The sequence below is a fragment of the Lissotriton helveticus genome, unplaced genomic scaffold (assembly GCF_964261635.1).
Source record: "Lissotriton helveticus unplaced genomic scaffold, aLisHel1.1 SCAFFOLD_405, whole genome shotgun sequence".
NCBI classification, from domain to species: Eukaryota; Metazoa; Chordata; class Amphibia; order Caudata; family Salamandridae; genus Lissotriton; species Lissotriton helveticus.
In genome coordinates, this window is record NW_027611934.1 from 453,989 (window position 1) to 598,167 (window position 144,179).

A 144,179-nucleotide genomic window follows, 5' to 3' on the forward strand; every position below is an offset into this window, starting at 1 on the left:
CGTCGGGTTTTGACACGCAGGCTCTTGGTGCTTGGAGCTGAAAGGGCTGCAGGCAGGGTGAAGACGAAGTGTCCGGTGGAGTCCAAGGGTGGACTCAAGTTGTAGAGTACCTGAAAGCAGAGGGGACAGAGTCTGGGTCACTCAGCAGTGACCAGGGTGGAACCAGGACGGAACCAGGCAATGTCGGGCGCAATCAGGTGGTCGTCGAGGAGCTTCTCTCCGCTGTCACGTGGGCTCTGGGGTATCTGCGATGTCCAGGAGCAGGTCACGATCTGTCCCACGCAGGCTCTCACCGTCGGTGCAGTCGGCTTCAAGTTTGGAGCAAACAAGCCTTGGCAAGAGCAATCCACGCGGGATCGGAAGATTGCTTCTCACTCGGACCAGGAAGGTCAGAGTTGGGGCTCCTTTTCAGGGGAGCTGGTGTGGATCTGGAGCAACCAGATTCACGAGTCTTCTTTGTAGTTTCGTCGGCACAGGGACCACTAGCCAGCTGGCAAGTGACCGGGCCAACGCGTTGAGCCAAATAGAGCCAAAGGGCCCCACGCAGCACTCGTCGAGTGTGGAGGGCTGAACTTCGGCTCAGGAGCAGCTCAGGGTGGGGGCTTCTCAAACCCCGGTGCACAGCTTCGAGGGTCACTCGTGGGCTGCACGGTCAGCGTCTCGTGGTCAATTCAAGATGGCGTGCCCCACGCTTCCGGTCGCTTCCACAGGTCTCAGCTTTGCAGGGACTGTGGATTGGGCTGTTGGAAGGCAGGCAAGCTTGATCTCTTCGATCTCAGTCGCTCGAGCTCCGGCGGGAACTGCAACTAAGTAGACGTCGAGGGCTGGATGGTGCCTGCTGCTGCAGGGTGGTCACTCCTTGACCACAAGGGAGATTCTTCGGGCTTCCACGATGAGATGGAGGGCGAAGGGTCCAGAATTGCGTTTCAAATGTTTCTTCCAGGAAATCTGATGTGCATTGGCACTGCTCCCACTCTTATTCCAATCTGGGGGGCGTGATTACCTGCTAGGTCCCCTCCTATGGGTGGGACCCAGGAAGTGGGTGGATACACCCCCTTCCTTTGATCCAGGCCGCCCTGGCACGAGGGCTGGAGTGCCCCAGAACCGGTTTGGCCGGATTATGCAAGGGGCAGCCTTGTGCGCCCCAGGCAGTGTCTGGTTTCTTTCAAACCTCCCTGCTACAATACACTATCTCCTGTCTGGAGGGTGGTGACACCCTCCTGTGACAGGAAACCCTTTGTCCAGGCCCCATCTGCTGAGTTTCGGTCAACTGCAGGGGTCCAGACATTTGTCTGTGGCAGAGGCATCCATTTTGTGGATCTTAAGGTCTTTGGAGAAATTAACCGCATTTAGTAAAGTAACATGTCTTACCCCTCTAGAGGGGTGGAATGCCATCCCCGTCGCCAGAACTGGCGAGGGGATGGTATTCCAAATCGTATGACACCTTACACGACATGTTTTGATAAAGCCAAACCAAAGTTGCTAAATAACCGCGAGGATTATAAGGCACTTAATAGTATATGGTATGGCATTATCCTGAAACAGCTTAGGGATTTGTTCCCGACAGCTGCAGACAGGCTCAGCTCATGCTAGAGCTCCATCTCACATAAAACCACGCACTCAGCCTCCAGGATTGATGAGGCCTACTATAGGAGTGGCTCACAGGTTTACATGTGTCCAGATATAGGTTTAGATATAGATATACTATACCTAAGCAAGGGGTGTTTACACCACCTTACCCCAGCTGAGTGATCAGCCAGTTGTGTCAATTTAAGAACCAGCCAGGGGTGGCAAAAGATATGCTGCAGCCCCTGGTAGGCCTTGGTGGCCCCTATGCCCTGTGCACCTATAGTGCATTCTACAGGGGCTGACAAGGAGTCCATTTCCAATTGGTATGTGCCTATAGCACATGTGTCATTAATTTAGTGAGAGAACAGCAGGCTGGGGGTCTGATTAGCAGGCCCACAGCCTCAGTAGTCGAAAACCAGTGAAGCAAAAAGCAAAAAATTTGGGGTGACCATAGGATAGCAGACCCTAGTCTCCTACAGGTACCAAGCACAGCCTGGGGGACCAAGAGCAACCAGGGGGACCAAGCACAGCCTGGGGGACCAAGCACAGCCTGGGGGACCAAGAGCAACCAGGGGGACCAAGCACAGCCAGGGGTACCAAGCACAGCCAGGGGGACCAAGAGCAACCAGGGGGACCAAGCACAGCCTGGGGACCAAGCACAGCTTGGGGACCAAGCACAGCTTGGGGGACCAAGCACAGCCTGGGGGACCAAGAGCAACCAGGGGGACCAAGCACAGCCTAAGGGACCAAGCACAGCCTGGGGGACCAAGAGCAACCAGGGGGACCAAGCACAGCCTGGGGGACCAAGCACAGCCTGGGGGACCAAGAGCAACCAGTGGGACAAAGCACAGCCAGGGGGACCAAGCACAGCCTGGGGGACCAAGCACAGCCTGGGGGACCAAGCACAGCCTGGGGGACAATGTCATGATATCAAGCCACAACCTCGTCAATCCCCATAGGAGTAAAAAGCCTGCAGCATGCACGTTAAAAATAGGAACTTATATTCCAATTAGGAAACCCACCCCTGTCCCGTGCATCCTGCACTCCGTGTGAAAGTGTTAGTGTAAATGATCTTTATAGTACATGCTTGTGTATACTTTAAACTGTGTTAACACTGATTTCCTTTTGTGACTCTTGGCGGTGTAAGCTGGGGTTAATCCGTTTTTGTAAGTGTTAACTCGAAGCGGTATACAATGTCGAAGCTTGAACGGAAAGCAATATTGGTTTCTGCCACGTTCTTGCAGAAAAGCGGAAATACGCGTTGGTTTGCTTTTCAGGGAAAAGCGTGTGCTCCGCTTCTGTCAGACACAGAAAGACGCGTTTGTTTACATTTCTCTCTACGCGCTAGGAGAGAAACACAGCGTCTGAAGGCACGCATGCGTCTCGACGTTTGGGTGTGGTTCCACTATAAAAACCACACCCGAGCTTCTGGAAGACGCTTAGCCTTCCAGCCTTGCTTGGGGAAACATCGCGCTTCATCGGAAGACCTTCAGGATTCCTTCAAGGTTCGCAGTTTGCAGGAAAGGACCAATTCTGGACAATGCAGCAGCAAGACACTGAAAGCTAAGTGTAAACTCTTTTCCTCACAGGCGCCCAACGCTAGCAACCTTTTGGAAAGAACAATTTTTGGAACATTCCCTCTGAATTTACAAGAAGGGAATTATTGGAAGAAAGACTTTGAATTAATGTGTTCAATTGGGACATTGATTATTATTTCCTTTAGTCTATGTGTATATTTTTCTGTCTGCTGTGTATCTATACTATTTAGTTCTTTAAGCAGGAAAACAAAGCCATCTGAAAACGTTGAAGTGGTGCAAGATTATACAGTTAGCAAAAAGTAAGTGCAAGCTGAAAGGGGAAGTTGGTGTTAGGAATTTCTTGTAGAATTGGTATAATTGTGCATTTGTATCCTTGTAGAAAAACTGATGCCACGCTGCATTTACTTCAAGAACTCCATCTCCTCAACATCTCATCTCTGCTAACCTGTTCCAACACACCACACCACTTCCAGGACGCGAAGCCTCTCTTAGTAGATCGCAGGTAGGACACTTAAATCTAGAAAGAGGTTAACTGAAATATAGATTAAAAGTAAGAGAAAGAGTCAACCCCATTGTGGCCAAGATACTAAGGTGAGCTTGTTGCTTTGCAGGTCGACTACAAGAACTCACATTAGCGTCAGATCCGGCCTCTCTCCCTTTTAGCTATCCAGCATCTTGGCGCGTAATTCTACTAACCACCAGAGGTAGGATAGGTTTCAGGGAGTTTGGCTCATAGCGTCTCTGCAAAACCCGTCGAGCACCTTACAGGTAAGATTACTCAGTCTTTCAGGTAAGAGTGACTTGATTCACCTGACAGAAGGCTAAGCCCACGGAAATAGTTTTGCCCGGACGCTATGGACCAAATAGATCAGGTGTCTCTTCAAGACATAGCAGCTATGTTAACTGAGATTAGACATGAGAATGCTGAACTGCGTAGGGACGTTTCTGAACTACAAAACAATTTACAAACTTCCAAACCATCTTGGACTTCTCCTATTAGGCCAGCAATCTTTCAACCTACAATGCAAACCTTGTATAGTGGTGACACATCTAGTTCCCCTTCTGCATCTACCCACATTCAGGTGGCTACTCCTGTTCCTGTACCTTTAGCACCGCCTGAGAGGTTCTATGGCGACTGCAACAAGTTTGCTGTATTCTTAAATCAATGCCATCTGCATTTCATTGCCAAACCCTCAGCATTCCCTGATGATTCAGCGAAGGTAGCTTTTATTCTGTCTTATTTGGGTGGTGAAGCAACTCTCTGGTCTGTACCTTATGTAGAAAGAAATGACGCAATTCTATATGATCTAGGTCGTTTTAAAAACACCATGAAAAAACTATTCGCCAAGCATGTCTTTGTGCAGTCGGCAGATTACGAACTACTAGGTTTGAAACAAGGGACCTCAGATCTTTTACATTATATCTCCTCCTTTAACAGATTAGTAATTGCAGCTGAATGGCCAGAAGACAAGCGAGTGTCTTTGTTTTATAGGGGGTTGAAGGATGATTTGAAAGATATGATAACACAAATTCTAGATCCTCCCACTGACTGTGAAGAATTTATTGATCTGGTAGTTAAATTAAATCATCGCATAACAGAAAGGAAGGGAGAAAAAGGAAAGACAGATTTCAAATATTTCTTGTCTAAAGACAAAACAAATCCTAAAAATGAATCCACTCCAAGACAAGATCCAACTGAACCAATGCAAATAGGGACAGTTAGAGGGCCTCTGTCTAAAGATGAAAGAGAGAAGAGGAGAAAACTGAATCAATGTATGTATTGTGGGAAATCTGGGCACTTTGTCAAGGAGTGTCCAACTCGACCCACAAAACCTAAAACAAAATCAGTCGATGTCAACGCGATATCGCAGTCGGAAAACTAGTGCACTCGGTAGACCAGGAGGTCAGTTTATCGGGTAAGCAACTTAGTTTGGCCTCTAATGCTCCAACAATCTCACATAGTCATCTCTGTATAAGAGTTCTCCTTCAATCACAATTAGACAATACTCATTCATGGTCTGTGGATGCTTTAATAGATTCAGGAGCCACAGGCAATTTTATCGATACCCAATTATTCGAGAAATTAGGTTTACAAAGAACTGAGAAAAAGTCTCCAGAAATAGTCAGGGCCGTGGATGGGAAAGAATTGACTTCAGGTCCTATACAACATCACACTGAGATCTTGACTATGATATGTGCGACTAAACATAGCGAAGATATAACTTTTGATATTATTGATGCCCCTCAGTTTGGTTTAATCTTGGGTATTCCTTGGTTAGTCCTCCACAACCCTTACATTGATTGGGTTAATAGAACCATTCTCTTCAAATCTGATTATTGTCATGCAAAATGTTTTCGGCAATATCCAAGTACCGATCTCATAGTCCAAGGCTATAATTTTCCCAATCAAATTCAGAGTGTACTAACTATTACAGGAGTTCCTGAAGACTATCATGATCTTCTGGATGTATTTGACAAGACAAAAGCCAATACCTTACCACCGCACAGGGATTATGATTGTCAAATTGATCTTGTTCCAGGAGCTACATTACCTTGTAGTAGAATCTATGCCCTTACTGAGAAAGAAAATGAACATCTTAGGACATATTTAGATGAATACCTCGCTAACGGATTTATCAGACATTCTAAATCCCCAGTCTCTTCTCCTTTATTTTTTATACCAAAGAAGGGGGGAGAATTGCGCACTTGCATAGACTATCGCGCAATTAACAACGTGACTGTCAAAAATAGGTATCCTTTGCCCTTGATTCCTACACTACTTGACCAAATTAAAGATGCAGCAATTTATACAAAATTAGATTTACGAGGAGCATACCATCTAGTAAGAGTCCGAGAAGGCGATGAGTGGAAAACTGCTTTCCGCACCAAGTTTGGACTTTATGAATATCAAGTCATGCCCTTCGGACTCTGCAACGCTCCAGCAGCATTTCAATTCTTTATAAATGAGGTGTTAAGGGAATTTCTTGATGTTTGTTGTATCGTCTATATTGATGATATCCTCATTTACTCCCAAAATACTACTGAACATGTGAAGCAAGTACGAGCCATCTTGAAGCAGCTTTTGCAGAATTCTTTATTTGTTAAACTAGAGAAAAGTTTGTTTCATGTTACCACCGTGGATTTCTTGGGGTATATCCTCAGTCCTTCTGGCATAGAAATGGATCAAAAGAAAGTGCAAGCCATAATTGATTGGCCCATCCCAAACAGCGTTAAACAAATCCAGAGCTTTTTGGGATTCGCAAATTTCTATAGGCGATTCATTAAGGATTTCTCACAAATCATCACCCCAATTACTAAATTATTGAGAAAAAACGTGAAATTTGAATGGGACGCTGAAGCTGAAACAGCTTTTAAAAAATTGAAAACTCAATTTACTTCCGCTCCAGTTCTAAAACACCCAGATCCTTCCCAACCTTTTATTGTAGAGGCTGATGCATCTCAATTTGCTATTGGAGGCATACTCTCCCAAAGAAGTACTAACACTGGTCAAATGCATCCGGTTGCCTTTTTCTCTAGAAAACTCAATCCTACTGAACAGAATTATGCCATCGCAGATAGAGAATTGCTAGCCATTAAAGCTGTCTTCAAAGAATGGCGACACTACTTGCTAGGGGCCAGACATCCAGTGACCATTTACACAGATCACAGAAACCTTCAGTCACTTAAATCTGTAAAGGCTTTGTCAGCTCGACAGCTAAGGTGGACTTTGTTCTTTAATGATTTTGACTTTATCATCACCTATCGTCCCGGAAAAGAAAACAATAAGGCGGATGCTTTATCAAGAATTGGAGGTAGTGATGATATGAACATAAGACAAGAGCCAGTACTTCCGATTATTCCTGCTGAACGTTTTCTTGTTGGTCTTGTAGATTCAGATGTTGTATTAGATCTTAAAGAAGCCTTCCAATCACAATCAAAGGAGGCTTGGTGTAAAGACTATCCTTTGTTACAATGGAAAGAAAATGTTTTGTACATGAATAATCAAGTTTTTGTACCTGTTGAATCTCTTCAGAAAAAGGTTTTACAGTTGTATCATGATACTTCTCTGTCCATACATCCTGGAGTTACAAAGATGTATCAGTTGATCAAGAGAAAGTTTTGGTGGCCTTCATTGTATAAAGACATACAACATTATGTGGATACCTGCACTGTATGTAGTCAGAACAAACCTGTACATCATGCTCCTAGTGGTCTCCTATTGCCATTGACTTTACCTCCTCAGCCTTGGCATACAGTGTCGCTAGATTTCATTGTTGAGTTACCTCGCTCCAAGACAGGCTACACTACGATACTTACTGTAGTGGATCATTTCACTCGCTACGCTCATTTCATACCTCTTTCTAAGCTTCCCACAGCTTCAGAATTAACTCAAATTTTCATAAAAGAAGTAGTGAAATTACATGGTATACCATCAGTCTTAATATCAGACAGGGGTCCACAGTTTATTTCCCATTTTTGGCGTAATTTGGGGAAGGCCTTGAACATGGAGATTCGTACCTCTACGAGTTACCATCCTCAAACTGATGGGTTAACGGAACGCACAAATCAAACTGTTGAACAACTATTACGTTGCCTATTAGCCACTCACGATCAGGACTGGTCAGATGTTCTTTGGGCCACTGAATTCGCATATAATAATGCTGACCATTCCTCTATTGGTATGTCCCCTTTCTTCTGCACTTTTGGTTATCATCCTAAGGAAATACTAGGATCAGATTTGTGTCCAACCTTAGTTCCAGCAGTTTCTGACTATGTAAAGGATCTAGTTGGTATTCAGCAAGAGGCTCAACAACATCTAGCACAAGCCAAAGAAACCCAAAAAAGATATGCTGACAAGCATCGTTCAGAATCACCTCTGTATTCAGTAGGAGACAAGGTCTGGTTGGCAACTAAAAATCTTAAATTGAAATGTCACAAGACTTTTCGCCCCAGGTTCATAGGTCCTTTCCCTATCGAAAGAGTGATTAACCCTGTTTGTGTGAAATTAACATTACCAGCTAGGTTTCGTATTCATCCTGTATTCCACATTTCTTTGATTAAACCCTGTAATCCTGGAACCAGAAGTCTTAAAAATCCTCCAGCTATAGATATTGATGGAACTCCAGAATTTGAGGTCAAAGCTGTTCTAGACTCCAAAAGGGTAAAAGGAAAATTACATTACCTAGTTGACTGGAAGGGTTACGGTCCTGAGGAAAGAACTTGGGAACCGTTGGTAAATCTGCAGAATGCTCCCAAAATTCTGAAAATTTTTCATGCTAAGTACCCTAACAAGCCCAAGCCAGTTCCTACTGTATTGGGAGGGATTCTACGAGGGGGGTACTGTCATGATATCAAGCCACAACCTCGTCAATCCCCATAGGAGTAAAAAGCCTGCAGCATGCACGTTAAAAATAGGAACTTATATTCCAATTAGGAAACCCACCCCTGTCCCGTGCATCCTGCACTCCGTGTGAAAGTGTTAGTGTAAATGATCTTTATAGTACATGCTTGTGTATACTTTAAACTGTGTTAACACTGATTTCCTTTTGTGACTCTTGGCGGTGTAAGCTGGGGTTAATCCGTTTTTGTAAGTGTTAACTCGAAGCGGTATACAATGTCGAAGCTTGAACGGAAAGCAATATTGGTTTCTGCCACGTTCTTGCAGAAAAGCGGAAATACGCGTTGGTTTGCTTTTCAGGGAAAAGCGTGTGCTCCGCTTCTGTCAGACACAGAAAGACGCGTTTGTTTACATTTCTCTCTACGCGCTAGGAGAGAAACACAGCGTCTGAAGGCACGCATGCGTCTCGACGTTTGGGTGTGGTTCCACTATAAAAACCACACCCGAGCTTCTGGAAGACGCTTAGCCTTCCAGCCTTGCTTGGGGAAACATCGCGCTTCATCGGAAGACCTTCAGGATTCCTTCAAGGTTCGCAGTTTGCAGGAAAGGACCAATTCTGGACAATGCAGCAGCAAGACACTGAAAGCTAAGTGTAAACTCTTTTCCTCACAGGCGCCCAACGCTAGCAACCTTTTGGAAAGAACAATTTTTGGAACATTCCCTCTGAATTTACAAGAAGGGAATTGTGAGAAGTTGGCCTGGTAGGGGATGTTTCCAATTCTGGAACCACCTACTACCTGACCAAACAATCCCCTTATGGTGTCTGGTTGTAAGTCAACCTTATTAGACAAGCTATCCTAGGGGTAGCATGGACTAAGCAGCCTAAAGGCTTAACTTAAGAGGTCGTGTTAAGCGAGCTGTTTTACCACATACAATCCTGTAATACCAAATGAAAGGACACCACACAAGTATATATTATAAAAATATATGTGTTTATTACTAAAAACAATCCCCAGTATTCTTTATGAATAAAGGGGCACAAGCGTTAAATCAAAAGCACTGTTTAAACATACAAGTTGCACAATTATGGATGAGGGCAGGGGGCCACTCGAACCATATACTAAACAAGTGGTATAAGAGAGGCCACTCGAACAGTGGTTAGGCCTAGGGCCTAGGGAATCGCTGGGAGCAGTCAGGACAAGCAATGCTGAAGTCGGGAATGGCCCTCGGGATTCGGGAGATGTGCGGAAAGCGCACGCATGCACCAATGTTAACCAATGGTGCGTAAAAGTCAAATAGTTAAAGTTTAAGGACACTTCCGCTGAACCTAGAGGAACAAAACTTAACACACAGACCCTAGAGGTGTGCACCAGTGTGGGAACACCGGCGGAGCAAAGTTACCTCACCCACAGGAAGTGGGTGCACAGGGTCGAAGTGGCGTCGGGTTTTGACACGCAGGCTCTTGGTGCTTGAAGCTGAAAGGGCTGCAGGCAGGGTGAAGACGAAGTGTCCGGTGGAGTCCAAGGGTGGACTCAAGTTGTAGAGTACCTGAAAGCAGAGGGGACAGAGTCTGGGTCACTCAGCAGTGACCAGGGTGGAACCAGGACGGAACCAGGCAATGTTGGGCGCAATCAGGTGGTCGTCGAGGAGCTTCTCTCCGCTGTCACGTGGGCTCTGGGGCATCTGCGACGTCCAGGAGCAGGTCACGATCTGTCCCACGCAGGCTCTCACCGTCGGTGCAGTCGGCTTCAGGTTTGGAGCAAACAAGCCTTGGTAAGAGCAATCCACGCAGGATCAGAAGATTGCTTCTCACTCGGACCAGGAAGGTCAGAGTCGGGGCTCCTTTCCAGGGGAGCTGGTGTGGATCTGGAGCAACCAGATTCACGAGTCTTCTTCGGTAGTTCGTCGGCACAGGGACCACAAGCCAGCTGGCAAGTGACCGGGCCAACGCGTTGAGCCAAATCGTGCCAAAGGGCCCCACGCAGCACTCGTCGAGTGTGGAGGGCTGAACTTCGGCTCAGGAGTAGCTCAGGGTGGGGGCTTCTCAAACCCCGGTGTACAGCTTCGAGGGTCACTCGTGGGCTGCACGGTCAGCGTCTCGTGGTCACTTCAAGATGGCGTGCCCCACGCTTCCGGTCGCCTCCACGGGTCTCAGCTTTGCATGGACTGTGGATCGGGCTGTTAGAAGCTGGGCAGGCTTGATCTCGTCGATCTCAGTCGCTCGAGTTCCGGCGGGAACTGCAACTAAGTAGACGTCGAGGGCTGGATGGTGCCTGCTGCTGCAGGGTGGTCACTCCTTGACCACAAGGGAGATTCTTCGGGCTTCCACGTTGAGATGGAGGGCGAAGGGTCCAGAATATCGTTTCAAATGTTTCTTCCAGGAAATCTGATGTGCATTGGCACTGCTCCCACTCTTATTCGAATCTGGTGGGCGTGATTACCTGCTAGGTCCCCTCCTATGGGTGGGACCCAGGAAGTGGGTGGATACACCCCCTTCCTTTGATCCAGGCCGCCCTGGCACGAGGGCTGGAGTGCCCCAGAACCGGTTTGGCCGGATTATGCAAGGGGCAGCCTTGTGCGCCCCAGGCAGTGTCTGGTTTCTTTCAAACCTCCCTGCTACAATACACTATCTCCTGTCTGGAGGGCGGTGACACCCTCCTGGGACAGGAAACCCTTTGTCCAGGACCCCCTTGACTGGGTTTCGGTCAGCTCCAGGGGTCCAGACATTTGTCTGTGGCAGAGGCATCCATTTTGTGGATCTTAAGGCCTTTGGAGAAATCAACCGCATTAAAGTGAAGTAACATGTCTTACCCCTCTAGAGGGGTGGAATGCCATCCCCGTCGCCAGAACTGGCGAGGGGATGGTATTCCAAAGCGTATGACACCTTACACGACATGTTTTGATAAAGCCAAACCAAAGTTGCTAAATAACCGCGAGGATTATAAGGCACTTAATAGTATATGGTATGGCATTATTCTGAAACAGCTTAGGGATTTGTTCCCGACGGCTGCAGACAGGCTCAGCTCATGCTAGAGCTCCATCTCACATAAAAACCATGCACCCAGCCTCCAGGATTGGTGAGGCCTGTCTATAGGAGTGGCTCACAGGTTTACATGTGTCCAGATATAGGTTTAGACATAGGTATACTATATCTAAGCAAGGGGTGTGTACACCACCTTGCCCCAGCTGAGTGATCAGCCAGTTGTGTCAATTTAAGAACCAGCCAGGGGTGGCAAAAGATATGCTGCAGCCCCTGGTAGGCCTTAGTGGCTCCTGTGCCCTGTGCACCTATAGTGCATTCTACAGGGGCTGACAAGGAGTCCATTTCCAATTGGTATGTACCTAGGGTACATGGAATCCATTTTACAGAGAGAGCAGATGGCCTGGGGCCCTGATTAGCAGGGAACCAGGTCAACTAAGTCAAAAAACCAGCTAAACACAGGCAAAAAATCTGGGGTAACCATAGTCAGGTAGCCACCTTCCTACATAACCCCCCCCCAAACGAAAGGAGATAAGGCTATCCTTGGCCAGGTAAGCCTATATTGCCTGAGTGGCCATATAAGGAAGTACCTGCACTAGCATGGGTACCCCCTGTCTCATGGTCCACTAAGCAGTCCCTCACCCTTGGGGTATCAGAGGGTCTCCACCATAGGGAATTACTACCTTGGGTGTGTTTATGCAAAGTTAAAGGCTGGTTTGGATATGGAGTACTGAAGCGAGGCTCTACTAATTTAGGGCTTAGCTTCCTCCAATTATCTTCCACCATGTGTGCCTTTCTCTCTTTAACTGAGTTGCACTGTGCTCTCAGGGTCAACCTCTGGCTACCTAAAGCTGGAGGCTGGGTCCCTCTGTTTGGCTTGCTGGAGGGACAGTTCAGGTTTGGGCCCTTTGGGTCCCAGGTTTGGCTGTGCCCAACAGAATCCACCTGTGGGAGGTCCCTAACTGTTTTTAAGGGGGCTCCCTTAGGAGTTTTTAAAGTTTTCACCTTACTAGGGCTACTAGTTTTGGTGCACCTAATCTTTTGATGGGGGTGCTTTATTTGACAGGGGGCCCTCTGGGTCTCACTGTCCTTCTTGTCCTCTGCAGCCCTGGGCTGGCTAAGGCAAGGGAGAGAGGGGCAGGTTACCTGCTCCAGACTGGGTCCCACCTGAGAAGGGTCCACCGCCATCAGAGGCTCTGTCAGGCCAGGCCTAACAACCTCTGGGGCAGTTCCTTCATCAGAGGTAAGATCAGTTCCCTGAGGAGGCTGATCCTGTCCTAACGTCTGGTGAGGGGGAGATTTCTCTTCCTCCTCCATGCTCTCAGTTTGTGTGGAGTTATCCATCATTTCAGGCTTCACAACACACATATCAGTTTGAGTTTGGGCTGTGGCCATCACAGCCCCACCAACCTTTTCAGGAGGAGACTCAGTTTGGGTTTCTGCTGTTATCATAACAGCTTTGCTATTCTGTTCAGGAAGAGCTTTTGCTAAAGATGGGGCAGGGAGTATCTCCGCCCTACCAACCTTTTCAGGAAGGACATCTTGAATTGGGGCTGTAGCCATTACAGCCCCACTAACCTTTCCATTGGAATTTACCATTCTAGAATGGATTTCCTGTTCAACCCCAGCCCAGGCTGAGATTTCTAAATCATTACCCAGTAGACAGTCTACAGGCAAGTTCGGGGACACTGCCACTCTCTTTGGGCCAGTGACACCTCCCCAGCTGAGACTTACTACTGCCATTGGATGATTTGTTTGGATGCCATCAATGTGTATTACCTGGTATGTGGCACCAGGTAAAAGTTGCTTAGAGGGGACTATGCCATCAGCCACCATGGTGATGCTAGCCCCTGTGTCTCTAAAAGCTTCAACTCTTAAACCATTGATGATGGGTTCTTGTCTATACTTGCTCAAAGTATTTGGGCAAGCGGAGAAGTTGGCAAACCCCATGCCAGCCTCATAAACAAGATCATTGGGTGATGGGAACCTGGATAGGCCAGGGTCCACCTGATTTCCAAAAGTAAACCCACCCAGATTCCTGGGTGTGCTTCCACTTCCTGGGGGATTACTGCTGACAGTAACAGGAGGTGTTGAAGCTGGCTTTGGAGGTATATTTTCTTTATTGTTATTCTTGGGACAACAGCTGTCTGTTTTGTAATGCCCCACCTGTTTACAGGGATAACAATAGGGTTTTTTCTCAGTTGAAGAAGTGTCTTGGGACCCACCCCCATCCTTGGAGTTTTGGGGCCCTGGGGAAGTCTTTTCTTTACTTTTATCCCCACCCTTATCTTGAGGTTTGGTAGACTCCTTCTTCTGGTTACTGTCCTGATTCTTAGGCCTAATCCTGGTTCTGACCCATTTGTCTGCCTTCTTTCCCAATTCTTGGGGAGAGGTCAGATCAGAGTCTACCAGGTGCTGGTGTAAGAGCTGGTTCTGACAATTACTTAGGATCTGCTCCCTCATAATCAAATTATACAATCCTGTAAAGTCATGTACTTTGCTGCCATGTAGCCAACCCTCCAGAGCCTTAGTAGCACAATCTACAAAATCAGTCCAGTCCTGAGTCTGTGTCTTCTGGGTATCTCTGAACTTCAACCTGTACTGTTCAGTGGTTAAGCCAAACCCATCTATCAGAACACTCTTCAGGACTTTGTAATTGTTTGCATCCTCATGTCTAACAGTGAGGAGCTTATCTCTCACTTTCTCTGAAAAGGAGTACCATAAGATTGCTGCCCACTGTTCCTCAGGAACCTGCTGTACCATGCAGGCTCTCTCAAGAGCAGTCATCCATTTGTGGATGTCATCCCCTTCTTTGAAGGGGGGCACAATCTTTGTCAGGTTTCTACTATCATAGGACCTGGGTTTCTCTTTTGGAATATTGCTGCCACCAGTGGCATCTAAGCCACACAATTTCTGCTCTCTTGCCAAGGCAAGTTTAGCTTGGGCCATGCTAAGTTTAGCTTGAGCCAAGGCTACCTCCTCCCTCTCTATTTGGAGTTGGACAGCCCTCATTCTGGCCCTATGCTCAGCTTTCTGAGAAGCATTCATGCCTCTCTCTGATTCTCTGGAGGCACTAGAAATATGAGAGTCCCCTGAGGGAGATCTCACTCTTCTGTTGCCTGGGAGAATCACATGTTGGGTTCTGGGGAGGTGCTGGCCCTCTCCATTCCCCAGTAGGTCCAAGTTGGCCTGGCTAAGCCTACCAACTGGAACCTGGCTACCCTGATCCTGTACTTCTAAGTCCTCAACCTCTGAGTCCTCATCCAAGTCATCATCATCCTCCTCTTCAGGGGGATCAACTACAGGGGGGTTCCCTGTGTCTAGGGAAGCTGCTTTTGCCTTCTCTAAGTCATCCTGTTCTAGGATTTCTACCAGGATTAGGCAGGTGGGGCTTCTGCCCCTTTTTAACCCTCTTGCTTTGCACAAGGCAATCAAGTCTCTGCGGGTTAGTTTGTCATATCCAAAAGTTGCCTGGGTAGGGTCAACTGTCACAGGAGCAGACCCTGAGGCTTTTCCTGTGTCAGACATGGTTACTAGTGAGGTGTAAGTGGTGCACTTACCTACACTAAGTGTTTTCCTACTGTACCTTGCTAGTTAGTTGTAGTCAGGGTGTGCTACTCCCTTCAACCTACAACTACTAAGTTCAGTAGAACTTAATATGCTAAGCTTTTGATTTTATATGTACCTAGAGGTACTTGATGTGATCTTTCAATTTGATATAAAGATTGCAATGGTAAAACAACAGCAAGCTCAAATCCGCACCGCTGCTCACCAATGTGAGAAGTTGGCCTGGTAGGGGATGTTTCCAATTCTGGAACCACCTACTACCTGACCAAACAATCCCCTTATGGTGTCTGGTTGTAAGTCAACCTTATTAGACAAGCTATCCTAGGGGTAGCATGGACTAAGCAGCCTAAAGGCTTAACTTAAGAGGTCGTGTTAAGCGAGCTGTTTTACCACATACAATCCTGTAATACCAAATGAAAGGACACCACACAAGTATATATTATAAAAATATATGTGTTTATTACTAAAAACAATCCCCAGTATTCTTTATGAATAAAGGGGCACAAGCGTTAAATCAAAAGCACTGTTTAAACATACAAGTTGCACAATTATGGATGAGGGCAGGGGGCCACTCGAACCATATACTAAACAAGTGGTATAAGAGAGGCCACTCGAACAGTGGTTAGGCCTAGGGCCTAGGGAATCGCTGGGAGCAGTCAGGACAAGCAATGCTGAAGTCGGGAATGGCCCTCGGGATTCGGGAGATGTGCGGAAAGCGCACGCATGCACCAATGTTAACCAATGGTGCGTAAAAGTCAAATAGTTAAAGTTTAAGGACACTTCCGCTGAACCTAGAGGAACAAAACTTAACACACAGACCCTAGAGGTGTGCACCAGTGTGGGAACACCGGCGGAGCAAAGTTACCTCACCCACAGGAAGTGGGTGCACAGGGTCGAAGTGGCGTCGGGTTTTGACACGCAGGCTCTTGGTGCTTGAAGCTGAAAGGGCTGCAGGCAGGGTGAAGACGAAGTGTCCGGTGGAGTCCAAGGGTGGACTCAAGTTGTAGAGTACCTGAAAGCAGAGGGGACAGAGTCTGGGTCACTCAGCAGTGACCAGGGTGGAACCAGGACGGAACCAGGCAATGTCGGGCGCAATCAGGTGGTCGTCGAGGAGCTTCTCTCCGCTGTCACGTGGGCTCTGGGGCATCTGCGACGTCCAGGAGCAGGTCACGATCTGTCCCACGCAGGCTCTCACCGTCGGTGCAGTCGGCTTCAGGTTTGGAGCAAACAAGCCTTGGTAAGAGCAATCCACGCAGGATCGGAAGATTGCTTCTCACTCGGACCAGGAAGGTCAGAGTCGGGGCTCCTTTCCAGGGGAGCTGGTGTGGATCTGGAGCAACCAGATTCACGAGTCTTCTTTGGTAGTTCGTCGGCACAGGGACCACAAGCCAGCTGGCAAGTGACCGGGCCAACGCGTTGAGCCAAATCGTGCCAAAGGGCCCCACGCAGCACTCGTCGAGTGTGGAGGGCTGAACTTCGGCTCAGGAGTAGCTCAGGGTGGGGGCTTCTCAAACCCCGGTGTACAGCTTCGAGGGTCACTCGTGGGCTGCACGGTCAGCGTCTCGTGGTCACTTCAAGATGGCGTGCCCCACGCTTCCGGTCGCCTCCACGGGTCTCAGCTTTGCATGGACTGTGGATCGGGCTGTTAGAAGCTGGGCAGGCTTGATCTCGTTGATCTCAGTCGCTCGAGTTCCGGCGGGAACTGCAACTAAGTAGACGTCGAGGGCTGGATGGTGCCTGCTGCTGCAGGGTGGTCACTCCTTGACCACAAGGGAGATTCTTCGGGCTTCCACGTTGAGATGGAGGGCGAAGGGTCCAGAATATCGTTTCAAATGTTTCTTCCAGGAAATCTGATGTGCATTGGCACTGCTCCCACTCTTATTCGAATCTGGTGGGCGTGATTACCTGCTAGGTCCCCTCCTATGGGTGGGACCCAGGAAGTGGGTGGATACACCCCCTTCCTTTGATCCAGGCCGCCCTGGCACGAGGGCTGGAGTGCCCCAGAACCGGTTTGGCCGGATTATGCAAGGGGCAGCCTTGTGCGCCCCAGGCAGTGTCTGGTTTCTTTCAAACCTCCCTGCTACAATACACTATCTCCTGTCTGGAGGGCGGTGACACCCTCCTGGGACAGGAAACCCTTTGTCCAGGACCCCCTTGACTGGGTTTCGGTCAGCTCCAGGGGTCCAGACATTTGTCTGTGGCAGAGGCATCCATTTTGTGGATCTTAAGGCCTTTGGAGAAATCAACCGCATTAAAGTGAAGTAACATGTCTTACCCCTCTAGAGGGGTGGAATGCCATCCCCGTCGCCAGAACTGGCGAGGGGATGGTATTCCAAAGCGTATGACACCTTACACGACATGTTTTGATAAAGCCAAACCAAAGTTGCTAAATAACCGCGAGGATTATAAGGCACTTAATAGTATATGGTATGGCATTATCCTGAAACAGCTTAGGGATTTGTTCCCGACGGCTGCAGACAGGCTCAGCTCATGCTAGAGCTCCATCTCACATAAAAACCATGCACCCAGCCTCCAGGATTGGTGAGGCCTGTCTATAGGAGTGGCTCACAGGTTTACATGTGTCCAGATATAGGTTTAGACATAGGTATACTATATCTAAGCAAGGGGTGTGTACACCACCTTGCCCCAGCTGAGTGATCAGCCAGTTGTGTCAATTTAAGAACCAGCCAGGGGTGGCAAAAGATATGCTGCAGCCCCTGGTAGGCCTTAGTGGCTCCTGTGCCCTGTGCACCTATAGTGCATTCTACAGGGGCTGACAAGGAGTCCATTTCCAATTGGTATGTACCTAGGGTACATGGAATCCATTTTACAGAGAGAGCAGATGGCCTGGGGCCCTGATTAGCAGGGAACCAGGTCAACTAAGTCAAAAAACCAGCTAAACACAGGCAAAAAATCTGGGGTAACCATAGTCAGGTAGCCACCTTCCTACAGGAATTATTGGAAGAAAGACTTTGAATTAATGTGTTCAATTGGGACATTGATTATTATTTCCTTTAGTCTATGTGTATATTTTTCTGTCTGCTGTGTATCTATACTATTTAGTTCTTTAAGCAGGAAAACAAAGCCATCTGAAAACGTTGAAGTGGTGCAAGATTATACAGTTAGCAAAAAGTAAGTGCAAGCTGAAAGGGGAAGTTGGTGTTAGGAATTTCTTGTAGAATTGGTATAATTGTGCATTTGTATCCTTGTAGAAAAACTGATGCCACGCTGCATTTACTTCAAGAACTCCATCTCCTCAACATCTCATCTCTGCTAACCTGTTCCAACACACCACACCACTTCCAGGACGCGAAGCCTCTCTTAGTAGATCGCAGGTAGGACACTTAAATCTAGAAAGAGGTTAACTGAAATATAGATTAAAAGTAAGAGAAAGAGTCAACCCCATTGTGGCCAAGATACTAAGGTGAGCTTGTTGCTTTGCAGGTCGACTACAAGAACTCACATTAGCGTCAGATCCGGCCTCTCTCCCTTTTAGCTATCCAGCATCTTGGCGCGTAATTCTACTAACCACCAGAGGTAGGATAGGTTTCAGGGAGTTTGGCTCATAGCGTCTCTGCAAAACCCGTCGAGCACCTTACAGGTAAGATTACTCAGTCTTTCAGGTAAGAATGACTTGATTCACCTGACAGACAAAGCACAGCCTGGGGGACCAAGAGCAACCAGGGGGACCAAGCAGCACAGCCTGGGGGACCAAGCACAAGCCTGGGGGACCAAGAGCAACCAGGGGGACCAAGCACAGCCTGGGGACCAAGCACAGCCTGGGGGACCAAGCACAAGCCTGGGGGACCAAGAGCAACCAGGGGGACCAAGCACAGCCTGGGGGACCAAGCACAAGCCTGGGGGACCAAGAGCAACCAGGGGGACCAAGCACAGCCTGGGGGACCAAGCACAGCCTGGGGGACCAAGCACAGCCTGGGGGACCATGAGCAACCAGGGGGACCAAGCACAGCTGGGGGACCAAGCACAGCCTGGGGGACCAAGCACAGCCTGGGGGACCAAGAGCAACAATGGGGACCCAAGCACAGCCTGGGGGACCAAGATCAACCAGGGGGACCAAGCACAGCCAGGGGTACCAAGCACAGCCTGGGGGACCAAAAGCAACCAGGGGGACCAAGCACAGCCTGGGGGACCAAGCACAGCCTGGGGGACCAAGCACAGCCTGGGGGACCAAGAGCAACCAGGGGGACCAAGCACAGCCTGGGGGACCAAGCACAGCCTGGTGGACCAAGAGCAACCAGGGGGACCAAGCACAGCCAGGGGTACCATGCACAGCCAGGGGGACCAAGAGCAACCAGGGGGACTAAGCACAGCCTGGGCGACCAAGCACAGCCCGGGGGACCAAGCACAGCCTGGGGGACCAAGCACAGCCTGAGGGACCAAGAGCAACCAGGGGGACCAAGCAGAGCCTGGGGGACCAAGCAGAGCCTGGGGGACCAAGCACAGCCTGGGGTACCAAGCACAGCCTGGGGGACCAAGAGCAACCAGGGGGACCAAGCACAGCCTGGGGGACCAAGCACAGCCTGGGGGACCAAGAGCAACCAGGGGGACCAAGCACAGCCAGGGGTACCAAGCACAGCCAGGGGGACCAAGAGCAACCAGGGGGACCAAGCACAGCCTGGGGGACCAAGCACAGCCTGGGGGACTGTAGGAGAGTAGGGTCTGCTATCCTATGGTCACCCCAAATTTTTGCTTTTTGCTTCACTGGTTTTCGACTACTGAGGCTGTGGGCCTGCTGATCAGACTCCCAGCCTGCTGTTCTCTCACTAAATTACTGACACATGTGCTATAGGCACATACCAATTGGAAATGGACTCCTTGTCAGCCCCTGTATAATGCACTATAGGTGCCCAGGGCATAGGGGCCACCAAGGCCTACCAGGGGCTGCAGCATATCTTTTGCCACCCCTGGCTGGTTCTTAAATTGACACAACTGGCTGATCACTCAGCTGGGATAAGGTGGTGTAAGCACCCCTTGCTTAGATATAGTATATTTATATCTAAACCTATATCTGGACACATGTAAACCTGTGAGCCACTCCTATGGAAGGCCGCATCAATCCTGGAGGCAGAGTGCGTGGTTTTATGTGAGATGGAGCTCTAGCATGAGCTGAGCCTGTCTGCAGCTGTCGGGAACAACTCCCTAAGCTGTTTCAGGATAATGCCATACCATATACTCTTAAGTGCCTTATAATCCTCGCGGTTAAATAGCAACTTTGGTTTGGCTTTATCAAAACATGTCGTGTAAGGTGTCATACGATTTGGAATACTATCCCCTCGCCAGTTCTGGCGACGGGGATAGCATTCCACCCCTCTAGAGGGGTAAGACATGTTCCTTTACTGTAATGCGGTTAATTTCTCCAAAGACCTTAGATCCACAAAATGGATGCCTCTGCCACAGACAAATGTCTGGACCCCTGCAGCTGACCGAAACTCGGCCAAATGGGTCCTGGACAAAGGGTTTCCTGTCACAGGAGGGTGTCACCACCCTCCAGACAGGAGATAGTGGATTGTAGCAGGGAGGTCTGAAAGAAACCAGACACTGCCTGGGGCGCACAAGGCTGCCCCTTGCATAATCCGGCCAAACCGGTTCTGGGGCACTCCAGCCCTCGTGCCAGGGCGGCCTGGATCAAAGGAAAGGGGTGTATCCACCCCCTTCCTGGGTCCCACCCATAGGGGGGGACCTAGCAGGTAATCACGCCCCCCCAGATTGGAATAAGAGTGGGAGCAGTGCCAATGCACATCAGATTTCCTGGAAGAAACATTAGAAACGAAACTCTGGACCCTTGGACCTCCATCTCAACGTGGAAGCCCGAAGAATCTCCCTTGTGGTCAAGGAGTGACCACCCTGCAGCAGCAGGCACCATCCAGCCCTCGACATCTACTTAGTTGCAGTTCCCGCCGGAACTCGAGCGACTGAGATCGACGAGATCAAGCTTGCCTGCCTTCCAACAGCCCGATCCACAGTCCCTGCAGAGCTGAGACCCGTGGAGGCGACCGGAAGCGTGGGGCACGCCATCTTGAATTGACCACGAGACGCTGACCGTGCAGCCCACGAGTGACCCTCGAAGCTGTGCACCGGGGTTTGAGAAGCCCCCACCCTGAGCTACTCCTGAGCCGAAGTTCAGCCCTCCACACTCGACGAGTGCTGCGTGGGGCCCTTCTGCTCCATTTGGCTCAACGCGTTGGCCCGGTCACTTGCCAGCCGGCTAGTGGTCCCTGTGCCGAAGAAACTACAAAGAAGACTCGTGAATCTGGTTGCTCCAGATCCACACCAGCTCCCCTGAAAAGGAGCCCTGACACTGACCTTCCTGGTCCGAGTGAGAAGCAATCTTCCGATCCCGCGTGGATTGCTCTTGCCAAGTGTTGTTTGCTCCAAACTTGAAGCCGACTGCACCGACGGTGAGAGCCTGCGTGGGACAGATCGTGACCTGCTCCTGGACGTCGCAGATGCCCCAGAGCCCACGTGACAGCGGAGAGAAGCTCCTCGACGACCACCTGATTGCGCCCGACATCGCCTGGTTCCGTCCTGGTTCCACCCTGGTCACTGCTGAGTGACCCAGACTCTGTCCCCTCTGCTTTCAGGTACCCTTCGACTTGAGTCCACCCTTGGACTCCACCGGACACTTCATCTTCAACCCGCCTGCAGCCCTTTCAGCTTCAAGCACCAAGAGCCTGCGTGTCAAAACCCGACGATACTTCGACCCTGTGCACCCACTTCCTGTGGGTGAGGTAACTTTGCTCCACCGGTGTTCCCACACTGGTGCACATCTCTAGGGTCTGTGTGTTAAGTTTTGTTCCTCTAGGTCCAGCGGAAGTGTCCTTAAACTTTAACTTTATGACTTTTACGCACCATTGGTTAACATTGGTGCATGTGTGCGCTTTCCGCACATCTCCCGAATCCCGAGGGCCATTCCCGACTTCAGCATTGCTTGTCCTGACTGCTCCCAGCGATTCCCTAGGCCCTAGGCCTAACCACTGTTCGATTGGTATCTCTTATACCACTTGTTTAGTATATGGTTTGAGTGGCCACCCGCCCTCATCCATAATTGTGCAACTTGTATGTTTAAACAGTGCTTTTGATTTAACGCTTGTGCCCCTTTATTCATAAAGAATACTGGGGATTGTTTTTAGTAATAAACACATATATTTTTATAATATATACTTGTGTGGTGTCCTTTCATTTGATATTACAGGATTGTATGTGGTAAAACAGCTCGCTTAACACGACCTCTTAAGTTAAGCCTTTAGGCTGCTTAGTCCATGCTACCCCTAGGATAGCTGGTCTAATAAGGTTGACTTATAACCAGACACCATAAGGGATTGTTTGGTCTGATAATAGGTGGTTCCAGAATTGGAAACATCACCTATCAGGCCAACTTCTCACATTGGTGAGCAGCGGTGCGGATTTGAGCTTGCTGTTGTTTTACCATTGCAATCTTTGTATCAAATTGAAAGATCACATCAAGTACCTCTAGGTACATATAAATCAAAAGCTTAGCATATTAAGTTCTACTGAACTTAGTAGTTGTAGATTAAAGGGATTAGCACACCCTGACTACAACTCACTAGCAAGGTACAGTAGGAAAACACTTAGTGTAGGTAAGTGCACCACTTACACCTCACTAGCAGCCATGTCTGACACAGGAAAAGCCTCAGGGTCTACTCCTGTGACAGTTGACCTTACCCAGGCAACTTTTGGATATGACAAACTAACCCGAAGAGACTTGATTGCCTTGTGCAATGCAAGAGGGTTAAAAAGGGGCAGAAGCCCCACCTGCCAAATCCTGGTAGAAATCCTAGAGCAGGATGACTTAGAAAGGGCAAAGGTAGCTTCCCTAGAAACAGGAAATGGAGGGAACCCCCCTGTAACTGATCCCCCTCAGGAGGAAGATGAGGAAGAAGAAGAAGAGGAGGAAGAGGACTCAGAAGTTGAGGACTTAGACGATCAGGATCAGAGGGGTAGCCAGGTTCCAGTTGCCAGGCTTAGCCAGGCCAACTTGGACCTACTGGGGAATGGAGAGGGCCAGCACCTCCCCAGAACCCACAATGGGATTCTCCCAGGCAACAGAAGATTGAGATCTCCCTCAGGGGACTCTCATATTTCTAGTGCCTCCAGAGAATCAGAGAGAGGCATGACTGCTTCTCAGAAAGCTGAGCATAGGGCTAGAATGAGGGCTGTCAAACTCCAAATAGAGAGAGAGGAGGTAGCCCTGAGTCAAGCTAGACTTACCTTAGCTCAAGCTAAACTTGCCTTGGCAAGAGAGCAGAAATTAAGTGGCTTAGATGCCACTGGTGGCAGCAAATTTCCAAGAGAAAAAGACAGGGGCTATGACAATAGAAACCTGACAAAAATTGTGCCCCCCTTTAAAGAAGGGGATGACATCCACAAATGGATGACTGCTCTTGAGAGAGCCTGCATGGTACAGCAGGTTCCTGAGGATCAGTGGGCTGCAATTTTATGGTACTCCTTTTCTGAGAAAGGGAGGGACAGGCTCCTCACAGTTAGACCTGAGGATGCCAAAAATTACACTGTCTTGAAGAGTGCTCTTATTGAAGGGTTTGGCCTAACCACTGAGCAATACAGGTTGTTGTTCAGAGACACCCAAAAAGCACAGACTCAAGACTGGACTGATTTCGTTGAGTGTGCCACTAAGGCTTTGGAGGGTTGGTTGCAGGGAAGTAAAGTTTCAGACTATACAGGATTGTACAATCTTATGATGAGAGAACAGATCCTTAATAACTGTACAAACCAGCTGTTGCATCAATACCTTATTGACTCTGATCTGACCTCTCCCCAAGAATTGGGAAAGAAGGCAGACAAATGGGTCAGAACAAGGATTAAGCAGAAACCCCAGAACCAAGGTGGTGACCAGAAGAAAACAGACCAGAAGGGTGGTAATCAGAATCAGAAAGATAAAGAAAAAGACCAGAAGTCTTCAGGCCCCCAAACTAATAGTAAGGAGGGTGGTTCCCAAAATGGAAACAAAAAGAAGAAGAACAAAGGTCCAAAGACACCTTGGTGTAATACCTGCAAATCAGTTTCACACTGGGGCAGTGAGTGCACCAAGGCAAATCCAGTTCCCACCACTACAGCTCCTAAAGCAACTGCAACCCCAAGTACAGTAAGCAGTGGTGGAACACAGTCCAAGGGTGTAGCTGGGTTGACCCTGGGTATTGAAGTAGGATCTGGCCTAATCAGAATCCCTACACAGGCAGTTCTCCTGTATGATGTGGACATTGAGTTGCCCACTGCAGTAAGCCCCAGTAACCTGGGCAAATACAGGCAGACTCCCTTAATTAATGAGAAAGCTTGGCATGACCAAAAGGCTGTACTGGTAGAGTTCCAACCAGGACAGAAGGTGTGGGTACTGGAGCCAGTGGCTCCAGCAGCACTCCAGGACAAATGGAGTGGACCCTATCCTATCATTGAAAAGAAGGGAGAAGTCACCTACTTGGTGGACTTTGGAACACCCAGGAGCCCTCACAGGGTAATCCATGTGAATCGCTTGAAAGCATTTGTGGACAGGGAGGACATGAGCTTGCTCATGGCCACAGATGGGGATCAGGAGGAAGAGAGTGACCCTCTCCCAGACCTGCTTTCTCAGAACCCTGATGATGGTTCAGTTGATGGAGTAGCCTTGGCAGGCAGCCTCACTGACCAGCAACAGATGGACTGCAGACAAGTTTTGCAGGCCCACAGGCATTTGTTTTCACTCACACCCAGCCAGACTGACTGGTGTACCCATGTAGTGGACACTGGTGACAGTCTGCCTGTGAAGAATAAGATCTACAGGCAACCTGACCATGTCAGGGATTGCATCAAGGCTGAGGTGCAAAAGATGTTAGAGCTTGGAGTGATTGAGCCATCAGAGAGCCCATGGGCCAGCCCAGTAGTCCTTGTGCCAAAACCTCATACCCAAGATGGAAAGAGAGAAATGAGATTTTGCGTGGACTACAGGGGTCTCAATGCTGTCACTAGGACAGATGCTCACCCCATTCCAAGAGCAGATTAGCTCATTGACAGATTGGCTTCTGCCAAGTTTCTGAGCACATTTGATCTGACAGCTGGCTACTGGCAAATCAGATTAGCTGAGGAGTCAAAAGCCAAAACAGCATTCTCTACCCCTAGTGGACATTATCAATTTGTGGTAATGCCCTTTGGTTTGAAGAATGCACCTGCCACTTTCCAAAGGTTGGTGAACCAAGTCCTTACTGGGTTGGATGACTTTTGTGCAGCATATCTAGATGATATTGCTGTCTTTAGCTCCACCTGGGAGGATCACCTGATCCACCTGAAGAAAGTTCTGGAGGCCCTGCAAAAGGCAGGCCTGACTATCAAAGCCACCAAGTGCCAGATAGGGCAGAGTAAGGTTGTATACCTGGGCCACCTAGTAGGTGGAGGCCAGGTTCAGCCACTGGAGAGCAAAATCCAGGCCATCCAGGACTGGGCTCCTCCAGTTACCCAGACACAAGTCAGAGCCTTCTTGGGCCTGACTGGGTATTACAGAAAGTTTGTGAAAAACTATGGGTCTATAGTGACACCATTAAATGACTTGACATCCAAGAAGATGCCAAAAAAGGTTCAGTGGACAGTTAGCTGTCAAAAGGCATTTGATGACCTGAAGAAGGCCATGTGCTCTGCACCTATCCTGAAGAGTCCTGACTACTCCAAACAGTTCATTGTTCGGACAGATGCTTCTGAGTTGGGGGTGGGAGCTGTGCTCTCACAACTTAATCAAGATGGTCAAGACCAGCCTATTGCTTTCATTAGCAGGAGGCTGACTCCCAGAGAGAAACGTTGGTCAGCCATTGAGAGGGAGGCCTTTGCTGTGGTTTGGGCATTAAAGAAGTTGAGGTCCTACTTGTTTGGAACTCACTTCCTGGTGCAGACAGACCATAAGCCCCTCTTATGGCTTAATCAGATGAAGGGTGAAAATCCCAAACTGCTCAGGTGGTCCATTTCCCTACAGGGGATGGACTTTACAGTGGAGCACCGCCCAGGGACTGACCATGGTAATGCAGATGGTCTCTCCAGGTACTTCCACTTAGAACATGAAGACTTATCTGGTCAAGGTTAGTTTAATGTCCCTGCGTTTGGGGGGGGGGTTGTGTAGGAGAGTAGGGTCTGCCATCCTATGGTCACCCCAAATTTTTGCTTTTTGCTTCACTGGTTTTCGACTACTGAGGCTGTGGGCCTGCTGATCAGACCCCCAGCCTGCTGTTCTCTCACTAAATTACTGACACATTGTGAGAAATTGGCCTGGTAGGGGATGTTTCCAATTCTGGAACCACCTACTACCTGACCAAACAATCCCTTATGGTGTCTGGTTGTAAGTCAACCTTATTAGACAAGCTATCCTAGGGGTAGCATGGACTAAGCAGCCTAAAGGCTTAACTTAAGAGGTCGTGTTAAGCGAGCTGTTTTACCACATACAATCCTGTAATACCAAATGAAAGGACACCACACAAGTATATATTATAAAAATATATGTGTTTATTACTAAAAACAATCCCCAGTATTCTTTATGAATAAAGGGGCACAAGCGTTAAATCAAAAGCACTGTTTAAACATACAAGTTGCACAATTATGGATGAGGGCGGGTGGCCACTCAAACCATATACTAAACAAGTGGTATAAGAGAGGCCACTCGAACAGTGGTTAGGCCTAGGGCCTAGGGAATCGCTGGGAGCAGTCAGGACAAGCAATGCTGAAGTCGGGAATGGCCCTCGGGATTCGGGAGATGTGCGGAAAGCGCACGCATGCACCAATGTTAACCAATGGTGCGTAAAAGTCATAGAGTTAAAGTTTAAGGACACTTCCGCTGAACCTAGAGGAACAAAACTTAACACACAGACCCTAGAGGTGTGCACCAGTGTGGGAACACCGGCGGAGCAAAGTTACCTCACCCACAGGAAGTGGGTGCACAGGGTCGAAGTGGCGTCGGGTTTTGACACGCAGGCTCTTGGTGCTTGGAGCTGAAAGGGCTGCAGGCAGGGTGAAGACGAAGTGTCCGGTGGAGTCCAAGAGTGGACTCAAGTTGTAGAGTACCTGAAAGCAGAGGGGACAGAGTCTGGGTCACTCAGCAGTGACCAGGGTGGAACCAGGACGGAACCAGGCAATGTTGGGCGCAATCAGGTGGTCGTCGAGGAGCTTCTCTCCGCTGTCACGTGGGCTCTGGGGCATCTGCGACGTCCAGGAGCAGGTCACGATCTGTCCCACGCAGGCTCTCACCGTCGGTGCAGTCGGCTTCAAGGTTGGAGCAAACAAGCCTTGGTAAGAGCAATCCACGCAGGATCGGAAGATTGCTTCTCACTCGGACCAGGAAGGTCAGAGTCGGGGCTCCTTTTCAGGGGAGCTGGTGTGGATCTGAAACAACCAGATTCACGAGTCTTCTTAGGTAGTTCGTCGGCACAGGGACCACTAGCCAGCTGGCAAGTGACCGGGCCAACGCGTTGAGCCAAATAGTGCCAAAGGGCCCCACGCAGCACTCGTCAAGTGTGGAGGGCTGAACTTCGGCTCAAGAGTAGCTCAGGGTGGGGGCTTCTCAACCCCGGTGCACAGCTTCGAGGATCACTCGTGGGCTGCACGGTCAGCGTCTCGTGGTCAATTCAAGATGGCGTGCCCCACGCTTCCGGTCGCCTCCACGGGTCTCAGCTCTGCAGGGACTGTGGATCGGGCTGTTGGAAGGCAGGCAAGCTTGATCTCGTCGATCTCAGTCGCTCGAGTTCCGGCGGGAACTGCAACTAAGTAGACGTCGAGGGCTGGATGGTGCCTGCTGCTGCAGGGTGGTCACTCCTTGACCACAAGGGAGATTCTTCGGGCTTCCACGATGAGATGGAGGGCGAAGGGTCCAGAATTGCGTTTCAAATGTTTCTTCTAGGAAATCTGATGTGCATTGGCACTGCTCCCACTCTTATTCCAATCTGGGGGGCGTGATTACCTGCTAGGTCCCCTCCTATGGGTTGGGACCCAGGAAGTGGGTGGATACACCCCCTTCCTTTGATCCAGGCCGCCCTGGCACGAGGGCTGGAGTGCCCCAGAACCGGTTTGGCCGGATTATGCAAGGGGCAGCCTTGTGCGCCCCAGGCAGTGTCTGGTTTCTTTCAAACCTCCCTGCTACAATACACTATCTCCTGTCTGGAGGGTGGTGACACCCTCCTGTGACAGGAAACCCTTTGTCCAGGCCCCATCTGCTGAGTTTCGGTCAACTGCAGGGTCCAGACATTTGTCTGTGGCAGAGGCATCCATTTTGTGGATCTTAAGGTCTTTGGAGAAATTAACCGCATTTAGTAAAGTAACATGTCTTACCCCTCTAGAGGGGTGGAATGCCATCCCCGTCGCCAGAACTGGCGAGGGGATGGTATTCCAAATCGTATGACACCTTACACGACATGTTTTGATAAAGCCAAACCAAAGTTGCTAAATAACCGCGAGGATTATAAGGCACTTAATAGTATATGGTATGGCATTATCCTGAAACAGCTTAGGGATTTGTTCCCGACGGCTGCAGACAGGCTCAGCTCATGCTAGAGCTCCATCTCACATAAAACCATGCACCCAGCCTCCAGGATTGGTGAGGCCTGACTATAGGAGTGGCTCACAGGTTTACATGTGTCCAGATATAGGTTTAGACATAGGTATACTATATCTAAGCAAGGGGTGTGTACACCACCTTACCCCAGCTGAGTGATCAGCCAGTTGTGTCAATTTAAGAACCAGCCAGGGGTGGCAAAAGATATGCTGCAGCCCCTGGTAGGCCTTAGTGGCTCCTATGCCCTGTGCACCTATAGTGCATTCTACAGGGGCTGACAAGGAGTCCATTTCCAATTGGTATGTGCCTATAGCACATGTGTCATTAATTTAGTGAGAGAACAGCAGGCTGGGGGTCTGATTAGCAGGCCCACAGCCTCAGTAGTCGAAAACCAGTGAAGCAAAAAGCAAAAATTTGGGGTGACCATAGGATAGCAGACCCTACTCTCCTACACAACCCCCCCCCCCAAACGCAGGGACATTAAACTAACCTTGACCAGATAAGTCTTCATGTTCTAAGTGGAAGTACCTGGAGAGACCATCTGCATTACCATGGTCAGTCCCTGGGCGGTGCTCCACTGTAAAGTCCATCCCCTGTAGGGAAATGGACCACCTGAGCAGTTTGGGATTTTCACCCTTCATCTGATTAAGCCATAAGAGGGGCTTATGGTCTGTCTGCACCAGGAAGTGAGTTCCAAACAAGTAGGACCTCAACTTCTTTAATGCCCAAACCACAGCAAAGGCCTCCCTCTCAATGGCTGACCAACGTTTCTCTCTGGGAGTCAGCCTCCTGCTAATGAAAGCAATAGGCTGGTCTTGACCATCTTGATTAAGTTGTGAGAGCACAGCTCCCACCCCCAACTCAGAGGCATCTGTCTGAACAATGAACTGTTTGGAGTAGTCAGGACTCTTTAGGATAGGTGCAGAGCACATGGCCTTCTTCAGGTCTTCAAATGCCTTCTGACAGCTAACTGTTCACTGAACCTTTTTTTGGCATCTTCTTGGATGTCAAGTCATTTAATGGTGTCACTATAGACCCATAGTTTTTCACAAACTTTCTGTAATACCCAGTCAGGCCCAAGAAGGCTCTGACTTGTGTCTGGGTAACTGGAGGAGCCCAGTCCTGTATGGCCTGGATTTTGCTTTCCAGTGGCTGAACCTGGCCTCCACCTACTAGGTGGCCCAGGTATACAACCTTACTCTGCCCTATCTGGCACTTTGTGGCCTTGATAGTTAGGCCTGCCTTTTGCAGGGCCTCCAAAACTTTCTTCAGGTGGATCAGGTGATCCTCCCAGGTGGAGCTAAAGACAGCAATATCATCTAGATAAGCTGCACAAAAGTCATCCAACCCAGTAAGGACTTGGTTCACCAACCTTTGGAAAGTGGCAGGTGCATTCTTCAAACCAAAGGGCATTACCACAAACTGATAATGTCCACTAGGGGTAGAGAATGCTGTTTTGGCTTTTGACTCCTCAGCTAGTCTGATTTGCCAGTAGCCAGCTGTCAGATCAAATGTGCTCAGAAACTTGGCAGAAGCCAATCTGTCAATGAGCTCATCTGCTCTTGGAATGGGGTGAGCATCTGTCCTAGTGACAGCATTGAGACCCCTGTAATCCACGCAAAACCTCATTTCTCTCTTTCCATCTTGGGTATGAGGTTTTGGCACCAGGACTACTGGGCTGGCCCACGGGCTCTCTGATGGCTCAATCACTCCAAGCTCCAACATCTTTTGCACCTCAGCCTTGATGCAATCCCTGACATGATCAGGTTGCCTGTAGATCTTATTCTTGACAGGCAGGCTGTCACCAGTGTCCACAACATGGGTACACCAGTCAGTCTGGCTGGGTGTGAGTGAAAACATTTGCCTGTGAGCCTGCAAAACTTGTCTGCAGTCCATCTGTTGCTGGTCAGTGAGGCTGCCTGCCAAGGCTACTCCATCAACTGAACCATCATCAGGGTTCTGAGAAAGCAGGTCTGGGAGAGGGTCACTCTCTTCCTCCTGTTCCCCATCTGTGGCCATGAGCAAGCTCATGTCCTCCCTGTCCACAAATGCTTTCAAGCGATTCACATGGATTACCCTGTGAGGGCTCCTGGGTGTTCCAAAGTCTACCAAGTAGGTGACTTCCCCCTTCTTCTCAATAATAGGATAGGGTCCACTCCATTTGTCTTGGAGTGCTGCTGGAGCCACTGGCTCCAGTACCCATACCTTCTGTCCTGGTTGGAACTCTACCAGCACAGCCTTTTGGTCATGCCAAGCTTTCTGTAATTCTTGGCTGGCCTCCAGGTTTTTGGATGCTCTTTCCATGTACTCAGCCATCCTAGAGCGGAGACCAAGTACATAGTCCACTATGTCTAGTTTGGGCTTTTTGAGAGGTAACTCCCATCCTTCCTTCACCAAACACAATGGACCTCTCACAGGGTGGCCAAACAAAAGTTCAAAAGGGCTGTAACCAACCCCCTTCTGTGGGACCTCTCTGTAAGCAAAGAGCAGGCAGGGTAAAAGAATGTCCCATTTCCGCCTGAGCTTCTCTGGTAATCCCTTTATCATGCCTTTAAGGGTCTTGTTAAATCTCTCCACAAGCCCATTGCATTGTGGATGATATGGGGTGGTAAACTTATAGTTTACTCCACATTCCTTCCACATTGCTTTCAGATAGCTGGACATAAAATTCGTCCCTCTATCTGATAGTACCTCCTTAGGAAAGCCCACTCTTGAGAAAACTGCAATGAGGGCTTTTGCCACCACAGGTGCTGTGGTGGTCCTTAGGGGAATAGCCTCTGGATACCTGGTGGCATGATCCACTACCACCAGTATGAATCTGTTCCCAGATGCTGTTTGGGGGTCCATTGGACCCACAATATCAATTCCAACTCTCTCAAAGGGGACCCCCACCACAGGTAGTGGTATTAGGGGGGCCTTTGTTGTGCCACCTGACTTACCACTGGCTTGGCAAGTGACACAGGAGCGACAAAACTCCTTGACATCCTCTGACATGTGAGGCCAGTGAAAGTGTGGAACAAGCCTGTCCCACGTCTTGTTCTGGCCTAAGTGTCCTGCAAGGGGAATATCATGGGCCAAGGTAAGAAGGAACCCCCTAAACTGCAGAGGTATGACCAACCTCCTGGTCATGCCAGGCTTGGGGTCTCTAGCCTCTGAGTAAAGGAGTCCCTCATCCCAATACACAGTATGGGTACCTTTGGCATCCCCAGCAGCCTCAGCAGCAGCCTGCTGTCTGAGGGGTTCAAGGGAAGGGCAATCTAATTGAGCCTGCCTCAGGTCTGCCCTTGAGGGTCCCCCTGTCCCCAGAAACTCAACCTGGTCAGGTTCAAGCTCCTCTGAGACAGTCTCCTTTTGGACTGCAGAATCAGTTTCCTCTGAAACTTGATCCTCAACCTGGGGCAAGGTGGAAGGCTGGGCCTTTCCTCTCTTGCTCCTTCTCTTGGGCTGTGGCTGGTCTATTGTCTCAAGATCCACCACTGGTTCAGGAAGGCACTTCTTAGCCTGAGCCCTTGTCATGGCAAGGACATGCTCTGAAATCCCTAGCATTTCTGCATGAGTCCTGTACTCCACTTCTGACCATGCTGAGCTTTCAAGGTCATTGCCTAACAGACAGTCTACTGGTAGGTCTGCACTCACCACAACTTTCTTTAGGCCATCAACCCCTCCCCAGGAGAAGTTCACAACTGCCACACTATGGGAGGTAGTGGAGTTGCTGGCGTTGGTTACTAGGTAGCTCTCTCCTAGTACAATCTGTCCAGGGTCCACAAAGTCAGGTGTCACCATGGTGACACTGGCACATGTGTCCCTGTATGCTTGAGCCAGTTTCTCATTAATTAAGGGAGTCTGCCTGTATTTGCCCAGGTTAGTGGGGCTTACTGCAGTGGGCAACTCAATGTCCACATCATACAGGAGAACTGCCTGTGTAGGGACTCTGACTAGGCCAGATCCTACTTCAATACCCAGGGTCAACCCAGCTACACCCTTGGACTGTGTTCCACCACTGCTTACTGTACTTGGGGTTGCAGTTGCTTTAGGAGCTGTAGTGGTGGGAACTGGATTTGCCTTGGTGCACTCACTGCCCCAGTGTGAAACTGATTTGCAGGTATTACACCAAGGTGTCTTTGGACCTTTGTTCTTCTTCTTCTTGTTACCATTTTGGGAACCACCCTCCTTACTATTAGTTTGGGGGCCTGAAGACTTCTGGTCTTTTTCTTTATCTTTCTGATTCTGGTTACCACCCTTCTGGTCTGTTTTCTTCTGGTCACCACCTTGGTTCTGGGGTTTCTGCTTAATCCTTGTTCTGACCCATTTGTCTGCCTTCTTTCCCAATTCTTGGGGAGAGGTCAGATCAGAGTCAATAAGGTATTGATGCAACAGCTGGTTTGTGCAGTTATTAAGGATCTGTTCTCTCATCATAAGATTGTACAATCCTGTATAGTCTGAAACTTTACTTCCCTGCAACCAACCCTCCAAAGCCTTAGTGGCACACTCCACAAAATCAGTCCAGTCTTGAGTCTGTGCTTTTTGGGTGTCTCTGAACAACAACCTGTATTGCTCAGTGGTTAGGCCATACCCTTCAATAAGAGCACTCTTCAAAACAGAGTAGTTTTTGGCATCCTCAGGTCTAACTGTGAGGAGCCTGTCTCTCCCTTTCTCAGAAAAGGAGTACCACAAAATTGCAGCCCACTGATTCTCAGGAACCTGCTGTACCATGCAGGCTCTCTCAAGAGCAGTCATCCATTTGTGGATGTCATCCCCTTCTTTGAAGGGGGGCACAATTTTGGTCAGGTTTCTATTATCATAGGCCCTGTCTTTTTCTCTTGGAAAATTGCTGCCACCAGTGACATCTAAGCCACTTAATTTCTGCTCTCTTGCCAAGGCAAGTCTAGCTTGAGCCAAGGCTACCTCCTCCCTCTCTATCTGGAGTTTGACAGCCCTCATTCTGGCCCTATGTTCTAGCTTTTGAGAAGCATTCATGCCTCTCTGTGATTCTCTGGAGGCACTAGAAACATGAGAGTCCCCTGAGGGAGATCTCACTCTTCTGTTGCCTGGGAGAATAACATGTTGGGTTCTGGGGAGGTGCTGGCCCTCTCCATTCCCCAGTAGGTCCAAGTTGGCCTGGCTAAGCCTGGCAACTGGAACCTGGCTACCCTGATCCTGTACTTCTAAGTCCTCAACATCTGAGTCCTCATCCAAGTCATCATCATCCTCCTCTTCAGGGGGATCAACTACAGGGGGGTTCCCTCCAGTTCCTGTGTCTAGGGAAGCTGCTTTAGCCTTCTCTAAGTCATCCTGTTCTAGGATTTCTACCAGGATTAGGCAGGTGGGGCTTCTGCCCCTTTTTAACCCTCTTGCTTTGCACAAGGCAATCAAGTCTCTGCGGGTTAGTTTGTCATATCCAAAAGTTGCCTGGGTAGGGTCAACTGTCACAGGAGCAGACCCTGAGGCTTTTCCTGTGTCAGACATGGTTACTAGTGAGGTGTAAGTGGTGCACTTACCTACACTAAGTGTTTTCCTACTGTACCTTGCTAGTTAGTTGTAGTCAGGGTGTGCTAATCCCTTCAACCTACAACTACTAAGTTCAGTAGAACTTAATATGCTAAGCTTTTGATTTTATATGTACCTAGAGGTACTTGATGTGATCTTTCAATTTGATATAAAGATTGCAATGGTAAAACAACAGCAAGCTCAAATCCGCACCGCTGCTCACCAATGTGAGAAGTTGGCCTGGTAGGGGATGTTTCCAATTCTGGAACCACCTACTACCTGACCAAACAATCCCTTATGGTGTCTGGTTGTAAGTCAACCTTATTAGACAAGCTATCCTAGGGGTAGCATGGACTAAGCAGCCTAAAGGCTTAACTTAAGAGGTCGTGTTAAGCGAGCTGTTTTACCACATACAATCCTGTAATACCAAATGAAAGGACACCACACAAGTATATATTATAAAAATATATGTGTTTATTACTAAAAACAATCCCCAGTATTCTTTATGAATAAAGGGGCACAAGCGTTAAATCAAAAGCACTGTTTAAACATACAAGTTGCACAATTATGGATGAGGGCGGGTGGCCACTCAAACCATATACTAAACAAGTGGTATAAGAGAGGCCACTCGAACAGTGGTTAGGCCTAGGGCCTAGGGAATCGCTGGGAGCAGTCAGGACAAGCAATGCTGAAGTCGGGAATGGCCCTCGGGATTCGGGAGATGTGCGGAAAGCGCACGCATGCACCAATGTTAACCAAGGTGCGTAAAAGTCATAGAGTTAAAGTTTAAGGACACTTCCGCTGAACCTAGAGGAACAAAACTTAACACACAGACCCTAGAGGTGTGCACCAGTGTGGGAACACCGGCGGAGCAAAGTTACCTCACCCACAGGAAGTGGGTGCACAGGGTCGAAGTGGCGTCGGGTTTTGACACGCAGGCTCTTGGTGCTTGGAGCTGAAAGGGCTGCAGGCAGGGTGAAGACGAAGTGTCCGGTGGAGTCCAAGAGTGGACTCAAGTTGTAGAGTACCTGAAAGCAGAGGGGACAGAGTCTGGGTCACTCAGCAGTGACCAGGGTGGAACCAGGACGGAACCAGGCAATGTCGGGCGCAATCAGCTGGTCGTTGAGGAGCTTCTCTCCGCTGTCACGTGGGCTCTGGGGCATCTGCGATGTCCAGGAGCAGGTCACGATCTGTCCCACGCAGGCTCTCACCGTCGGTGCAGTCGGCTTCAAGTTTGGAGCAAACAAGCCTTGGTAAGAGCAATCCACGCAGGATCGGAAGATTGCTTCTCACTCGGACCAGGAAGGTCAGAGTCGGGGCTCCTTTTCAGGGGAGCTGGTGTGGATCTGGAGCAACCAGATTCACGAGTCTTCTTAGGTAGTTCGTCGGCACAGGGACCACTAGCCAGCTGGCAATTGACCAGGCCAACGCGTTGAGCCAAATAGTGCCAAAGGGCCCCACGCAGCACTCGTCAAGTGTGGAGGGCTGAACTTCGGCTCAAGAGTAGCTCAGGGTGGGGGCTTCTCAAACCCCGGTGCACAGCTTCGAGGATCACTCGTGGGCTGCACGGTCAGCGTCTCGTGGTCAATTCAAGATGGCGTGCCCCACGCTTCCGGTCGCCTCCACGGGTCTCAGCTCTGCAGGGACTGTGGATCGGGCTGTTGGAATGCAGGCAAGCTTGATCTCGTCGATCTCAGTCGCTCGAGTTCCGGCGGGAACTGCAACTAAGTAGACGTCGAGGGCTGGATGGTGCCTGCTGCTGCAGGGTGGTCACTCCTTGACCACAAGGGAGATTCTTCGGGCTTCCACGATGAGATGGAGGGCGAAGGGTCCAGAATTGCGTTTCAAATGTTTCTTCCAGGAAATCTGATGTGCATTGGCACTGCTCCCACTCTTATTCCAATCTGGGGGGCGTGATTACCTGCTAGGTCCCCTCCTATGGGTGGGACCCAGGAAGTGGGTGGATACACCCCCTTCCTTTGATCCAGGCCGCCCTGGCACGAGGGCTGGAGTGCCCCAGAACCGGTTTGGCCGGATTATGCAAGGGGCAGCCTTGTGCGCCCCAGGCAGTGTCTGGTTTCTTTCAAACCTCCCTGCTACAATACACTATCTCCTGTCTGGAGGGTGGTGACACCCTCCTGTGACAGGAAACCCTTTGTCCAGGCCCCATCTGCTGAGTTTCGGTCAACTGTAGGGGTCCAGACATTTGTCTGTGGCAGAGGCATCCATTTTGTGGATCTTAAGGTCTTTGGAGAAATTAACCGCATTTAGTAAAGTAACATGTCTTACCCCTCTAGAGGGGTGGAATGCCATCCCCGTCGCCAGAACTGGCGAGGGGATGGTATTCCAAATCGTATGACACCTTACACGACATGTTTTGATAAAGCCAAACCAAAGTTGCTAAATAACCGCGAGGATTATAAGGCACTTAATAGTATATGGTATGGCATTATCCTGAAACAGCTTAGGGATTTGTTCCCGACGGCTGCAGACAGGCTCAGCTCATGCTAGAGCTCCATCTCACATAAAACCATGCACCCAGCCTCCAGGATTGGTGAGGCCTGACTATAGGAGTGGCTCACAGGTTTACATGTGTCCAGATATAGGTTTAGACATAGGTATACTATATCTAAGCAAGGGGTGTGTACACCACCTTACCCCAGCTGAGTGATCAGCCAGTTGTGTCAATTTAAGAACCAGCCAGGGGTGGCAAAAGATATGCTGCAGCCCCTGGTAGGCCTTAGTGGCTCCTATGCCCTGTGCACCTATAGTGCATTCTACAGGGGCTGACAAGGAGTCCATTTCCAATTGGTATGTGCCTATAGCACATGTGGGTAGGTCTGTATCTATGGTCAACAATTTTGCTCCCCCAATTTTTAATTTAGTGAGAGAACAGCAGGCTACCAGTGAAGCAAAAAGCAAAAATTTGGGGTGACCATAGGATAGCAGACCCTACTCTCCTACACACATGTGCTATAGGCACATACCAATTGGAAATGGACTCCTTGTCAGCCCCTGTATAATGCACTATAGGTGCCCAGGGCATAGGGGCCACCAAGGCCTACCAGGGGCTGCAGCATATCTTTTGCCACCCCTGGCTGGTTCTTAAATTGACACAACTGGATGATCACTCAGCTGGGGTAAGGTGGTGTAAGCACCCCTTGCTTAGATATAGTATATCTATATCTAAACCTATATCTGGACACATGTAAACCTGTGAGCCACTCCTATGGAAGGCCTCATCAATCCTGGAGGCAGAGTGCGTGGTTTTATGTGAGATGGAGCTCTAGCATGAGCTGAGCCTGTCTGCAGCTGTCGGGAACAACTCCCTAAGCTGTTTCAGGATAATGCCATACCATATACTCTTAAGTGCCTTATAATCCTCGCGGTTAAATAGCAACTTTGGTTTGGCTTTATCACAACATGTCGTGTAAGGTGTCATACGATTTGGAATACTATCCCCTCGCCAGTTCTGGCGACGGGGATAGCATTCCACCCCTCTAGAGGGGTAAGACATGTTCCTTTACTGTAATGCGGTTAATTTCTCCAAAGACCTTAGATCCACAAAATGGATGCCTCTGCCTTAGACAAATGTCTGGACCCCTGCAGCGGACCGAAACTCGGCCAAATGGGTCCTGGACAAAGGGTTTCCTGTCACAGGAGGGTGTCACCACCCTCCAGACAGGAGATAGTGGATTGTAGCAGGGAGGTCTGAAAGAAACCAGACACTGCCTGGGGCGCACAAGGCTGCCCCTTGCATAATTCGGCCAAACCGGTTCTGGGGCACTCCAGCCCTCGTGCCAGGGCGGCCTGGATCAAAGGAAAGGGGTGTATCCACCCCCTTCCTGGGTCCCACCCATAGGGGGGGACCTAGCAGGTAATCACGCCCCCCAGATTGGAATAAGAGTGGGAGCAGTGCCAATGCACATCAGATTTCCTGGAAGAAACATTAGAAACGAAACTCTGGACCCTTGGACCTCCATCTCAACGTGGAAGCCCGAAGAATCTCCCTTGTGGTCAAGGAGTGACCACCCTGCAGCAGCAGGCACCATCCAGCCCTCGACGTCTACTTAGTTGCAGTTCCCGCCGGAACTCGAGCGACTGAGATCAACGAGATCAAGCTTGCCTGCCTTCCAACAGCCCGATCCACAGTCCCTGCAGAGCTGAGACCCGTGGAGGCGACCGGAAGCGTGGGGCACGCCATCTTGAATTCACCACGAGACGCTGACCGTGCAGCCCACGAGTGATCCTCGAAGCTGTGCACCGGGGTTTGAGAAGCCCCCACCCTGAGCTACTCCTGAGCCGAAGTTCAGCCCTCCACACTCGACGAGTGCTGCGTGGGGCCCTTCTGCTCCATTTGGCTCAACGCGTTGGCCCGGTCACTTGCCAGCCGGCTAGTGGTCCCTGTGCCGACGAAACTACAAAGAAGAGTCGTGAATCTGGTTGCTCCAGATCCACACCAGCTCCCCTGAAAAGGAGCCCTGACTCTGACCTTCCTGGTCTGAGTGAGAAGCAATCTTCCGATCCCGCGTGGATTGCTCTTGCCAAGTGTTGTTTGCTCCAAACTTGAAGCCGACTGCACCGACGGTGAGAGCCTGCGTGGGACAGATCGTGACCTGCTCCTGGACGTCGCAGATGCCCCAGAGCCCACGTGACAGCGGAGAGAAGCTCCTCGACGACCACCTGATTGCGCCCGACATCGCCTGGTTCCGTCCTGGTTCCACCCTGGTCACTGCTGAGTGACCCAGACTCTGTCCCCTCTGCTTTCAGGTACCCTTCGACTTGAGTCCACCCTTGGACTCCACCCGACACTTCACCTTCAACCCGCCTGCAGCCCTTTCAGCTTCAAGCACCAAGAGCCTGCGTGTCAAAACCCGACGCCACTTCGACCCTGTGCACCCACTTCCTGTGGGTGAGGTAACTTTGCTCCGCCGGTGTTCCCACACTGGTGCACATCTCTAGGGTCTGTGTGTTAAGTTTTGTTCCTCTAGGTTCAGCGGAAGTGTCCTTAAACTTTAACTTTATGACTTTTACGCACCATTGGTTAACATTGATGCATGCGTGCGCTTTCCGCACATCTCCCGAATCCCGAGGGCCATTCCCGACTTCAGCATTGCTTGTCCTGACTGCTCCCAGCGATTCCCTAGGCCCTAGGCCTAACCACTGTTCGATTGGTATCTCTTATACCACTTGTTTAGTATATGGTTTGAGTGGCCACCCGCCCTCATCCATAATTGTGCAACTTGTATGTTTAAACAGTGCTTTTGATTTAACGCTTGTGCCCCTTTATTCATAAAGAATACTGGGGATTGTTTTTAGTAATAAACACATATATTTTTATAATATATACTTGTGTGGTGTCCTTTCATTTGATATTACAGGATTGTATGTGGTAAAACAGCTCGCTTAACACAACCTCTTAAGTTAAGCCTTTAGGCTGCTTAATCCATGCTACCCCTAGGATAGCTTGTCTAATAAGGTTGACTTACAACCAGACACCATAAGGGATTGTTTGGTCAGGTAGTAGGTGGTTCCAGAATTGGAAACATCCCCTACCAGGCCAACTTCTCACATTGGTGAGCAGCGGTGCGGATTTGAGCTTGCTGTTGTTTTACCATTGCAATCTTTATATCAAATTGAAAGATCACATCAAGTACCTCTAGGTACATATAAATCAAAAGCTTAGCATATTAAGTTCTACTGAACTTAGTATTTGTAGGTTGAAGGGAGTAGCACACCCCTGACTACAACTCACTAGCAAGGTCCAGTAGGAAAACACTTAGTGTAGGTAAGTGCACCACTTACACCTCACTAGTAACCATGTCTGACACAGGAAAGGCCTCAGGGTCTAGTCCTGTGACAGTTGACCCTACCCAGGCAACTTTTGGATATGACAAACTAACCCGCAGAGACTTGATTGCCTTGTGCAAAGCAAGAGGGTTAAAAAGGGGCAGAAGCCCCACCTGCCTAATCCTGGTAGAAATCCTAGAACAGGATGACTTAGAGAAGGCAAAAGCAGCTTCCCTAGATACAGGAACTGGAGGGAACCCCCCTGCAGTTGATCCCCTTGAAGAGGAGGATGATGATGACTTGGATGAGGACTCAGATGTTGAGGACTTAGGAGTACAGGATCAGGGTAGCCAGGTTCCAGTTGGTAGGCTTAGCCAGGCCAACTTGGACCTACTGGGGAATGGAGAGGGCCAGCACCTCCCCAGAACCCAACATATGATTCCCCCAGGCAACAGAAGAGTGAGATCTCCCTCAGGGGACTCTCATCTTTCTAGTGCCTCCAGAGAATCACAGAGAGGCATGAATGCTTCTCAAAAGTTAGAGCATAGGGCCAGAATGAGGGCTGTCAAACTCCAGATAGAGAGGGAGGAGGTAGCCTTGGCTCAAGCTAGACTTGCCTTGGCAAGAGAGCAGAAATTAAGTGGCTTAGATGTCACTGGTGGCAGCAATTTTCCAAGAGAAAAAGACAGGGCCTATGATAATAGAAACCTGACCAAAATTGTGCCCCCCTTTAAAGAAGGGGATGACATCCACAAATGGATGACTGCTCTTGAGAGAGCCTGCATGGTACAGCAGGTTCCTGAGAATCAGTGGGCTGCAATTTTGTGGTACTCCTTTTCTGAGAAAGGGAGGGACAGGCTCCTCACAGTTAGACCTGAGGATGCCAAAAACTACTCTGTTTTGAAGAGTGCTCTCATTGAAGGGTATGGCCTAACCACTGAGCAATACAGGTTGTTGTTCAGAGACACCCAGAAAGCACAGACTCAAGACTGGACTGATTTTGTGGAGTGTGCCACTAAGGCTTTGGAGGGTTGGTTGCAGGGAAGTAAAGTTTCAGACTATACAGGATTGTACAATCTTATGATGAGAGAACAGATCCTTAATAACTGTACAAACCAGCTGTTGCATCAATACCTTATTGACTCTGATCTGACCTCTCCCCAAGAATTGGGAAAGAAGGCAGACAAATGGGTCAGAACAAGGATTAAGCAGAAACCCCAGAACCAAGGTGGTGACCAGAAGAAAACAGACCAGAAGGGTGGTAATCAGAATCAGAAAGATAAAGAAAAAGACCAGAAGTCTTCAGGCCCCCAAACTAATAGTAAGGAGGGTGTTTCCCAAACCGGTAACAAGAAGAAGAAGAACAAAGGTCCAAAGACACCTTGGTGCAATACCTGCAAATCAGTTTCACACTGGGGCAGTGAGTGCACCAAGGCAAATCCAGTTCCCACCACTACAGCTCCTAAAGCAACTGCAACCCCAAGTACAGTAAGCAGTGGTGGAACACAGTCCAAGGGTGTAGCTGGGTTGACCCTGGGTATTGAAGTAGGATCTGGCCTAGTCAGAGTCCCTACACAGGCAGTTCTCCTCTATGATGTGGACATTGAGTTGCCCACTGCAGTAAGCCCCACTAACCTGGGCAAATACAGGCAGACTCCCTTAATAAATGAGAAACTGGCTCAAGCTTACAGGGACACATGTGCTAGTGTCACCATGGTGACCCCTGGCTTTGTGGACCCTGGGCAGATTGTACTAGGAGAGAGCTACCTAGTAACCAATGCAAGCAACTCCACTACCTCCCATAGTGTGGCAGTTGTGAACTTCTCCTGGGGAGGGGTTGATGGCCTAAAGAAGGTTGTGGTGAGTGCAGACCTACCAGTAGACTGTCTGTTAGGCAATGACCTTGAAAGCTCAGCATGGTCAGAAGTGGAGTACAGGACTCATGCAGAAATGCTAGGGATTTCAGAGCATGTCCTTGCCATGACAAGGGCTCAGGCTAAGAAGTGCCTTCCTGAACCAGTGGTGGATCTTGAGACAATAGACCAGCCACAACCCAAGAGAAGGAGCAAGAGAGGAAAGGCCTCGCCTTCCACCTTGCCCCAGGTTGAGGATCAGGTTTCAGAGGAAACTGATTCTGCAGTCCAAGAGGAGACTGTCTCTGAGGAGCTTGAACCTGACCAGGTTGAGTTTCTGGGGACAGGGGGACCCTCAAGGGCAGACCTGAGGCAGGCTCAATTAGATTGCCCTTCCCTTGAACCCCTCAGACAGCAGGCTGCTGCTGAGGCTGCTGGGGATGCCCAAGGTACCCATACTGTGTATTGGGATGAGGGACTCCTTTACTCAGAGGCTAGAGCCCCCAAGCCTGGCATGACCAGGAGGTTGGTGATACCTCTGCAGTTTAGGGGATTCCTCCTTACCTTGGCCCATGATATTCCCCTTGCAGGACACTTAGGCCAGAACAAGACGTGGGACAGGCTTGTTCCACACTTTCACTGGCCTCACATGTCAGAGGATGTCAAGGAGTTTTGTCGCTCCTGTGTCACTTGCCAAGCCAGTGGTAAGTCAGGTGGCACAACAAAGGCCCCCCTAATACCACTACCTGTGGTGGGGGTCCCCTTTGAGAGAGTTGGAATTGATATTGTGGGTCCAATGGACCCCCAAACAGCATCTGGGAACAGATTCATACTGGTGGTAGTGGATCATGCCACCAGGTACCCAGAGGCTATTCCCCTAAGGACCACCACAGCACCTGTGGTGGCAAAAGCCCTCATTGCAGTTTTCTCAAGAGTGGGCTTTCCTAAGGAGGTACTATCAGATAGAGGGACAAATTTTATGTCCAGCTATCTAAAAGCAATGTGGAAGGAATGTGGAGTAAACTATAAGTTTACCACCCCATATCATCCACAATGCAATGGGCTTGTGGAGAGATTTAACAAGACCCTTAAAGGCATGATAAAAGGATTACCAGAGAAGCTCAGGCGGAAATGGGACATTCTTTTACCCTGCCTGCTCTTTGCTTACAGAGAGGTCCCCCAGAAGGGGGTTGGCTACAGCCCTTTTGAACTTTTGTTTGGCCACCCTGTGAGAGGTCCATTGTGTTTGGTGAAGGAAGGATGGGAGTTACCTCTCAAAAAGCCCAAACTAGACATAGTGGACTATGTACTTGGTCTCCGCTCCAGGATGGCTGAGTACATGGAAAGAGCATCCAAAAACCTGGAGGCCAGCCAAGAATTGCAGAAAGCTTGGCATGACCAAAAGGCTGTACTGGTAGAGTTCCAACCAGGACAGAAGGTATGGGTACTGGAGCCAGTGGCTCCAGCAGCACTCCAAGACAAATGGAGTGGACCCTATCCTATTATTGAGAAGAAAGGGGAAGTCACCTACTTGGTAGACTTTGGAACACCCAGGAGCCCTCACAGGGTAATCCATGTGAATCGCTTGAAAGCATTTGTAGACAGGGAGGACATGAGCTTGCTCATGGCCACAGATGGGGAACAGGAGGAAGAGAGTGACCCTCTCCCAGACCTGCTTTCTCAGAACCCTGATGATGGTTCAGTTGATGGAGTAGCCTTGGCAGGCAGCCTCACTGACCAGCAACAGAGGGACTGCAGACAAGTTTTGCAGGCTCACAGGCAAATGTTTTCACTCACACCCAGCCAAACTGACTGGTGTACCCATGTTGTGGACACTGGTGACAGTCTGCCTGTCAAGAATAAGATCTACAGGCAACCTGATCATGTCAGGGATTGCATCAAGGCTGAGGTGCAAAAGATGTTGGAGCTTGGAGTGATTGAGCCATCAGAGAGCCCATGGGCCAGCCCAGTAGTCCTGGTGCCAAAACCTCATACCCAAGATGGTAAGAGAGAAATGAGGTTTTGTGTGGATTACAGGGGTCTCAATGCTGTCACTAGGACAGATGCTCACCCCATTCCAAGAGCAGATGAGCTCATTGACAGATTGGCTTCTGCCAAGTTTCTGAGCACATTTGATCTGACAGCTGGCTACTGGCAAATCAGACTAGCTGAGGAGTCAAAGGCCAAGACAGCATTCTCTACCCCTAGTGGGCATTATCAGTTTGTGGTAATGCCCTTTGGTTTGAAGAATGCACCTGCCACTTTCCAAAGGTTGGTGAACCAAGTCCTTACTGGGTTGGATGACTTTTGTGCAGCTTATCTGGATGATATTGCTGTCTTTAGCTCCACCTGGGAGGATCACCTGATCCACCTGAAGAAAGTTTTGGAGGCCCTGCAAAAGGCAGGCCTAACTATCAAGGCCACAAAGTGCCAGATAGGGCAGAGTAAGGTTGTATACCTGGGCCACCTAGTAGGTGGAGGCCAGGTTCAGCCACTGGAAAGCAAAATCCAGGCCATACAGGACTGGGCTCCTCCAGTTACCCAGACACAAGTCAGAGCCTTCTTGGGCCTGACTGGGTATTACAGAAAGTTTGTGAAAAACTATGGGTCTATAGTGACACCATTAAATGACTTGACATCCAAGAAGATGCCAAAAAAGGTTCAGTGGACAGTTAGCTGTCAGAAGGCATTTGAAGACCTGAAGAAGGCCATGTGCTCTGCACCTATCCTAAAGAGTCCTGACTACTCCAAACAGTTCATTGTTCAGACAGATGCTTCTGAGTTGGGGGTGGGAGCTGTACTCTCACAACTTAATCAAGATGGTCAAGACCAGCCAATTGCTTTCATTAGCAGGAGGCTAACCCCAAGAGAAAAACGTTGGTCAGCCATTTAGAGGGAGGCCTTTGCTGTGGTTTGGGCATTAAAGAAGTTGAGGTCCTACTTGTTTGGAACTCACTTCCTGGTGCAAACAGACCATAAGCCCCTCTTATGGCTTAATCAGATGAAGGGTGAAAATCCCAAACTGCTCAGGTGGTCCATTTCCCTACAGGGGATGGACTTTACAGTGGAGCACCGCCCAGGGACTGACCATGGTAATGCAGATGGTCTCTCCAGGTACTTCCACTTAGAACATGAAGACTTATCTGGTCAAGGTTAGTTTAATGTCCCTGCGTTTGGGGGGGGTTGTGTAGGAGAGTAGGGTCTGCTATCCTATGGTCACCCCAAATTTTTGCTTTTTGCTTCACTGGTTTTCGACTACTGAGGCTGTGGGCCTGCTGATCAGACCCCCAGCCTGCTGTTCTCTCACTAAATTAATGACACATGTGCTATAGGCACATACCAATTGGAAATGGACTCCTTGTCAGCCCCTGTAGAATGCACTATAGGTGCACAGGGCACAGGAGCCACTAAGGCCTACCAGGGGCTGCAGCATATCTTTTGCCACCCCTGGCTGGTTCTTAAATTGACACAACTGGCTGATCACTCAGCTGGGGTAAGGTGGTGTACACACCCCTTGCTTAGATATAGTATACCTATGTCTAAACCTATATCTGGACACATGTAAACCTGTGAGCCACTCCTATAGACAGGCCTCACCAATCCTGGAGGCTGGGTGCATGGTTTTTATGTGAGATGGAGCTCTAGCATGAGCTGAGCCTGTCTGCAGCCGTCGGGAACAAATCCCTAAGCTGTTTCAGGATAATGCCATACCATATACTATTAAGTGCCTTATAATCCTCGCGGTTATTTAGCAACTTTGGTTTGGCTTTATCAAAACATGTCGTGTAAGGTGTCATACGCTTTGGAATACCATCCCCTCGCCAGTTCTGGCGACGGGGATGGCATTCCACCCCTCTAGAGGGGTAAGACATGTTACTTCACTTTAATGCGGTTGATTTCTCCAAAGGCCTTAAGATCCACAAAATGGATGCCTCTGCCACAGACAAATGTCTGGACCCCTGGAGCTGACCGAAACTCAGTCAAGGGGGTCCTGGACAAAGGGTTTCCTGTCACAGGAGGGTGTCACCGCCCTCCAGACAGGAGATAGTGTATTGTAGCAGGGAGGTTTGAAAGAAACCAGACACTGCCTGGGGCGCACAAGGCTGCCCCTTGCATAATCCGGCCAAACCGGTTCTGGGGCACTCCAGCCCTCGTGCCAGGGCGGCCTGGATCAAAGGAAGGGGGTGTATCCACCCACTTCCTGGGTCCCACCCATAGGAGGGGACCTAGCAGGTAATCACGCCCACCAGATTCAAATAAGAGTGGGAGCAGTGCCAATGCACATCAGATTTCCTGGAAGAAACATTTGAAACGATATTCTGGACCCTTCGCCCTCCACCTCAACGTGGAAGCCCGAAGAATCTCCCTTGTGGTCAAGGAGTGACCACCCTGCAGCAGCAGGCACCATCCAGCCCTCGATGTCTACTTAGTTGCAGTTCCCGCCGGAACTCGAGCTACTGAGATCGACGAGATCAAGCTTGCCTGCATTCCAACAGCCCGATCCACAGTCCCTGCAGAGCTGAGACCCGTGGAGGCGACCGGAAGCGTGGGGCACGCCATCTTGAAGTGACCACGAGACGCTGACCGTGCAGCCCACGAGTGACCCTCGAAGCTGTACACCGGGGTTTGAGAAGCCCCCACCCTGAGCTACTCTTGAGCCGAAGTTCAGCCCTCCACACTCGACGAGTGCTGCGTGGGGCCCTTTGGCACGATTTGGCTCAACGCGTTGGCCCGGTCACTTGCCAGCTGGCTTGTGGTCCCTCTGCCGACGAACTACCTAAGAAGACTCGTGAATCTGGTTGCTCCAGATCCACACCAGCTCCCCTGAAAAGGAGCCCCGACTCTGACCTTCCTGGTCCGAGTGAGAAGCAATCTTCCGATCCTGCGTGGATTGCTCTTACCAAGGCTTGTTTGCTCCAAACTTGAAGCCGACTGCACCGACGGTGAGAGCCTGCGTGGGACAGATCGTGACCTGCTCCTGGACATCGCAGATGCCCCAGAGCCCACGTGACAGCGGAGAGAAGCTCCTCGACGACCAGCTGATTGCGCCCGACATTGCCTGGTTCCGTCCTGGTTCCACCCTGGTCACTGCTGAGTGACCCAGACTCTGTCCCCTCTGCTTTCAGGTACTCTACAACTTGAGTCCACTCTTGGACTCCACCGGACACTTCGTCTTCACCCTGCCTGCAGCCCTTTCAGCTCCAAGCACCAAGAGCCTGCGTGTCAAAACCCGACGCCACTTCGACCCTGTGCACCCACTTCCTGTGGGTGAGGTAACTTTGCTCCGCCGGTGTTCCCACACTGGCGAGGGGATGGTATTCCAAATCGTATGACACCTTACACGACATGTTTTGATAAAGCCAAACCAAAGTTGCTATATAACCGCGAGGATTATAAGGCACTTAAGAGTATATGGTATGGCATTATCCTGAAGCAGCTTAGGGAGTTGTTCCCGACAGCTGCAGACAGGCTCAGCTCATGCTAGAGCTCCATCTCACATGAAACCACGCACTCTGCCTCCAGGATTGATGAGGCCTTCCATAGGAGTGGCTCACAGGTTAATATGTGTCCAGATATAGGTTTAGATATAGGTATACTATATCTAAGCAAGGGGTGATTACACCACCTTACCCCAGCTGAGTGATCAGCCAGTTGTGTCAATTTAAGAACCAGCCAGGGGTGGCAAAAGATATGCTGCAGCCCCTGGTAGGCCTTGGTGGCCCCTATGCCCTGGGCACCTATAGTGCATTATACAGGGGCTGACAAGGAGTCCATTTCCAATTGATATGTGCCTAGAGCACATGTGTCATTAATTTAGTGAGAGAACAGCAGGCTGGGGGTCTGATCAGCAGGCCCACAGCCTCAGTAGTCGAAAACCAGTGAAGCAAAAAGCAAAAATTTGGGGTGACCATAGGATAGCAGACCCTACTCTCCTACACAACCCCCCCCCAAACGCAGGGACATTAAACTAACCTTGACCAGATAAGTCTTCATGTTCTAAGTGGAAGTACCTGGAGAGACCATCTGCATTACCATGGTCAGTCCCTGGGCGGTGCTCCACTGTAAAGTCCATCCCCTGTAGGGAAATGGACCACCTGAGCAGTTTGGGATTTTCACCCTTCATCTGATTAAGCCATAAGAGGGGCTTATGGTCTGTCTGCACCAGGAAGTGAGTTCCAAACAAGTAGGACCTCAACTTCTTTAATGCCCAAACCACAGCAAAGGCCTCCCTCTCAATGGCTGACCAACGTTTCTCTCTGGGAGTCAGCACCTGCTAATGAAAGCAATAGGCTGGTCTTGACCATCTTGATTAAGTTGTGAGAGCACAGCTCCCACCCCCAACTCAGAAGCATCTGTCTGTACAATGAACTGTTTGGAGTAGTCAGGACTCTTCAGGATAGGTGCAGAGCACATGGCCTTCTTCAGGTCATCAAATGCCTTTTGACAGCTAACTGTCCACTGAACCTTTTTTGGCATCTTCTTGGATGTCAAGTCATTTAATGGTGTCACTATAGACCCATAGTTTTTCACAAACTTTCTGTAATACCCAGTCAGGCCCAAGAAGGCTCTGACTTGTGTCTGGGTAACTGGAGGAGCCCAGTCCTGTATGGCCTGGATTTTGCTTTCCAGTGGCTGAACCTGGCCTCCACCTACTAGGTGGCCCAGGTATACAACCTTACTCTGCCCTATCTGGCACTTTGTGGCCTTGATAGTTAGGCCTGCCTTTTGCAGGGCCTCCAAAACTTTCTTCAGGTGGATCAGGTGATCCTCCCAGGTGGAGCTAAAGACAGCAATATCATCTAGATAAGCTGCACAAAAGTCATCCAACCCAGTAAGGACTTGGTTCACCAACCTTTGGAAAGTGGCAGGTGCATTCTTCAAACCAAAGGGCATTACCACAAACTGATAATGTCCACTAGGGGTAGAGAATGCTGTTTTGGCTTTTGACTCCTCAGCTAGTCTGATTTGCCAGTAGCCAGCTGTCAGATCAAATGTGCTCAGAAACTTGGCAGAAGCCAATCTGTCAATGAGCTCATCTGCTCTTGGAATGGGGTGAGCATCTGTCCTAGTGACAGCATTGAGACCCCTGTAATCCACGCAAAACCTCATTTCTCTCTTTCCATCTTGGGTATGAGGTTTTGGCACTAGGACTACTGGGCTGGCCCATGGGCTCTCTGATGGCTCAATCACTCCAAGCTCTAACATCTTTTGCACCTCAGCCTTGATGCAATCCCTGACATGGTCAGGTTGCCTGTAGATCTTATTCTTGACAGGCAGGCTGTCACCAGTGTCCACTACATGGGTACACCAGTCAGTCTGGCTGGGTGTGAGTGAAAACAATTGCCTGTGGGCCTGCAAAACTTGTCTGCAGTCCATCTGTTGCTGGTCAGTGAGGCTGCCTGCCAAGGCTACTCCATCAACTGAACCATCATCAGGGTTCTGGGAAAGCAGGTCTGGGAGAGGGTCACTCTCTTCCTCCTGATCCCCATCTGTGGCCATGAGCAAGCTCATGTCCTCCCTGTCCACAAATGCTTTCAAACGGTTCACATGGATTACCCTGTGAGGGCTCCTGGGTGTTCCAAAGTCCACCAAGTAGGTGACTTCTCCCTTCTTTTCAATGATAGGATAGGGTCCACTCCATTTGTCCTGGAGTGCTGCTGGAGCCACTGGCTCCAGTACCCACACCTTCTGTCCTGGTTGGAACTCTACCAGTACAGCCTTTTGGTCATGCCAAGCTTTCTGCAATTCTTGGCTGGCCTCCAGGTTTTTGGATGCTCTTTCCATGTATTCAGCCATCCTGGAGCGGAGACCAAGTACATAGTCCACTATGTCTAGTTTGGGCTTTTTGAGAGGTAACTCCCATCCTTCCTTCACCAAACACAATGGACCTCTCACAGGGTGGCCAAACAAAAGTTCAAAAGGGCTGTAGCCAACCCCCTTCTGTGGGACCTCTCTGTAAGCAAAGAGCAGGCAGGGTAAAAGAATGTCCCATTTCCGCCTGAGCTTCTCTGGTAATCCTTTTATCATGCCTTTAAGGATCTTGTTAAATCTCTCCACAAGCCCATTGCATTGTGGATGATATGGGGTGGTAAACTTATCTTTTACTCCACATTCCTTCCACATTGCTTTCAGATAGCTGGACATAAAATTGGTGCCCCTATCTGATAGTACCTCCTTAGGAAAGCCCACTCTTGAGAAAACTGCAATGAGGGCCTTTGCCACCACAGGTGCTGTGGTGGTCCTTAGGGGAATAGCCTCTGGATACCTGGGGGCATGATCCACTACCACCAGTATGAATCTGTTCCCAGATGCTGTTTGGGGGTCCATTGGACCCACAATATCAATTCCAACTCTTTCAAAGGGGACCCCCACCACAGGTAGTGGTATTAGGGGGGCCTTTGTTGTGCCACCTGACTTACCACTGGCTTGGCAAGTGACACAGGAGCGACAAAACTCCTTGACATCCTCTGACATGTGAGGCCAGTGAAAGTGTGAGACAAGCCTGTCCCACGTCTTGTTCTGGCCTAAGTGTCCTGCAAGGGGAATATCATGGGCCAAGGTAAGAAGGAACCCCCTAAACTGCAGAGGTATAACCAACCTCCTGGTCATGCCAGGCTTGGGGTCTCTAGCCTCTGAGTAAAGGAGTCCATCATCCCAATACACAGTATGGGTACCTTGGGCATCCCCAGCAGCCTCAGCAGCAGCCTGCTGTCTGAGGGGTTCAAGGGAAGGGCAATCTAATTGAGCCTGCCTCAGGTCTGCCCTTGAGGGTCCCCCTGTCCCCAGAAACTCAACCTGGTCAGGTTCAAGCTCCTCAGAGACAGTCTCCTCTTGGACTGCAGAATCAGCTTCCTCTGAAACTTGATCCTCAACCTGGGGCAAGGTGGAAGGCTGAGCCTTTCCTCTCTTGCTCCTTCTCTTGGGTTGTGGTTGGTCTATTGTTTCAAGATCCACCACTGGTTCAGGAAGGCACTTCTTAGCCTGAGCCCTTGTCATGGCAAGGACATGCTCTGAAATCCCTAGCATTTCTGCATGAGTCCTGTACTCCACTTCTGACCATGCTGAGCTTTCAAGGTCATTGCCTAACAGACAGTCTACTGGTAGGTCTGCACTCACCACAACCTTCTTTAGGCCATCAACCCCTCCCCAGGAGAAGTTCACAACTGCCACACTATGGGAGGTAGTGGAGTTGCTGGCGTTGGTCACTAGGTAGCTCTCACCTAGTACAATCTGTCCAGGGTCCACAAAGTCAGGTGTCACCATTGTGACACTGGCACATGTGTCCCTGTATGCTTGAGCCAGTTTCTCATTAATTAAGGGAGTCTGCCTGTATTTGCCCAGGTTAGTGGGGCTTACTGCAGTGGGCAACTCAATGTCCACATCATACAGGAGAACTGCCTGTGTAGGGATTCTGACTAGGCCAGATCCTACTTCAATACCCAGGGTCAACCCAGCTACACCCTTGGACTGTGTTCCACCACTGCTTACTGTACTTGGGGTTGCAGTTGCTTTAGGAGCTGTAGTGGTGGGAACTGGATTTGCCTTGGTGCACTCACTGCCCCAGTGTGAAACTGATTTGCAGGTATTACACCAAGGTGTCTTTGGACCTTTGTTCTTCTTCTTCTTGTTACCATTTTGGGAACCACCCTCCTTACTATTAGTTTGGGGGCCTGAAGACTTCTGGTCTTTTTCTTTATCTTTCTGATTCTGATTACCACCCTTCTGGTCTGTTTTCTTCTGGTCACCACCTTGGTTCTGGGGTTTCTGCTTAATCCTTGTTCTGACCCATTTGTCTGCCTTCTTTCCCAATTCTTGGGGAGAGGTCAGATCAGAGTCAATAAGGTATTGATGCAACAGCTGGTTTGTACAGTTATTAAGGATCTGTTCTCTCATTATAAGATTGTACAATCCTGTATAGTCTGAAACTTTACTTCCCTGCAACCAACCCTCCAAAGCCTTAGTGGCACACTCAACGAAATCAGTCCAGTCTTGAGTCTGTGCTTTTTGGGTGTCTCTGAACAACAACATGTATTGCTCAGTGGTTAGGCCAAACCCATCAATAAGAGCACTCTTCAAAACAGAGTAGTTTTTGGCATCCTCAGGTCTAACTGTGAGGAGCCTGTGTGAGAAGTTGGCCTGGTAGGGGATGTTTCCAATTCTGGAACCACCTACTACCTGACCAAACAATCCCTTATGGTGTCTGGTTGTAAGTCAACCTTATTAGACAAGCTATCCTAGGGGTAGCATGGACTAAGCAGCCTAAAGGCTTAACTTAAGAGGTCGTGTTAAGCGAGCTGTTTTACCACATACAATCCTGTAATACCAAATGAAAGGACACCACACAAGTATATATTATAAAAATATATGTGTTTATTACTAAAAACAATCCCCAGTATTCTTTATGAATAAAGGGGCACAAGCGTTAAATCAAAAAGCACTGTTTAAACATACAAGTTGCACAATTATGGATGAGGGCAGGGGGCCACTCAAACCATATACTAAACAAGTGGTATAAGAGAGGCCACTCGAACAGTGGTTAGGCCTAGGGCCTAGGGAATCGCTGGGAGCAGTCAGGACAAGCAATGCTGAAGTCGGGAATGGCCCTCGGGATTCGGGAGATGTGCGGAAAGCGCACGCATGCACCAATGTTAACCAATGGTGCGTAAAAGTCAAATAGTTAGAGTTTAAGGACACTTCCGCTGAACCTAGAGGAACAAAACTTAACACACAGACCCTAGAGGTGTGCACCAGTGTGGGAACACCGGCGGAGCAAAGTTACCTCACCCACAGGAAGTGGGTGCACAGGGTCGAAGTGGCGTCGGGTTTTGACACGCAGGCTCTTGGTGCTTGAAGCTGAAAGGGCTGCAGGCAGGGTGAAGACGAAGTGTCCGGTGGAGTCCAAGGGTGGACTCAAGTTGTAGAGTACCTGAAAGCAGAGGGGACAGAGTCTGGGTCACTCAGCAGTGACCAGGGTGGAACCAGGACGGAACCAGGCAATGTCGGGCGCAATCAGGTGGTCTTTGAGGAGCTTCTCTCCGCTGTCACGTGGGCTCTGGGGCATCTGCGACGTCCAGGAGCAGGTCACGATCTGTCCCACGCAGGCTCTCACCGTCGGTGCAGTCGGCTTCAGGTTTGGAGCAAACAAGCCTTGGTAAGAGCAATCCACGCAGGATCGGAAGATTGCTTCTCACTCGGACCAGGAAGGTCAGAGTCGGGGCTCCTTTTCAGGGGAGCTGGTGTGGATCTGGAGCAACCAGATTCACGAGTCTTCTTTGGTAGTTCGTCGGCACAGGGACCACAAGCCAGCTGGCAAGTGACCGGGCCAACGCGTTGAGCCAAATCGTGCCAAAGGGCCCCACGCAGCACTCGTCGAGTGTGGAGGGCTGAACTTCGGCTCAGGAGTAGCTCAGGGTGGGGGCTTCTCAAACCCCGGTGTACAGCTTCGAGGGTCACTCGTGGGCTGCACGGTCAGCGTCTCGTGGTCACTTCAAGATGGCGTGCCCCACGCTTCCGGTCGCCTCCACGGGTCTCAGCTTTGCATGGACTGTGGATCGGGCTGTTAGAAGCTGGGCAGGCTTGATCTCGTCGATCTCAGTCGCTCGAGTTCCGGCGGGAACTGCAACTAAGTAGACGTCGGGGGCTGGATGGTGCCTGCTGCTGCAGGGTGGTCACTCCTTGACCACAAGGGAGATTCTTCGGGCTTCCACGTTGAGATGGAGGGCGAAGGGTCCAGAATATCGTTTCAAATGTTTCTTCCAGGAAATCTGATGTGCATTGGCACTGCTCCCACTCTTATTCGAATCTGGTGGGCGTGATTACCTGCTAGGTCCCCTCCTATGGGTGGGACCCAGGAAGTGGGTGGATACACCCCCTTCCTTTGATCCAGGCTGCCCTGGCACGAGGGCTGGAGTGCCCCAGAACCGGTTTGGCCGGATTATGCAAGGGGCAGCCTTGTGCGCCCCAGGCAGTGTCTGGTTTCTTTCAAACCTCCCTGCTACAATACACTATCTCCTGTCTGGAGGGCGGTGACACCCTCCTGTGACAGGAAACCCTTTGTCCAGGACCCCCTTGACTGGGTTTCGGTCAGCTCCAGGGGTCCAGACATTTGTCTGTGGCAGAGGCATCCATTTTGTGGATCTTAAGGCCTTTGGAGAAATCAACCGCATTAAAGTGAAGTAACATGTCTTACCCCTCTAGAGGGGTGGAATGCCATCCCCGTCGCCAGAACTGGCGAGGGGATGGTATTCCAAAGCGTATGACACCTTACACGACATGTTTTGATAAAGCCAAACCAGAGTTGCTAAATAACCGCGAGGATTATAAGGCACTTAATAGTATATGGTATGGCATTATCCTGAAACAGCTTAGGGATTTGTTCCCGACGGCTGCAGACAGGCTCAGCTCATGCTAGAGCTCCATCTCACATAAAAACCATGCACCCAGCCTCCAGGATTGGTGAGGCCTGTCTATAGGAGTGGCTCACAGGTTTACATGTGTCCAGATATAGGTTTAGACATAGGTATACTATATCTAAGCAAGGGGTGTGTACACCACCTTACCCCAGCTGAGTGATCAGCCAGTTGTGTCAATTTAAGAACCAGCCAGGGGTGGCAAAAGATATGCTGCAGCCCCTGGTAGGCCTTAGTGGCTCCTGTGCCCTGTGCACCTATAGTGCATTCTACAGGGGCTGACAAGGAGTCCATTTCCAATTGGTATGTGCCTATAGCACATGTGTCATTAATTTAGTGAGAGAACAGCAGGCTGGGGGTCTGATCAGCAGGCCCACTGCCTCAGTAGTCGAAAACCAGTGAAGCAAAAAGCAAAAATTTGGGGTGACCATAGGATAGCAGACCCTACTCTCCTACAGCCTGTCTCTCCCTTTCTCAGAAAAGGAGTACCACAAAATTGCAGCCCACTGATTCTCAGGAACCTGCTGTACCATGCAGGCTCTCTCAAGAGCAGTCATCCATTTGTGGATGTCATCCCCTTCTTTAAAGGGGGGCACAATTTTGGTCAGGTTTCTATTGTCATAGGCCCTGTCTTTTTCTCTTGGAAAATTGCTGCCACCAGTGACATCTAAGCCACTTAATTTCTGCTCTCTTGCCAAGGCAAGTTTAGCTTGAGCTAAGGTAAGTTTAGCTTGACTCAGGGCTACCTCCTCTCTCTCTATCTGGAGTCTGACAGCCCTCATCCTAGCCCTATGCTCAGCTTTCTGAGAAGCAGTCATGCCTCTCTCTGATTCTCTGGAGGCACTAGAAATATGAGAGTCCCCTGAGGGAGATCTCACTCTTCTGTTGCCTGGGAGAATCCCATGGTGGGTTCTGGGGAGGTGCTGGCCCTCTCCATTCCCCAGTAGGTCCAAGTTGGCCTGGCTAAGCCTGGCAACTGGAACCTGGCTACCCTGTTCCTGAACTTCTAAGTCCTCAACATCTGAGTCCTCATCTAAGTCATCATCATCCTCCTCTTCAGGGGGATCAGTGACAGGGGGGTTCTCTCCATTTCTTGTTTCTAGGGAAGCTTCCTTTGCCTTCTCTAAGTCATCCTGTTCTAGGATTTCTACCAGGATTTGGCAGGTGGGGCTTCTGCCCCTTTTTAACCCTCTTGCTTTGCACAAGGCAATCAAGTCTCTGCGGGTTAACTTGTCATATCCAAAAGTTGCCTGGGTAGGGTCAACTGTCACAGGATTAGACCCTGAGGCTTTTCCTGTGTCAGACATGGTTACTAGTGAGGTGTAAGTGGTGCACTTACCTACACTAAGTGTTTTCCTACTGTACCTTGCTAGTGAGTTGTAGTCAGGGTGTGCTAATCCCTTTAATCTACAACTACTAAGTTCAGTAGAACTTAATATGCTAAGCTTTTGATTTATATGTACCTAGAGGTACTTGATGTGATCTTTCAATTTGATATAAAGATTGCAATGGTAAAACAACAGTGTGAGAAGTTGGCCTGGTAGGGGATGTTTCCAATTCTGGAACCACCTACTACCTGACTGTGAGAAGTTGGCCTGGTAGGGGATGTTTCCAATTCTGGAACCACCTACTACCTGACCAAACAATCCCCTTATGGTGTCTGGTTGTAAGTCAACCTTATTAGACAAGCTATCCTAGGGGTAGCATGGACTAAGCAGCCTAAAGGCTTAACTTAAGAGGTCGTGTTAAGCGAGCTGTTTTACCACATACAATCCTGTAATACCAAATGAAAGGACACCACACAAGTATATATTATAAAAATATATGTGTTTATTACTAAAAACAATCCCCAGTATTCTTTATGAATAAAGGGGCACAAGCGTTAAATCAAAAAGCACTGTTTAAACATACAAGTTGCACAATTATGGATGAGGGCGGGTGGCCACTCAAACCATATACTAAACAAGTGGTATAAGAAAGGCCACTTGAGCAGTGGTTAGGCCTAGGGCCTAGGGAATCGCTGGGAGCAGTCAGGACAAGCAATGCTGAAGTCGGGAATGGCCCTCGGGATTCGGGAGATGTGCGGAAAGCGCACGCATGCACCAATGTTAACCAATGGTGCGTAAAAGTCAAAGAGTTAAAGTTTAAGGACACTTCCGCTGAACCTAGAGGAACAAAACTTAACACACAGACCCTAGAGGTGTGCACCAGTGTGGGAACACCGGCAGAGCAAAGTTACCTCACCCACAGGAAGTGGGTGCACAGGGTCGAAGTGGCGTCGGGTTTTGACACGCAGGCTCTTGGTGCTTGAAGCTGAAAGGGCTGCAGGCAGGGTGAAGACGAAGTGTCCGGTGGAGTCCAAGGGTGGACTCAAGTTGTAGAGTACCTGAAAGCAGAGGGGACAGAGTCTGGGTCACTCAGCAGTGACCAGGGTGGAACCAGGACGGAACCAGGCAATGTCGGGCGCAATCAGGTGGTCGTCGAGGAGCTTCTCTCCGCTGTCACGTGGGCTCTGGGGCATCTGCGACGTCCAGGAGCAGGTCACGATCTGTCCCACGCAGGCTCTCACCGTCGGTGCAGTCGGCTTCAAGTTTGGAGCAAACAAGCCTTGGTAAGAGCAATCCACGCAGGATCGGAAGATTGCTTCTCACTCGGACCAGGAAGGTCAGAGTCGGGGCTCCTTTTCAGGGGAGCTGGTGTGGATCTAGAGCAACCAGAATCACAAGTCATTTTAGGTAGTTCGTCGGCACAGGGACCACAAGCCAGCTGGCAAGTGACCGGGCCAACGCGTTGAGCCAAATCGTGCCAAAGGGCCCCACGCAGCACTCGTCGAGTGTGGAGGGCTGAACTTCGGCTCAGGAGTAGCTCAGGGTGGGGGCTTCTCAAACCCCGGTGTACAGCTTCGAGGGTCACTCGTGGGCTGCACGGTCAGCGTCTCGTGGTCACTTCAAGATGGCGTGCCCCACGCTTCCGGTCGCCTCCACGGGTCTCAGCTTTGCAGGGACTGTGGATCGGGCTGTTAGAAGCTGGGCAGGCTTGATCTCGTCGATCTCAGTCGCTCGAGTTCCGGCGGGAACTGCAACTAAGTAGACGTCGAGGGCCGGATGGTGCCTGCTGCTGCAGGGTGGTCACTCCTTGACCACAAGGGAGATTCTTCGGGCTTCCACGTTGAGATGGAGGGCGAAGGGTCCAGAATATCGTTTCAAATGTTTCTTCCAGGAAATCTGATGTGCATTGGCACTGCTCCCACTCTTATTCGAATCTGGTGGGCGTGATTACCTGCTAGGTCCCCTCCTATGGGTGGGACCCAGGAAGTGGGTGGATACACCCCCTTCCTTTGATCCAGGCCGCCCTGGCACGAGGGCTGGAGTGCCCCAGAACCGGTTTGGCCGGATTATGCAAGGGGCAGCCTTGTGCGCCCCAGGCAGTGTCTGGTTTCTTTCAAACCTCCCTGCTACAATACACTATCTCCTGTCTGGAGGGCGGTGACACCCTCCTGTGACAGGAAACCCTTTGTCCAGGACCCCCTTGACTGAGTTTCGGTCAGCTCCAGGGGTCCAGACATTTGTCTGTGGCAGAGGCATCCATTTTGTGGATCTTAAGGCCTTTGGAGAAATCAACCGCATTAAAGTGAAGTAACATGTCTTACCCCTCTAGAGGGGTGGAATGCCATCCCCGTCGCCAGAACTGGCGAGGGGATGGTATTCCAAAGCGTATGACACCTTACACGACATGTTTTGATAAAGCCAAACCAAAGTTGCTAAATAACCGCGAGGATTATAAGGCACTTAATAGTATATGGTATGGCATTATCCTGAAACAGCTTAGGGATTTGTTCCCGACGGCTGCAGACAGGCTCAGCTCATGCTAGAGCTCCATCTCACATAAAAACCATGCACCCAGCCTCCAGGATTGGGGAGGCCTGCCTATAGGAGTGGCTCACAGGTTTACATGTGTCCAGATATAGGTTTAGACATAGGTATACTATATCTAAGCAAGGGGTGTGTACACCACCTTACCCCAGCTGAGTGATCAGCCAGTTGTGTCAATTTAAGAACCAGCCAGGGGTGGCAAAAGATATGCTGCAGCCCCTGGTAGGCCTTAGTGGCTCCTGTGCCCTGTGCACCTATAGTGCATTCTACAGGGGCTGACAAGGAGTCCATTTCCAATTGGTATGTGCCTATAGCACATATGTCATTAATTTAGTGAGAGAACAGCAGGCTGGGGGTCTGATCAGCAGGCCCACAGCCTCAGTAGTCGAAAACCAGTGAAGCAAAAAGCAAAAATTTGGGGTGACCATAGGATAGCAGACCCTACTCTCCTACACAACCCCCCCCCCAAACGCAGGGACATTAAACTAACCTTGACCAGATAAGTCTTCATGTTCTAAGTGGAAGTACCTGGAGAGACCATCTGCATTACCATGGTCAGTCCCTGGGCGGTGCTCCACTGTAAAGTCCATCCCCTGTAGGGAAATGGACCACCTGAGCAGTTTGGGATTTTCACCCTTCATCTGATTAAGCCATAAGAGGGGCTTATGGTCTGTTTGCACCAGGAAGTGAGTTCCAAACAAGTAGGACCTCAACTTCTTTAGTGCCCAAACCACAGCAAAGGCCTCCCTCTGAATGGCTGACCAACGTTTTTCTCTTGGGGTTAGCCTCCTGCTAATGAAAGCAATTGGCTGGTCTTGACCATCTTGATTAAGTTGTGAGAGTACAGCTCCCACCCCCAACTCAGAAGCATCTGTCTGAACAATGAACTGTTTGGAGTAGTCAGGACTCTTTAGGATAGGTGCAGAGCACATGGCCTTCTTCACTTCTTCAAATGCCTTCTGACAGCTAACTGTCCACTGAACCTTTTTTGGCATCTTCTTGGATGTCAAGTCATTTAATGGTGTCACTATAGACCCATAGTTTTTCACAAACTTTCTGTAATACCCAGTCAGGCCCAAGAAGGCTCTGACTTGTGTCTGGGTAACTGGAGGAGCCCAGTCCTGTATGGCCTGGATTTTGCTTTCCAGTGGCTGAACCTGGCCTCCACCTACTAGGTGGCCCAGGTATACAACCTTACTCTGCCCTATCTGGCACTTGGTGGCCTTGATAGTTAGGCCTGCCTTTTGCAGGGCCTCCAAAACTTTCTTCAGGTGGATCAGGTGATCCTCCCAGGTGGAGCTAAAGACAGCAATATCATCTAGATAAGCTGCACAAAAGTCATCCAACCCAGTAAGGACTTGGTTCACCAACCTTTGGAAAGTGGCAGGTGCATTCTTCAAACCAAAGGGCATTACCACAAACTGATAATGTCCACTAGGGGTAGAGAATGCTGTTTTGGCTTTTGACTCCTCAGCTAGTCTGATTTGCCAGTAGCCAGCTGTTAGATCAATGTGCTCAGAAACTTGGCAGAAGCCAATCTGTCAATGAGCTCATCTGCTCTTGGAATGGGGTGAGCATCTGTCCTAGTGACAGCATTGAGACCCCTGTAATCCACGCAAAACCTCATTTCTCTCTTACCATCTTGGGTATGAGGTTTTGGCACCAGGACCACTGGGCTGGCCCATGGGCTCTCTGATGGCTCAATCACTCCAAGCTCCAACATCTTTTGCACCTCAGCCTTGATGCAATCCCTGACATGATCAGGTTGCCTGTAGATCTTATTCTTGACAGGCATACTGTCACCAGTGTCCACAACATGGGTACACCAGTCAGTTTGGCTGGGTGTGAGTGAAAACATTTGCCTGTGAGCCTGCAAAACTTGTCTGCAGTCCCTCTGTTGCTGGTCAGTGAGGCTGCCTGCCAAGGCTACTCCATCAACTAAACCATCATCAGGGTTCTGAGAAAGCAGGTCTGGGAGAGGGTCACTCTCTTCCTCCTGTTCCCCATCTGTGGCCATGAGCAAGCTCATGTCCTCCCTGTCCACAAATGCTTTCAAGCGATTCACATGGATTACCCTGTGAGGGCTCCTGGGTGTTCCAAAGTCTACCAAGTAGGTGACTTCCCCTTTCTTCTCAATAATAGGATAGGGTCCACTCCATTTGTCTTGGAGTGCTGCTGGAGCCACTGGCTCCAGTACCCATACCTTCTGTCCTGGTTGGAACTCTACCAGTACAGCCTTTTGGTCATGCCAAGCTTTCTGCAATTCTTGGCTGGCCTCCAGGTTTTTGGATGCTCTTTCCATGTACTCAGCCATCCTGGAGCGGAGACCAAGTACATAGTCCACTATGTCTAGTTTGGGCTTTTTGAGAGGTAACTCCCATCCTTCCTTCACCAAACACAATGGACCTCTCACAGGGTGGCCAAACAAAAGTTCAAAAGGGCTGTAGCCAACCCCCTTCTGTGGGACCTCTCTGTTAGCAAAGAGCAGGCAGGGTAAAAGAATGTCCCATTTCCGCCTGAGCTTCTCTGGTAATCCTTTTATCATGCCTTTAAGGGTCTTGTTAAATCTCTCCACAAGCCCATTGCATTGTGGATGATATGGGGTGGTAAACTTATAGTTTACTCCACATTCCTTCCACATTGCTTTTAGATAGCTGGACATAAAATTTGTCCCTCTATCTGATAGTACCTCCTTAGGAAAGCCCACTCTTGAGAAAACTGCAATGAGGGCTTTTGCCACCACAGGTGCTGTGGTGGTCCTTAGGGGAATAGCCTCTGGGTACCTGGTGGCATGATCCACTACCACCAGTATGAATCTGTTCCCAGATGCTGTTTGGGGGTCCATTGGACCCACAATATCAATTCCAACTCTCTCAAAGGGGACCCCCACCACAGGTAGTGGTATTAGGGGGGCCTTTGTTGTGCCACCTGACTTACCACTGGCTTGGCAAGTGACACAGGAGCGACAAAACTCCTTGACATCCTCTGACATGTGAGGCCAGTGAAAGTGTGGAACAAGCCTGTCCCACGTCTTGTTCTGGCCTAAGTGTCCTGCAAGGGGAATATCATGGGCCAAGGTAAGAAGGAACCCCCTAAACTGCAGAGGTATGACCAACCTCCTGGTCATGCCAGGCTTGGGGTCTCTAGCCTCTGAGTAAAGGAGTCCCTCATCCCAATACACAGTATGGGTACCTTTAGCATCCCCAGCAGCCTCAGCAGCAGCCTGCTGTCGGAGGGGTTCAAGGGAAGGGCAATCTAATTGAGCCTGCCTCAGGTCTGCCCTTGAGGGTCCCCCTGTCCCCAGAAACTCAACCTGGTCAGGTTCAAGTTCCTCTGAGACAGTCTCCTCTTGGACTGCAGAATCAGTTTCCTCTGAAACTTGATCCTCAACCTGGGGCAAGGTGGAAGGCGAGGCCTTTCCTCTCTTGCTCCTTCTCTTGGGTTGTGGCTGGTCTATTGTCTCAAGATCCACCACTGGTTCAGGAAGGCACTTCTTAGCCTGAGCCCTTGTCATGGCAAGGACATGCTCTGAAATCCCTAGCATTTCTGCATGAGTCCTGTACTCCACTTCTGACCATGCTGAGCTTTCAAGGTCATTGCCTTACAGACAGTCTACTGGTAGGTCTGCACTCACCACAACTTTCTTTAGGCCATCAACCCATCCCCAGGAGAAGTTCACAACTGCCACACTATGGGAGGTAGTGGAGTTGCTGGCGTTGGTTACTAGGTAGCTCTCTCCTAGTACAATCTGTCCAGGGTCCACAAAGTCAGGTGTCACCATGGTGACACTGGCACATGTGTCCCTGTATGCTTGAGCCAGTTTCTCATTAATTAAGGGAGTCTGCCTGTATTTGCCCAGGTTAGTGGGACTTACTGCAGTGGGCAACTCAATGTCCACATCATACAGGAGAACCGCCTGTGTAGGGACTCTGACTAGGCCAGATCCTACTTCAATACCCAGGGTCAACCCAGCTACACCCTTGGACTGTGTTCCACCACTGCTTACTGTACTTGGGGTTGCAGTTGCTTTAGGAGCTGTAGTGGTGGGAACTGGATTTGCCTTGGTGCACTCACTGCCCCAGTGTGAAACTGATTTGCAGGTATTACACCAAGGTGTCTTTGGACCTTTGTTCTTCTTCTTCTTGTTACCAGTTTGGGAACCACCCTCCTTACTATTAGTTTGGGGGCCTGAAGACTTCTGGTCTTTTTCTTTATCTTTCTGATTCTGATTACCACCCTTCTGGTCTGTTTTCTTCTGGTCACCACCTTGGTTCTGGGGTTTCTGCTTAATCCTTGTTCTGACCCATTTGTCTGCCTTCTTTCCCAATTCTTGGGGAGAGGTCAGATCAGAGTCAATAAGGTATTGATGCAACAGCTGGTTTGTACAGTTATTAAGGATCTGTTCTCTCATCATAAGATTGTACAATCCTGTATAGTCTGAAACTTTACTTCCCTGTAACCAACCCTCCAAAGCCTTAGTGGCACACTCCACAAAATCAGTCCAGTCTTGAGTCTGTGCTTTCTGGGTGTCTCTGAACAACAACCTGTATTGCTCAGTGGTTAGGCCATACCCTTCAATGAGAGCACTCTTCAAAACAGAGTAGTTTTTGGCATCCTCAGGTCTAACTGTGAGGAGCCTGTCCCTCCCTTTCTCAGAAAAGGAGTACCACAAAATTGCAGCCCACTGATTCTCAGGAACCTGCTGTACCATGCAGGCTCTCTCAAGAGCAGTCATCCATTTGTGGATGTCATCCCCTTCTTTAAAGGGGGGCACAATCTTGGTCAGGTTTCTATTATCATAGGCCCTGTCTTTTTCTCTTGGAAAATTGCTGCCACCAGTGACATCTAAGCCACTTAATTTCTGCTCTCTTGCCAAGGCAAGTTTAGCTTGAGCTAAGGTAAGCTTAGCTTGACTCAGGGCTACCTCCTCTCTCTCTATCTGGAGTCTGACAGCCCTCATTCTAGCCCTATGCTCAGCTTTCTGAGAAGCACTCATGCCTCTCTCTGATTCTCTGGAGGCACTAGAAAGATGAGAGTCCCCTGAGGGAGATCTCACTCTTCTGTTGCCTGGGAGAATCACATGTTGGGTTCTGGGGAGGTGCTGGCCCTCTCCATTCCCCAGTAGGTCCAAGTTGGCCTGGCTAAGCCTACCAACTGGAACCTGGCTACCCTGATCCTGTACTCCTAAGTCCTCAACCTCTGAGTCCTCATCCAAGTCATCATCATCCTCCTCTTCAAGGGGATCAACTACAGGGGGGTTCTCTCCATTTCCTGTTTCTAGGGAAGCTTCCTTTGCCTTCTCTAAGTCATCCTGTTCTAGGATTTCTACCAGGATTTGGCAGGTGGGGCTTCTGCCCCTTTTTAACCCTCTTGCTTTGCACAAGGCAATCAAGTCTCTGCGGGTTAACTTGTCATATCCAAAAGTTGCCTGGGTAAGGTCAACTGTCACAGGAGTAGACCCTGAGGCTTTTCCTGTGTCAGACATGGTTACTAGTGAGGTGTAAGTGGTGCACTTACCTACACTAAGTGTTTTCCTACTGGACCTTGCTCGTGAGTTGTAGTCAGGGGTGTGCTACTCCCTTCAACCTACAACTACTAAGTTCAGTAGAACTTAATATGCTAAGCTTTTGATTTTATATGTACCTAGAGGTACTTGATGTGATCTTTCAATTTGATATAAAGATTGCAATGGTAAAACAACAGCAAGCTCAAATCCGCACCGCTGCTCACCAATGTGAGAAGTTGGCCTGGTAGGGGATGTTTCCAATTCTGGAACCACCTACTACCTGACCAAACAATCCCTTATGGTGTCTGGTTGTAAGTCAACCTTATTAGACAAGCTATCCTAGGGGTAGCATGGACTAAGCAGCCTAAAGGCTTAACTTAAGAGGTCGTGTTAAGCGAGCTGTTTTACCACATACAATCCTGTAATACCAAATGAAAGGACACCACACAAGTATATATTATAAAAATATATGTATTTATTACTAAAAACAATCCCCAGTATTCTTTATGAATAAAGGGGCACAAGCGTTAAATCAAAAGCACTGTTTAAACATACAAGTTGCACAATTATGGATGAGGGCGGGTGGCCACTCAAACCATATACTAAACAAGTGGTATAAGAGAGGCCACTCGAGCAGTGGTTAGGCCTAGGGCCTAGGGAATCGCTGGGAGCAGTCAGGACAAGCAATGCTGAAGTCGGGAATGGCCCTCGGGATTCGGGAGATGTGCGGAAAGCGCACGCATGCACCAATGTTAACCAATGGTGCGTAAAAGTCACAGAGTTAAAGTTTAAGGACACTTCCGCTGAACCTAGAGGAACAAAACTTAACACACAGACCCTAGAGGTGTGCACCAGTGTGGGAACACCGGCGGAGCAAAGTTACCTCACCCACAGGAAGTGGGTGCACAGGGTCGAAGTGGCGTCGGGTTTTGACACGCAGGCTCTTGGTGCTTGGAGCTGAAAGGGCTGCAGGCAGGGTGAAGACGAAGTGTCCGGTGGAGTCCAAGGGTGGACTCAAGTTGTAGAGTACCTGAAAGCAGAGGGGACAGAGTCTGGGTCACTCAGCAGTGACCAGGGTGGAACCAGGACGGAACCAGGCAATGTCGGGCGCAATCAGGTGGTCGTCGAGGAGCTTCTCTCCGCTGTCACGTGGGCTCTGGGGCATCTGCGACGTCCAGGAGCAGGTCACGATCTGTCCCACGCAGGCTCTCACCGTCGGTGCAGTCGGCTTCAAGTTTGGAGCAAACAAGCCTTGGCAAGAGCAATCCACGCGGGATCGGAAGATTGCTTCTCACTCGGACCAGGAAGGTCAGAGTCGGGGCTCCTTTTCAGGGGAGCTGGTGTGGATCTGGAGCAACCAGATTCACGAGTCTTCTTAGGTAGTTCGTCGGCACAGGGACCACAAGCCAGCTGGCAAGTGACCGGGCCAACGCGTTGAGCCAAATCGTGCCAAAGGGCCCCACGCAGCACTCGTCGAGTGTGGGGGGCTGAACTTCGGCTCAGGAGTAGCTCAGGGTGGGGGCTTCACAAACCCCGGTGCACAGCTTCGAGGGTCACTCGTGGGCTGCACGGTCAGCGTCTCGTGGTCAATTCAAGATGGCGTGCCCCATGCTTCCGGTCGCATCCACGGGTCTCAGCTTTGCAGGGACTGTGGATCGGGCTGTTAAAAGCTGGGCAGGCTTGATCTCGTCGATCTCAGTCGCTCAAGTTCCGGCGGGAACTGCAACTAAGTAGACGTCGAGGGCTGGATGGTGCCTGCTGCTGCAGGGTGGTCACTCCTTGACCACAAGGGAGATTCTTCGGGCTTCCACGTTGAAATGGAGGGCGAAGGGTCCAGAATATCGTTTCAAATGTTTCTTCCAGGAAATCTGATGTGCATTGGCACTGCTCCCACTCTTATTCGAATCTGGTGGGCGTGATTACCTGCTAGGTCCCCTCCTATGGGTGGGACCCAGGAAGTGGGTGGATACACCCCCTTCCTTTGATCCAGGCCGCCCTGGCACGAGGGCTGGAGTGCCCCAGAACCGGCTTGGCCGGATTATGCAAGGGGCAGCCTTGTGCGCCCCAGGCAGTGTCTGGTTTCTTTCAAACCTCCCTGCTACAATACACTATCTCCTGTCTGGAGGGCGGTGACACCCTCCTGTGACAGGAAACCCTTTGTCCAGGACCCCCTTGACTGAGTTTCGGTCAGCTCCAGGGGTCCAGACATTTGTCTGTGGCAGAGGTATCCATTTTGTGGATCTTAAGGCCTTTGGAGAAATCAACCGCATTAAAGTGAAGTAACATGTCTTACCCCTCTAGAGGGGTGGAATGCCATCCCCGTCGCCAGAACTGGCGAGGGGATGGTATTCCAAAGCGTATGACACCTTACACGACATGTTTTGATAAAGCCAAACCAGAGTTGCTAAATAACCGCGAGGATTATAAGGCACTTAATAGTATATGGTATGGCATTATTCTGAAACAGCTTAGGGAGTTGTTCCCGACAGCTGCAGACAGGCTCAGCTCATGCTAGAGCTCCATCTCACATAAAACCATGCACCCAGCCTCCAGGATTGGTGAGGCCTGACTATAGGAGTGGCTCACAGGTTTACATGTGTCCAGATATAGGTTTAGACATAGGTATACTATATCTAAGCAAGGGGTGTGTACACCACCTTACCCCAGCTGAGTGATCAGCCAGTTGTGTCAATTTAAGAACCAGCCAGGGGTGGCAAAAGATATGCTGCAGCCCCTGGTAGGCCTTAGTGGCTCCTATGCCCTGTGCACCTATAGTGCATTCTACAGGGGCTGACAAGGAGTCCATTTCCAATTGGTATGTGCCTATAGCACATGTGTCATTAATTTAGTGAGAGAACAGCAGGCTGGGGGTCTGATCAGCAGGCCCACAGCCTCAGTAGTCGAAAACCAGTGAAGCAAAAAGCAAAAATTTGGGGTGACCATAGGATAGCAGACCCTACTCTCCTACACACAGCAAGCTCAAATCCGCACCGCTGCTCACCAATGTGAGAAGTTGGCCTGGTAGGGGATGTTTCCAATTCTGGAACCACCTACTACCTGACCAAACAATCCCTTATGGTGTCTGGTTGTAAGTCAACCTTATTAGACAAGCTATCATAGGGGTAGCATGGACTAAGCAGCCTAAAGGCTTAACTTAAGAGGTCGTGTTAAGCGAGCTGTTTTACCACATACAATCCTGTAATACCAAATGAAAGGACACCACACAAGTTTATATTATAAAAATATATGTGTTTATTACTAAAAACAATCCCCAGTATTCTTTATGAATAAAGGGGCACAAGCGTTAAATCAAAAGCACTGTTTAAACATACAAGTTGCACAATTATGGATGAGGGCGGGTGGCCACTCAAACCATATACTAAACAAGTGGTATAAGAGAGGCCACTCGAACAGTGGTTAGGCCTAGGGCCTAGGGAATCGCTGGGAGCAGTCAGGACAAGCAATGCTGAAGTCGGGAATGGCCCTCGGGATTCGGGAGATGTGCGGAAAGCGCACGCATGCACCAATGTTAACCAATGGTGCGTAAAAGTCATAGAGTTAAAGTTTAAGGACACTTCCGCTGAACCTAGAGGGACAAAACTTAACACACAGACCCTAGAGGTGTGCACCAGTGTGGGAACACCGGCGGAGCAAAGTTACCTCACCCACAGGAAGTGGGTGCACAGGGTCGAAGTGGCGTCGGGTTTTGACACGCAGGCTCTTGGTGCTTGAAGCTGAAAGGGCTGCAGGCGGGTTAAAGATGAAGTGTCCGGTGGAGTCCAAGGGTGGACTCAAGTTGTAGAGTACCTGAAAGCAGAGGGGACAGAGTCTGGGTCACTCAGCAGTGACCAGGGTGGAACCAGGACGGAACCAGGCAATGTCGGGCGCAATCAGGTGGTCGTCGAGGAGCTTCTCTCCGCTGTCACGTGGGCTCTGGGGCATCTGCGACGTCCAGGAGCAGGTCACTATCTGTCCCACGCAGGCTCTCACCGTCAGTGCAGTCGGCTTCAAGTTTGGAGCAAACAAGCCTTGGCAAGAGCAATCCACGCGGGATCGGAAGATTGCTTCTCACTCGGACCAGGAAGGTCAGAGTCGGGGCTCCTTTTCGGGGGAGCTGGTGTGGATCTAGGGCAACCAGATTCACGAGTCTTCTTAGGTAGTTCGTCGGCACAGGGACCACTAGCCAGCTGGCAAGTGACCGGGCCAACGCGTTGAGCCAAATAGAGCCAAAGGGCCCCACGTAGCACTCGTCGAGTGTGGAGGGCTGAACTTCGGCTCAGGAGCAGCTCAGGGTGGGGGCTTCTCAAACCCCGGTGCACAGCTTCGGGGTCACTCGTGGGCTGCACGGTCAGCGTCTCGTGGTCAATTCAAGATGGCGTGCCCCACGCTTCCGGTCGCCTCCACGGGTCTCAGCTCTGCAGGGACTGTGGATCGGGCTGTTGGAAGGCAGGCAAGCTTGATCTCGTCGATCTCAGTCGCTCGAGTTCCGGCGGGAACTGCAACTAAGTAGACGTCGAGGGCTGGATGTTGCCTGCTGCTGCAGGGTGGTCACTCCTTGACCACAAGGGAGATTCTTCGGGCTTCCACGTTGAGATGGAGGTCCAAGAGTCCAGAGTTTTGTTTCTAATGTTTCTTCCAGGAAATCTGATGTGCATTGGCACTGCTCCCACTCTTATTCCAATCTGGGGGGCGTGATTACCTGCTAGGTCCCTCCCTATGGGTGGGACCCAGGAAGGGGGTGGATACACCCCTTTCCTTTGATCCAGGCCACCCTGGCACGAGGGCTGGAGTGCCCCAGAACCGGTTTGGCCGGATTATGCAAGGGGCAGCCTTGTGCGCCCCAGGCAGTGTCTGGTTTCTTTCAAACCTCCCTGCTACAATCCACTATCTCCTGTCTGGAGGGTGGTGACACCCTCCTGTGACAGGAAACCCTTTGTCCAGGCCCCATCTGCTGAGTTTCGGTCAACTGCAGGGGTCCAGACATTTGTCTGTGGCAGAGGCATCCATTTTGTGGATCTTAAGGTCTTTGGAGAAATTAACCGCATTTAGTAAAGGAACATGTCTTACCCCTCTAGAGGGGTGGAATGCCATCCCCGTCGCCAGAACTGGCGAGGGGATGGTATTCCAAATCGTATGACACCTTACACGACATGTTTTGATAAAGCCAAACCAAAGTTGCTATATAACCGCGAGGATTATAAGGCACTTAAGAGTATATGGTATGGCATTATCCTGAAGCAGCTTAGGGAGTTGTTCCCGACAGCTGCAGACAGGCTCAGCTCATGTTAGAGCTCCATCTCACATGAAACCACGCACTCTGCCTCCAGGATTGATGAGGCCTTCCATAGGAGTGGCTCACAGGTTAATATGTGTCCAGATATAGGTTTAGATATAGGTATACTATATCTAAGCAAGGGGTGATTACACCACCTTACCCCAGCTGAGTGATCAGCCAGTTGTGTCAATTTAAGAACCAGCCAGGGGTGGCAAAAGATATGCTGCAGCCCCTGGTAGGCCTTGGTGGCCCCTATGCCCTGGGCACCTATAGTGCATTATACAGGGGCTGACAAGGAGTCCATTGCCAATTGATATGTGCCTAGAGCACATGTGTCATTAATTTAGTGAGAGAACAGCAGGCTGGGGGTCTGATCAGCAGGCCCACAGCCTCAGTAGTCGAAAACCAGTGAAGCAAAAAGCAAAAATTTGGGGTGACCATAGGATAGCAGACCCTACTCTCCTACACAGGGGGACCAAGCACAGCCTGGGGGACCAAGCACAGCCAGGGGGACCAAGAGGAACCAGGGAGACCAAGCACAGCCAGGGGGACCAAGAGCATCCAGGGGGACCAAGCACAGCCTGGGGGACCAAGCACAGCCTGGGGGACCAAGAGCAACCAGGGGGACCAAGCACAGCCAGGGGTACCAAGCACAGCCTGGGGGAGCAAGAGCAACCAGGGGGACCAAGCACAGCCTGGGGGACCAAGCACAGCCTGGGGGACCAAGAGCAACCAGGGGGACCAAGCACAGCCTGGGGGACCAAGCACAGCCTGGGGGACCAAACACAGCCTGGGGGACCAAGAGCAACCAGGGGATCCAACAACAGCCTGGGGGACCAAGCACAGCTTGGGGACCAAGAGCAACCAGGGGGACCAAGCACAGCCTGGGGGACCAAGCAGCCTGGGGGACCAAGCACAGCCAGGGGTACCAAGCACAGCCAGGGGGACCAAGAGCAACCAGGGGGACCAAGCACAGCCTGGGGGACCAAGCACAGCCTGGGGGACCAAGAGCAACCAGGGGGACCAAGCACAGCCTGGGGGACTGTAGGAAGGTGGCTACCTGACTATGGTTACCCCAGATTTTTTTGCCTGTGTTTAGCTGGTTTTTTGACTTAGTTGACCTGGTTCCCTGCTAATCAGGGCCCCAGGCCATCTGCCCTCTCTGTAAAATGGATTCCATGTACCCTAGGTACATACCACAATTGGAAATGGACTCCTTGTCAGCCCCTGTATAATGCACTATAGGTGCCTAGGGCATAGGAGCCACCAAGGCCTACCAGGGGCTGCAGCATATCTTTTGCCACCCCTGGCTGGTTCTTAAATTGAAACAACTGGCTGATCACTCAGCTGGGGTAAGGTGGTGTAACCACCCCTTACTTAGATATAGTATACCTATATCTAAACCTATATCTGGACACATATCAACCTGTGAGCCACTCCTATGGAAGGCCTCATCAATCCTGGAGGCAGAGTGCGTGGTTTAATGTGAGATGGAGCTCTAGCATGAGCTGAGCCTGTCTGCAGCTGCCGGGAACAACTCCCTAAGCTGTTTCAGGATAACGCCATACCATATGCTCTTAAGTGCCTTATAATCCTCGCGGTTATATAGCAACTTTGGTTTGGCTTTATCAAAACATGTCGTGTAAGGTGTCATACGATTTGGAATACTATCCCCTCGCCAGTTCTGGTAACACCCTCCTGCGACAGGAAACCCTTTGTCCAGGCCCCATTTGGCTGAGTTTCGGTCAGCTTCAGGGGGTCAGACTCTTGTCTGTGGCAGAGGCATCCATTTTGTGGATCTAAGGCCCTTTTAGAAATTAACCGCATTTAAGTAAAGTAACATGTCTTACCCCTCTAGAGGGGTGGAATGCTATCCCCGTCGCCAGAACTGGCGAGGGGATAGTATTCCAAATCGTATGACACCTTACACGACATGTTTTGATAAAGCCAAACTAAAGTTGCTATATAACCGCGAGGATTATAAGGCACTTAAGAGTATATGGTATGGCATTATCCTGAAACAGCTTAGGGAGTTGTTCCCGACAGCTGCAGACAGGCTCAGCTCATGCTAGAGCTCCATCTCACATTAAACCACGCACTCTGCCTCCAGGATTGATGAGGCCTTCCATAGGAGTGGCTCACAGGTTTATATGTGTCCAGATATAGGTTTAGATATAGGTATACTATATCTAAGTAAGGGGTGATTACACCACCTTACCCCAGCTGAATGATCAGCCAGTTGTGTCAATTTAAGAACCAGCCAGGGGTGGCAAAAGATATGCTGCAGTCCCTGGTAGGCCTTGGTGGCCCCTATGCCCTGGGCACCTATAGTGCATTATACAGGGGCTGACAAGGAGTCCATTTCCAATTGTGGTATGTACCTAGGGTACATGGAATCCATTTTACAGAGAGAACAGATGGCCTGGGGCCCTGATTGGCAGGGAACCAGGTCAACTAAGTCAAAAAACCAGCTAAACACAGGCAAAAAATCTGGGGTAACCATAGTCAGGTAGCCACCTTCCTACATAACCCCCCCAAACGAAAGGAGATAAGGCTATCCTTGGCCAGGTAAGCCTATATTGCCTGAGTGGCCATATAAGGAAGTACCTGCACTAGCATGGGTACCCCCTGTCTCATGGTCCACTAAGCAGTCCCTCACCCTTTGGGTATTAGAGGGTCTCCACCATAGGGAATCACTACCTTGGGTGTGTTTATGCAAAGTTAAAGGCTGGTTTGGATATGGAGTATTGAAGTGAGGCTCCACTAATTTAGGGCTCCTCTTCCTCCAATTATCTTCCACCATGTGTGCCTTTCTTACTTTAACTGAGTTGCACTGTGCTCTCAGGGTCAACCTCTGGCTACCTAAAGCTGGAGGCTGGGTCCCTCTGTTTGGCTTGCTGGAGGGACAGTTCAGGTTTGGGCCCCTTGGGTCCCAGGTTTGGCTGTGCCCAACAGAATCCACCTGTGGGAGGTCCCTAACTGTTTTTAAGGGGGCTCCCTCAGGAGTTTTTAAAGTTTTCACCTCACTAGGGCTACTAGTTTTGGTGCCCCTAATCTGTTGATGGGGGTGCTTTATTTGACAGGGGACCCTCTGGGTCTTACTGTCCTTCTTGTCCTCTGCAGCCCTGGGCTGAGTAAGGCAAGGTAGAGAGGGGCAGGTTACCTGCTCCAGACTGGGTCCCACCTGAGAAGGGTCCACTGACATCAGAGGTTCTGTCAGGCTAGGCCTAACAACCTCTGGGGCAGTTCCTTCATCAGGGGCAAGATCAGTTCCCTGAGGAGGCTGATCCTTTCCTAAAGTCTGGTGAGGGGGAGATTTCTCGTCCTCCTCTGTGCTCTCAGTTTGTGTGGAGTTATCCATCATTTCAGGCTTCACAACTGTAGGAAGGTGGCTACCTGACTATGGTTACCCCAGATTTTTTTGCCTGTGTTTAGCTGGTTTTTTGACTTAGTTGACCTAGTTCCCTGCTAACCAGGGCCCCAGGCCATCTGCTCTCTCTGTAAAATGGATTCCATGTACCCTAGGTACATACCACAATTGGAAATGGACTCCTTGTCAGCCCCTGTATAATGCACTATAGGTGCCCAAGGCATAGGGGCCACCAAGGCCTACCAGGGGCTGCAGCATATCTTTTGCCACCCCTGGCTGGTTCTTAAATTGACACAACTGGCTGATCACTCAGCTGGGGTAAGGTGGTGTAATCACCCCTTACTTAGATATAGTATACCTATATCTAAACCTATATCTGGACACATATAAACCTGTGAGCCACTCCTATGGAAGGCCTCATCAATCCTGGAGGCAGAGTGCGTGGTTTAATGTGAGATGGAGCTCTAGCATGAGCTGAGCCTGTCTGCAGCTGTCGGGAACAACTCCCTAAGCTGTTTCAGGATAATGCCATACCATATACTCTTAAGTGCCTTATAATCCTCGCGGTTATATAGCAACTCTGGTTTGGCTTTATCAAAACATGTCGTGTAAGGTGTCATACGATTTGGAATACTATCCCCTCGCCAGTTCTGGCGATGGGGATAGCATTCCACCCCTCTAGAGGGGTAAGACATGTTCCTTTACTGTAATGCGGTTAATTTCTCCAAAGACCTTAGATCCACAAAATGGATGCCTCTGCCACAGACAAATGTCTGGACCCCTGCAGCTGACCGAAACTCGGCCAAATGGGTCCTGGACAAAGGGTTTCCTGTCACAGGAGGGTGTCACCGCCCTCCAGACAGGAGATAGTGGATTGTAGCAGGGAGGTCTGAAAGAAACCAGACACTGCCTGGGGCGCACAAGGCTGCCCCTTGCATAATCCGGCCAAACCGGTTCTGGGGCACTCCAGCCCTCCTGCCAGGGCGGCCTGGATCAAAGGAAAGGGGTGTACCCACCCCCTTCCTGGGTCCCACCCATAGGGGGGGACCTAGCAGGTAATCACGCCCCCCAGATTGGAATAAGAGTGGGAGCAGTGCCAATGCACATCAGATTTCCTGGAAGAAACATTAGAAATGAAACTCTGGACCCTTGGACCTCCATCTCAACGTGGAAGCCCGAAGAATCTCCCTTGTGGTCAAGGAGTGACCACCCTGCAGCAGCAGGCACCATCCAGCCCTCGACGTCTACTTAGTTGCAGTTCCCGCCGGGACTTGAGCGACTGAGATCAACGAGATCAAGCTTGCCTGCCTTCCAACAGCCCGATCCACAGTCCCTGCAGAGCTGAGACCCGTGGAGGCGACCAGAAGCGTGGGGCACGCCATCTTGAATTGACCATGAGACGCTGACCGTGCAGCCCACGAGTGACCCTCGAAGCTGTGCACCGGGGTTTGAGAAGCCCCCACCCTGAGCTACTCCTGAGCCGAAGTTCAGCCCTCCACACTCGACGAGTGCTGCGTGGGGCCCTTCTGCTCCATTTGGCTCAACGCGTTGGCCCGGTCACTTGCCCGCTGGCTAGTGGTCCCTGTGCCGAAGAAACTACAAAGAAGACTCGTGAATCTGGTTGCTCCAGATCCACACCAGCTCCCCTGAAAAGGAGCCCCGACTCTGACCTTCCTGGTCCGAGTGAGAAGCAATCTTCTGATACCGCGTGGATTGCTCTTGCCAAGTGTTGTTTGCTCCAAACTTGAAGCCGACTGCACCGACGGTGAGAGCCTGCGTGGGACAGATCGTGACCTGCTCCTGGACGTCGCAGATGCCCCAGAGCCCACGTGACAGCGGAGAGAAGCTCCTCGACGACCACCTGATTGCGCCCGACATCGCCTGGTTCCGTCCTGGTTCCACCCTGGTCACTGCTGAGTGACCCAGACTCTGTCCCCTCTGCTTTCAGGTACCCTTCGACTTGAGTCCACCCTTGGACTCCACCGGACACTTCATCTTCAACCCGCCTGCAGCCCTTTCAGCTTCAAGCACCAAGAGCCTGCGTGTCAAAACCCGACGCCACTTCGACCCTGTGCACCCACTTCCTGTGGGTGAGGTAACTTTGCTCCGCCGGTGTTCCCACACTGGTGCACATCTCTAGGGTCTGTGTGTTAAGTTTTGTTCCTCTAGGTCCAGCGGAAGTGTCCTTAAACTTTAACTTTATGACTTTTACGCACCATTGGTTAACATTGGTGCATGCGTGCGCTTTCCGCACATCTCCCGAATCCCGAGGGCCATTCCCGACTTCAGCATTGCTTGTCCTGACTGCTCCCAGCGATTCCCTAGGCCCTAGGCCTAACCACTGTTCGATTGGTATCTCTTATACCACTTGTTTAGTATATGGTTTGAGTGGCCACCCGCCCTCATCCATAATTGTGCAACTTGTATGTTTAAACAGTGCTTTTGATTTAACGCTTGTGCCCCTTTATTCATAAAGAATACTGGGGATTGTTTTTAGTAATAAACACATATATTTTTATAATATATACTTGTGTGGTGTCCTTTCATTTGATATTACAGGATTGTATGTGGTAAAACAGCTCGCTTAACACGACCTCTTAAGTTAAGCCTTTAGGCTGCTTAGTCCATGCTACCCCTAGGATAGCTTGTCTAATAAGGTTGACTTACAACCAGACACCATAAGGGATTGTTTGGTCTGATAATAGGTGGTTCCAGAATTGGAAACATCACCTATCAGGCCAACTTCTCACATTGGTGAGCAGCGGTGCGGATTTGAGCTTGCTGTTGTTTTACCATTGCAATCTTTGTATCAAATTGAAAGATCACATCAAGTACCTCTAGGTACATATAAATCAAAAGCTTAGCATATTAAGTTCTACTGAACTTAGTAGTTGTAGATTAAAGGGATTAGCACACCCTGACTACAACTCACTAGCAAGGTACAGTAGGAAAACACTTAGTGTAGGTAAGTGCACCACTTACACCTCACTAGCAGCCATGTCTGACACAGGAAAAGCCTCAGGGTCTACTCCTGTGACAGTTGACCTTACCCAGGCAACTTTTGGATATGACAAACTAACCCGAAGAGACTTGATTGCCTTGTGCAAAGCAAGAGGGTTAAAAAGGGGCAGAAGCCCCACCTGCCAAATCCTGGTAAAAATCCTAGAGCAGGATGACTTAGAAAGGGCAAAGGTAGCTTCCCTAGAAACAGGAAATGGAGGGAACCCCCCTGTAACTGATCCCCCTCAGGAGGAAGATGAGGAAGAAGAAGAAGAGGAGGAAGAGGACTCAGAAGTTGAGGACTTAGAAGATCAGGATCAGAGGGGTAGCCAGGTTCCAGTTGCCAGGCTTAGCCAGGCCAACTTGGACCTACTGGGGAATGGAGAGGGCCAGCACCTCCCCAGAACCCACAATGGGATTCTCCCAGGCAACAGAAGAGTGAGATCTCCCTCAGGGGACTCTCATATTTCTAGTGCCTCCAGAGAATCAGAGAGAGGCATGACTGCTTCTCAGAAAGCTGAGCATAGGGCTAGAATGAGGGCTGTCAAACTCCAAATAGAGAGAGAGGAGGTAGCCCTGAGTCAAGCTAGACTTACCTTAGCTCAAGCTAAACTTGCCTTGGCAAGAGAGCAGAAATTAAGTGGCTTAGATGCCACTGGTGGCAGCAAATTTCCAAGAGAAAAAGACAGGGGCTATGACAATAGAAACCTGACAAAAATTGTGCCCCCCTTTAAAGAAGGGGATGACATCCACAAATGGATGACTGCTCTTGAGAGAGCCTGCATGGTACAGCAGGTTCCTGAGGATCAGTGGGCTGCAATTTTATGGTACTCCTTTTCTGAGAAAGGGAGGGACATGCTCCTCACAGTTAGACCTGAGGATGCCAAAAATTACACTGTCTTGAAGAGTGCTCTTATAGAAGGGTTTGGCCTAACCACTGAGCAATACAGGTTGTTGTTCAGAGACACCCAAAAAGCACAGACTCAAGACTGGACTGATTTCGTTGAGTGTGCCACTAAGGCTTTGGAGGGTTGGTTGCAGGGAAGTAAAGTTTCAGACTATACAGGATTGTACAATCTTATGATGAGAGAACAGATCCTTAATAACTGTACAAACCAGCTGTTGCATCAATACCTTATTGACTCTGATCTGACCTCTCCCCAAGAATTGGGAAAGAAGGCAGACAAATGGGTCAGAACAAGGATTAAGCAGAAACCCCAGAACCAAGGTGGTGACCAGAAGAAAACAGACCAGAAGGGTGGTAATCAGAATCAGAAAGATAAAGAAAAAGACCAGAAGTCATCAGGCCCCCAAACTAATAGTAAGGAGGGTGGTTCCCAAAATGGAATCAAAAAGAAGAAGAACAAAGGTCCAAAGACACCTTGGTGTAATACCTGCAAATCAGTTTCACACTGGGGCAGTGAGTGCACCAAGGCAAATCCAGTTCCCACCACTACAGCTCCTAAAGCAACTGCAACCCCAAGTACAGTAAGCAGTGGTGGAACACAGTCCAAGGGTGTAGCTGGGTTGACCCTGGGTATTGAAGTAGGATCTGGCCTAATCAGAATCCCTACACAGGCAGTTCTCCTGTATGATGTGGACATTGAGTTGCCCACTGCAGTAAGCCCCAGTAACCTGGGCAAATACAGGCAGACTCCCTTAATTAATGAGAAAGCTTGGCATGACCAAAAGGCTGTACTGGTAGAGTTCCAACCAGGACAGAAGGTGTGGGTACTGGAGCCAGTGGCTCCAGCAGCACTCCAGGACAAATGGAGTGGACCCTATCCTATCATTGAAAAGAAGGGAGAAGTCACCTACTTGGTGGACTTTGGAACACCCAGGAGCCCTCACAGGGTAATCCATGTGAATCGCTTGAAAGCATTTGTGGACAGGGAGGACATGAGCTTGCTCATGGCCACAGATGGGGATCAGGAGGAAGAGAGTGACCCTCTCCCAGACCTGCTTTCTCAGAACCCTGATGATGGTTCAGTTGATGGAGTAGCCTTGGCAGGCAGCCTCACTGACCAGCAACAGATGGACTGCAGACAAGTTTTGCAGGCCCACAGGCATTTGTTTTCACTCACACCCAGCCAGACGGACTGGTGTACCCATGTAGTGGACACTGGTGACAGTCTGCCTGTGAAGAATAAGATCTACAGGCAATCTGACCATGTCAGGGATTGCATCAAGGCTGAGGTGCAAAAGATGTTAGAGCTTGGAGTGATTGAGCCATCAGAGAGCCCATGGGCCAGCCCAGTAGTCCTTGTGCCAAAACCTCATACCCAAGATGGAAAGAGAGAAATGAGATTTTGCGTGGACTACAGGGGTCTCAATGCTGTCACTAGGACAGATGCTCACCCCATTCCAAGAGCAGATGAGCTCATTGACAGATTGGCTTCTGCCAAGTTTCTGAGCACATTTGATCTGACAGCTGGCTACTGGCAAATCAGATTAGCTGAGGAGTCAAAAGCCAAAACAGCATTCTCTACCCCTAGTGGACATTATCAATTTGTGGTAATGCCCTTTGGTTTGAAGAATGCACCTGCCACTTTCCAAAGGTTGGTGAACCAAGTCCTTACTGGGTTGGATGACTTTTGTGCAGCATATCTAGATGATATTGCTGTCTTTAGCTCCACCTGGGAGGATCACCTGATCCACCTGAAGAAAGTTCTGGAGGCCCTGCAAAAGGCAGGCCTGACTATCAAAGCCACCAAGTGCCAGATAGGGCAGAGTAAGGTTGTATACCTGGGCCACCTAGTAGGTGGAGGCCAGGTTCAGCCACTGGAGAGCAAAATCCAGGCCATCCAGGACTGGGCTCCTCCAGTTACCCAGACACAAGTCAGAGCCTTCTTGGGCCTGACTGGGTATTACAGAAAGTTTGTGAAAAACTATGGGTCTATAGTGACACCATTAAATGACTTGACATCCAAGAAGATGCCAAAAAAGGTTCAGTGGACAGTTAGCTGTCAAAAGGCATTTGATGACCTGAAGAAGGCCATGTGCTCTGCACCTATCCTGAAGAGTCCTGACTACTCCAAACAGTTCATTGTTCGGACAGATGCTTCTGAGTTGGGGGTGGGAGCTGTGCTCTCACAACTTAATCAAGATGGTCAAGACCAGCCTATTGCTTTCATTAGCAGGAGGCTGACTCCCAGAGAGAAACGTTGGTCAGCCATTGAGAGGGAGGCCTTTGCTGTGGTTTGGGCATTAAAGAAGTTGAGGTCCTACTTGTTTGGAACTCACTTCCTGGTGCAGACAGACCATAAGCCCCTCTTATGGCTTAATCAGATGAAGGGTGAAAATCCCAAACTGCTCAGGTGGTCCATTTCCCTACAGGGGATGGACTTTACAGTGGAGCACCGCCCAGGGACTGACCATGGTAATGCAGATGGTCTCTCCAGGTACTTCCACTTAGAACATGAAGACTTATCTGGTCAAGGTTAGTTTAATGTCCCTGCGTTTGGGGGGGGGTTGTGTAGGAGAGTAGGGTCTGCTATCCTATGGTCACCCCAAATTTTTGCTTTTTGCTTCACTGGTTTTCGACTACTGAGGCTGTGGGCCTGCTGATCAGACCCCCAGCCTGCTGTTCTCTCACTAAATTACTGACACATTGTGAGAAGTTGGCCTGGTAGGGGATGTTTCCAATTCTGGAACCACCTACTACCTGACCAAACAATCCCTTATGGTGTCTGGTTGTAAGTCAACCTTATTAGACAAGCTATCCTAGGGGTAGCATGGACTAAGCAGCCTAAAGGCTTAACTTAAGAGGTCGTGTTAAGCGAGCTGTTTTACCACATACAATCCTGTAATACCAAATGAAAGGACACCACACAAGTATATATTATAAAAATATATGTGTTTATTACTAAAAACAATCCCCAGTATTCTTTATGAATAAAGGGGCACAAGCGTTAAATCAAAAGCACTGTTTAAACATACAAGTTGCACAATTATGGATGAGGGCGGGGGGCCACTCAAACCATATACTAAACAAGTGGTATAAGAGAGGCCACTCGAACAGTGGTTAGGCCTAGGGCCTAGGGAATCGCTGGGAGCAGTCAGGACAAGCAATGCTGAAGTCGGGAATGGCCCTCGGGATTCGGGAGATGTGCGGAAAGCGCACGCATGCACCAATGTTAACCAATGGTGCGTAAAAGTCAAAGAGTTAAAGTTTAAGGACACTTCCGCTGAACCTAGAGGAACAAAACTTAACACACAGACCCTAGAGGTGTGCACCAGTGTGGGAACACCGGTGGAGCAAAGTTACCTCACCCACAGGAAGTGGGTGCACAGGGTCGAAGTGGCGTCGGGTTTTGACACGCAGGCTCTTGGTGCTTGAAGCTGAAAGGGCTGCAGGCAGGGTGAAGACGAAGTGTCCGGTGGAGTCCAAGGGTGGACTCAAGTTGTAGAGTACCTGAAAGCAGAGGGGACAGAGTCTGGGTCACTCAGCAGTGACCAGGGTGGAACCAGGACGGAACCAGGCAATGTCGGGCGCAATCAGGTGGTCGTCGAGGCGCTTCTCTTCGCTGTCACGTGGGCTCTGGGGCATCTGCGACGCCCAGGAGCAGGTCACGATCTGTCCCACGCAGGCTCTCACCGTCGGTGCAGTCGGCTTCCGGTTTGGAGCAAACAAGCCTTGGTAAGAGCAATCCACGCGGGATTGGAAGATGGCGTCTCACTCGGACCAGGAAGGTCAGAGTCGGGGCTCCTTTTCAGGGGAGCTGGTGTGGATCTGGAGCAACCAGATTCACGAGTCTTCTTTGGTAGTTCGTCGGCACAGGGACCACAAGCCAGCTGGCAAGTGACCGGGCCAACGCGTTGAGCCAAATCGTGCCAAAGGGCCCCACGCAGCACTCGTCGAGTGTGGAGGGCTGAACTTCGGCTCAGGAGTAGCTCAGGGTAGGGGCTTCTCAAACCCCGGTGTACAGCTTCGAGGGTCACTCGTGGGCTGCACGGTCAGCGTCTCGTGGTCACTTCAAGATGGCGTGCCCCACGCTTCCGGTCGCCTCCACGGGTCTCAGCTTTGCAGGGACTGTGGATCGGGCTGTTAGAAGCTGGGCAGGCTTGATCTCGTCGATCTCAGTCGCTCGAGTTCCGGCGGGAACTGCAACTAAGTAGACGTCGAGGGCTGGATGGTGCCTGCTGCTGCAGGGTGGTCACTCCTTGACCACAAGGGAGATTCTTCGGGCTTCCACGTTGAGATGGAGGGCGAAGGGTCCAGAATATCGTTTCAAATGTTTCTTCCAGGAAATCTGATGTGCATTGGCACTGCTCCCACTCTTATTCGAATCTGGTGGGCGTGATTACCTGCTAGGTCCCCTCCTATGGGTGGGACCCAGGAAGTGGGTGGATACACCCCCTTCCTTTGATCCAGGCCGCCCTGGCACGAGGGCTGGAGTGCCCCAGAACCGGTTTGGCCGGATTATGCAAGGGGCAGCCTTGTGCGCCCCAGGCAGTGTCTGGTTTCTTTCAAACCTCCCTGCTACAATACACTATCTCCTGTCTGGAGGGCGGTGACACCCTCCTGTGACAGGAAACCCTTTGTCCAGGACCCCCTTGACTGGGTTTCGGTCAGCTCCAGGGGTCCAGACATTTGTCTGTGGCAGAGGCATCCATTTTGTGGATCTTAAGGTCTTTGGAGAAATCAACCGCATTAAAGTAAAGTAACATGTCTTACCCCTCTAGAGGGGTGGAATGCCATCCCCGTCGCCAGAACTGGCGAGGGGATGGTATTCCAAAGCGTATGACACCTTACACGACATGTTTTGATAAAGCCAAACCAAAGTTGCTAAATAACCGCGAGGATTATAAGGCACTTAATAGTATATGGTATGGCATTATCCTGAAACAGCTTAGGGATTTGTTCCCGACAGCTGCAGACAGGCTCAGCTCATGCTAGAGCTCCATCTCACATGAAACCACGCACTCTGCCTCCAGGATTGATGAGGCCTTCCATAGGAGTGGCTCACAGGTTAATATGTGTCCAGATATAGGTTTAGATATAGGTATACTATATCTAAGCAAGGGGTGTTTACACCACCTTACCCCAGCTGAGTGATCAGCCAGTTGTGTCAATTTAAGAACCAGCCAGGGGTGGCAAAAGATATGCTGCAGCCCCTGGTAGGCCTTGGTGGCTCCTATGCCCTGGGCACCTATAGTGCATTATACAGGGGCTGACAAGGAGTCCATTTCCAATTTGTGGTATGTACCTAGGGTACATGGAATCCATTTTACAGAGAGAGCAGATGGCCTGGGGCCCTGATTAGCAGGGAACCAGGTCAACTAAGTCAAAAACCAGCTAAACACAGGCAAAAAATCCGGGGTAACCATAGTCAGGTAGCCACCTTCCTACACCCCTGATGAAGGAACTGCCCCAGAGGTGGTTGGGCCTAGCCTGACAGAACCTCTGATGTCAGTGGACCCTTCTCAGGTGGGACCCAGTCTGGAGCAGGTAACCTGCCCCTCTCTACCCTGCCTTAGCCAGCCCAGGGCTGCAGAGGACAAGAAGGACAGTGAGACCCAGAGGGCCCCCTGTCAAATAAAGCACCCCCATCAAAAGATTAGGTGCACCAAAACTAGTAGCCCTAGTAAGGTGAAAACTTTAAAAACTCCTGAGGGAGCCCCCTTAAAAACAGTTAGGGACCTCCCCCAGATGGATTCTGTTGGGCACAGCCAAACCTGGGACCCAAAGGGCCCAAACCTGAACTGTCCCTCCAGCAAGCCAAACAGAGGGACCCAGCCTCCAGCTTTAGGTAGCCAGAGGTTGACCCTGAGAGCACAGTGCAACTCAGTTAAAGAAAGAAAGGCACACATGGTGGAAGATAATTGGAGGAAGCTAAGCCCTAAATTAGTAGAGCCTCACTTCAATACTCCATATCCAAACCAGCCTTTAACTTTGCATAAACACACCCAAGGTAGTGATTCCCTATGGTGGAGACCCTCTAATACCCAAAGGGTGAGGGACTGCTTAGTGGACCATGAGACAGGGGGTACCCATGCTAGTGCAGGTACTTCCTTATATGGCCACTCAGGCAATATAGGCTTACCTGGCCAAGGATAGCCTTATCTCCTTTCGTTTGGGGGGGGGTTATGTAGGAAGGTGGCTACCTGACTATGGTTACCCCAGATTTTTTGCCTGTGTTTAGCTGGTTTTTTTGACTTAGTTGACCTGGTTCCCTGCTAATCAGGGCCCCAGGCCATATGCTCTCTCTGTAAAATGGATTCCATGTACCCTAGGTACATACCAATTGGAAATGGACTCCTTGTCAGCCCCTGTAGAATGCACTATAGGTGCACAGGGCACAGGAGCCACTAAGGCCTACCAGGGGCTGCAGCATATCTTTTGCCACCCCTGGCTGGTTCTTAAATTGACACAACTGGCTGATCACTCAGCTGGGGTAAGGTGGTGTACACACCCCTTGCTTAGATATAGTATACCTATGTCTAAACCTATATCTGGACACATGTAAACCTGTGAGCCACTCCTATAGACAGGCCTCACCAATCCTGGAGGCTGGGTGCATGGTTTTTATGTGAGATGGAGCTCTAGCATGAGCTGAGCCTGTCTGCAGCCGTCGGGAACAAATCCCTAAGCTGTTTCAGGATAATGCCATACCATATACTATTAAGTGCCTTATAATCCTCGCGGTTATTTAGCAACTCTGGTTTGGCTTTATCAAAACATGTCGTGTAAGGTGTCATACGCTTTGGAATACCATCCCCTCGCCAGTTCTGGCGACGGGGATGGCATTCCACCCCTCTAGAGGGGTAAGACATGTTACTTCACTTTAATGCGGTTGATTTCTCCAAAGGCCTTAAGATCCACAAAATGGATGCCTCTGCCACAGACAAATGTCTGGACCCCTGGAGCTGACCGAAACCCAGTCAAGGGGTGTAGGAGAGTAGGGTCTGCTATCCTATGGTCACCCCAAATTTTTGCTTTTTGCTTCACTGGTTTTCGACTACTGAGGCTGTGGGCCTGCTGATCAGACCCCCAGCCTGCTGTTCTCTCACTAAATTAATGACACATGTGCTATAGGCACATACCAATTGGAAATGGACTCCTTGTCAGCCCCTGTAGAATGCACTATAGGTGCACAGGGCACAGGAGCCACTAAGGCCTACCAGGGGCTGCAGCATATCTTTTGCCACCCCTGGCTGGTTCTTAAATTGACACAACTGGCTGATCACTCAGCTGGGGTAAGGTGGTGTACACACCCCTTGCTTAGATATAGTATACCTATGTCTAAACCTATATCTGGACACATGTAAACCTGTGAGCCACTCCTATAGACAGGCCTCACCAATCCTGGAGGCTGGGTGCTTGGTTTTTATGTGAGATGGAGCTCTAGCATGAGCTGAGCCTGTCTGCAGCCGTCGGGAACAAATCCCTAAGCTGTTTCAGGATAATGCCATACCATATACTATTAAGTGCCTTATAATCCTCGCGGTTATTTAGCAACTCTGGTTTGGCTTTATCAAAACATGTCGTGTAAGGTGTCATACGCTTTGGAATACCATCCCCTCGCCAGTTCTGGCGACGGGGATGGCATTCCACCCCTCTAGAGGGGTAAGACATGTTACTTCACTTTAATGCGGTTGATTTCTCCAAAGGCCTTAAGATCCACAAAATGGATGCCTCTGCCACAGACAAATGTCTGGACCCCTGGAGCTGACCGAAACCCAGTCAAGGGGGTCCTGGACAAAGGGTTTCCTGTCACAGGAGGGTGTCACCGCCCTCCAGACAGGAGATAGTGTATTGTAGCAGGGAGGTTTGAAAGAAACCAGACACTGCCTGGGGCGCACAAGGCTGCCCCTTGCATAATCCGGCCAAACCGGTTCTGGGGCACTCCAGCCCTCGTGCCAGGGCGGCCTGGATCAAAGGAAGGGGGTGTATCCACCCACTTCCTGGGTCCCACCCATAGGAGGGGACCTAGCAGGTAATCACGCCCACCAGATTCGAATAAGAGTGGGAGCAGTGCCAATGCACATCAGATTTCCTGGAAGAAACATTTGAAACGATATTCTGGACCCTTCGCCCTCCATCTCAACGTGGAAGCCCGAAGAATCTCCCTTGTGGTCAAGGAGTGACCACCCTGCAGCAGCAGGCACCATCCAGCCCTCGACGTCTACTTAGTTGCAGTTCCCGCCGGAACTCGAGCGACTGAGATCGACGAGATCAAGCCTGCCCAGCTTCTAACAGCCCGATCCACAGTCCCTGCAAAGCTGAGACCCGTGGAGGCGACCGGAAGCGTGGGGCACGCCATCTTGAAGTGACCACGAGACGCTGACCGTGCAGCCCACGAGTGACCCTCGAAGCTGTACACCGGGGTTTGAGAAGCCCCCACCCTGAGCTACTCCTGAGCCGAAGTTCAGCCCTCCACACTCGACGAGTGCTGCGTGGGGCCCTTTGGCACGATTTGGCTCAACGCGTTGGCCCGGTCACTTGCCAGCTGGCTTGTGGTCCCTGTGCCGACGAACTACAAAAGAAGACTCGTGATTCTGGTTGCTCCAGATCCACACCAGCTCCCCTGAAAGGGAGCCCCGACTCTGACCTTCCTGGTCCGAGTAAGACGCCATCTTCCAATCCCGCGTGGATTGCTCTTACCAAGGCTTGTTTGCTCCAAACCGGAAGCCGACTGCACCGACGGTGAGAGCCTGCGTGGGACAGATCGTGACCTGCTCCTGGACGTCGCAGATGCCCCAGAGCCCACGTGACAGCGAAGAGAAGCGCCTCGACGACCACCTGATTGCGCCCGACATTGCCTGGTTCCGTCCTGGTTCCACCCTGGTCACTGCTGAGTGACCCAGACTCTGTCCCCTCTGCTTTCAGGTACTCTACAACTTGAGTCCACCCTTGGACTCCACCGGACACTTCGTCTTCACCCTGCCTGCAGCCCTTTCAGCTTCAAGCACCAAGAGCCTGCGTGTCAAAGCCCGACGCCACTTCGACCCTGTGCACCCACTTCCTGTGGGTGAGGTAACTTTGCTCCGCCGGTGTTCCCACACTGGTGCACACCTCTAGGGTCTGTGTGTTAAGTTTTGTTCCTCTAGGTTCAGCGGAAGTGTCCTTAAACTTTAACTATTTGACTTTTACGCACCATTGGTTAACATTGGTGCATGCGTGCGCTTTCCGCACATCTCCCGAATCCCGAGGGCCATTCCCGACTTCAGCATTGCTTGTCCTGACTGCTCCCAGCGATTCCCTAGGCCCTAGGCCTAACCACTGTTCGAGTGGCCTCTCTTATACCACTTGTTTAGTATATGGTTTGAGTGGCCCCCCGCCCTCATCCATAATTGTGCAACTTGTATGTTTAAACAGTGCTTTTGATTTAACGCTTGTGCCCCTTTATTCATAAAGAATACTGGGGATTGTTTTTAGTAATAAACACATATATTTTTATAATATATACTTGTGTGGTGTCCTTTCATTTGGTATTACAGGATTGTATGTGGTAAAACAGCTCGCTTAACACGACCTCTTAAGTTAAGCCTTTAGGCTGCTTAGTCCATGCTACCCCTAGGATAGCTTGTCTAATAAGGTTGACTTACAACCAGACACCATAAGGGATTGTTTGGTCAGGTAGTAGGTGGTTCCAGAATTGGAAACATCCCCTACCAGGCCAACTTCTCACAAGGGGGTCCTGGACAAAGGGTTTCCTGTCACAGGAGGGTGTCACCGCCCTCCAGACAGGAGATAGTGTATTGTAGCAGGGAGGTTTGAAAGAAACCAGACACTGCCTGGGGCGCACAAGGCTGCCCCTTGCATAATCCGGCCAAACCGGTTCTGGGGCACTCCAGCCCTCGTGCCAGGGCGGCCTGGATCAAAGGAAGGGGGTGTATCCACCCACTTCCTGGGTCCCACCCATAGGAGGGGACCTAGCAGGTAATCACGCCCACCAGATTCGAATAAGAGTGGGAGCAGTGCCAATGCACATCAGATTTCCTGGAAGAAACATTTGAAACGATATTCTGGACCCTTCACCCTCCATCTCAACGTGGAAGCCCGAAGAATCTCCCTTGTGGTCAAGGAGTGACCACCCTGCAGCAGCAGGCACCATCCAGCCCTCGACGTCTACTTAGTTGCAGTTCCCGCCGGAACTCGAGCGACTGAGATCGACGAGATCAAGCCTGCCCAGCTTCTAACAGCCCGATCCACAGTCCCTGCAAAGCTGAGACCCGTGGAGGCGACCGGAAGCGTGGGGCACGCCATCTTGAAGTGACCACGAGACGCTGACCGTGCAGCCCACGAGTGACCCTCGAAGCTGTACACCGGGGTTTGAGAAGCCCCCACCCTGAGCTACTCCTGAGCCGAAGTTCAGCCCTCCACACTTGACGAGTGCTGCGTGGGGCCCTTTGGCACGATTTGGCTCAACGCGTTGGCCCGGTCACTTGCCAGCTGGCTTGTGGTCCCTGTGCCGACGAACTACAAAAGAAGACTCGTGATTCTGGTTGCTCCAGATCCACACCAGCTCCCCTGAAAGGGAGCCCCGACTCTGACCTTCCTGGTCCGAGTGAGACGCCATCTTCCAATCCCGCGTGGATTGCTCTTACCAAGGCTTGTTTGCTCCAAACCGGAAGCCGACTGCACCGACGGTGAGAGCCTGCGTGGGACAGATCGTGACCTGCTCCTGGACGTCGCAGATGCCCCAGAGCCCACGTGACAGCGAAGAGAAGCGCCTCGACGACCACCTGATTGCGCCCGACATTGCCTGGTTCCGTCCTGGTTCCACCCTGGTCACTGCTGAGTGACCCAGACTCTGTCCCCTCTGCTTTCAGGTACTCTACAACTTGAGTCCACCCTTGGACTCCACCGGACACTTCGTCTTCACCCTGCCTGCAGCCCTTTCAGCTTCAAGCACCAAGAGCCTGCGTGTCAAAACCCGACGCCACTTCGACCCTGTGCACCCACTTCCTGTGGGTGAGGTAACTTTGCTCCGCCGGTGTTCCCACACTGGTGCACACCTCTAGGGTCTGTGTGTTAAGTTTTGTTCCTCTAGGTTCAGCGGAAGTGTCCTTAAACTTTAACTATTTGACTTTTACGCACCATTGGTTAACATTGGTGCATGCGTGCGCTTTCCGCACATCTCCCGAATCCCGAGGGCCATTCCCGACTTCAGCATTGCTTGTCCTGACTGCTCCCAGCGATTCCCTAGGCCCTAGGCCTAACCACTGTTCGAGTGGCCTCTCTTATACCACTTGTTTAGTATATGGTTTGAGTGGCCCCCCGCCCTCATCCATAATTGTGCAACTTTGTATGTTTAAACAGTGCTTTTGATTTAACGCTTGTGCCCCTTTATTCATAAAGAATACTGGGGATTGTTTTTAGTAATAAACACATATATTTTTATAATATATACTTGTGTGGTGTCCTTTCATTTGGTATTACAGGATTGTATGTGGTAAAACAGCTCGCTTAACACGACCTCTTAAGTTAAGCCTTTAGGCTGCTTAGTCCATGCTACCACTAGGATAGCTTGTCTAATAAGGTTGACTTACAACCAGACACCATAAGGGGATTGTTTGGTCAGGTAGTAGGTGGTTCCAGAATTGGAAACATCCCCTACCAGGCCAACTTCTCACACTGGGGGACCAAGCAGAGCCTGGGGGACCAAGCACAGCCTGGGGGACCAAGCACAGCCTGGGGGACCAAGAGCAACCAGGGGGACCAAGCACAGCCAGGGGGACCAAGAGCAAGCAGGGGTGCTGTAGGAAGGTGGCTACCTGACTATGGTTACCCCAGATTTTTTGCCTGTGTTTAGCTGGTTTTTTGACTTAGTTGACCTGGTTCCCTGCTAATCAGGGCCCCAGGCCATCTGCTCTCTCTGTAAAATGGATTCCATGTACCCTAGGTACATACCAATTGGAAATGGACTCCTTGTCAGCCCCTGTAGAATGCACTATAGGTGCACAGGGCACAGGAGCCACTAAGGCCTACCAGGGGCTGCAGCATATCTTTTGCCACCCCTGGCTGGTTCTTAAATTGACACAACTGGCTGATCACTCAGCTGGGGTAAGGTGGTGTACACACCCCTTGCTTAGATATAGTATACCTATGTCTAAACCTATATCTGGACACATGTAAACCTGTGAGCCACTCCTATAGACAGGCCTCACCAATCCTGGAGGCTGGGTGCTTGGTTTTTATGTGAGATGGAGCTCTAGCATGAGCTGAGCCTGTCTGCAGCCGTCGGGAACAAATCCCTAAGCTGTTTCAGGATAATGCCATACCATATACTATTAAGTGCCTTATAATCCTCGCGGTTATTTAGCAACTCTGGTTTGGCTTTATCAAAACATGTCGTGTAAGGTGTCATACGCTTTGGAATACCATCCCCTCGCCAGTTCTGGCGACGGGGATGGCATTCCACCCCTCTAGAGGGGTAAGACATGTTACTTCACTTTAATGCGGTTGATTTCTCCAAAGGCCTTAAGATCCACAAAATGGATGCCTCTGCCACAGACAAATGTCTGGACCCCTGGAGCTGACCGAAACCCAGTCAAGGGGGTCCTGGACAAAGGGTTTCCTGTCACAGGAGGGTGTCACCGCCCTCCAGACAGGAGATAGTGTATTGTAGCAGGGAGGTTTGAAAGAAACCAGACACTGCCTGGGGCGCACAAGGCTGCCCCTTGCATAATCCGGCCAAACCGGTTCTGGGGCACTCCAGCCCTCGTGCCAGGGCGGCCTGGATCAAAGGAAGGGGGTGTATCCACCCACTTCCTGGGTCCCACCCATAGGAGGGGACCTAGCAGGTAATCACGCCCACCAGATTCGAATAAGAGTGGGAGCAGTGCCAATGCACATCAGATTTCCTGGAAGAAACATTTGAAACGATATTCTGGACCCTTCGCCCTCCATCTCAACGTGGAAGCCCGAAGAATCTCCCTTGTGGTCAAGGAGTGACCACCCTGCAGCAGCAGGCACCATCCAGCCCTCGACGTCTACTTAGTTGCAGTTCCCGCCGGAACTCGAGCGACTGAGATCGACGAGATCAAGCCTGCCCAGCTTCTAACAGCCCGATCCACAGTCCCTGCAAAGCTGAGACCCGTGGAGGCGACCGGAAGCGTGGGGCACGCCATCTTGAAGTGACCACGAGACGCTGACCGTGCAGCCCACGAGTGACCCTCGAAGCTGTACACCGGGGTTTGAGAAGCCCCCACCCTGAGCTACTCCTGAGCCGAAGTTCAGCCCTCCACACTCGACGAGTGCTGCGTGGGGCCCTTTGGCACGATTTGGCTCAACGCGTTGGCCCGGTCACTTGCCAGCTGGCTTGTGGTCCCTGTGCCGACGAACTACAAAAGAAGACTCGTGATTCTGGTTGCTCCAGATCCACACCAGCTCCCCTGAAAGGGAGCCCCGACTCTGACCTTCCTGGTCCGAGTGAGACGCCATCTTCCAATCCCGCGTGGATTGCTCTTACCAAGGCTTGTTTGCTCCAAACCGGAAGCCGACTGCACCGACGGTGAGAGCCTGCGTGGGACAGATCGTGACCTGCTCCTGGACGTCGCAGATGCCCCAGAGCCCACGTGACAGCGAAGAGAAGCGCCTCGACGACCACCTGATTGCGCCCGACATTGCCTGGTTCCGTCCTGGTTCCACCCTGGTCACTGCTGAGTGACCCAGACTCTGTCCCCTCTGCTTTCAGGTACTCTACAACTTGAGTCCACCCTTGGACTCCACCGGACACTTCGTCTTCACCCTGCCTGCAGCCCTTTCAGCTTCAAGCACCAAGAGCCTGCGTGTCAAAACCCGACGCCACTTCGACCCTGTGCACCCACTTCCTGTGGGTGAGGTAACTTTGCTCCGCCGGTGTTCCCACACTGGTGCACACCTCTAGGGTCTGTGTGTTAAGTTTTGTTCCTCTAGGTTCAGCGGAAGTGTCCTTAAACTTTAACTATTTGACTTTTACGCACCATTGGTTAACATTGGTGCATGCGTGCGCTTTCCGCACATTTCCCGAATCCCGAGGGCCATTCCCGACTTCAGCATTGCTTGTCCTGACTGCTCCCAGCGATTCCCTAGGCCCTAGGCCTAACCACTGTTCGAGTGGCCTCTCTTATACCACTTGTTTAGTATATGGTTTGAGTGGCCCCCTGCCCTCATCCATAATTGTGCAACTTTGTATGTTTAAACAGTGCTTTTGATTTAACGCTTGTGCCCCTTTATTCATAAAGAATACTGGGGATTGTTTTTAGTAATAAACACATATATTTTTATAATATATACTTGTGTGGTGTCCTTTCATTTGGTATTACAGGATTGTATGTGGTAAAACAGCTCGCTTAACACGACCTCTTAAGTTAAGCCTTTAGGCTGCTTAGTCCATGCTACCCCTAGGATAGCTTGTCTAATAAGGTTGACTTACAACCAGACACCATAAGGGGATTGTTTGGTCAGGTAGTAGGTGGTTCCAGAATTGGAAACATCCCCTACCAGGCCAACTTCTCACATTGGTGAGCAGCGGTGCGGATTTGAGCTTGCTGTTGTTTTACCATTGCAATCTTTATATCAAATTGAAAGATCACATCAAGTACCTCTAGGTACATATAAAATCAAAAGCTTAGCATATTAAGTTCTACTGAACTTAGTAGTTGTAGGTTGAAGGGAGTAGCACACCCCTGACTACAACTCACTAGCAAGGTCCAGTAGGAAAACACTTAGTGTAGGTAAGTGCACCACTTACACCTCACTAGTAACCATGTCTGACACAGGAAAGGCCTCAGGGTCTAGTCCTGTGACAGTTGACCCTACCCAGGCAACTTCTGGATATGACAAACTAACCCGCAGAGACTTGATTGTCTTGTGCAAAGCAAGAGGGTTAAAAAGGGGCAGAAGCCCCACCTGCCTAATCCTGGTAGAACTCCTAGAACAGGATGACTTAGAGAAGGCAAAAGCAGCTTCCCTAGATACAGGAACTGAAGGGAACCCCCCTGCAGTTGATCCCCCTGAAGAGGAGGATGATGATGACTTGGATGAGGACTCAGAAGTTGAGGACTTAGAAGTACAGGATCAGGGTAGCCAGGTTCCAGTTGGTAGGCTTAGCCAGGCCAACTTGGACCTACTGGGGAATGGAGAGGGCCAGCACCTCCCCAGAACCCAACATGTGATTCTCCCAGGCAACAGAAGAGTGAGATCTCCCTCAGGGGACTCTCATCTTTCTAGTGCCTCCAGAGAATCAGAGAGAGGCATGAGTGCTTCTCAGAAAGCTGAGCATAGGGCTAGAATGAGGGCTGTCAGACTCCAGATAGAGAGAGAGGAGGTAGCCCTGAGTCAAGCTAAGCTTACCTTAGCTCAAGCTAAACTTGCCTTGGCAAGAGAGCAGAAATTGTGTGGCTTAGATGCCACTGGTGGCAGCAATATTCCTAAAGAGAAACCCAGGTCCTATGATAGTAGAAACCTGACAAAGATTGTGCCCCCCTTCAAAGAAGGGGATGACATCCACAAATGGATGACTGCTCTTGAGAGAGCCTGCATGGTACAGCAGGTTCCTGAGGAACAGTGGGCAGCAATCTTATGGTACTCCTTTTCAGAGAAAGGGAGGGACAAGCTCCTCACTGTCAGACATGAGGATGCAAACAATTACAAAGTCCTGAAGAGTGTTCTGATAGATGGGTTTGGCTTAACCACTGAACAGTACAGGTTCAAGTTCAGAGACACCCAGAAGACACAGACTCAGGACTGGACTGATTTTGTAGATTGTGCTACTAAGGCTCTGGAGGGTTGGCTACATGGCAGCAAGGTACATGACTTTACAGGATTGTATAATTTGATTATGAGGGAGCAGATCCTAAGTAATTGTCAGAACCAGCTCTTACACCAGCACCTGGTAGACTCTGATCTGACCTCTCCCCAAGAATTGGGAAAGAAGGCAGACAAATGGGTCAGAACCAGGATTAGGCCTAAGAATCAGGACAGTAACCAGAAGAAGGAGTCTACCAAGCCTCAAGATAAGGGTGGGGATAAAAGTAAAGAAAAGACTTCCCCAGGGCCCCAAAACTCCAAGGATGGGGGTGGGTCCCAAGACACTTCTTCAACTGAGAAAAAACCCTATTGTTATCCCTGTAAACAGGTGGGGCATTACAAAACAGATAACTGTTGTCCCAAGAATAACAATAAAGAAAATATACCTCCAAAGCCAGCTTCAACACCTCCTGTTACTGTCAGCAGTAATCCCCCAGGAAGTGGGAGCACATCCAGGAATCTGGGTGGGTTTACTTTTGGAAATCAGGTGGACCCTGGCCTATCCAGGTCCCCATCACCCAATGATCTTGTTTATGAGACTGGCATGGGGTTTGCCAACTTCTCTGCTTGCCCAAATACTTTGAGTAAGTATAGACAAGAACCCATCATCAATGGTTTAAGAGTTGAAGCTTTTAGAGACACAGGGGCTAGCATCACCATGGTGGCTGATGGCATAGTCCCCTCTAAGCAACTTTTACCTGGTGCCACATACCAGGTAATAAACATTGATGGCATCCAAACAAATCATCCCATGGCAGTAGTAAGTCTCAGCTGGGGAGGTGTCACTGGCCCAAAGAGAGTGGCAGTGTCCCCGAACTTGCCTGTAGACTGTCTACTGGGGAATGATTTAGAAATCTCAGCCTGGGCTGAGGTTGAACAGGAAACCCATTCTAGAATGGTGAATTCCCATGGAAAGGTTAGTGAGGCTGTACTGGCTACAGCCCCAATTCAAGATGTCCTTCCTGAAAAGGTTGGTAGGGCTGAGATACTCTCTGCCCCATCTTTAGCAAAAGCTCTTCCTGAACAGAATAGCAAAGCTGTTATGGTAACAGCAGAAACCCAAACTGAGTCTCCTCCTGAAAAGGTTGGTGGGGCTGTGATGGCCACAGCCCAAACTCAAACTGATATGTGTGTTGTGAAACCTGAAATGATGGATAACTCCACACAAACTGAGAGCATGGAGGAGGGAGAGAAATCTCCCCCTCACCAGACTTTAGGACAGGATCAGCCTCCTCAGGGAACTGATCTTACCCCTGATGAAGGAACTGCCCCAGAGGTTGTTAGGCCTGGCCTGACAGAGCCTCTGATGGCGGGGGACCCTTCTCAGGTGGAACCCAGTCTGGAGCAGGTAACCTGCCCCTCTCTACCTTGCCTTAGCCAGCCCAGGGCTGCAGAGGACAAGAAGGACAGTGAGACCCAGAGGGCCCCCTGTCAAATAAAGCACCCCCATCAAAAGATTAGGTGCACCAAAACTAGTAGCCCTAGTAAGGTGAAAACTTTAAAAACTCCTGAGGGAGCCCCCTTAAAAACAGTTAGGGACCTCCCACAGATGGATTCTGTTGGGCACAGCCAAACCTGGGACCCAAGGGGCCCAAACCTGAACTGTCCCTCCAGCAAGCCAAACAGAGGGACCCAGCCTCCAGCTTTAGGTAGCCAGAGGTTGACCCTGAGAGCACAGTGCAACTCAGTTAAAGAGAGAAAGGCACACATGGTGGAAGATAATTGGAGGAAGCTAAGCCCTAAATCAGTAGAGCCTCGCTTCAATACTCCATATCCAAACCAGCCTTTAACTTTGCATAAACACACCCAAGGTAGTGATTCCCTATGGTGGAGACCCTCTAATACCCAAAGGGTGAGGGACTGCTTAGTGGACCATGAGACAGGGGGTACCCATGCTAGTGCAGGTACTTCCTTATATGGCCACTCAGGCAATATAGGCTTACCTGGCCAAGGATAGCCTTATCTCCTTTCGTTTGGGGGGGGGTTATGTAGGAAGGTGGCTACCTGACTATGGTTACCCCAGATTTTTTGCCTGTGTTTAGCTGGTTTTTTGACTTAGTTGACCTGGTTCCCTGCTAATCAGGGCCCCAGGCCATCTGCTCTCTCTGTAAAATGGATTCCATGTACCCTAGGTACATACCAATTGGAAATGGACTCCTTGTCAGCCCCTGTAGAATGCACTATAGGTGCACAGGGCACAGGAGCCACTAAGGCCTACCAGGGGCTGCAGCATATCTTTTGCCACCCCTGGCTGGTTCTTAAATTGACACAACTGGCTGATCACTCAGCTGGGGTAAGGTGGTGTACACACCCCTTGCTTAGATATAGTATACCTATGTCTAAACCTATATCTGGACACATGTAAACCTGTGAGCCACTCCTATAGACAGGCCTCACCAATCCTGGAGGCTGGGTGCTTGGTTTTTATGTGAGATGGAGCTCTAGCATGAGCTGAGCCTGTCTGCAGCCGTCGGGAACAAATCCCTAAGCTGTTTCAGGATAATGCCATACCATATACTATTAAGTGCCTTATAATCCTCGCGGTTATTTAGCAACTCTGGTTTGGCTTTATCAAAACATGTCGTGTAAGGTGTCATACGCTTTGGAATACCATCCCCTCGCCAGTTCTGGCGACGGGGATGGCATTCCACCCCTCTAGAGGGGTAAGACATGTTACTTCACTTTAATGCGGTTGATTTCTCCAAAGGCCTTAAGATCCACAAAATGGATGCCTCTGCCACAGACAAATGTCTGGACCCCTGGAGCTGACCGAAACCCAGTCAAGGGGGTCCTGGACAAAGGGTTTCCTGTCACAGGAGGGTGTCACCGCCCTCCAGACAGGAGATAGTGTATTGTAGCAGGGAGGTTTGAAAGAAACCAGACACTGCCTGGGGCGCACAAGGCTGCCCCTTGCATAATCCGGCCAAACCGGTTCTGGGGCACTCCAGCCCTCGTGCCAGGGCGGCCTGGATCAAAGGAAGGGGGTGTATCCACCCACTTCCTGGGTCCCACCCATAGGAGGGGACCTAGCAGGTAATCACGCCCACCAGATTCGAATAAGAGTGGGAGCAGTGCCAATGCACATCAGATTTCCTGGAAGAAACATTTGAAACGATATTCTGGACCCTTCGCCCTCCATCTCAACGTGGAAGCCCGAAGAATCTCCCTTGTGGTCAAGGAGTGACCACCCTGCAGCAGCAGGCACCATCCAGCCCTCGACGTCTACTTAGTTGCAGTTCCCGCCGGAACTCGAGCGACTGAGATCGACGAGATCAAGCCTGCCCAGCTTCTAACAGCCCGATCCACAGTCCCTGCAAAGCTGAGACCCGTGGAGGCGACCGGAAGCGTGGGGCACGCCATCTTGAAGTGACCACGAGACGCTGACCGTGCAGCCCACGAGTGACCCTCGAAGCTGTACACCGGGGTTTGAGAAGCCCCCACCCTGAGCTACTCCTGAGCCGAAGTTCAGCCCTCCACACTCGACGAGTGCTGCGTGGGGCCCTTTGGCACGATTTGGCTCAACGCGTTGGCCCGGTCACTTGCCAGCTGGCTTGTGGTCCCTGTGCCGACGAACTACAAAAGAAGACTCGTGATTCTGGTTGCTCCAGATCCACACCAGCTCCCCTGAAAGGGAGCCCCGACTCTGACCTTCCTGGTCCGAGTGAGACGCCATCTTCCAATCCCGCGTGGATTGCTCTTACCAAGGCTTGTTTGCTCCAAACCGGAAGCCGACTGCACCGACGGTGAGAGCCTGCGTGGGACAGATCGTGACCTGCTCCTGGACGTCGCAGATGCCCCAGAGCCCACGTGACAGCGAAGAGAAGCGCCTCGACGACCACCTGATTGCGCCCGACATTGCCTGGTTCCGTCCTGGTTCCACCCTGGTCACTGCTGAGTGACCCAGACTCTGTCCCCTCTGCTTTCAGGTACTCTACAACTTGAGTCCACCCTTGGACTCCACCGGACACTTCGTCTTCACCCTGCCTGCAGCCCTTTCAGCTTCAAGCACCAAGAGCCTGCGTGTCAAAACCCGACGCCACTTCGACCCTGTGCACCCACTTCCTGTGGGTGAGGTAACTTTGCTCCGCCGGTGTTCCCACACTGGTGCACACCTCTAGGGTCTGTGTGTTAAGTTTTGTTCCTCTAGGTTCAGCGGAAGTGTCCTTAAACTTTAACTATTTGACTTTTACGCACCATTGGTTAACATTGGTGCATGCGTGCGCTTTCCGCACATTTCCCGAATCCCGAGGGCCATTCCCGACTTCAGCATTGCTTGTCCTGACTGCTCCCAGCGATTCCCTAGGCCCTAGGCCTAACCACTGTTCGAGTGGCCTCTCTTATACCACTTGTTTAGTATATGGTTTGAGTGGCCCCCTGCCCTCATCCATAATTGTGCAACTTTGTATGTTTAAACAGTGCTTTTGATTTAACGCTTGTGCCCCTTTATTCATAAAGAATACTGGGGATTGTTTTTAGTAATAAACACATATATTTTTATAATATATACTTGTGTGGTGTCCTTTCATTTGGTATTACAGGATTGTATGTTGTAGGAGAGTAGGGTCTGCTATCCTATGGTCACCCCAAATTTTTGCTTTTTGCTTCACTGGTTTTCGACTACTGAGGCTGTGGGCCTGCTGATCAGACCCCCAGCCTGCTGTTCTCTCACTAAATTAATGACACATGTGCTATAGGCACATACCAATTGGAAATGGACTCCTTGTCAGCCCCTGTAGAATGCACTATAGGTGCACAGGGCACAGGAGCCACTAAGGCCTACCAGGGGCTGCAGCATATCTTTTGCCACCCCTGGCTGGTTCTTAAATTGACACAACTGGCTGATCACTCAGCTGGGGTAAGGTGGTGTACACACCCCTTGCTTAGATATAGTATACCTATGTCTAAACCTATATCTGGACACATGTAAACCTGTGAGCCACTCCTATAGACAGGCCTCACCAATCCTGGAGGCTGGGTGCATGGTTTTTATGTGAGATGGAGCTCTAGCATGAGCTGAGCCTGTCTGCAGCCGTCGGGAACAAATCCCTAAGCTGTTTCAGGATAATGCCATACCATATACTATTAAGTGCCTTATAATCCTCGCGGTTATTTAGCAACTCTGGTTTGGCTTTATCAAAACATGTCGTGTAAGGTGTCATACGCTTTGGAATACCATCCCCTCGCCAGTTCTGGCGACGGGGATGGCATTCCACCCCTCTAGAGGGGTAAGACATGTTACTTCACTTTAATGCGGTTGATTTCTCCAAAGGCCTTAAGATCCACAAAATGGATGCCTCTGCCACAGACAAATGTCTGGACCCCTGGAGCTGACCGAAACCCAGTCAAGGGGGTCCTGGACAAAGGGTTTCCTGTCACAGGAGGGTGTCACCGCCCTCCAGACAGGAGATAGTGTATTGTAGCAGGGAGGTTTGAAAGAAACCAGACACTGCCTGGGGCGCACAAGGCTGCCCCTTGCATAATCCGGCCAAACCGGTTCTGGGGCACTCCAGCCCTCGTGCCAGGGCGGCCTGGATCAAAGGAAGGGGGTGTATCCACCCACTTCCTGGGTCCCACCCATAGGAGGGGACCTAGCAGGTAATCACGCCCACCAGATTCGAATAAGAGTGGGAGCAGTGCCAATGCACATCAGATTTCCTGGAAGAAACATTTGAAACGATATTCTGGACCCTTCGCCCTCCATCTCAACGTGGAAGCCCGAAGAATCTCCCTTGTGGTCAAGGAGTGACCACCCTGCAGCAGCAGGCACCATCCAGCCCTCGACGTCTACTTGGTTGCAGTTCCCGCCGGAACTCGAGCGACTGAGATCGACGAGATCAAGCCTGCCCAGCTTCTAACAGCCCGATCCACAGTCCCTGCAAAGCTGAGACCCGTGGAGGCGACCGGAAGCGTGGGGCACGCCATCTTGAAGTGACCACGAGACGCTGACCGTGCAGCCCACGAGTGACCCTCGAAGCTGTACACCGGGGTTTGAGAAGCCCCCACCCTGAGCTACTCCTGAGCCGAAGTTCAGCCCTCCACACTCGACGAGTGCTGCGTGGGGCCCTTTGGCACGATTTGGCTCAACGCGTTGGCCCGGTCACTTGCCAGCTGGCTTGTGGTCCCTGTGCCGACGAACTACAAAAGAAGACTCGTGATTCTGGTTGCTCCAGATCCACACCAGCTCCCCTGAAAGGGAGCCCCGACTCTGACCTTCCTGGTCCGAGTAAGACGCCATCTTCCAATCCCGCGTGGATTGCTCTTACCAAGGCTTGTTTGCTCCAAACCGGAAGCCGACTGCACCGACGGTGAGAGCCTGCGTGGGACAGATTGTGACCTGCTCCTGGACGTCGCAGATGCCCCAGAGCCCACGTGACAGCGAAGAGAAGCGCCTCGACGACCACCTGATTGCGCCCGACATTGCCTGGTTCCGTCCTGGTTCCACCCTGGTCACTGCTGAGTGACCCAGACTCTGTCCCCTCTGCTTTCAGGTACTCTACAACTTGAGTCCACCCTTGGACTCCACCGGACACTTCGTCTTCACCCCGCCTGCAGCCCTTTCAGCTTCAAGCACCAAGAGCCTGCGTGTCAAAACCCGACGCCACTTCGACCCTGTGCACCCACTTCCTGTGGGTGAGGTAACTTTGCTCCGCCGGTGTTCCCACACTGGTGCACACCTCTAGGGTCTGTGTGTTAAGTTTTGTTCCTCTAGGTTCAGCGGAAGTGTCCTTAAACTTTAACTATTTGACTTTTACGCACCATTGGTTAACATTGGTGCATGCGTGCGCTTTCCGCACATCTCCCGAATCCCGAGGGCCATTCCCGACTTCAGCATTGCTTGTCCTGACTGCTCCCAGCGATTCCCTAGGCCCTAGGCCTAACCACTGTTCGAGTGGCCTCTCTTATACCACTTGTTTAGTATATGGTTTGAGTGGCCCCCTGCCCTCATCCATAATTGTGCAACTTTGTATGTTTAAACAGTGCTTTTGATTTAACGCTTGTGCCCCTTTATTCATAAAGAATACTGGGGATTGTTTTTAGTAATAAACACATATATTTTTATAATATATACTTGTGTGGTGTCCTTTCATTTGGTATTACAGGATTGTATGTGGTAAAACAGCTCGCTTAACACGACCTCTTAAGTTAAGCCTTTAGGCTGCTTAGTCCATGCTACCCCTAGGATAGCTTGTCTAATAAGGTTGACTTACAACCAGACACCATAAGGGGATTGTTTGGTCAGGTAGTAGGTGGTTCCAGAATTGGAAACATCCCCTACCAGGCCAACTTCTCACATTGGTGAGCAGCGGTGCGGATTTGAGCTTGCTGTTGTTTTACCATTGCAATCTTTATATCAAATTGAAAGATCACATCAAGTACCTCTAGGTACATATAAAATCAAAAGCTTAGCATATTAAGTTCTACTGAACTTAGTAGTTGTAGGTTGAAGGGAGTAGCACACCCCTGACTACAACTCACTAGCAAGGTCCAGTAGGAAAACACTTAGTGTAGGTAAGTGCACCACTTACACCTCACTAGTAACCATGTCCGACACAGGAAAGGCCTCAGGGTCTAGTCCTGTGACAGTTGACCCTACCCAGGCAACTTCTGGATATGACAAACTAACCCGCAGAGACTTGATTGTCTTGTGCAAAGCAAGAGGGTTAAAAAGGGGCAGAAGCCCCACCTGCCTAATCCTGATAGGACTCCTAGAACAGGATGACTTAGAGAGGGCAAAAGCAGCTTCCCTAGATACAGGAACTGGAGGGAACCCCCCTGCAGTTGATCCCCCTGAAGAGGAGGATGATGATGACTTGGATGAGGACTCAGATGCTGGGGACTTAGAAGTACAGGATCAGGGTAGCCAGGTTCCAGTTGGTAGGCTTAGCCAGGCCAACTTGGACCTACTGGGGAATGGAGAGGGCCAGCACCTCCCCAGAACCCAACATATGATTCCCCCAGGCAGCAGAAGAGTGAGATCTCCCTCAGGAGACTCTCATCTTTCTAGTGCCTCCAGGGAATCACAGAGAGGCATGAATGCTTCTCAAAAGTTAGAGCATAGGGCCAGAATGAGGGCTGTCAAACTCCAGATAGAGAGGGAGGAGGTAGCCTTGGCTCAAGCTAGACTTGCCTTGGCAAGAGAGCAGAAATTAAGTGGCTTAGATGTCACTGGTGGCAGCAATTTTCCAAGAGAAAAAGACAGGGCCTATGATAATAGAAACCTGACCAAAATTGTGCCCCCCTTTAAAGAAGGGGATGACATCCACAAATGGATGACTGCTCTTGAGAGAGCCTGCATGGTACAGCAGGTTCCTGAGAATCAGTGGGCTGCAATTTTGTGGTACTCCTTTTCTGAGAAAGGGAGGGACAGGCTCCTCACAGTTAGACCTGAGGATGCCAAAAACTACTCTGTTTTGAAGAGTGCTCTCATTGAAGGGTATGGCCTAACCACTGAGCAATACAGGTTGTTGTTCAGAGACACCCAGAAAGCACAGACTCAAGACTGGACTGATTTTGTGGAGTGTGCCACTAAGGCTTTGGAGGGTTGGTTACAGGGAAGTAAAGTTTCAGACTATACAGGATTGTACAATCTTATGATGAGAGAACAGATCCTTAATAACTGTACAAACCAGCTGTTGCATCAATACCTTATTGACTCTGATCTGACCTCTCCCCAAGAATTGGGAAAGAAGGCAGACAAATGGGTCAGAACAAGGATTAAGCAGAAACCCCAGAACCAAGGTGGTGACCAGAAGAAAACAGACCAGAAGGGTGGTAATCAGAATCAGAAAGATAAAGAAAAAGACCAGAAGTCTTCAGGCCCCCAAACTAATAGTAAGGAGGGTGGTTCCCAAAATGGTAACAAGAAGAAGAAGAACAAAGGTCCAAAGACACCTTGGTGTAATACCTGCAAATCAGTTTCACACTGGGGCAGTGAGTGCACCAAGGCGAATCCAGTTCCCACCACTACAGCTCCTAAAGCAACTGCAACCCCAAGTACAGTAAGCAGTGGTGGAACACAGTCCAAGGGTGTAGCTGGGTTGACCCTGGGTATTGAAGTAGGATCTGGCCTAGTCAGAGTCCCTACACAGGCAGTTCTCCTGTATGATGTGGACATTGAGTTGCCCACTGCAGTAAGCCCCACTAACCTGGGCAAATACAGGCAGACTCCCTTAATAAATGAGAAACTGGCTCAAGCTTACAGGGACACATGTGCTAGTGTCACCATGGTGACCCCTGGCTTTGTGGACCCTGGACAGATTGTACTAGGAGAGAGCTACCTAGTAACCAATGCAAGCAACTCCACTACCTCCCATAGTGTGGCAGTTGTGAACTTCTCCTGGGGAGGGGTTGATGGCCTAAAGAAAGTTGTGGTGAGTGCAGACCTACCAGTAGACTGTCTGTTAGGCAATGACCTTGAAAGCTCAGCATGGTCAGAAGTGGAGTACAGGACTCATGCAGAAATGCTAGGGATTTCAGAGCATGTCCTTGCCATGACAAGGGCTCAGGCTAAGAAGTGCCTTCCTGAACCAGTGGTGGATCTTGAGACAATAGACCAGCCACAACCCAAGAGAAGGAGCAAGAGAGGAAAGGCCTCGCCTTCCACCTTGCCCCAGGTTGAGGATCAGGTTTCAGAGGAAACTGATTCTGCAGTCCAAGAGGAGACTGTCTCTGAGGAGCTTGAACCTGACCAGGTTGAGTTTCTGGGGACAGGGGGACCCTCAAGGGCAGACCTGAGGCAGGCTCAATTAGATTGCCCTTCCCTTGAACCCCTCAGACAGCAGGCTGCTGCTGAGGCTGCTGGGGATGCCCAAGGTACCCATACTGTGTATTGGGATGAGGGACTCCTTTACTCAGAGGCTAGAGCCCCCAAGCCTGGCATGACCAGGAGGTTGGTGATACCTCTGCAGTTTAGGGGATTCCTCCTTACCTTGGCCCATGATATTCCCCTTGCAGGACACTTAGGCCAGAACAAGACGTGGGACAGGCTTGTTCCACACTTTCACTGGCCTCACATGTCAGAGGATGTCAAGGAGTTTTGTCGCTCCTGTGTCACTTGCCAAGCCAGTGGTAAGTCAGGTGGCACAACAAAGGCCCCCCTAATACCACTACCTGTGGTGGGGGTCCCCTTTGAGAGAGTTGGAATTGATATTGTGGGTCCAATGGACCCCCAAACAGCATCTGGGAACAGATTCATACTGGTGGTAGTGGATCATGCCACCAGGTACCCAGAGGCTATTCCCCTAAGGACCACCACAGCACCTGTGGTGGCAAAAGCCCTCATTGCAGTTTTCTCAAGAGTGGGCTTTCCTAAGGAGGTACTATCAGATAGAGGGACAAATTTTATGTCCAGCTATCTAAAAGCAATGTGGAAGGAATGTGGAGTAAACTACAAGTTTACCACCCCATATCATCCACAATGCAATGGGCTTGTGGAGAGATTTAACAAGACCCTTAAAGGCATGATAAAAGGATTACCAGAGAAGCTCAGGCGGAAATGGGACATTCTTTTACCCTGCCTGCTCTTTGCTTACAGAGAGGTCCCACAGAAGGGGGTTGGCTACAGCCCTTTTGAACTTTTGTTTGGCCACCCTGTGAGAGGTCCATTGTGTTTGGTGAAGGAAGGATGGGAGTTACCTCTCAAAAAGCCCAAACTAGACATAGTGGACTATGTACTTGGTCTCCGCTCCAGGATGGCTGAGTACATGGAAAGAGCATCCAAAAACCTGGAGGCCAGCCAAGAATTGCAGAAAGCTTGGCATGACCAAAAGGCTGTACTGGTAGAGTTCCAACCAGGACAGAAGGTATGGGTACTGGAGCCAGTGGCTCCAGCAGCACTCCAAGACAAATGGAGTGGACCCTATCCTATTATTGAGAAGAAAGGGGAAGTCACCTACTTGGTAGACTTTGGAACACCCAGGAGCCCTCACAGGGTAATCCATGTGAATCGCTTGAAGGCATTTGTAGACAGGGAGGACATGAGCTTGCTCATGGCCACAGATGGGGAACAGGAGGAAGAGAGTGACCCTCTCCCAGACCTGCTTTCCCAGAACCCTGATGATGGTTCAGTTGATGGAGTAGCCTTGGCAGGCAGCCTCACTGACCAGCAACAGAGGGACTGCAGACAAGTTTTGCAGGCTCACAGGCAAATGTTTTCACTCACACCCAGCCAAACTGACTGGTGTACCCATGTTGTGGACACTGGTGACAGTCTGCCTGTCAAGAATAAGATCTACAGGCAACCTGATCATGTCAGGGATTGCATCAAGGCTGAGGTGCAAAAGATGTTGGAGCTTGGAGTGATTGAGCCATCAGAGAGCCCATGGGCCAGCCCAGTAGTCCTGGTGCCAAAACCTCATACCCAAGATGGTAAGAGAGAAATGAGGTTTTGCGTGGATTACAGGGGTCTCAATGCTGTCACTAGGACAGATGCTCACCCCATTCCAAGAGCAGATGAGCTCATTGACAGATTGGCTTCTGCCAAGTTTCTGAGCACATTTGATCTGACAGCTGGCTACTGGCAAATCAGACTAGCTGAGGAGTCAAAAGCCAAAACAGCATTCTCTACCCCTAGTGGACATTATCAGTTTGTGGTAATGCCCTTTGGTTTGAAGAATGCACCTGCCACTTTTCAAAGGTTGGTGAACCAAGTCCTTACTGGGTTGGATGACTTTTGTGCAGCTTATCTGGATGATATTGCTGTCTTTAGCTCCACCTGGGAGGATCACCTGATCCACCTGAAGAAAGTTTTGGAGGCCCTGCAAAAGGCAGGCCTAACTATCAAGGCCACAAAGTGCCAGATAGGGCAGAGTAAGGTTGTATACCTGGGCCACCTAGTAGGTGGAGGCCAGGTTCAGCCACTGGAAAGCAAAATCCAGGCCATACAGGACTGGGCTCCTCCAGTTACCCAGACACAAGTCAGAGCCTTCTTGGGCCTGACTGGGTATTACAGAAAGTTTGTGAAAAACTATGGGTCTATAGTGACACCATTAAATGACTTGACATCCAAGAAGATGCCAAAAAAGGTTCAGTGGACAGTTAGCTGTCAGAAGGCATTTGAAGACCTGAAGAAGGCCATGTGCTCTGCACCTATCCTAAAGAGTCCTGACTACTCCAAACAGTTCATTGTTCAGACAGATGCTTCTGAGTTGGGGGTGGGAGCTGTACTCTCACAACTTAATCAAGATGGTCAAGACCAGCCAATTGCTTTCATTAGCAGGAGGCTAACCCCAAGAGAAAAACGTTGGTCAGCCATTGAGAGGGAGGCCTTTGCTGTGGTTTGGGCATTAAAGAAGTTGAGGTCCTACTTGTTTGGAACTCACTTCCTGGTGCAAACAGACCATAAGCCCCTCTTATGGCTTAATCAGATGAAGGGTGAAAATCCCAAACTGCTCAGGTGGTCCATTTCCCTACAGGGGATGGACTTTACAGTGGAGCACCGCCCAGGGACTGACCATGGTAATGCAGATGGTCTCTCCAGGTACTTCCACTTAGAACATGAAGACTTATCTGGTCAAGGTTAGTTTAATGTCCCTGCGTTTGGGGGGGGGTTGTGTAGGAGAGTAGGGTCTGCTATCCTATGGTCACCCCAAATTTTTGCTTTTTGCTTCACTGGTTTTCGACTACTGAGGCTGTGGGCCTGCTGATCAGACCCCCAGCCTGCTGTTCTCTCACTAAATTAATGACACATGTGCTATAGGCACATACCAATTGGAAATGGACTCCTTGTCAGCCCCTGTAGAATGCACTATAGGTGCACAGGGCACAGGAGCCACTAAGGCCTACCAGGGGCTGCAGCATATCTTTTGCCACCCCTGGCTGGTTCTTAAATTGACACAACTGGCTGATCACTCAGCTGGGGTAAGGTGGTGTACACACCCCTTGCTTAGATATAGTATACCTATGTCTAAACCTATATCTGGACACATGTAAACCTGTGAGCCACTCCTATAGACAGGCCTCACCAATCCTGGAGGCTGGGTGCATGGTTTTTATGTGAGATGGAGCTCTAGCATGAGCTGAGCCTGTCTGCAGCCGTCGGGAACAAATCCCTAAGCTGTTTCAGGATAATGCCATACCATATACTATTAAGTGCCTTATAATCCTCGCGGTTATTTAGCAACTCTGGTTTGGCTTTATCAAAACATGTCGTGTAAGGTGTCATACGCTTTGGAATACCATCCCCTCGCCAGTTCTGGCGACGGGGATGGCATTCCACCCCTCTAGAGGGGTAAGACATGTTACTTCACTTTAATGCGGTTGATTTCTCCAAAGGCCTTAAGATCCACAAAATGGATGCCTCTGCCACAGACAAATGTCTGGACCCCTGGAGCTGACCGAAACCCAGTCAAGGGGGTCCTGGACAAAGGGTTTCCTGTCACAGGAGGGTGTCACCGCCCTCCAGACAGGAGATAGTGTATTGTAGCAGGGAGGTTTGAAAGAAACCAGACACTGCCTGGGGCGCACAAGGCTGCCCCTTGCATAATCCGGCCAAACCGGTTCTGGGGCACTCCAGCCCTCGTGCCAGGGCGGCCTGGATCAAAGGAAGGGGGTGTATCCACCCACTTCCTGGGTCCCACCCATAGGAGGGGACCTAGCAGGTAATCACGCCCACCAGATTCGAATAAGAGTGGGAGCAGTGCCAATGCACATCAGATTTCCTGGAAGAAACATTTGAAACGATATTCTGGACCCTTCGCCCTCCATCTCAACGTGGAAGCCCGAAGAATCTCCCTTGTGGTCAAGGAGTGACCACCCTGCAGCAGCAGGCACCATCCAGCCCTCGACGTCTACTTGGTTGCAGTTCCCGCCGGAACTCGAGCGACTGAGATCGACGAGATCAAGCCTGCCCAGCTTCTAACAGCCCGATCCACAGTCCCTGCAAAGCTGAGACCCGTGGAGGCGACCGGAAGCGTGGGGCACGCCATCTTGAAGTGACCACGAGACGCTGACCGTGCAGCCCACGAGTGACCCTCGAAGCTGTACACCGGGGTTTGAGAAGCCCCCACCCTGAGCTACTCCTGAGCCGAAGTTCAGCCCTCCACACTCGACGAGTGCTGCGTGGGGCCCTTTGGCACGATTTGGCTCAACGCGTTGGCCCGGTCACTTGCCAGCTGGCTTGTGGTCCCTGTGCCGACGAACTACAAAAGAAGACTCGTGATTCTGGTTGCTCCAGATCCACACCAGCTCCCCTGAAAGGGAGCCCCGACTCTGACCTTCCTGGTCCGAGTAAGACGCCATCTTCCAATCCCGCGTGGATTGCTCTTACCAAGGCTTGTTTGCTCCAAACCGGAAGCCGACTGCACCGACGGTGAGAGCCTGCGTGGGACAGATCGTGACCTGCTCCTGGACGTCGCAGATGCCCCAGAGCCCACGTGACAGCGAAGAGAAGCGCCTCGACGACCACCTGATTGCGCCCGACATTGCCTGGTTCCGTCCTGGTTCCACCCTGGTCACTGCTGAGTGACCCAGACTCTGTCCCCTCTGCTTTCAGGTACTCTACAACTTGAGTCCACCCTTGGACTCCACCGGACACTTCGTCTTCACCCTGCCTGCAGCCCTTTCAGCTTCAAGCACCAAGAGCCTGCGTGTCAAAACCCGACGCCACTTCGACCCTGTGCACCCACTTCCTGTGGGTGAGGTAACTTTGCTCCGCCGGTGTTCCCACACTGGTGCACACCTCTAGGGTCTGTGTGTTAAGTTTTGTTCCTCTAGGTTCAGCGGAAGTGTCCTTAAACTTTAACTATTTGACTTTTACGCACCATTGGTTAACATTGGTGCATGCGTGCGCTTTCCGCACATCTCCCGAATCCCGAGGGCCATTCCCGACTTCAGCATTGCTTGTCCTGACTGCTCCCAGCGATTCCCTAGGCCCTAGGCCTAACCACTGTTCGAGTGGCCTCTCTTATACCACTTGTTTAGTATATGGTTTGAGTGGCCCCCTGCCCTCATCCATAATTGTGCAACTTTGTATGTTTAAACAGTGCTTTTGATTTAACGCTTGTGCCCCTTTATTCATAAAGAATACTGGGGATTGTTTTTAGTAATAAACACATATATTTTTATAATATATACTTGTGTGGTGTCCTTTCATTTGGTATTACAGGATTGTATGTGGTAAAACAGCTCGCTTAACACGACCTCTTAAGTTAAGCCTTTAGGCTGCTTAGTCCATGCTACCCCTAGGATAGCTTGTCTAATAAGGTTGACTTACAACCAGACACCATAAGGGGATTGTTTGGTCAGGTAGTAGGTGGTTCCAGAATTGGAAACATCCCCTACCAGGCCAACTTCTCACATATGTGGTAAAACAGCTCGCTTAACACGACCTCTTAAGTTAAGCCTTTAGGCTGCTTAGTCCATGCTACCCCTAGGATAGCTTGTCTAATAAGGTTGACTTACAACCAGACACCATAAGGGGATTGTTTGGTCAGGTAGTAGGTGGTTCCAGAATTGGAAACATCCCCTACCAGGCCAACTTCTCACAGGTGCCAAGCACAGCCTGGGGGACCAAGCACAGCCTGGGGGACCAAGAGAAACCAGGGGGACCAAGCACAGCCGGGGTACCAAGCACAGCCTGGGGGACCAAGAGCAACCAGTGGGACCAAGCACAGCCTGGGGGACCAAGCACAGCCTGGGGGACCAAGAGCAACCAGGGGAACCAAGCACAGCCTGGGGGACCAAGCACAGCCTGGGGGACCAAGAGCAACCAGGGGGACCAAGCACAGCCAGGGGTATCACGCACAGCCAGGGGGACCAAGAGCAACCAGGGGGACCAAGCACAGCCTGGGGGACCAAGCACAACCTGAGGGACCAAGAGCAACCAGGGGGACCAAGCACAGCCTGGGGGACCAAGCACAGTCTGGGGGACCAAGCACAGCCTGGGGGACCAAGAGCAACCAGGGGGACCAAGCAGAGCCTGGGGGGCCAAGCACAGCCTGGGGGACTAAGAGCAACCAGGGGGACCAAGCACAGCCTGGGGGACCAAGCACAGCCTGGGGGACCAAGAGCAACCAGGGGGACCAAGCACAGCCAGGGGTACCAAGCACAGCCAGGGGGACCAAGAGCAACCAGGGGGACCAAGCACAGCCTGGGGACCAAGCACAGCCTGGGGGACCAAGCACAGCCTGGGGGACCAAGAACAACCAGGGGGACCAAGCACAGCCTGGGGGACCAAGCACAGCCTGGGGGACCAAGAGCAACCAGGGGGACCAAGCAAAGCCTGGGGGGCCAAGCACAGCCTGGGGGACCAAGCACAGCCTGGGGGACCAAGAGCAACCAGAGGGACCAAGCACAGCCTGGGGGACCAAGCACAGCCTGGGGGACCAAGCACAGCCTGGGGGACCAAGAGCAACCAGGGGGACCAAGCACAGCCTGGGGGACCAAGCACAGCCTGGGGGACCAAGAGCAACCAGGGGGACCAAGCACAGCCTGGGGGACCAAGCACAGCCTGGGGGACCAAGAGCAACCAGGGGGACCAAGCACAGCCAGGGGGACCAAGCACAGCCTGGGGGGACCAGGAGCAACCAGGGGGACCAAGCACAGCCTGGGGGACCAAGCACAGCCTGGGGGACCAAGCACAGCCTGGGGGGACCAAGAGCAACCAGGGGGTCCAAGCACAGCCTGGGGGACCAAGCACAGCCTGGGGGACCAAGAGCAACCAGGGGGACCAAGCACAGCCTGGGGGACCAAGCACAGCCTGGGGGACCAAGCACAGCCTGGGGGACCAAGAGCAACCAGGGGGGCCAAACACAGCCTGGGGGACCAAGCACAGCCTGGGGGACAAAGAGCAACCAGGGGGACCAAGCACAGCCTGGGGGACCAAGCACAGCCTGGGGGACCAAGAGCAACCAGGGGGACCAAGCACAGCCTGGGGGACCAAGAGCAACCAGGGGGACCAAGCACAGCCAGGGGTACCAAGCACAGCCAGGGGGACCAAGAGCAACCAGGGGGACCAAGCACAGCCTGGGGGACCAAGCACAGCCTGGGGGACCAAGAGCAACCAGGGGGACCAAGCACAGCCTGGGGGACCAAGCACAGCCTGGGGGACCAAGATCAACCAGGGGGACCAAGCACAGCCAGGGGGACCAAGAGCAACCAGGGGGACCAAGCACAGCCAGGGGGACCAAGAGCACCAGGGGGACCAAGCACAGCCTGGGGGACCAAGAGCAACCAGGGGGACCAAGCACAGCCTGGGGGACCAAGCACAGCCTGGGGACCAAGCAAAGCCAGGTGTACCAAGCACAGCCAGGGGGACCAAGAGCAACCAGGGGGACCAAGCACAGCCTGGGGGACCAAGCACAGCCAGGGGGACCAAGAGGAACCAGGGAGACCAAGCATAGCCAGGGGGACCAAGAGCATCCAGGGGGACCAAGCACAGCCTGGGGGACCAAGCACAGCCTGGGGGACCAAGAGCAACCAGGGGGACCAAGCACAGCCAGGGGTACCAAGCACAGCCTGGGGGAGCAAGAGCAACCAGGGGGACCAAGCACAGCCTGGGGGACCAAGCACAGCCTGGGGGACCAAGAGCAACCAGGGGGACCAAGCACAGCCTGGGGGACCAAGCACAGCCTGGGGGACCAAACACAGCCTGGGGGACCAAGAGCAACCAGGGGGACCAAGCACAGCCTGGGGGACCAAGCACAGCTTGGGGACCAAGAGCAACCAGGGGGACCAAGCACAGCCTGGGGGACCAAGCAGCCTGGGGGACCAAGCACAGCCAGGGGGACCAAGAGCACCAGGGGGACCAAGCACAGCCTGGGGGACCAAGAGCAACCAGGGGGACCAAGCACAGCCTGGGGGACCAAGCACAGCCTGGGGACCAAGCATAGCCAGGTGTACCAAGCACAGCCAGGGGGACCAAGAGCAACCAGGGTGTGAGAAGTTGGCCTGGTAGGGGATGTTTCCAATTCTGGAACCACCTACTACCTGACCAAACAATCCCTTATGGTGTCTGGTTGTAAGTCAACCTTATTAGACAAGCTATCTTAGGGGTAGCATGGACTAAGCAGCCTAAAGGCTTAACTTAAGAGGTCGTGTTAAGCGAGCTGTTTTACCACATACAATCCTGTAATACCAAATGAAAGGACACCACACAAGTATATATTATAAAAATATGTGTTTATTACTAAAAACAATCCCCAGTATTCTTTATGAATAAAGGGGCACAAGCGTTAAATCAAAAGCACTGTTTAAACATACAAGTTGCACAATTATGGATGAGGGCGGGTGGCCACTCAAACCATATACTAAACAAGTGGTATAAGAGAGGCCACTCGAACAGTGGTTAGGCCTAGGGCCTAGGGAATCGCTGGGAGCAGTCAGGACAAGCAATGCTGAAGTCGGGAATGGCCCTCGGGATTCGGGAGATGTGCGGAAAGCGCACGCATGCACCAATGTTAGCCAATGGTGCGTAAAAGTCATAGAGTTAAAGTTTAAGGACACTTTCGCTGAACCTAGAGGGACAAAACTTAACACACAGACCCTAGAGGTGTGCACCAGTGTGGGAACACCGGCGGAGCAAAGTTACCTCACCCACAGGAAGTGGGTGCACAGGGTCGAAGTGGCGTCGGGTTTTGACACGCAGGCTCTTGGTGCTTGAAGCTGAAAGGGCTGCAGGCGGGTTAAAGATGAAGTGTCCGGTGGAGTCCAAGGGTGGACTCAAGTTGTAGAGTACCTGAAAGCAGAGGGGACAGAGTCTGGGTCACTCAGCAGTGACCAGGGTGGAACCAGGACGGAACCAGGCAATGTTGGGCGCAATCAGGTGGTCGTCGAGGAGCTTCTCTCCGCTGTCACGTGGGCTCTGGGGCATCTGCGACGTCCAGGAGCAGGTCACGATCTGTCCCACGCAGGCTCTCACCGTCGGTGCAGTCGGCTTCAAGTTTGGAGCAAACAAGCCTTGGCAAGAGCAATCCAGGCGGGATCGGAAGATTGCTTCTCACTCGGACCAGGAAGGTCAGAGTCGGGGCTCCTTTTCAGGGGAGCTGGTGTGGATCTGGAGCAACCAGATTCACGAGTCTTCTTAGGTAGTTCGTCGGCACAGGGACCACTAGCCAGCTGGCAAGTGACCGGGCCAACGCGTTGAGCCAAATAGAGCCAAAGGGCCCCACGCAGCACTCGTCGAGTGTGGAGGGCTGAACTTCGGCTCAGGAGCAGCTCAGGGTGGGGGCTTCTCAAACCCCGGTGCACAGCTTCGAGGGTCACTCGTGGGCTGCACGGTCAGCTTCTCGTGGTCAATTCAAGATGGCGTGCCCCACGCTTCCGGTCACCTCCACGGGTCTCAGCTCTGCAGGGACTGTGGATCGGGCTGTTGGAAGGCAGGCAAGCTTGATCTCGTCAATCTCAGTCGCTCGAGTTCCGGCGGGAACTGCAACTAAGTAGACGTCGAGGGCTGGATGGTGCCTGCTGCTGCAGGGTGGTCACTCCTTGACCACAAGGGAGATTCTTCGGGCATCCACGTTGAGATGGAGGTCCAAGGGTCCAGAGTTTCATTTCTAATGTTTCTTCCAGGAAATCTGATGTGCATTGGCACTGCTCCCACTCTTATTCCAATCTGGGGGGCGTGATTACCTGCTAGGTCCCTCCCTATGGGTGGGACCCAGGAAGGGGGTGGATACACCCCTTTCCTTTGATCCAGGCCGCCCTGGCACGAGGGCTGGAGTGCCCCAGAACCGGTTTGGCCGGATTATGCAAGGGGCAGCCTTGTGCGCCCCAGGCAGTGTCTGGTTTCTTTCAAACCTCCCTGCTACAATCCACTATCTCCTGTCTGGAGGGTGGTGACACCCTCCTGTGACAGGAAACCCTTTGTCCAGGCCCCATCTGCTGAGTTTCGGTCAACTGCAGGGGTCCAGACATTTGTCTGTGGCAGAGGCATCCATTTTGTGGATCTTAAGGTCTTTGGAGAAATTAACCGCATTTAGTAAAGGAACATGTCTTACCCCTCTAGAGGGGTGGAATGCCATCCCCGTCACCAGAACTGGCGAGGGGATGGTATTCCAAATCGTATGACACCTTACACGACATGTTTTGATAAAGCCAAACCAAAGTTGCTATATAACCGCGAGGATTATAAGGCACTTAAGAGTATATTGTAGGAGAGTAGGGTCTGCTATCCTATGGTCACCCCAAATTTTTGCTTTTTGCTTCACTGGTTTTCGACTACTGAGGCTGTGGGCCTGCTGATCAGACCCCCAGCCTGCTGTTCTCTCACTAAATTAATGACACATGTGCTATAGGCACATACCAATTGGAAATGGACTCCTTGTCAGCCCCTGTAGAATGCACTATAGGTGCACAGGGCACAGGAGCCACTAAGGCCTACCAGGGGCTGCAGCATATCTTTTGCCACCCCTGGCTGGTTCTTAAATTGACACAACTGGCTGATCACTCAGCTGGGGTAAGGTGGTGTACACACCCCTTGCTTAGATATAGTATACCTATGTCTAAACCTATATCTGGACACATGTAAACCTGTGAGCCACTCCTATAGACAGGCCTCACCAATCCTGGAGGCTGGGTGCATGGTTTTTATGTGAGATGGAGCTCTAGCATGAGCTGAGCCTGTCTGCAGCCGTCGGGAACAAATCCCTAAGCTGTTTCAGGATAATGCCATACCATATACTATTAAGTGCCTTATAATCCTCGCGGTTATTTAGCAACTCTGGTTTGGCTTTATCAAAACATGTCGTGTAAGGTGTCATACGCTTTGGAATACCATCCCCTCGCCAGTTCTGGCGACGGGGATGGCATTCCACCCCTCTAGAGGGGTAAGACATGTTACTTCACTTTAATGCGGTTGATTTCTCCAAAGGCCTTAAGATCCACAAAATGGATGCCTCTGCCACAGACAAATGTCTGGACCCCTGGAGCTGACCGAAACCCAGTCAAGGGGGTCCTGGACAAAGGGTTTCCTGTCACAGGAGGGTGTCACCGCCCTCCAGACAGGAGATAGTGTATTGTAGCAGGGAGGTTTGAAAGAAACCAGACACTGCCTGGGGCGCACAAGGCTGCCCCTTGCATAATCCGGCCAAACCGGTTCTGGGGCACTCCAGCCCTCGTGCCAGGGCGGCCTGGATCAAAGGAAGGGGGTGTATCCACCCACTTCCTGGGTCCCACCCATAGGAGGGGACCTAGCAGGTAATCACGCCCACCAGATTCGAATAAGAGTGGGAGCAGTGCCAATGCACATCAGATTTCCTGGAAGAAACATTTGAAATGATATTCTGGACCCTTCGCCCTCCATCTCAACGTGGAAGCCCGAAGAATCTCCCTTGTGGTCAAGGAGTGACCACCCTGCAGCAGCAGGCACCATCCAGGCCTCGACGTCTACTTAGTTGCAGTTCCCGCCGGAACTCGAGCGACTGAGATCGACGAGATCAAGCCTGCCCAGCTTTTAACAGTCCGATCCACAGTCCCTGCAAAGCTGAGACCCGTGGAGGCGACCGGAAGCGTGGGGCACGCCATCTTGAAGTGACCACGAGACGCTGACCGTGCAGCCCACGAGTGACCCTCGAAGCTGTACACCGGGGTTTGAGAAGCCCTCACCCTGAGCTACTCCTGAGCCGAAGTTCAGCCCTCCACACTCGACGAGTGCTGCGTGGGGCCCTTTGGCACGATTTGGCTCAACGCGTTGGCCCGGTCACTTGCCAGCTGGCTAGTGGTCCCTGTGCCGACGAACTACCCAAAAAGACTTGTGATTCTGGTTGCTCCAGATCCACAGCAGCTCCTCTGAAAAGGAGCCCCGACTCTGACCTTCCTGGTCCGAGTGAGAAGCAATCTTCTGATCCTGCGTGGATTGCTCTTACCAAGGCTTGTTTGCTCCAAACTTGAAGCCGACTGCACCGACGGTGAGAGCCTGCGTGGGACAGATCGTGACCTGCTCCTGGACGTCGCAGATGCCCCAGAGCCCACGTGACAGCGGAGAGAAGCTCCTTGACGACCACCTGATTGCGCCCGACATTGCCTGGTTCCGTCCTGGTTCCACCCTGGTCACTGCTGAGTGACCCAGACTCTGTCCCCTCTGCTTTCAGGTACTCTACAACTTGAGTCCACCCTTGGACTCCACCGGACACTTCGTCTTCACCCTGCCTGCAGCCCTTTCAGCTTCAAGCACCAAGAGCCTGCGTGTCAAAACCCGACGCCACTTCGACCCTGTGCACCCACTTCCTGTGGGTGAGGTAACTTTGCTCCGCCGGTGTTCCCACACTGGTGCACACCTCTAGGGTCTGTGTGTTAAGTTTTGTTCCTCTAGGTTCAGCGGAAGTGTCCTTAAACTTTAACTCTTTGACTTTTACGCACCATTGGTTAACATTGGTGCATGCGTGCGCTTTCCGCACATCTCCCGAATCCCGAGGGCCATTCCCGACTTCAGCATTGCTTGTCCTGACTGCTCCCAGCGATTCCCTAGGCCCTAGGCCTAACCACTGCTCGAGTGGCCTTTCTTATACCACTTGTTTAGTATATGGTTTGAGTGGCCACCCGCCCTCATCCATAATTGTGCAACTTGTATGTTTAAACAGTGCTTTTGATTTAACGCTTGTGCCCCTTTATTCATAAAGAATACTGGGGATTGTTTTTAGTAATAAATACATATATTTTTATAATATATACTTGTGTGGTGTCCTTTCATTTGATATTACAGGATTGTTTGTGGTAAAACAGCTCGCTTAACACGACCTCTTAAGTTAAGCCTTTAGGCTGCTTAGTCCATGCTACCCCTAGGATAGCTTGTCTAATAAGGTTGACTTACAACCAGACACCATAAGGGGATTGTTTGGTCAGGTAGTAGGTGGTTCCAGAATTGGAGACATCCCCTACCAGGCCAACTTCTCACATTGGTGAGCAGCGGTGCGGATTTGAGCTTGCTGTTGTTTTACCATTGCAATCTTTATATCAAATTGAAAGATCACATCAAGTACCTCTAGGTACATATAAAATCAAAAGCTTAGCATATTAAGTTCTACTGAACTTAGTAGTTGTAGGTTGAAGGGAGTAGCACACCCCTGACTACAACTCACTAGCAAGGTCCAGTAGGAAAACACTTAGTGTAGGTAAGTGCACTGTGAGAAGTTGGCCTGGTAGGGGATGTTTCCAATTCTGGAACCACCTACTACCTGACCAAACAATCCCCTTATGGTGTCTGGTTGTAAGTCAACCTTATTAGACAAGCTATCCTAGGGGTAGCATGGACTAAGCAGCCTAAAGGCTTAACTTAAGAGGTCGTGTTAAGCGAGCTGTTTTACCACATACAATCCTGTAATACCAAATGAAAGGACACCACACAAGTATATATTATAAAAATATATGTGTTTATTACTAAAAACAATCCCCAGTATTCTTTATGAATAAAGGGGCACAAGCGTTAAATCAAAAAGCACTGTTTAAACATACAAGTTGCACAATTATGGATGAGGGCGGGTGGCCACTCAAACCATATACTAAACAAGTGGTATAAGAAAGGCCACTCGAGCAGTGGTTAGGCCTAGGGCCTAGGGAATCGCTGGGAGCAGTCAGGACAAGCAATGCTGAAGTCGGGAATGGCCCTCGGGATTCGGGAGATGTGCGGAAAGCGCACGCATGCACCAATGTTAACCAATGGTGCGTAAAAGTCAAAGAGTTAAAGTTTAAGGACACTTCCGCTGAACCTAGAGGAACAAAACTTAACACACAGACCCTAGAGATGTGCACCAGTGTGGGAACACCGGCGGAGCAAAGTTACCTCACCCACAGGAAGTGGGTGCACAGGGTCGAAGTGGCGTCGGGTTTTGACACGCAGGTTCTTGGCGCTTGAAGCTGAAGACGCTGCAGGCGATGTGAAGGAGAAGTGTCCGGTGGATCCAAGGGTGGATCTGAAGTGGTGAAGACCTGAAAGCAGAGGGGACAGTGTTCAAAGTCACTGGCCAGTGACCACCGTGGAACCAGATTGGAACCAGGCAAAGTCGGGTGCAAACAGGTGATGAGGGGTTGCTTCTCTCTGCAGCCACGTGGACACGAAGAGGTCAAGGACGTCCAGGAGTCGATCACGAGCTGACCCTCGAAGGCTCTAGCTGATGGCGGTGTCGGTAACTCGATTGAAGCAAACAAGCCTTGGCTAATGCAAGCCACGGGGAAAGTGAAAAAGGCTTATTACTCGGACCAGCAAGGTCAGAGCGGGTACTCCTTTCTACAGGAGCGAGGGCAGGTCTGGAGCAACCAGACCCACAGTGTAAATCGTAGGTTTCGTCGCCAAGATGGCCGCTGACCACGTGACAAGCGGCCGGGATGGCGAGTCGAGTGGCACAAAGCAAAAGGGCCCCACGCAGATCGTGGAGATGCTGGAGGGCTGATCTTTGGTGCAAATGCTGCTCGATTGTGGGGCTTCTCAAACCCCAAAGCACAGAGTCAAGGGTGCCTCGGGTGCTGCGCAGTCAGCGTCTCGGGGGTCTTTCAAGATGTCCGCTCCCACGTCTCTCGGTGCCTCCACGGGTCCCTTCTTTGCAGGGACTGTGGATCGGGCTGGGTGAAGTCTGGGAAGCTGGGTCTTGTCAGGCTCTGCACTCGGGCTCCGGCGGGAGGCGGCGGCAAAGCAGACGTCGAGGTGCTGGGTGGTGCCTGTGTTCACAGGGTGGCCCCTCCTAGGCCACAAGGGAGATGCTCTTCAGTCTTCTGTTCATCAGAATGTTGAAGTCCAGTCGTCTTCTTAGTTTAAAGGTGATTTCAGGATGATCTGCTGTGCTAGGGCACTGCTCCCACTCTTATTCCAATCTGAGGGGTGGATCTCCTGCTAGGTCCCTCCCTATGGGTGGGACCAGGAAGGGGGGTGGTTACACCCCCTTTCCTTTGTCCAGGTCTCACTGGAGCTGGGGCTGGGCTGCCCCAGAACCGGTTTGACCGGATTATGCAAGGGGAAGCCTTGTGCTCCCCAGGCACTGTCTGGTTTCTTTCAAACCTCCCTGCTACAATACACTATCTCCTGTCTGGAGGGCGGTGACACCCTCCTGTGACAGGAAACCCTTTGTCCAGGACCCCTTTGGCTGAGTTTCGGTCAGCTCCAGGGGTCCAGACATTTGTCTGTGGCAGAGGCATCCATTTTGTGGATCTAAGGTCCTTGGAGAAATCAACCGCATTTAAGCAAAGTAACATGTCTTACCCCTCTAGAGGGGTGGAATGCTATCCCCGTCGCCAGAACTGGCGAGGGGATAGTATTCCAAATCGTATGACACCTTACACGACATGTTTTGATAAAGCCAAACCAAAGTTGCTATATAACCGCGAGGATTATAAGGCACTTAAGAGTATATGGTATGGCCTTATCCTGAAACAGCTTAGGGAGTTGTTCCCGACAGCTGCAGACAGGCTCAGCTCATGCTAGAGCTCCATCTCACATTAAACCACGCACTCTGCCTCCAGGATTGATGAGGCCTTCCATAGGAGTGGCTCACAGGTTAATATGTGTCCAGATATAGGTTTAGATATAGGTATACTATATCTAAGCAAGGGGTGATTACACCACCTTACCCCAGCTGAGTGATCAGCCAGTTGTGTCAATTTAAGAACCAGCCAGGGGTGGCAAAAGATATGCTGCAGTCCCTGGTAGGCCTTGGTGGCTCCTATGCCCTGGGCACCTATAGTGCATTATACAGGGTGTAGGAGAGTAGGGTCTGCTATCCTATGGTCACCCCAAATTTTTGCTTTTTGCTTCACTGGTTTTCGACTACTGAGGCTGTGGGCCTGCTGATCAGACCCCCAGCCTGCTGTTCTCTCACTAAATTAATGACACATGTGCTATAGGCACATACCAATTGGAAATGGACTCCTTGTCAGCCCCTGTAGAATGCACTATAGGTGCACAGGGCACAGGAGCCACTAAGGCCTACCAGGGGCTGCAGCATATCTTTTGCCACCCCTGGCTGGTTCTTAAATTGACACAACTGGCTGATCACTCAGCTGGGGTAAGGTGGTGTACACACCCCTTGCTTAGATATAGTATACCTATGTCTAAACCTGTAGGAAGGTGGCTACCTGACTATGGTTACCCCAGATTTTTTGCCTGTGTTTAGCTGGTTTTTTGACTTAGTTGACCTGGTTCCCTGCTAATCAGGGCCCCAGGCCATCTGCTCTCTCTGTAAAATGGATTCCATGTACCCTAGGTACATACCACAATTGGAAATGGACTCCTTGTCAGCCCCTGTAGAATGCACTATAGGTGCACAGGGCACAGGAGCCACTAAGGCCTACCAGGGGCTGCAGCATATCTTTTGCCACCCCTGGCTGGTTCTTAAATTGACACAACTGGCTGATCACTCAGCTGGGGTAAGGTGGTGTACACACCCCTTGCTTAGATATAGTATACCTATGTCTAAACCTATATCTGGACACATGTAAACCTGTGAGCCACTCCTATAGACAGGCCTCACCAATCCTGGAGGCTGGGTGCTTGGTTTTTATGTGAGATGGAGCTCTAGCATGAGCTGAGCCTGTCTGCAGCCGTCGGGAACAAATCCCTAAGCTGTTTCAGGATAATGCCATACCATATACTATTAAGTGCCTTATAATCCTCGCGGTTATTTAGCAACTCTGGTTTGGCTTTATCAAAACATGTCGTGTAAGGTGTCATACGCTTTGGAATACCATCCCCTCGCCAGTTCTGGCGACGGGGATGGCATTCCACCCCTCTAGAGGGGTAAGACATGTTACTTCACTTTAATGCGGTTGATTTCTCCAAAGGCCTTAAGATCCACAAAATGGATGCCTCTGCCACAGACAAATGTCTGGACCCCTGGAGCTGACCGAAACCCAGTCAAGGGGGTCCTGGACAAAGGGTTTCCTGTCACAGGAGGGTGTCACCGCCCTCCAGACAGGAGATAGTGTATTGTAGCAGGGAGGTTTGAAAGAAACCAGACACTGCCTGGGGCGCACAAGGCTGCCCCTTGCATAATCCGGCCAAACCGGTTCTGGGGCACTCCAGCCCTCGTGCCAGGGCGGCCTGGATCAAAGGAAGGGGGTGTATCCACCCACTTCCTGGGTCCCACCCATAGGAGGGGACCTAGCAGGTAATCACGCCCACCAGATTCGAATAAGAGTGGGAGCAGTGCCAATGCACATCAGATTTCCTGGAAGAAACATTTGAAACGATATTCTGGACCCTTCGCCCTCCATCTCAACGTGGAAGCCCGAAGAATCTCCCTTGTGGTCAAGGAGTGACCACCCTGCAGCAGCAGGCACCATCCAGCCCTCGACGTCTACTTGGTTGCAGTTCCCGCCGGAACTCGAGCGACTGAGATCGACGAGATCAAGCCTGCCCAGCTTCTAACAGCCCGATCCACAGTCCCTGCAAAGCTGAGACCCGTGGAGGCGACCGGAAGCGTGGGGCACGCCATCTTGAAGTGACCACGAGACGCTGACCGTGCAGCCCACGAGTGACCCTCGAAGCTGTACACCGGGGTTTGAGAAGCCCCCACCCTGAGCTACTCCTGAGCCGAAGTTCAGCCCTCCACACTCGACGAGTGCTGCGTGGGGCCCTTTGGCACGATTTGGCTCAACGCGTTGGCCCGGTCACTTGCCAGCTGGCTTGTGGTCCCTGTGCCGACGAACTACAAAAGAAGACTCGTGATTCTGGTTGCTCCAGATCCACACCAGCTCCCCTGAAAGGGAGCCCCGACTCTGACCTTCCTGGTCCGAGTAAGACACCATCTTCCAATCCCGCGTGGATTGCTCTTACCAAGGCTTGTTTGCTCCAAACCGGAAGCCGACTGCACCGACGGTGAGAGCCTGCGTGGGACAGATCGTGACCTGCTCCTGGACGTCGCAGATGCCCCAGAGCCCACGTGACAGCGAAGAGAAGCGCCTCGACGACCACCTGATTGCGCCCGACATTGCCTGGTTCCGTCCTGGTTCCACCCTGGTCACTGCTGAGTGACCCAGACTCTGTCCCCTCTGCTTTCAGGTACTCTACAACTTGAGTCCACCCTTGGACTCCACCGGACACTTCGTCTTCACCCTGCCTGCAGCCCTTTCAGCTTCAAGCACCAAGAGCCTGCGTGTCAAAACCCGACGCCACTTCGACCCTGTGCACCCACTTCCTGTGGGTGAGGTAACTTTGCTCCGCCGGTGTTCCCACACTGGTGCACACCTCTAGGGTCTGTGTGTTAAGTTTTGTTCCTCTAGGTTCAGCGGAAGTGTCCTTAAACTTTAACTATTTGACTTTTACGCACCATTGGTTAACATTGGTGCATGCGTGCGCTTTCCGCACATCTCCCGAATCCCGAGGGCCATTCCCGACTTCAGCATTGCTTGTCCTGACTGCTCCCAGCGATTCCCTAGGCCCTAGGCCTAACCACTGTTCGAGTGGCCTCTCTTATACCACTTGTTTAGTATATGGTTTGAGTGGCCCCCTGCCCTCATCCATAATTGTGCAACTTTGTATGTTTAAACAGTGCTTTTGATTTAACGCTTGTGCCCCTTTATTCATAAAGAATACTGGGGATTGTTTTTAGTAATAAACACATATATTTTTATAATATATACTTGTGTGGTGTCCTTTCATTTGGTATTACAGGATTGTATGTGGTAAAACAGCTCGCTTAACACGACCTCTTAAGTTAAGCCTTTAGGCTGCTTAGTCCATGCTACCCCTAGGATAGCTTGTCTAATAAGGTTGACTTACAACCAGACACCATAAGGGGATTGTTTGGTCAGGTAGTAGGTGGTTCCAGAATTGGAAACATCCCCTACCAGGCCAACTTCTCACATTGGTGAGCAGCGGTGCGGATTTGAGCTTGCTGTTGTTTTACCATTGCAATCTTTATATCAAATTGAAAGATCACATCAAGTACCTCTAGGTACATATAAAATCAAAAGCTTAGCATATTAAGTTCTACTGAACTTAGTAGTTGTAGGTTGAAGGGAGTAGCACACCCCTGACTACAACTCACTAGCAAGGTCCAGTAGGAAAACACTTAGTGTAGGTAAGTGCACCACTTACACCTCACTAGTAACCATGTCTGACACAGGAAAGGCCTCAGGGTCTAGTCCTGTGACAGTTGACCCTACCAAGGCAACTTTTGGATATGACAAACTAACCCGCAGAGACTTGATTGTCTTGTGCAAAGCAAGAGGGTTAAAAAGGGGCAGAAGCCCCACCTGCCTAATCCTGGTAGAACTCCTAGAACAGGATGACTTAGAGAAGGCAAAAGCAGCTTCCCTAGATACAGGAACTGGAGGGAACCCCCCTGCAGTTGATCCCCTTGAAGAGGAGGATGATGATGACTTGGATGAGGACTCAGATGTTGGGGACTTAGAAGTACAGGATCAGGGTAGCCAGGTTCCAGTTGGTAGGCTTAGCCAGGCCAACTTGGACCTACTGGGGAATGGAGAGGGCCAGCACCTCCCCAGAACCCAACATGTGATTCTCCCAGGCAACAGAAGAGTGAGATCTCCCTCAGGGGACTCTCATCTTTCTAGTGCCTCCAGAGAATCAGAGAGAGGCATGAGTGCTTCTCAGAAAGCTGAGCATAGGGCTAGAATGAGGGCTGTCAGACTCCAGATAGAGAGAGAGGAGGTAGCCCTGAGTCAAGCTAAGCTTACCTTAGCTCAAGCTAAACTTGCCTTGGCAAGAGAGCAGAAATTGTGTGGCTTAGATGCCACTGGTGGCAGCAATATTCCTAAAGAGAAACCCAGGTCCTATGATAGTAGAAACCTGACAAAGATTGTGCCCCCCTTCAAAGAAGGGGATGACATCCACAAATGGATGACTGCTCTTGAGAGAGCCTGCATGGTACAGCAGGTTCCTGAGGAACAGTGGGCAGCAATCTTATGGTACTCCTTTTCAGAGAAAGGGAGGGACAAGCTCCTCACTGTCAGACATGAGGATGCAAACAATTACAAAGTCCTGAAGAGTGTTCTGATAGATGGGTTTGGCTTAACCACTGAACAGTACAGGTTCAAGTTCAGAGACACCCAGAAGACACAGACTCAGGACTGGACTGATTTTGTAGATTGTGCTACTAAGGCTCTGGAGGGTTGGCTACATGGCAGCAAAGTACATGACTTTACAGGATTGTATAATTTGATTATGAGGGAGCAGATCCTAAGTAATTGTCAGAACCAGCTCTTACACCAGCACCTGGTAGACTCTGATCTGACCTCTCCCCAAGAATTGGGAAAGAAGGCAGACAAATGGGTCAGAACCAGGATTAGGCCTAAGAATCAGGACAGTAACCAGAAGAAGGAGTCTACCAAGCCTCAAGATAAGGGTGGGGATAAAAGTAAAGAAAAGACTTCCCCAGGGCCCCAAAACTCCAAGGATGGGGGTGGGTCCCAAGACACTTCTTCCACTGAGAAAAAACCCTATTGTTATCCCTGTAAACAGGTGGGGCATTACAAAACAGACAGCTGTTGTCCCAAGAATAACAATAAAGAAAATATACCTCCAAAGCCAGCTTCAACACCTCCTGTTACTGTCAGCAGTAATCCCCCAGGAAGTGGAAGCACACCCAGGAATCTGGGTGGGTTTACTTTTGGAAATCAGGTGGACCCTGGCCTATCCAGGTCCCCATCACCCAATGATCTTGTTTATGAGGCTGGCATGGGGTTTGCCAACTTCTCTGCTTGCCCAAATACTTTGAGCAAGTATAGACAAGAACCCATCATCAATGGTTTAAGAGTTGAAGCTTTTAGAGACACAGGGGCTAGCATCACCATGGTGGCTGATGGCATAGTCCCCTCTAAGCAACTTTTACCTGGTGCCACATACCAGGTAATAAACATTGATGGCATCCAAACAAATCATCCCATGGCAGTAGTAAGTCTCAGCTGGGGAGGTGTCATTGGCCCAAAGAGAGTGGCAGTGTCACCAAACTTGCCTGTAGACTGCCTACTTGGTAATGATTTGGAGATCTCAGCCTGGGCTGAGGTTGAACAGGAAACCCATTCTAGAATGGTGAATTCCAATGGAAAGGTTAGTGGGGCTGTAATGGCTACAGCCCCAATTCAAGATGTCCTTCCTGAAAAGGTTGGTAGGGCTGAGAAACTCTCTGCCCCATCTTTAGCAAAAGCTCTTCCTGAACAGAATAGCAAAGCTGTTATGGTAACAGCAGAAACCCAAACTGAGTCTCCTCCTGAAAAGGTTGGTGGGGCTGTGATGGCCACAGCCCAAACTCAAACTGACACGTGTGTTGTGAAACCTGAAATGATGGATAACTCCACACAAACTGAGAGCATGGAGGAGGAAGAGAAATCTCCCCCTCACCAGACTTTAGGACAGGATCAGCCTCCTCAGGGAACTGATCTTACCCCTGATGAAGGAACTGCCCCAGAGGTGGTTGGGCCTAGCCTGACAGAACCTCTGATGTCAGTGGAACCTTCTCAGGTGGGACCCAGTCTGGAGCAGGTAACCTGCCCCTCTCTACCTTGCCTTAGCCAGCCCAGGGCTGCAGAGGACAAGAAGGACAGTGAGACCCAGAGGGCCCCCTGTCAAATAAAGCACCCCCATCAAAAGATTAGGTGCACCAAAACTAGTAGCCCTAGTAAGGTGAAAACTTTAAAAACTCCTGAGGGAGCCCCCTTAAAAACAGTTAGGGACCTCCCACAGATGGATTCTGTTGGGCACAGCCAAACCTGGGACCCAAGGGGCCCAAACCTGAACTGTCCCTCCAGCAAGCCAAACAGAGGGACCCAGCCTCCAGCTTTAGGTAGCCAGAGGTTGACCCTGAGAGCACAGTGCAACTCAGTTAAAGAGAGAAAGGCACACATGGTGGAAGATAATTGGAGGAAGCTAAGCCCTAAATTAGTAGAGCCTCACTTCAATACTCCATATCCAAACCAGCCTTTAACTTTGCATAAACACACCCAAGGTAGTGATTCCCTATGGTGGAGACCCTCTAATACCCAAAGGGTGAGGGACTGCTTAGTGGACCATGAGACAGGGGGTACCCATGCTAGTGCAGGTACTTCCTTATATGGCCACTCAGGCAATATAGGCTTACCTGGCCAAGGATAGCCTTATCTCCTTTCGTTTGGGGGGGGGTTATGTAGGAAGGTGGCTACCTGACTATGGTTACCCCAGATTTTTTGCCTGTGTTTAGCTGGTTTTTTGACTTAGTTGACCTGGTTCCCTGCTAATCAGGGCCCCAGGCCATCTGCTCTCTCTGTAAAATGGATTCCATGTACCCTAGGTACATACCACAATTGGAAATGGACTCCTTGTCAGCCCCTGTAGAATGCACTATAGGTGCACAGGGCACAGGAGCCACTAAGGCCTACCAGGGGCTGCAGCATATCTTTTGCCACCCCTGGCTGGTTCTTAAATTGACACAACTGGCTGATCACTCAGCTGGGGTAAGGTGGTGTACACACCCCTTGCTTAGATATAGTATACCTATGTCTAAACCTATATCTGGACACATGTAAACCTGTGAGCCACTCCTATAGACAGGCCTCACCAATCCTGGAGGCTGGGTGCTTGGTTTTTATGTGAGATGGAGCTCTAGCATGAGCTGAGCCTGTCTGCAGCCGTCGGGAACAAATCCCTAAGCTGTTTCAGGATAATGCCATACCATATACTATTAAGTGCCTTATAATCCTCGCGGTTATTTAGCAACTCTGGTTTGGCTTTATCAAAACATGTCGTGTAAGGTGTCATACGCTTTGGAATACCATCCCCTCGCCAGTTCTGGCGACGGGGATGGCATTCCACCCCTCTAGAGGGGTAAGACATGTTACTTCACTTTAATGCGGTTGATTTCTCCAAAGGCCTTAAGATCCACAAAATGGATGCCTCTGCCACAGACAAATGTCTGGACCCCTGGAGCTGACCGAAACCCAGTCAAGGGGGTCCTGGACAAAGGGTTTCCTGTCACAGGAGGGTGTCACCGCCCTCCAGACAGGAGATAGTGTATTGTAGCAGGGAGGTTTGAAAGAAACCAGACACTGCCTGGGGCGCACAAGGCTGCCCCTTGCATAATCCGGCCAAACCGGTTCTGGGGCACTCCAGCCCTCGTGCCAGGGCGGCCTGGATCAAAGGAAGGGGGTGTATCCACCCACTTCCTGGGTCCCACCCATAGGAGGGGACCTAGCAGGTAATCACGCCCACCAGATTCGAATAAGAGTGGGAGCAGTGCCAATGCACATCAGATTTCCTGGAAGAAACATTTGAAACGATATTCTGGACCCTTCGCCCTCCATCTCAACGTGGAAGCCCGAAGAATCTCCCTTGTGGTCAAGGAGTGACCACCCTGCAGCAGCAGGCACCATCCAGCCCTCGACGTCTACTTGGTTGCAGTTCCCGCCGGAACTCGAGCGACTGAGATCGACGAGATCAAGCCTGCCCAGCTTTTAACAGCCCGATCCACAATCCCTGCAAAGCTGAGACCCGTGGAGGCGACCGGAAGCGTGGGGCACGCCATCTTGAAGTGACCACGAGACGCTGACCGTGCAGCCCACGAGTGACCCTCGAAGCTGTACACCGGGGTTTGAGAAGCCCCCACCCTGAGCTACTCCTGAGCCGAAGTTCAGCCCTCCACACTCGACGAGTGCTGCGTGGGGCCCTTTGGCACGATTTGGCTCAACGCGTTGGCCCGGTCACTTGCCAGCTGGCTTGTGGTCCCTGTGCCGACGAACTACAAAAGAAGACTCGTGATTCTGGTTGCTCCAGATCCACACCAGCTCCCCTGAAAGGGAGCCCCGACTCTGACCTTCCTGGTCCGAGTAAGACGCCATCTTCCAATCCCGCGTGGATTGCTCTTACCAAGGCTTGTTTGCTCCAAACCGGAAGCCGACTGCACCGACGGTGAGAGCCTGCGTGGGACAGATCGTGACCTGCTCCTGGACGTCGCAGATGCCCCAGAGCCCACGTGACAGCGAAGAGAAGCGCCTCGACGACCACCTGATTGCGCCCGACATTGCCTGGTTCCGTCCTGGTTCCACCCTGGTCACTGCTGAGTGACCCAGACTCTGTCCCCTCTGCTTTCAGGTACTCTACAACTTGAGTCCACCCTTGGACTCCACCGGACACTTCGTCTTCACCCTGCCTGCAGCCCTTTCAGCTTCAAGCACCAAGAGCCTGCGTGTCAAAACCCGACGCCACTTCGACCCTGTGCACCCACTTCCTGTGGGTGAGGTAACTTTGCTCCGCCGGTGTTCCCACACTGGTGCACACCTCTAGGGTCTGTGTGTTAAGTTTTGTTCCTCTAGGTTCAGCGGAAGTGTCCTTAAACTTTAACTATTTGACTTTTACGCACCATTGGTTAACATTGGTGCATGCGTGCGCTTTCCGCACATCTCCCGAATCCCGAGGGCCATTCCCGACTTCAGCATTGCTTGTCCTGACTGCTCCCAGCGATTCCCTAGGCCCTAGGCCTAACCACTGTTCGAGTGGCCTCTCTTATACCACTTGTTTAGTATATGGTTTGAGTGGCCCCCTGCCCTCATCCATAATTGTGCAACTTTGTATGTTTAAACAGTGCTTTTGATTTAACGCTTGTGCCCCTTTATTCATAAAGAATACTGGGGATTGTTTTTAGTAATAAACACATATATTTTTATAATATATACTTGTGTGGTGTCCTTTCATTTGGTATTACAGGATTGTATGTGGTAAAACAGCTCGCTTAACACGACCTCTTAAGTTAAGCCTTTAGGCTGCTTAGTCCATGCTACCCCTAGGATAGCTTGTCTAATAAGGTTGACTTACAACCAGACACCATAAGGGGATTGTTTGGTCAGGTAGTAGGTGGTTCCAGAATTGGAAACATCCCCTACCAGGCCAACTTCTCACAAAACCTATATCTGGACACATGTAAACCTGTGAGCCACTCCTATAGACAGGCCTCACCAATCCTGGAGGCTGGGTGCATGGTTTTTATGTGAGATGGAGCTCTAGCATGAGCTGAGCCTGTCTGCAGCCGTCGGGAACAAATCCCTAAGCTGTTTCAGGATAATGCCATACCATATACTATTAAGTGCCTTATAATCCTCGCGGTTATTTAGCAACTCTGGTTTGGCTTTATCAAAACATGTCGTGTAAGGTGTCATACGCTTTGGAATACCATCCCCTCGCCAGTTCTGGCGACGGGGATGGCATTCCACCCCTCTAGAGGGGTAAGACATGTTACTTCACTTTAATGCGGTTGATTTCTCCAAAGGCCTTAAGATCCACAAAATGGATGCCTCTGCCACAGACAAATGTCTGGACCCCTGGAGCTGACCGAAACCCAGTCAAGGGGGTCCTGGACAAAGGGTTTCCTGTCACAGGAGGGTGTCACCGCCCTCCAGACAGGAGGTAGTGTATTGTAGCAGGGAGGTTTGAAAGAAACCAGACACTGCCTGGGGCGCACAAGGCTGCCCCTTGCATAATCCGGCCAAACCGGTTCTGGGGCACTCCAGCCCTCGTGCCAGGGCGGCCTGGATCAAAGGAAGGGGGTGTATCCACCCACTTCCTGGGTCCCACCCATAGGAGGGGACCTAGCAGGTAATCACGCCCACCAGATTCGAATAAGAGTGGGAGCAGTGCCAATGCACATCAGATTTCCTGGAAGAAACATTTGAAATGATATTCTGGACCCTTCGCCCTCCATCTCAACGTGGAAGCCCGAAGAATCTCCCTTGTGGTCAAGGAGTGACCACCCTGCAGCAGCAGGCACCATCCAGCCCTCGACGTCTACTTAGTTGCAGTTCCCGCCGGAACTCGAGCGACTGAGATCGACGAGATCAAGCCTGCCCAGCTTCTAACAGCCCGATCCACAGTCCCTGCAAAGCTGAGACCCGTGGAGGCGACCGGAAGCGTGGGGCACGCCATCTTGAAGTGACCACGAGACGCTGACCGTGCAGCCCACGAGTGACCCTCGAAGCTGTACACCGGGGTTTGAGAAGCCCCCACCCTGAGCTACTCCTGAGCCGAAGTTCAGCCCTCCACACTCGACGAGTGCTGCGTGGGGCCCTTTGGCACGATTTGGCTCAACGCGTTGGCCCGGTCACTTGCCAGCTGGCTTGTGGTCCCTGTGCCGACGAACTACAAAAGAAGACTCGTGATTCTGGTTGCTCCAGATCCACACCAGCTCCCCTGAAAGGGAGCCCCGACTCTGACCTTCCTGGTCCGAGTGAGACGCCATCTTCCAATCCCGCGTGGATTGCTCTTACCAAGGCTTGTTTGCTCCAAACCGGAAGCCGACTGCACCGACGGTGAGAGCCTGCGTGGGACAGATCGTGACCTGCTCCTGGACGTCGCAGATGCCCCAGAGCCCACGTGACAGCGAAGAGAAGCGCCTCGACGACCACCTGATTGCGCCCGACATTGCCTGGTTCCGTCCTGGTTCCACCCTGGTCACTGCTGAGTGACCCAGACTCTGTCCCCTCTGCTTTCAGGTACTCTACAACTTGAGTCCACCCTTGGACTCCACCGGACACTTCGTCTTCACCCTGCCTGCAGCCCTTTCAGCTTCAAGCACCAAGAGCCTGCGTGTCAAAACCCGACGTCACTTCGACCCTGTGCACCCACTTCCTGTGGGTGAGGTAACTTTGCTCCGCCGGTGTTCCCACACTGGTGCACACCTCTAGGGTCTGTGTGTTAAGTTTTGTTCCTCTAGGTTCAGCGGAAGTGTCCTTAAACTTTAACTATTTGACTTTTACGCACCATTGGTTAACATTGGTGCATGCGTGCGCTTTCCGCACATCTCCCGAATCCCGAGGGCCATTCCCGACTTCAGCATTGCTTGTCCTGACTGCTCCCAGCGATTCCCTAGGCCCTAGGCCTAACTACTGTTCGAGTGGCCTCCCTTATACCACTTGTTTAGTATATGGTTTGAGTGGCCCCCGCCCTCATCCATAATTGTGCAACTTGTATGTTTAAACAGTGCTTTTGATTTAACGCTTGTGCCCCTTTATTCATAAAGAATACTGGGGATTGTTTTTAGTAATAAACACATATATTTTTATAATATATACTTGTGTGGTGTCCTTTCATTTGGTATTACAGGATTGTATGTGGTAAAACAGCTCGCTTAACACGACCTCTTAAGTTAAGCCTTTAGGCTGCTTAGTCCATGCTACCCCTAGGATAGCTTGTCTAATAAGGTTGACTTACAACCAGACACCATAAGGGATTGTTTGGTCAGGTAGTAGGTGGTTCCAGAATTGGAAACATCCCCTACCAGGCCAACTTCTCACATTGGTGAGCAGCGGTGCGGATTTGAGCTTGCTGTTGTTTTACCATTGCAATCTTTATATCAAATTGAAAGATCACATCAAGTACCTCTAGGTACATATAAAATCAAAAGCTTAGCATATTAAGTTCTACTGAACTTAGTAGTTGTAGGTTGAAGGGAGTAGCACACCCCTGACTACAACTCACTAGCAAGGTCCAGTAGGAAAACACTTAGTGTAGGTAAGTGCACCACTTACACCTCACTAGTAACCATGTCTGACACAGGAAAAGCCTCAGGGTCTGCTCCTGTGACAGTTGACCCTACCCAGGCAACTTTTGGATATGACAAACTAACCCGCAGAGACTTGATTGCCTTGTGCAAAGCAAGAGGGTTAAAAAGGGGCAGAAGCCCCACCTGCCTAATCCTGGTAGAAATCCTAGAACAGGATGACTTAGAGAAGGCAAAAGCAGCTTCCCTAGATACAGGAACTGGAGGGAACCCCCCTGCAGTTGATCCCCTTGAAGAGGAGGATGATGATGACTTGGATGAGGACTCAGATGTTGGGGACTTAGAAGTACAGGATCAGGGTAGCCAGGTTCCAGTTGGTAGGCTTAGCCAGGCCAACTTGGACCTACTGGGGAATGGAGAGGGCCAGCACCTCCCCAGAACCCAACATGTGATTCTCCCAGGCAACAGAAGAGTGAGATCTCCCTCAGGGGACTCTCATCTTTCTAGTGCCTCCAGAGAATCAGAGAGAGGCATGAGTGCTTCTCAGAAAGCTGAGCATAGGGCTAGAATGAGGGCTGTCAGACTCCAGATAGAGAGAGAGGAGGTAGCCCTGAGTCAAGCTAAGCTTACCTTAGCTCAAGCTAAACTTGCCTTGGCAAGAGAGCAGAAATTAAGTGGCTTAGATGTCACTGGTGGCAGCAATTTTCCAAGAGAAAAAGACAGGGCCTATGACAATAGAAACCTGACCAAGATTGTGCCCCCCTTTAAAGAAGGGGATGACATCCACAAATGGATGACTGCTCTTGAGAGAGCCTGCATGGTACAGCAGGTTCCTGAGAATCAGTGGGCTGCAATTTTGTGGTACTCCTTTTCTGAGAAAGGGAGAGACAGGCTCCTCACAGTTAGACCTGAGGATGCCAAAAACTACTCTGTTTTGAAGAGTGCTCTCATTGAAGGGTATGGCCTAACCACTGAGCAATACAGGTTGTTGTTCAGAGACACCCAGAAAGCACAGACTCAAGACTGGACTGATTTTGTGGAGTGTGCCACTAAGGCTTTGGAGGGTTGGTTACAGGGAAGTAAAGTTTCAGACTATACAGGATTGTACAATCTTATGATGAGAGAACAGATCCTTAATAACTGTACAAACCAGCTGTTGCATCAATACCTTATTGACTCTGATCTGACCTCTCCCCAAGAATTGGGAAAGAAGGCAGACAAATGGGTCAGAACAAGGATTAAGCAGAAACCCCAGAACCAAGGTGGTGACCAGAAGAAAACAGACCAGAAGGGTGGTAATCAGAATCAGAAAGATAAAGAAAAAGACCAGAAGTCTTCAGGCCCCCAAACTAATAGTAAGGAGGGTGGTTCCCAAAATGGTAACAAGAAGAAGAAGAACAAAGGTCCAAAGACACCTTGGTGTAATACCTGCAAATCAGTTTCACACTGGGGCAGTGAGTGCACCAAGGCAAATCCAGTTCCCACCACTACAGCTCCTAAAGCAACTGCAACCCCAAGTACAGTAAGCAGTGGTGGAACACAGTCCAAGGGTGTAGCTGGGTTGACCCTGGGTATTGAAGTAGGATCTGGCCTAGTCAGAGTCCCTACACAGGCAGTTCTCCTGTATGATGTGGACATTGAGTTGCCCACTGCAGTAAGCCCCATTAACCTGGGCAAATACAGGCAGACTCCCTTAATAAATGAGAAACTGGCTCAAGCTTACAGGGACACATGTGCTAGTGTCACCATGGTGACCCCTGGCTTTGTGGACCCTGGACAGATTGTACTAGGAGAGAGCTACCTAGTAACCAATGCAAGCAACTCCACTACCTCCCATAGTGTGGCAGTTGTGAACTTCTCCTGGGGAGGGGTTGACGGCCTAAAGAAAGTTGTGGTGAGTGCAGACCTACCAGTAGACTGTCTGTTAGGCAATGACCTTGAAAGCTCAGCATGGTCAGAAGTGGAGTACAGGACTCATGCAGAAATGCTAGGGATTTCAGAGCATGTCCTTGCCATGACAAGGGCTCAGGCTAAGAAGTGCCTTCCTGAACCAGTGGTGGATCTTGAGACAATAGACCAGCCACAACCCAAGAGAAGGAGCAAGAGAGGAAAGGCCTCGCCTTCCACCTTGCCCCAGGTTGAGGATCAGGTTTCAGAGGAAACTGATTCTGCAGTCCAAGAGGAGACTGTCTCTGAGGAGCTTGAACCTGACCAGGTTGAGTTTCTGGGGACAGGGGGACCCTCAAGGGCAGACCTGAGGCAGGCTCAATTAGATTGCCCTTCCCTTGAACCCCTCAGACAGCAGGCTGCTGCTGAGGCTGCTGGGGATGCCCAAGGTACCCATACTGTGTATTGGGATGAGGGACTCCTTTACTCAGAGGCTAGAGCCCCCAAGCCTGGCATGACCAGGAGGTTGGTGATACCTCTGCAGTTTAGGGGATTCCTCCTTACCTTGGCCCATGATATTCCCCTTGCAGGACACTTAGGCCAGAACAAGACGTGGGACAGGCTTGTTCCACACTTTCACTGGCCTCACATGTCAGAGGATGTCAAGGAGTTTTGTCGCTCCTGTGTCACTTGCCAAGCCAGTGGTAAGTCAGGTGGCACAACAAAGGCCCCCCTAATACCACTACCTGTGGTGGGGGTCCCCTTTGAGAGAGTTGGAATTGATATTGTGGGTCCAATGGACCCCCAAACAGCATCTGGGAACAGATTCATACTGGTGGTAGTGGATCATGCCACCAGGTACCCAGAGGCTATTCCCCTAAGGACCACCACAGCACCTGTGGTGGCAAAAGCCCTCATTGCAGTTTTCTCAAGAGTGGGCTTTCCTAAGGAGGTACTATCAGATAGAGGGACGAATTTTATGTCCAGCTATCTAAAAGCAATGTGGAAGGAATGTGGAGTAAACTATAAGTTTACCACCCCATATCATCCACAATGCAATGGGCTTGTGGAGAGATTTAACAAGACCCTTAAAGGCATGATAAAAGGATTACCAGAGAAGCTCAGGCGGAAATGGGACATTCTTTTACCCTGCCTGCTCTTTGCTTACAGAGAGGTCCCACAGAAGGGGGTTGGCTACAGCCCTTTTGAACTTTTGTTTGGCCACCCTGTGAGAGGTCCATTGTGTTTGGTGAAGGAAGGATGGGAGTTACCTCTCAAAAAGCCCAAACTAGACATAGTGGACTATGTACTTGGTCTCCGCTCCAGGATGGCTGAGTACATGGAAAGAGCATCCAAAAACCTGGAGGCCAGCCAAGAATTGCAGAAAGCTTGGCATGACCAAAAGGCTGTACTGGTAGAGTTCCAACCAGGACAGAAGGTATGGGTACTGGAGCCAGTGGCTCCAGCAGCACTCCAAGACAAATGGAGTGGACCCTATCCTATTATTGAGAAGAAAGGGGAAGTCACCTACTTGGTAGACTTTGGAACACCCAGGAGCCCTCACAGGGTAATCCATGTGAATCGCTTGAAAGCATTTGTAGACAGGGAGGACATGAGCTTGCTCATGGCCACAGATGGGGAACAGGAGGAAGAGAGTGACCCTCTCCCAGACCTGCTTTCCCAGAACCCTGATGATGGTTCAGTTGATGGAGTAGCCTTGGCAGGCAGCCTCACTGACCAGCAACAGAGGGACTGCAGACAAGTTTTGCAGGCTCACAGGCAAATGTTTTCACTCACACCCAGCCAAACTGACTGGTGTACCCATGTTGTGGACACTGGTGATAGTCTGCCTGTCAAGAATAAGATCTACAGGCAACCTGATCATGTCAGGGATTGCATCAAGGCTGAGGTGCAAAAGATGTTGGAGCTTGGAGTGATTGAGCCATCAGAGAGCCCATGGGCCAGCCCAGTAGTCCTGGTGCCAAAACCTCATACCCAAGATGGTAAGAGAGAAATGAGGTTTTGCGTGGATTACAGGGGTCTCAATGCTGTCACTAGGACAGATGCTCACCCCATTCCAAGAGCAGATGAGCTCATTGACAGATTGGCTTCTGCCAAGTTTCTGAGCACATTTGATCTGACAGCTGGCTACTGGCAAATCAGACTAGCTGAGGAGTCAAAGGCCAAGACAGCATTCTCTACCCCTAGTGGGCATTATCAGTTTGTGGTAATGCCCTTTGGTTTGAAGAATGCACCTGCCACTTTCCAAAGGTTGGTGAACCAAGTCCTTACTGGGTTGGATGACTTTTGTGCAGCTTATCTGGATGATATTGCTGTCTTTAGCTCCACCTGGGAGGATCACCTGATCCACCTGAAGAAAGTTTTGGAGGCCCTGCAAAAGGCAGGCCTAACTATCAAGGCCACAAAGTGCCAGATAGGGCAGAGTAAGGTTGTATACCTGGGCCACCTAGTAGGTGGAGGCCAGGTTCAGCCACTGGAAAGCAAAATCCAGGCCATACAGGACTGGGCTCCTCCAGTTACCCAGACACAAGTCAGAGCCTTCTTGGGCCTGACTGGGTATTACAGAAAGTTTGTGAAAAACTATGGGTCTATAGTGACACCATTAAATGACTTGACATCCAAGAAGATGCCAAAAAAGGTTCAGTGGACAGTTAGCTGTCAGAAGGCATTTGAAGACCTGAAGAAGGCCATGTGCTCTGCACCTATCCTAAAGAGTCCTGACTACTCCAAACAGTTCATTGTTCAGACAGATGCTTCTGAGTTGGGGGTGGGAGCTGTACTCTCACAACTTAATCAAGATGGTCAAGACCAGCCAATTGCTTTCATTAGCAGGAGGCTAACCCCAAGAGAAAAACGTTGGTCAGCCATTGAGAGGGAGGCCTTTGCTGTGGTTTGGGCATTAAAGAAGTTGAGGTCCTACTTGTTTGGAACTCACTTCCTGGTGCAAACAGACCATAAGCCCCTCTTATGGCTTAATCAGATGAAGGGTGAAAATCCCAAACTGCTCAGGTGGTCCATTTCCCTACAGGGGATGGACTTTACAGTGGAGCACCGCCCAGGGACTGACCATGGTAATGCAGATGGTCTCTCCAGGTACTTCCACTTAGAACATGAAGACTTATCTGGTCAAGGTTAGTTTAATGTCCCTGCGTTTGGGGGGGGGGTTGTGTAGGAGAGTAGGGTCTGCTATCCTATGGTCACCCCAAATTTTTGCTTTTTGCTTCACTGGTTTTCGACTACTGAGGCTGTGGGCCTGCTGATCAGACCCCCAGCCTGCTGTTCTCTCACTAAATTAATGACACATGTGCTATAGGCACATACCAATTGGAAATGGACTCCTTGTCAGCCCCTGTAGAATGCACTATAGGTGCACAGGGCACAGGAGCCACTAAGGCCTACCAGGGGCTGCAGCATATCTTTTGCCACCCCTGGCTGGTTCTTAAATTGACACAACTGGCTGATCACTCAGCTGGGGTAAGGTGGTGTACACACCCATTGCTTAGATATAGTATACCTATGTCTAAACCTATATCTGGACACATGTAAACCTGTGAGCCACTCCTATAGACAGGCCTCACCAATCCTGGAGGCTGGGTGCATGGTTTTTATGTGAGATGGAGCTCTAGCATGAGCTGAGCCTGTCTGCAGCCGTCGGGAACAAATCCCTAAGCTGTTTCAGGATAATGCCATACCATATACTATTAAGTGCCTTATAATCCTCGCGGTTATTTAGCAACTCTGGTTTGGCTTTATCAAAACATGTCGTGTAAGGTGTCATACGCTTTGGAATACCATCCCCTCGCCAGTTCTGGCGACGGGGATGGCATTCCACCCCTCTAGAGGGGTAAGACATGTTACTTCACTTTAATGCGGTTGATTTCTCCAAAGGCCTTAAGATCCACAAAATGGATGCCTCTGCCACAGACAAATGTCTGGACCCCTGGAGCTGACCGAAACCCAGTCAAGGGGGTCCTGGACAAAGGGTTTCCTGTCACAGGAGGGTGTCACCGCCCTCCAGACAGGAGGTAGTGTATTGTAGCAGGGAGGTTTGAAAGAAACCAGACACTGCCTGGGGCGCACAAGGCTGCCCCTTGCATAATCCGGCCAAACCGGTTCTGGGGCACTCCAGCCCTCGTGCCAGGGCGGCCTGGATCAAAGGAAGGGGGTGTATCCACCCACTTCCTGGGTCCCACCCATAGGAGGGGACCTAGCAGGTAATCACGCCCACCAGATTCGAATAAGAGTGGGAGCAGTGCCAATGCACATCAGATTTCCTGGAAGAAACATTTGAAACGATATTCTGGACCCTTCGCCCTCCATCTCAACGTGGAAGCCCGAAGAATCTCCCTTGTGGTCAAGGAGTGACCACCCTGCAGCAGCAGGCACCATCCAGCCCTCGACGTCTACTTAGTTGCAGTTCCCGCCGGAACTCGAGCGACTGAGATCGACGAGATCAAGCCTGCCCAGCTTATAACAGCCCGATCCACAGTCCCTGCAAAGCTGAGACCCGTGGAGGCGACCGGAAGCGTGGGGCACGCCATCTTGAAGTGACCACGAGACGCTGACCGTGCAGCCCACGAGTGACCCTCGAAGCTGTACACCGGGGTTTGAGAAGCCCCCACCCTGAGCTACTCCTGAGCCGAAGTTCAGCCCTCCACACTCGACGAGTGCTGCGTGGGGCCCTTTGGCACGATTTGGCTCAACGCGTTGGCCCGGTCACTTGCCAGCTGGCTTGTGGTCCCTGTGCCGACGAACTACAAAAGAAGACTCGTGATTCTGGTTGCTCCAGATCCACACCAGCTCCCCTGAAAGGGAGCCCCGACTCTGACCTTCCTGGTCCGAGTGAGACGCCATCTTCCAATCCCGCGTGGATTGCTCTTACCAAGGCTTGTTTGCTCCAAACCGGAAGCCGACTGCACCGACGGTGAGAGCCTGCGTGGGACAGATCGTGACCTGCTCCTGGACGTCGCAAATGCCCCAGAGCCCACGTGACAGCGAAGAGAAGCGCCTCGACGACCACCTGATTGCGCCCGACATTGCCTGGTTCCGTCCTGGTTCCACCCTGGTCACTGCTGAGTGACCCAGACTCTGTCCCCTCTGCTTTCAGGTACTCTACAACTTGAGTCCACCCTTGGACTCCACCGGACACTTCGTCTTCACCCTGCCTGCAGCCCTTTCAGCTTCAAGCACCAAGAGCCTGCGTGTCAAAACCCGACGTCACTTCGACCCTGTGCACCCACTTCCTGTGGGTGAGGTAACTTTGCTCCGCCGGTGTTCCCACACTGGTGCACACCTCTAGGGTCTGTGTGTTAAGTTTTGTTCCTCTAGGTTCAGCGGAAGTGTCCTTAAACTTTAACTATTTGACTTTTACGCACCATTGGTTAACATTGGTGCATGCGTGCGCTTTCCGCACATCTCCCGAATCCCGAGGGCCATTCCCGACTTCAGCATTGCTTGTCCTGACTGCTCCCAGCGATTCCCTAGGCCCTAGGCCTAACTACTGTTCGAGTGGCCTCCCTTATACCACTTGTTTAGTATATGGTTTGAGTGGCCCCCGCCCTCATCCATAATTGTGCAACTTGTATGTTTAAACAGTGCTTTTGATTTAACGCTTGTGCCCCTTTATTCATAAAGAATACTGGGGATTGTTTTTAGTAATAAACACATATATTTTTATAATATATACTTGTGTGGTGTCCTTTCATTTGGTATTACAGGATTGTATGTGGTAAAACAGCTCGCTTAACACGACCTCTTAAGTTAAGCCTTTAGGCTGCTTAGTCCATGCTACCCCTAGGATAGCTTGTCTAATAAGGTTGACTTACAACCAGACACCATAAGGGATTGTTTGGTCAGGTAGTAGGTGGTTCCAGAATTGGAAACATCCCCTACCAGGCCAACTTCTCACACAGGGGCTGACAAGGAGTCCATTTCCAATTGTGGTATGTACCTAGGGTACATGGAATCCATTTTACAGAGAGAGCAGATGGCCTGGGGCCCTGATTAGCAGGGAACCAGGTCAACTAAGTCAAAAAACCAGCTAAACACAGGCAAAAAATCTGGGGTAACCATAGTCAGGTAGCCACCTTCCTACATAACCCCCCCCCAAACGAAAGGAGATAAGGCTATCCTTGGCCAGGTAAGCCTATATTGCCTGAGTGGCCATATAAGGAAGTACCTGCACTAGCATGGGTACCCCCTGTCTCATGGTCCACTAAGCAGTCCCTCACCCTTTGGGTATTAGAGGGTCTCCACCATAGGGAATCACTACCTTGGGTGTGTTTATGCAAAGTTAAAGGCTGGTTTGGATATGGAGTATTGAAGCGAGGCTCTACTAATTTAGGGCTTAGCTTCCTCCAATTATCTTCCACCATGTGTGCCTTTCTCTCTTTAACTGAGTTGCACTGTGCTCTCAGGGTCAACCTCTGGCTACCTAAAGCTGGAGGCTGGGTCCCTCTGTTTGGCTTGCTGGAGGGACAGTTCAGGTTTGGGCCCCTTGGGTCCCAGGTTTGGCTGTGCCCAACAGAATCCATCTGTGGGAGGTCCCTAACTGTTTTTAAGGGGGCTCCCTCAGGAGTTTTTAAAGTTTTCACCTTACTAGGGCTACTAGTTTTGGTGCACCTAATCTTTTGATGGGGGTGCTTTATTTGACAGGGGGCCCTCTGGGTCTCACTGTCCTTCTTGTCCTCTGCAGCCCTGGGCTGGCTAAGGCAAGGTAGAGAGGGGCAGGTTAACTGCACCAGACTGGGTCCCACCTGAGAAGGGTCCACTGACATCAGAGGTTCTGTCAGGCTAGGCCCAACCACCTCTGGGGCAGCTCCTTCATCAGGGGTAAGATCAGTTCCCTGAGGAGGCTGATCCTGTCCTAAAGTCTGGTGAGGGGGAGATTTCTCTTCCTCCTCCATGCTCTCAGTTTGTGTGGAGTTATCCATCATTTCAGGTTTCACAACACACATGTCAGTTTGAGTTTGGGCTGTGGCCATCACAGCCCCACCAACCTTTTCAGGAGGAGACTCAGTTTGGGTTTCTGCTGTTATCATAACAGCTTTGCTATTCTGTTCAGGAAGAGCTTTTACTAAAGATGGGGCAGAGAGTTTTCCAGCCCTACCAACCTTTTCAGGAAGGACATCTTGGATTGGGGCTGTAGCCAGCACAGCCTCACTAACCTTTCCATGGGAATTCACCATTCTAGAATGGGTTTCCTGTTCAACCTCAGCCCAGGCTGAGATTTCTAAATCATTACCCAGTAGACAGTCCACAGGCAAGTTTGGTGACACTGCCACTCTCTTTGGGCCAGTGACACCTCCCCAGCTGAGACTCACTACTGCCATGGGATGATTTGTTTGGATGCCATCAATGTTTATTACCTGGTATGTGGCACCAGGTAAAAGTTGCTTAGAGGGGACTATGCCATCAGCCACCATGGTGATGCTAGCCCCTGTGTCTCTAAAAGCTTCAACTCTTAAACCATTGATGATGGGTTCTTGTCTATACTTGCTCAAAGTATTTGGGCAAGCAGAGAAGTTGGCAAACCCCATGCCAGTCTCATAAACAAGATCATTGGGTGATGGGGACCTGGATAGGCCAGGGTCCACCTGAGCTCCAACAGTAAACCCACCCAGATTCCTGGGTGTGCTTCCACTTCCTGGGGGATTACTGCTGACAGTAACAGGAGGTGTGGAAGCTGGCTTGGGAGGTATATTTTCTTTATTGTTATTCTTGGGACAACAGTTGTCTGTTTTGTAATGCCCCACCTGTTTACAGGCATAACAATAAGGCTTTTTCTCAGTTGAAGAAGTGTCTTGGGACCCACCCCCATCCTTGGAGTTTTGGCGCCCTGGGGAAGTCTTTTCTTTATTTTTATCCCCACCCTTATCTTGAGGCTTGGTAGACTCCTTCTTCTGGTTACTGTCCTGATTCTTAGGCCTAATCCTGGTTGTGACCCACTTGTCTGCCTTCTTTCCCAATTCTTGGGGAGAGGTCAGATCAGAGTCCACCAGGTGCTGGTGTAAGAGCTGGTTCTGACAATTACTTAGGATCTGCTCCCTCATAATCAAATTATACAATCCTGTAAAGTCATGTACGTTGCTGCCATGTAGCCAACCCTCCAGAGCCTTAGTTGCACAATCAACAAAATCAGTCCAGTCCTGAGTCTGTGTCTTCTGGGTGTCTCTGAACTTCAACCTGTACTGTTCAGTGGTTAAGCCAAACCCATCTATCAGAACACTCTTCAGGACTTTGTAATTGTTTGCATCCTCATGTCTAACAGTGAGGAGCTTATCTCTCCCTTTCTCTGAAAAGGAGTACCATAAGATTGCTGCCCACTGTTCCTCAGGAACCTGCTGTACCATGCAGGCTCTCTCAAGAGCAGTTATCCACTTGTGGATGTCATCCCCTTCCTTGTAGGGGGGCACAATCTTTGTCAGGTTTCTACTATCATAGGACCTGGGTTTCTCTTTAGGAATATTGCTGCCACCAGTGGCATCTAAGCCACACAATTTCTGCTTTCTTGCCAAGGCAAGTTTAGCTTGAGCCAAGGCTACCTCCTCCCTCTCTATCTGGAGTTTGACAGCCCTCATTCTGGCCCTATGCTCTAGCTTTTGAGAAGCACTCATGCCTCTCTGTGATTCTCTGGAGGCACTAGAAATATGAGAGTCCCCTGAGGGGGATCTCACTCTTCTGTTGCCTGGGAGAATAACATGTTGGGTTCTGGGGAGGTGCTGGCCCTCTCCATTCCCCAGTAGGTCCAAGTTGGCCTGGCTAAGCCTACCAACTGGAACCTGGCTACCCTGATCCTGTACTTCTAAGTCCTCAACCTCTGAGTCCTCATCCAAGTCATCATCATCCTCCTCTTCAGGGGGATCAACTACAGGGGGGTTCCCTCCACTTCCTGTGTCTAAGGAAGCTGCTTTTGCCTTCTCTAAGTCATCCTGTTCTAGGATTTCTACCAGGATTAGGCAGGTGGGGCTTCTGCCCCTTTTTAACCCTCTTGCTTTGCACAAGGCAATCAAGTCTCTGCGGGTTAACTTGTCATATCCAAAAGTTGCCTGGTGTGAGAAGTTGGCCTGGTAGGGGATGTTTCCAATTCTGGAACCACCTACTACCTGACCAAACAATCCCCTTATGGTGTCTGGTTGTAAGTCAACCTTATTAGACAAGCTATCCTAGTGGTAGCATGGACTAAGCAGCCTAAAGGCTTAACTTAAGAGGTCGTGTTAAGCGAGCTGTTTTACCACATACAATCCTGTAATACCAAATGAAAGGACACCACACAAGTATATATTATAAAAATATATGTGTTTATTACTAAAAACAATCCCCAGTATTCTTTATGAATAAAGGGGCACAAGCGTTAAATCAAAAGCACTGTTTAAACATACAAAGTTGCACAATTATGGATGAGGGCAGGGGGCCACTCAAACCATATACTAAACAAGTGGTATAAGAGGGGCCACTCGAACAGTGGTTAGGCCTAGGGCCTAGGGAATCGCTGGGAGCAGTCAGGACAAGCAATGCTGAAGTCGGGAATGGCCCTCGGGATTCGGGAGATGTGCGGAAAGCGCACGCATGCACCAATGTTAACCAATGGTGCGTAAAAGTCAAATAGTTAAAGTTTAAGGACACTTCCGCTGAACCTAGAGGAACAAAACTTAACACACAGACCCTAGAGGTGTGCACCAGTGTGGGAACACCGGCGGAGCAAAGTTACCTCACCCACAGGAAGTGGGTGCACAGGGTCGAAGTGGCGTCGGGTTTTGACACGCAGGCTCTTGGTGCTTGAAGCTGAAAGGGCTGCAGGCAGGGTGAAGACGAAGTGTCCGGTGGAGTCCAAGGGTGGACTCAAGTTGTAGAGTACCTGAAAGCAGAGGGGACAGAGTCTGGGTCACTCAGCAGTGACCAGGGTGGAACCAGGACGGAACCAGGCAATGTCGGGCGCAATCAGGTGGTCGTCGAGGCGCTTCTCTTCGCTGTCACGTGGGCTCTGGGGCATCTGCGACGTCCAGGAGCAGGTCACGATCTGTCCCACGCAGGCTCTCACCGTCGGTGCAGTCGGCTTCCGGTTTGGAGCAAACAAGCCTTGGTAAGAGCAATCCACGCGGGATTGGAAGATGGCGTCTTACTCGGACCAGGAAGGTCAGAGTCGGGGCTCCCTTTCAGGGGAGCTGGTGTGGATCTGGAGCAACCAGAATCACGAGTCTTCTTTTGTAGTTCGTCGGCACAGGGACCACAAGCCAGCTGGCAAGTGACCGGGCCAACGCGTTGAGCCAAATCGTGCCAAAGGGCCCCACGCAGCACTCGTCGAGTGTGGAGGGCTGAACTTCGGCTCAGGAGTAGCTCAGGGTGGGGGCTTCTCAAACCCCGGTGTACAGCTTCGAGGGTCACTCGTGGGCTGCACGGTCAGCGTCTCGTGGTCACTTCAAGATGGCGTGCTCCACGCTTCCGGTCGCCTCCACGGGTCTCAGCTTTGCAGGGACTGTGGATCGGGCTGTTAGAAGCTGGGCAGGCTTGATCTCGTCGATCTCAGTCGCTCGAGTTCCGGCGGGAACTGCAACCAAGTAGACGTCGAGGGCTGGATGGTGCCTGCTGCTGCAGGGTGGTCACTCCTTGACCACAAGGGAGATTCTTCGGGCTTCCACGTTGAGATGGAGGGCGAAGGGTCCAGAATATCGTTTCAAATGTTTCTTCCAGGAAATCTGATGTGCATTGGCACTGCTCCCACTCTTATTCGAATCTGGTGGGCGTGATTACCTGCTAGGTCCCCTCCTATGGGTGGGACCCAGGAAGTGGGTGGATACACCCCCTTCCTTTGATCCAGGCCGCCCTGGCACGAGGGCTGGAGTGCCCCAGAACCGGTTTGGCCGGATTATGCAAGGGGCAGCCTTGTGCGCCCCAGGCAGTGTCTGGTTTCTTTCAAACCTCCCTGCTACAATACACTATCTCCTGTCTGGAGGGCGGTGACACCCTCCTGTGACAGGAAACCCTTTGTCCAGGACCCCCTTGACTGGGTTTCGGTCAGCTCCAGGGGTCCAGACATTTGTCTGTGGCAGAGGCATCCATTTTGTGGATCTTAAGGCCTTTGGAGAAATCAACCGCATTAAAGCAAGTAACATGTCTTACCCCTCTAGAGGGGTGGAATGCCATCCCCGTCGCCAGAACTGGCGAGGGGATGGTATTCCAAAGCGTATGACACCTTACACGACATGTTTTGATAAAGCCAAACCAGAGTTGCTAAATAACCGCGAGGATTATAAGGCACTTAATAGTATATGGTATGGCATTATCCTGAAACAGCTTAGGGATTTGTTCCCGACGGCTGCAGACAGGCTCAGCTCATGCTAGAGCTCCATCTCACATAAAACCACGCACTCTGCCTCCAGGATTGATGAGGCCTTCCATAGGAGTGGCTCACAGGTTAATATGTGTCCAGATATAGGTTTAGATATAGGTATACTATATCTAAGCAAGGGGTGTTTACACCACCTTACCCCAGCTGAGTGATCAGCCAGTTGTGTCAATTTAAGAACCAGCCAGGGGTGGCAAAAGATATGCTGCAGCCCCTGGTAGGCCTTAGTGGCTCCTATGCCCTGGGCACCTATAGTGCATTATACAGGGGCTGACAAGGAGTCCATTTCCAATTGTGGTATGTACCTAGGGTACATGGAATCCATTTTACAGAGAGAGCAGATGGCCTGGGGCCCTGATTAGCAGGGAACCAGGTCAACTAAGTCAAAAAACCAGCTAAACACAGGCAAAAAATCTGGGGTAACCATAGTCAGGTAGCCACCTTCCTACATAACCCCCCCCCAAACGAAAGGAGATAAGGCTATCCTTGGCCAGGTAAGCCTATATTGCCTGAGTGGCCATATAAGGAAGTACCTGCACTAGCATGGGTACCCCCTGTCTCATGGTCCACTAAGCAGTCCCTCACCCTTTGGGTATTAGAGGGCCTCCACCATAGGGAATCACTACCTTGGGTGTGTTTATGCAAAGTTAAAGGCTGGTTTGGATATGGAGTATTGAAGTGAGGCTCTACTAATTTAGGGCTTAGCTTCCTCCAATTATCTTCCACCATGTGTGCCTTTCTTTCTTTAACTGAGTTGCACTGTGCTCTCAGGGTCAACCTCTGGCTACCTAAAGCTGGAGGCTGGGTCCCTCTGTTTGGCTTGCTGGAGGGACAGTTCAGGTTTGGGCCCTTTGGGTCCCAGGTTTGGCTGTGCCCAACAGAATCCATCTGGGGGAGGTCCCTAACTGTTTTTAAGGGGGCTCCCTCAGGAGTTTTTAAAGTTTTCACCTTACTAGGGCTACTAGTTTTGGTGCCCCTAATCTTTTGATGGGGGTGCTTTATTTGACAGGGGGCCCTCTGGGTCTCACTGTCCTTCTTGTCCTCTGCAGCCCTGGGCTGGCTAAGGCAAGGGAGAGAGGGGCAGGTTACCTGCTCCAGACTGGGTCCCACCTGAGAAGGGTCCACTGACATCAGAGGTTCTGTCAGGCTACGCCCAACCACCTCTGGGGCAGTTCCTTCATCAGGGGTAAGATCAGTTCCCTGAGGAGGCTGATCCTGTCCTAAAGTCTGGTGAGGGGGAGATTTCTCTTCCTCCTCCATGCTCTCAGTTTGTGTGGAGTTATCCATCATTTCAGGTTTCACAACACACGTGTCAGTTTGAGTTTGGGCTGTGGCCATCACAGCCCCACCAACCTTTTCAGGAGGAGACTCAGTTTGGGTTTCTGCTGTTATCATAACAGCTTTGCTATTCTGTCCAGGAAGAGCTTTTGCTAAAGATGGGGCAGGGAGTATCTCCGCCCTACCAACCTTTTCAGGAAGGACATCTTGAATTGGGGCTGTAGCCATTACAGCCCCACTAACCTTTCCATTGGAATTTACCATCCTAGAATGGATTTCCTGTTCAACCCCAGCCCAGGCTGAGATTTCTAAATCATTACCCAGTAGACAGTCTACAGGCAAGTTTGGGGACACTGCCACTCTCTTTGGGCCAGTGACACCTCCCCAGCTGAGACTTACTACTGCCATGGGATGATTTGTTTGGATGCCATCAATGTTTATTACCTGGTATGTGGCACCAG